Here is a 121896-nt window from a genome sequence, read left to right on the forward strand (position 1 = left end):
TTCATTCTAACAATATTAGTTTACTTTAGCAAGTGGGAAAAGTTGGCCAGACCTTTAGCTGAGAGTTTAGTCAGAAGTTTAGCCATCCATCTTTTTTGAAAAGTAGCCTATCTTCCTTCTTGCTATTCAGATGAGCTACTGCACTATCTCTTATATGCTGGGGATTTTTGCTTTTCTCACATGTATTGGGTGAGAATTTGAGCAACATCTGGGTCATTTTTTTAAATTTCTGTTCATGGAATCAGCGATTTCCATGTTGGAATACCATTCTCACCTTGGATCCTTGTGGCTAGCGGTCTCTCTGCCCTCTGCTGACCCGCTGACCCGCTGGCCCTGTTGTCATCTCTGGAGTACAGGTTGTGGTATGAGAACCCAGGCGTATTCTCCCCCGCCCAGCTGACGCAGCTCAAGCAGACATCCTTGGCTAGGATCCTATGTGACAACTCAGACAATATCACCCGTGTGCAGCAGGATGTGTTCAGGGTGGCAGAGTTTCCACATGGTTACAGCAACTGCGAGGACATCCCCAGGGTGGACCTGCGAGTGTGGCAGGACTGCTGTGAAGGTACGTGGTGGCAGTGTCCTACCCTCACTGTCTCCCCATTGCTGCTGCTTTGCATGGCAACAGGAAAGCAGCCTCTGGCACTTGGTATGGTAATTATTTGTGGTTGCTTTGCTTAGTGCATGATTCCATGGTCTGAGATATAAATGTCATGGTGTCTTATCATGATGGCACCATATGTTATTGAGCCCAGGCTGTATGGGGCAGTAGCTCCACCCACACTGCCTCTGAATGAACTTAGGAGACAAGGAGGCACCCAAAGCTAGATAGAGAGCTCTTTCCAACCTTAAATGGGCATACACTAAAATGCTAATAAAGGTTCAGCACAGTAGATGCACACACCAGCCACTCAGCCGTGTGTGAACATAAACACCATGCATTTAATGTCACATTTCACCCTACTGCAAGTGCATCACATTTATTGATGACATTGTCACCTCAGATACCTGTGCTAAGACATCATTATTATCTTAGGCTGCACAGTATTCTGATAACCAAAATGCTTTGTGAAAGTTAACAAAACTTTAGGGCATCCCTATTGTATATCTGACATTTAACCTATTATACAGCTACATTTCTGTGCGTGTGTGTTGGTCCCATGACCCACAGCCACAAAGAGGAGAAACAGTTCATCCAGGAAGCATAACAAGTATATAATCATGTTATACTGATACCCTGTTGTAACTGTCTTCTTGAGGAGGTAGGGAGTAGCCTACAGGTGTGAGAAATCTTGATGTTAGGGCTGGACAGCCTCATAATGAGGTCTGTGCAGCATGTTCCAGTCAGCCGGGAGAGGCCTACTCCCTGCTGTGTCTGTCCACCTCGCACACAGGGCTGCCATCACAGCTCTAGCAGCCACTGGCTTCCTGTGGTGACAGTTCTGCAGTGTCTTTCCCACTTTGCATTCTTGAGTTCCTCTCTTGGTTAACCTCAGTTTCCAGTTTCTAATTTGAGTGCAATTTTGGCTTTATTCAAACTATGATCAGAACCCCATAAATAATAAAGCTGGGGACATTTACAACCTAAGCCGCGCAACATATGTTTGTGGTGAGAAGAGGACTCAAGAGGATGGGTGCTCCAGCCACACATGGGGCAGCACACTTGGCCCTCAGCCCTGCCCTACCCCTTAGAGGCCCTGACGAAGGTGGGCCACATAAATTTGAAGAGAAGCACACAGAGTTCAGAACTATGGTTATCTCTCTCTTATTTTTCTCCAAAAGTAGTCACTCAAGCTATTAAATAAGTATTGAAATCAGGTTGACCTTTGAAGCTGCAGTTAACATCTAAGAGAATGTGTGGTGGGGGTGCATTCATATGTGAATGTGTATGATCATGTGTGGTTTGTCCAATATGATTTTTTTGTCTGCCTCTCCCCCATATGTGTGCGTGTGTGCATGTGTGCGTGTGTGCGGGTGTATCATGTTCTATAGGCAGAGTTTTCCTGTTCCACAGTTACTCTCAAATAAACATACTGAAGCTTATATTAACTACAAATGTTCATCCAATAGCTTGGGCTTATTACTAACTATCTCTTACATTTTTTAAAAAGATTTTATTTATTTATTATGTATATAACATTCTGCTTCCATGTATATTTGCACACCAGAAGAGGGCACCAGATCTCATAACGGATGGCTGTGAGCCACCATGTGGTTGTTGGGAATTGATCTCAGGACCTCTGGAAGAGCAGCTGGTGCTCTTAACCTCTGCGCCATCTCTCCAGCCCCTATCTCTTACATTTTAAGTTAATCTATATTCCTTATTTATGCTCTGCCATGTGGCAGTACCTCTATTAGCATGGCGTGTTCATCTCCTGCTCCCTCTCATCTAGATGGTGACTCCAGTCTCTGCCCTTCTTCTCACAGCATTCTCCTAGTCTGGCTGTTCTGCCTAACCTTAGTCTATCCAGCCATTGGCCAGTCAGCTTCTTTATTAAACCTATCACAGCGATATATATTCTCATGGTGTAAAGGTATATTCCACAGCAATGTTCAGCACAAGTGTGTGTGTGTGTGTGTGTGTGTGTGTGTGTGTGAGAGAGAGAGAGAGAGAGAGAGAGAAGAGAAGAGAGAGAGAGAGAGAGAAAGGCAGAGAGAGAGAGAGAGAGAGAGAGAGAGAGAGAGAGACAGACAGACAGACAGACAGACAGACAGACCAAGAGAGACACACAGAAAGAGAAAGTTATAAGAATTCACATAAAGGACATCATGCTTGCTGTGTATCTAGTCCTAAATCACTGTTGTTCTTTTGATCATACAGTGGAAACTTGTATCTGCTTTTGCTTCTTTTTGCTTTAAACGTTCACAGGTTTTTCCAGCCTAAATACTTTCCTGCAGGGATGGCAGAGAATTCTATTTTGTTTGCAGGAACATGTTGTCTTGAAAATATTGTGCAAAGTCAATTGTTATTTTCAGATACAGAGACTCTATTTTCTGGTAGCAGGACCAGGTCCCCTTCTGCTACAGAGCAGAGCCAGCCTTCACTGCTTTGCTTAAAAATATCCACAGTCCTGGAAGAGGTCATCTCTGAGGCAGGCCTTGTCTTGGCATGTGCCCCCATAATGTGCCATTGTCCCAGCTGCTGCAGATGCTCAGTGCCCCAAAGTTCTTGCTGACACAGCTTCTTCCAGGTACTGTGCCTCTTAAAATAGAAGGCTTGGTGCAATCCCAGAAGAGCTTCAAGATTCTAAATTTACTGATTTCTGTTTTAGCTCAAACCCATTTCTAAATCCTGCAAGGGGAAAAAATGCTGGTTGCCGTTAATATTTTTTTGGATGTGTCTGTGTGGTACGTGCTTGCATAGTATGTGTATGTTTGCATGTGTGCAGGTGCACATGCATAAAGGCACAGTTAGCATGTAGAGGGCAGAGATTGATGTCTAGTGTCTTGGGTTTGTCATTGAGCCCAGAGCTTGACAATCCAGCTTGTCTAGCTAGCCAGCTTGTTCTAGGGATTCAAACTCCACTCCTTCTGCTTGCTCCTCAAGTGCTTTATTTACTGAGCCATCTCCCCAGTCCCTGTTCTTTCAACTCTGCTTTGAAGGAAGCTCATGACAATATTGCTTCCTGGAGCTGCACCTGGGTCACAGCACCAAGAGCAACACTCATGCACCCCAGAACCTGAGGCAGCTGCTTCTGGGGTGGGACAGTGTCCATTTCTTTTTACTCGATGTGGGAATTGCAGCCTCTTTCTAGGGACTGATGAGTATTAGGGGATTGCACACATACACACATGCTCAGACCCCCACATATGCAATTTGAAATATTGATTGAAATACTAAAAAGAGTCCAAATATTTCACCCAGATTCACCAACTGTGTTAACATTTTCTACATATTTATTTGTTCTTTTATGTGTGTGTGCAAGTATGTATTGTCTACAAATAAATAAAACACAAAGTTTTTTTAAATGAGCCCAGGAAGTTGCAGATTTCCTGCTACCACACTCCTAAATAATCTACTTAAGTATAATGGAACATTTAGCATAAACAAAATTCTTCCCCGATTTTTGGATTCTGTTTGAATTCTACTATTTTCCCAAAGATGTTAGTTCATAACAGGTTCCACCTGACTTAAAATTTACCTTAAAGTTCCCGACCCTATATCCAGGTAGAGTTCTTAGTCTGTCTCTATCTGGGTCCTTTTGGTGGGTGTCCCTCCATGTGGGTTTGTCTAACCTTTTCCTAAAGGTTAAGCACAACACTGCAGCACAGAGGAGGCACAAAGGGCTGTGTTCCTCGTGGTGCACCACAGCAGGAAGCACAGGGTATAAGTTTGTCCCGTGACCAGTGACAGTGATTCAAGAAACTTATTTAAAATGTTTGGCTACACACTTTGGTGAGTGTGAGGACCTTGTTCCCCACCAGTACATCTGCTGGGAAACATGTGGTTCCATTTAGAATTCTCTACACCAAGTTTTTCCTCCTTTGGGGTAAAGCCCTGGGTGGAGAACCATTCCTAGTCCGGACAGGTGTTCCTATGAGGTTCAGGTTTGGAGCACAGGTCTTCAGTACACACAGAACTTTCCAGGCATTACCGTGGTTTGGGTACATTTGCATTGTGAGCATGACTACTTCCATAGCAGCAACAGCATTGGGTGTGGGGTTGCACTAGAGCCATGGTGCATGCAGCTGGCACAGGCCAGGCAGAGACATGTAGCCCAGCTCTGCTCTGTGCCTGAGGGAGAGATGGGATATTCATGGCAAATACAGCGGTTCTGGATCTTCAGAACCCATCTATGTGTTGTTCTTGGGTCAGGGCCACTGGGCACAGCCAACTCACATGAGACCCACCTTGCCTTGTTGCTGTTCCCAAATAATCTAGGGCAAGGCTTTGTGAGGGAGACTCACCCTTGCCCTTTTCCAGAATATTCAGCCTTGTCTGGCCTGGCTTCAGTGTTCAGGAAAGCTTGGAGGAAGAGTCTCCAGTGAAGAGGTGGGAATACAGGAAGTAGACATAGCTGTGGAAGGCCAAGATTCTGTGGATCTGGTTTATGTCCTTGGAGCCATCTGAGAAGCTGCATTATCTACTCTGATTGGTGGACAGGACAAATTTAATAATTCCAGCTTAACTTGGGTCACATGATGACCTGTGATAACAAGTTCAGGCCACTTAGGGACTTATGTGGTCAGAAGTGAGGGCTTGATTCAGTTGGAACACTTCCTTCCATTTCTAGCCATAGACATCAGGATCTAGATGCTGTCATCCAGAGGCAGGCAGCCACATGGCCCCAGCTTATCATTCCTTTGCCTTTGTCTTGTAGCATGTCATCTGCTTCAATAGGGTCACAAGACTTTAGAATTTGGAAAAGACTGCCTTTAGCCTTTGCTTTCTTCTGGGCCAGGCTATTTTTAGGGGAGAAAGGAGACATAGGATGCCTGTAAAAATGGGTGGCTTTAATAAATATTGTAGGTGGGGCTTGGGTGAGAGAGAATAGGGTTCCTTCCCACATCCAGAGCTTGGGATGAGGCTGCAACCAGGGAAAGGAAGTATTTGGAAATTACCTGGTCTTGTTGCAGGTTGGTTTGGGCTGATCATGAGGTCTTGGGGACAGGGTACCTCTTGACAAGGGCAGGAGGACTTCAATTATGCAGATTTGGATCATGATGGTAGAGTGCTCAACATCTCCTGTGTGGACTGCAGGAGGGCACAGCGGTCACGTGGGGTGCTCTGGTCCAGAGACTTGCTACAGCTATTGGTCGGTTTAAGTACTGGTCCTGGAGCCACGGAGCACTAACAGACCCACTTTTAGCTCCATGAGTCCTTTTAGGCACTGCCTGGCATAACATAGGTCCTAACTGAAGGGGGGAAGAGAGATGATGTGTGATAAAAATAGCTACTGCTGAACAAGGTGTAATTTATCCTAAATTAGAGTCATCTGTAACTGATTGCCTCTTTTTGCTTTTTCACCAGACTGCAGGACCAGGGGACAGTTCAATGCCTTCTCCTACCATTTCCGAGGAAGACGGTCTCTGGAATTCAGCTATGAGGAGGATAAGCCCACCAAGAGAGCAAGGCGGCAGAAGGCACTAAGGTGAGTTTTGGTGGTATTTGGGAGGTGTCCTGGCTATTGTGGGTTTCTGCTACAGGCTAAGGTCTTGCTGTTGTTTTGAGCTGGGTTGTAACCTGGGTTGGCTGAAGCAGAGGTGTCCCAGAGTAGAGTAGACAAGGTCTGTGTCTTGCTTGACAGTACTGGCTGTAGCGTGCTAGGCTGGGCACTTAGGAATGTTGTCCTCGACCTGCACCTTGACAATGTGAGTCTTTTTACCCCTCAGCGTGAAATATGGCAAACATCTCAGCAATGCCACATCAGCCACCCATAAGCACTTGGAAGGACCAGCAACTAATGATTTAAAGAAGTTCATTATGGAAATGCAAACGGTCATCACAGACCTCAGAAAACAGGTAAGGCTGGCCTGAATCACTGCCATCTTCACCTCCTTGGACCTTTCACCAGTACATCTGCTGCCCCCTGAGTTCCCTGTGTGATTGTGAAAGTGTTGACTTTGCCCTCACCTGCTGGGGACTGGCCATTTGTGTAGCTTGCTTTTCTCGAGCTTGCTTCTAACTAGGCTGCATTGTCTCTGTGAACTAGTGGGTTAGGTTGTTAGGTCCTTTTTTTTCATTGCTGTGATTAAACACCGTGACCAAGACAACTTATAGAAGAGTTTCTTTGTGCTTACAGTTTGTGCTTACTTGGCTGCAGGAGTAGGAAGCTGAGGGCTCACATCTTGAACTGAAAGCATGAAGCAGAGAGAGGAAACCAGCAATGGCACAAGGCTTTGAAACCTCAGACTCCACCCCCAGTAATGAACTTCTTCCAACAAGACCATACCTCTTAAGTCTCCCCACACAACTGGGAAACAATTTCCCAAATGTCCAAGACTATTTGGGGACATCTCATTCAAACCCCCACACCTGGGATACTGGGCAGTGGACAGTTGATGTCTCTAAATTTGGGGTACCCTGCCAGGGATTATGGCTGAGAGGATAAGACTGGAATAGATAGACACAACGTCCCAGAGAACTCAGCCATAGCCAGAGGAAGAGGTTTGGGAGAAGACAAACCTGAAGTGGCTGGTAGGCCACTTCTTCAGGAACAGTTTGGAGCCTAGACAGTGATGGTAGGCTCACCAAGGCTGCATGGCAGGGCACCAGGGCCACACACTGCATCCCTGGCTGAGCATCTACAGATAACGTCCTCTCCTTCTGTGTAAGGAGCTTTGTTCTGCCTCTCCTAGGCTCTATGTTCAATTACTAAAAGCTTTGTTTCAAAGAGAGTGGAGGCTAGACCCAGGAGGTCTGTTCACTTGATAGTAAAGAGTGTAAGTGTGTGTGCCTGGATTATAGGGCAGAAAAGTGTCCTGGATGATGTGGAGTATGTCCCAGACACTGGTGACTGGTTTGTGGGATTCTTGGGTCTGGCTCTGTTCCTGTCAGGTCCAAGGCTACTCAGGTGACAGGCTCAGAGGAGACTCATGTAACCCAAATTCCTTTCTAGATACAGAAGCCATTCCTGTGGCATCTGCTGGCTTGATCCTGGCCTTCCAGGCATAGGGGTCCATCTCTGTGCATTCTAGCTTCCAGCTTGTTTTGTTCTAAAGCACAAACGTGGGTGATGCTGGGGATTCCTGGCTCAGGTAGAGAAACTGAGACCAACCCAAGGAGACCTAGGGATACTGAAGGAAACAGGTGTCCTTCAGATCTGTTGTTGGTCTAGGTAGGCCACATAGACTAATTCCATACTATCATCATTTACTTATAGTCACAGGGGAAGGACCTCTTGGCTTGAGGTGCCAGCAGACCTGATAATACAGAATGGCCTTTGTACAGATAGCTCTGGAAATTTTGGTACTTCCCTATCATCCCTGCATGTGTCATCCCTGTCTGTGCTGCTGCCTATAGTTCATCAATGCTGACAGCCATCTAGATTGTAGCCACCTTTGTCCTTGGCTTATCTGGGTTTTGAGTAACTCAGAATCAGCCATCTATGCCCAGGTTACTTTCTACTCCCTAAGGATATTGGTCCATCCTTTAGCTTTCTTCATGGCCTCAAGTTGGAATGTTGAGGGTTAACTAAAACATATGCTAGTGAGTTATTGTTACAGAAAAGTTTGCTTTCTTCTTGCTTGGAAATGCTAAAGCATATCTTAGTGTGAACTAACTAAATTTCAGTTGGGATTTAGGCTGTTGGGAGTATAGCCATCCTAATACAAAGACAATGGGGTGATCTTAGTGCCAAGGGCCTCATAGAGTTGCAGAAGGTTCTGTGCTCAGATCCATTGTAGACTGGGGACCACACTGTGCTCAGTAGGTAGGACAGGGAAATTCAGGGGCTGGGGTTGAAATCCTCATGGGAAGTGGACTGATTTAAAATGCTGTGGCTCCTATCACCTGTTGTAATGTGGGAAGCCTTTCCTCAACTGAGCATGGTTGAGGTTTATTCCATCAACTTGCACTGCTCTGTGCCTTGCTGCAGATAACCAGCCTGGAGTCTCGGCTCAGCACCACAGAGTGCGTGGACGACAGTGGTGAATCCCATAGCAACAACACAAAGTGGAAAAAGGACAGGTGCACAGTTTGTGAGTGCAAAGTGAGTATGGGGTCGGTTCTGTGTTCATGCTCATCACACCTGGCAAGCAGGTGGTCCAGGTGGCAGAGTGAGGTCCTGCTGGCCCTTATCCTCAACCCTGCTTTCCCTTCATAAGCTGGAGTACATGGGGGCATTTGTGTGAACCACCCCAGCTTCTCTTTGTGTACAGAGAGCATATATACACCTGGGAACCTGAAAACTCCACAGCTCATGACCCCTTTCTTCCAGAGCTGGCTGTTACATTCACTCCCTTATCCTCACTGTCTCTGTCCAGGTCTACCCTGGGATATTAGTTACAGAGAATACTAAGGGGACATGGTCCATCTTTGGGAAGAGGCAGGGATATATGTAGGGAGCCGTCCCTGCATTCTCCATTACAATGATGGCGCCTGCAGGCACTGAATGTAAACAAGATTATTGCGCAGGCGCTGGGTAATTTTCCATTCCTTGATCTCTGCCTATTCCGTGGCGTCATGGCCTGATGAGCTGCAGCCAATCATAGGGTGACACGTCCCAGGCGGCGGCTGCCAGCCTTTATTAGGGGACGGGATTCTTGGCTCGGGGTCTCCGCTCTGGTAAGCTTATGCTCTCCTCTCAAGACGCATTAAAGCTTTACTGCAGAAGGATCCGAATGTCCTGTGTGGTTCTTGCTGGCGAGGCGATTGCGCGGGACAGATATACCTTTGTTATAAACAGAGGTTCCCCTGCAGCTCTGGCAGGAGTCCACTTGGGACAGAGCCAGAAGACAGGACAACAGGGATGAAGGATGATCCAGACCACTTCTTGTCTAATAGGGGACAGGGTTCATCCCTTTGCAGGAACAGTGCAGGGTACTCCAAGCATCCCTGGGTTGCCTGGCTAGTGAAGACTAAGCTAGGGGAGGGAGGATTCTTTTCAAAGAAGACCATTTCTCTCTGGTCTCCTTCCTGGCAGGATGAAGTAGGAGACTGGGGATGAGGCAGCTCAGTTCTTTGATCCTGGGCCCCACAATATAGGGTTAGAGGGCAATAGGAACAGACAGGTGTGCAATGAGATCCTCTGGGGGGGGGTGTATTTAGAGCTCAAAAGCTCCAAGTGTTGTCTTGGGTCACAATCCCCGGATAGGAGAGCCAAGCATGGTGGGGGATGAAGGCAAGAAGCATGGGGCACCATACTGGGGCAGAGGTCATGTGGATCATGCCCAGTAAAGGATCCCAGAATGACAAGAATGTTTCTCCCTCTTTCAGAAAGGACAGGTCACCTGCTTTGTGGAAGCTTGCCAGCCTGCAGCCTGCCCAGAGCCTGTGAAACTGGAAGGTGCCTGCTGTCCTGTCTGCTTAAGGGACACAGAAGAGGAAAAGCCTTAGTGTCCCTGCGCTAAGCACCTCGAAGCTGGCCCATAGAATCCTTGTGAGCTTAGATGGCAACATGGGGAGCTTCAGACCACAGGATAAGTTGGAATCCCAGACATTTCAGGACCTCCACTGTGTCGCCACTGAAGCAGCCCCGGCTGTGTTTGTAGAAGGAAATTGAGTATACAGGAGTGGCTCTGGTCCTCACTTCATGTTAGACTTCTCAGGTTTTTATTTAATTATTTTTAAATGAAAAATTGGTGCTACTATCGAATCACACAGTTAAGACATGTGGGTTCCTAAATTGTTTCTGCCTGATGATGCCACTTCTGTTTAAATGAGGCAGGAGTCTTTGGCAAGGCTTCATTTAAGCAGAAGTATTTGGCAAATGGAATAGGATTTCTTTTTTTTTAATAACTTCCTGGGCCACAATCCCCACAGGAACACTAGGGCTTCTTCCTAACACTCCTCCATGTCCGCTATCTTCACTTTAGGGCTCTTCAACATCTGACTACAATACCAATACAACCCTGCATCTTGGGACCATGTCAGCCCTTCTACACATGACTGTCACATTATCATGCCACATTTAGAAATTATCTTGTTTCAATTTAGAAGGTGTGTAAATACTGCCTTGCTGTAAACTGAAGGTGAAATCCTTTGGTCTCATGCCACATCTAGTGACCTGAACATCCCCTTGCATTGGCAGGATGGTCTTACAGCCACCACCTGCCTTGGTTCCTGACCATAGTGTAGGGAGAGTGATTCACTTTCCAGGTGACAGGAAATAGGTGACACACAGGCAGAGCCTGAATGTCTGAAATCACATTGTGTGAATCCTTTAAAGGAAAAAACAAATCCCTATACCTCATTTTTTATTGCATGATGTTTTATAAAATTTGCCCATTTTAGATGTTAGAAAAATTACTTCCACTATGCAGATTTTTTTTAATTCAGTGTAAAGCAACTATTATACCTCATAGTCTCTTGTTTTTAACTGACCAAAATGTTCCATTCTATTCTCACAAGGTTCTGAGGACTCTCCCCTGAACAAGCAGGTCTCACCCTATATACACTGATGTGCCCAGCACTGTATGCCAGCCATGTGGGCACATCAAGAGGGTCACCCACCCAATAGCTAGGGAAGAAGGGACACAGAAGAGTCAGTGCCACTTTGAGAAGGCAAAATGGGTGCTATTATAGGAGACCATGGTCAGGCAGGGTGATGTTCAGCTCTTTGCAGCCCCTGACTTGCGTTGAGCAGTAAGGCCATTTTGGTACAATCTATGTGTGATCCTTATGCTGACACGAATACCTTCCCAGAGATAGACACAAAGCCACAAATGTAAGGCTGCTAGGCAAAGACAGAATCCCAGCATGGGTGTGTTCATCGTGGATTCACCACATTGCGTATGTAAAAGTGGTCACTGTGCCTTGCCCTCCTGTTGCTAATGATATTCAGAAGCCAGTGGTCCAGCATGGGTGGGCATTTGTGAAATATTAAATTGAACTTAGAGATGATGAGATCTCAGAATAGACTTCTGTGAAGTAGGAGACATAACTGTGCCATCTGAGTGAAATCTGATGGCGGTGTGGTTGTTCAGGCATACCAATGGCAGGAGAGCCTGTCCTGGGTAGCTGGTATTTCACATGAGCCCTGGGGGTATGCCTTATGCCAAGGCAAACAAGTGTATGTGGGGCTTAGACAGGTGTCCAGGGTTTTTGTTCTCTGATCCTGTGAAGGAAGCTGGCTATGATTTACATTCATTTCTGTCATTCAAACCAAGATGTATACAGATCTCCATTTGATGTTACAGTGTCACTGGCCAGGCAGTGAGCAGTGCCCAGACACCCTTTCTGATCAGCCGCTGCACTGGGCTTCTGTGATACAAAGCAGTGTACATATTTATTTACTTTTCTGACTGTTGCCAACAGCCAAATGCCATTTTATGTTCCTTGTATTCAATGCATTACCAAAGAGGTGTTTGCACTTTGTAACGACACCCTTTCAGTTCAAATAAAAGGGCCACGTTGTCAAGTGGAGAACCTGTTCTTTTTACTCTGATGCAAACAATAACTTATTTGTTGAATGATGTGGAAGTATGAGGAAGAGACCCAGGCCTACACAAAAACACAGAACTATACTGTGAGCCACAAAAAAGGAAAAGAAAGGGGGGGAGGTGTGGTTCAGAGAGAGATTCTTCCTTCTGAGTTAGGGAGGGCACCTTAGCCAGACTGATGTCCTATGGGTTCTGACCCTCAGACAAGCTGCCTGAATTTCCATGTGGACCAGTATGTTTCTTTTTCAGGAAATGCCCAGTGCTCTTGGCCCTCTGAGGGGAGAGGGTGGGTAGATAGCCTCTGTTCTTCCCAGGACAGGAATAAAGATCATGCTGGTTATGAAGTTCCACCCAAGTTGAATGTTTTCCCATGTGTTTGTGCTTGTGTGTGGCCTTCAGCCTGACCAAGGTGACCCAGGCAGCAGGTTTGGGAAGGATACTGTTCTGAAAGAAGCAGAAAGTTGGCATCCTGTTTATGTTGCCTGGAGAAGAATGTTGCATTCATGTAACCATCATGCAAAGGAAGATGTGATGTTAAGGAAACTCATATGCATTCAATTTGTGTGTGTGTGCATGTTCATATGTACAGAGACCAGAGGTCAGAGAAAGGTGTCTTCCTTGATCACTTGTCCACCTTGGTTTTTGAGACAGGTTCTTTCTCATGGAACACAAAGCTCACTAATTAGGCTAGACTGGCTAGCCAACAAGCCCCAGGGATCCTCACATCTCCACATACCACTGATCCTAGATTTTTACACAGTTGCTGGAGATCGGAACTCCCATTCTCATGCTTTGTGTAGCAAGCACTTTGAGCCATCTCCCAACGCTTTGTATTAAGCTTTTAAAGTCGGCAGATCATTTCAGAAACTAAATAGAAACTTGAATACTTCCACAAATGTGCCTTGCTGTGGGAGAGGATGTGTGGGATTCTCTCCTGCACTGTCCTGGTGAGACAGCTTTCCCACACCAAAACCACAGTCTGTGACAGACTCTTCACATGAGGTCATGAGCTTTTGCAGCCACCTCAAATCACATGAAAATTCCAGCTGCTCCTTTCCCCCTCTAGAATGATAGATGCAGCATGACTAGACTACACTCTGCTTAATCTTTTTGCCAAGACTAATGAACTACAAATGAGGCAGACAGATCTCAGAAGGCCAGTGTCAGCAGAGTCTGTGAGCAAAGTAAGACCTGGCCCCATGTGGTGGCTGGCCAGCCAGTCCCAGGTTTTCCTTTAACACCCTGCTGACTGACAGGGACCCTGATCAATTACTCCTTTTTAACTTCAGATATGGAGAGTTTTTTGGCTTTTTGACTAAAACCATCCTATCACCTATGTTCACATTACAGTTATTCTCCTACTGCAATGACTCAAGGTATCTAACACCTCCCTCCAAGCCTGACAAGTTTCATCATTGACTCTTGGGAACTACATGGTGGAAGGAGAGAACTGACTCCCACAAATCCTCTGACCTACACCTTTACCACTTCACCCCCTTCTATAATATATATATATATATATATATTTCCTGAACCCAGACCAGAGACTTCAGTGGTAGGCAGCAGGCATGAATTCAAAGCTTGCAGAAGCACTATCATGGCTGGTTTTCCATTTGGGGAATTCATTAAATGCAACTCTGTGTGTATCTGTTACTGGCTTCCTTTATTCAGACAAGTGGGACTCCAGAGGAAGGAAGCTGAGTTTGGAAACCCCAGAACCCTCTCCATGGTCTTTTCCCACCATGCCCTAAAAGTCTCTAAAGCAGCTTTTCCCTTTTGTTCTGACTGTACCCAGTGATCTCCTAGGACTGCTGGAAGCCAGCTGTGTGGCAGGTGCAGCTGTATTACTGGTGGCTTTGTTGTTGAGGAGAGATGTGGGCTTTGAGCATCTTCATCCCATTATGACTGTTTAAATACTAACTATAAATTGATTTGTAGATGTCGGGAGAGAGTAAAGGACAGAAATCATATCATCATATTTTCTTACTCTAGAACGTTGAGTGTAAGTACCATGGCAAGATTTATTTTTTAGTGTACTTTACATAAAACCAACATTATTCTTACTAACCCACAGTTAAAAACCCTCCCCCCATCAAGAAAAATAACCTCTGACATCATTGTTCCGTGTCTTCTAAACTATCTGCATCTTAGTGTTTTATTGTTTTGTCTGTGCTTAAACCAAACCAGGCAGGGTACACACATTGAACCAGAGAAGCCTGCAGCTGTTTCAGAGGAGATCCCTGGAAAACATGTTTGTGTTCCTTAAAAATGACCACATCCAGAATCATCTCAGATGAAGCTGTTGGTCATCATTGCTTGTAATTATGACTCAGCTCACCAGGAGAGGAGGGAACAGGATATGGTGCTTGTGATCTCCAAGGATACTGTGCAGCCTGGCCATTAGACTTCCACAGAAGTCCCAGTGCTGCTGTCACAGGAATTCTGCCTCCTCCAAGTCTGGCTCGTGGGGCAGAGCTCTCCTGTAAGTCAGTAGCACTGAAACTGAGACTCAGGCCTGCTTCACCAGCCCTGAAACCAATCTCCTGTTCATTCCACCAGGTTTAGAGAAACAGCAAATCCATGCTTGAGAAAGACTGGTTCTTAGTGCATGCTATTCACACTGTGGGTCCAGATAGACTTGAAGAGTTTGCCTAGCATGCCTCAGGTGTTAAAGGACAAATCTGGGATCTTGAGAAATGTTGATGCTCTCTGTTCCTTCAAGTGCTCAAGGGCAATGAAGTCAGGCAAAAACAGAATAGCAACAACAAAACTAACACTACCCTGTCACACCCAGAACAGCTTGTCATTGCCCAAGTCCCACAGAGGCCAGCACTGTTCCTCAGAGGCTACACCCTGAATCCAAGCCATTTTCATTTGCCCAGGCATCCTTCACCAGACCCCCCCCCACACCCCCCACCGTCTTCTTGTGTGATGCATCCCATACATAGTCTCCCAAAACACTCGGTTTATTGCATCTTGTTATTCTGTGTCCAGTTGACATCACTGGGAAGCCTGCTCTTTTCTGAAGGGAAATGGAGGATCAGTGGATCTGGAGGAGAGAGGAGGTGGGAGGGGGATTGGGAGAAGGGGAAGGGGCAGAGGCTGTGTTGGAATGTATTGCATAAGAGAATAAAAAAAAAAGAAAAAAAATCTCCACTGACTGCAGTAGCTGGACTTTAAAGCTCAATGCCTTCACTTGTGGACTGATTTTAGCAGAGACCTACTCCCTCTCCCTCTCCCTCTCACACGTCTAAAGACGAGGTTTGGATGAGTTCCATCTCTGTTAATTGCCATTGGAGCTCAGACTATAAACTCCACCAGAGCCTCAACTTCATCTATAATTACCTAACTTGTAAGATTCCTTTTTAATTAAACAGGATACATCTAGTGGGAAAAGAAAGAAGTGTGGGTACGTTTATTGCCAGAGACAGTGTCTCAAACAGCCTTGAAGTGGTCTGTATGCTGATGAGTAGGGACAGACCTTGGCCTGTGTGCTTTTGGGGTTCTGAGAGTCAAGTGGTTCTCTCTGCAATGTTAACTAGAAATCTAGTCCTTTAAGCCAGGCAGTGGTGGTGCACGCCTTTAATCCCAGCACTCAGGAGGCAGAGGCAGGTGGATCTCTGTGAGCTCGAGACCAGCCTGGTCTACAAGAGCTAGTGCCAGGACAGGCTCCAAAGCCACAGAGAAACCCTATCTCGAAAAACCAAAATATAAAAATAAACAAATAAATAAATAAATATCTAGTCCTTTAGATAAAAATCCATAAATTCTCCATCCTGTGAACTCTAGGTTGAGGTGTCCTTTTTCTTCTATAGAGGGAATCGAAGCCTGGACCTGTGCACCTGCTCCTCCTAGATTTGGACTATCAGCCTGAACAGGAAACAGAGTTACCTACATTTGGAGATGGACTGAAGAGCATGTTCAAAGTTAGAAATGGCTGGCCACCTTCACTTGCTCACTCAGCAAATAGTAACTGGCTCATAGCCAAGGGCCCATGCTAGACTCTAGATGTGAGCAATATACTTAAATAGACGTAGACTAGACAGATGTCCCAGTAAAAATTGTCAGCTACAAACCAAATGGGCTAGAAACAGTCTAGAGGCAGAATATGGACTAGCTATTGACTGCTCTGTATAGAGATTACTGGATATACAGTAGGTAGAGATGGAACACACAGACTAGATATAGGCAAAACAGATTACCAGTCTGAGTTTGATATAAACAGCCTATGTGTAGATACAAACTAGAAAAATACTGAAAATGGACTAGCTGCAAATTGGACTTCATCCCTCGGCACCATGGGATGAAGATGGTGAACTGTGAGGCAAGGGGCAGGACCTCTCAGGAGTTTACCTTGGAAGTCAAAGAACTTCCTACTAGTGAAAAGCAGAGGTAAGGGCTGTGGTAGCAATACAGGTGGTATCTCCATCCCAGGCAAGGCAGGGAAGTAGCAGTTTGGCAAGCTGAGGTTTTCTTCAAGAGTTGACTGCTCTGGGTCCCTGGTGGCCCCCTCAGAAGGCTTGTTGCAGGGAAGTACTGTGATGTTGCCCACTGTGGTAGCCTCATATCAAAGTAGGAGCTAGCTCTTCTACAATTGCACACAGCCAGAGGGCCCCCCCCCCAAAAAAAAAAAAACCTCCCTTGTCACAGATGGGGTAGAGGTAAGGAGCTCTGGGTCAAGAAGATCAGTCAGGGTGACATGACAGTGTCTGAGATGAACACATGACTGAGGTGGACAGCTATGCCACTGGGGTAGGTAAACAGCCACTCCAGATGCCTCATGTTAGCTGGAAAATCAGAGCATGATGTTACACAGTGACTGTCAGGTGCATGTGGCAGGTACAGATGGCAGACACAGTGACTGGCAAGTGCATGCGCACAGCAGGCGTGTGGCCTTCAGGATATAAGTGTGCTTGGAAGGTGGGTGTTGCTGCTATGGCTGTGCCTACCTTCAGTACTGTCAATGCCAGAGTGGAGTCATCCAGGATACCGTGGAAAATTTGGGGGGTGTGGCCCCAAATTCTTCCTGTTAATTACCCAGCAACTTCAAGAATGTGTCTTTCTATTATTACCATAAAATGTACACATCTGGGGTTCTTTTTGGCATACACTTTTTCATAAAGGTCTGCAGTTAACTTCCACCTCTCGTCCTCTTGCTTCTCATTGGTACAGGCTTCAGTTTAGGGTTGATGGCTGCATTGGTGGCAAGCTGACATCAGCAGCAAGAGAAACAGTGGCAAAAAGTGCATATACACAAGGCATGTGGTACCTATACTTCTAAACCATTCAGACAAGGAACAGAGCTGTTAACAATGTTCTCTGGCATGGAGAGCTGAGAGTGCCTTGACAGGGGCAGGTATCTGTGTGTTCAGATGGAGCACAGAGCATCAGGGAGTCCTGAGAAGGCACCAAGAGCAGGTGAGGGAAGAGATACCCTAGTTGGTGAAAGGTAGGGTGTTTGGGATAAGGCTCATACAACCTTCAGAGCTGGTCCCCCATGGAGATGCTTCTTGACTCACCTTGACTTGCAGATTTACTTCTGGTCCTGTACAAGATGCATCTCTGGAGTGGTCAGTTCTATAGCTTCTGTCTGGAAAGGAGGGAGAAACAACCATGGCCTTTGCCCCTGAATCTGGAGACCTTGGCTAGAACATCCCAAGTGAAGTACTTGCAGAATCCATCACCCAGAGACTTGTCCTTCACCTATGACATGGCATTGTCTTTGTTTCTGAGTTGTGCAGCAGTGTAGGATGGTGTCACACCGGAATGGAAGATTTGGAATCCAGCTGGGGCCTACACAATGGAAGTCCAGCTTTCTGGGAGTATATTAGATGCTTGTACTGAGATAGCAGCCTTGCCATCCATCTGGCAGGGACAAGCAAACAGGAAGGGCAGGGATTATGTGCCTGGACTCAACAGAGGAAAAGTCACATCCACAGGCTTCTTACAGGACCTTGACAGAACAGATCTATATGTAAGACACCCAACTCTAGAAGAAAACAGGGTTTAAGAAACTTCTCTGGGCCAGGCACAGACACCTTTAATCCCAGCACTGAGGTGGTACTTGTGTGCAAGACAAAGGAGGATCTCTGTGAATTGAAGACTAGCCTGGTCTACCTAGTGAGTTTCAGGACAACCAGGGCTATCTAAAGAGAACCTGTCTCAAAAAAAAAAAAATAGTAAACTTGCTTTATAAAGCGCATAAGAAAATGAAGAGACAAGCTACAGAATGGATGAAAAATGTCTGCAAATCACATTTAATGTGAACCTTCAATTGGAACAAGAACTCTTAAAACTCAACAGCAGGAAGCAAACAACCCAGTCTAAAGCAGGCAAGCTATTTTTAACACTCTATCAAAGAGGATTTTAAAAAGGTAGGTCATATGTAGTCCCATGTCAAGTTTGGTGGTGTTTGGTTGGTTTTTCTTTTCTCCACATTGAATTCCATAGCTGCTGCACCAGTTTGCTCTCTCACCATCAGTAAATATTCTTTCCATATACCCTCACCAACATTTGTTGTCATTTGATTTCTTGATGACAACTATCCTGATTCGGGTGAGAGGGAGTCTCAAAGTCTTTATTTACATTTCGAAGTGTTTATTAGCCATCTTCTGAGGATTCTCTGCTCAGATCTATAGCCCATTTTGAGAGTTGTAAAGAAGGAAGGCAATAATCATATCCACAAATTGTTATCTCCATTAATGAGTGGGAAGATAAATTGAGATGATGGTCAGAAGGAAAACTATTGACACAATAGATGCCCAAAAGGGTGGTAGAGGAAGGAGAACCTCATTTTTTGTTGGTGGGAATTCAGAACCAGTGTCTTTTTATGGAAATAGTGCAGTTTCTTGGGGAGTTAAACATGTGCTTTTCAGAGGACCCATACTCTGCTCCCAGGAGGACAAGGGGAGCCTAGAGTAGTATTTTCCATCTGAGTTAATCCCTAAAAGTGATCTGTCACTCTTCTGCTTCCTCCCTCCTTCCTATCTTCATTCTCTCCCTCCTTGTGTGTTTTTCTCAGTCCTCAGCAGGGCAACACTAATTACAGCTGAAAGGCATGGTAAAATCCTTGGCTGAAATCCTTGGCACATTGTGTCAAAGTTCAAATTCCATTCCACCAATGTCACTGGTAATTGGGACATACAAGTCTTTTGCTTTATTTTGTTTACCATTCCCTTAAAAGTAGTTAAAAATATTTTTATACTTCCTAAGTTTCAAAAAATACATTTTCTTTTATGAAAATTGTCTGGGGTCAATAATCTTATTATCAAAGATCTTTGTTTTAAGATGGGCATAAATTTGACATCTAAATAAATATACTAAATGGAGAAACAAACATGGTCTCCAACCTTAAACAAAGAACTACAAGCAATGAAGGAATGCTTGAGAAATTGTTTTCCCTAGGGAAGAGCACACCGATTGTTTATTCAATATCCAAATGGTCAGCCCTGAAATACGTACATAAAAATAGCATTATACATACTGACATGTTGTAGTTAGGAATGTATAAGTATTTATGTATATTCAGATAAGCATGTATCAATAATTAATGAAAAAGAGGCCATGAATTTGAAAGAGAGTAGTAAGAAGGGGTATATGGGACGGTTTGGAGGGGAGAAAAGGAAGGAATAAGTTGTGTAATTATATCGTAATCTCAAAAATAAAAGAAAAAATATACTGAGGACAAACACTTCTTTTAAAACATAATCATTTGAGATACACAGCTAAAATACCTTTGGGCAATTTTCATTTGCAAGAGCTGTTGGGTGATGGATGTTCAACTCGCCTGGGTAGGAGGGTCTCAGTCTCAAGTTCAGTCTTTCTGACCTAAAATGGAACATCTGTATTTCTAGAAGATTCCCTTGGTTACATAACCAAGACTGCTATCCATAGGCCAGCTTTGTTGAGATATATGCAGCCACAATTGCCTTTTAAACACAGCCTCTTTTAGTCTTTACTTTGGCATTTCCAGGGATCTCTTGGGGGTTCACTGTCTGCTCCCTTGTGTAGGTCTCATTCAGCCAACACAGCTATTGGGGTGAGTCACTGCTGTTCCTCATTGTTCTCTTTTCTCACGGCATAACATGTGATTTTTATTTACCCTAGGCAGTTTTTAAGCTAGAAGCCCAAACAGCCCCAGTCTCCTTGGGTTTCGTTGTCCTCAGCTGTGAGGTGGAGATGCTGTGGAAGCTGGAAGCCCTTGCCTCTCACAGGACAGGGAGGGCTAGGTTGAAAGTATGAAGTGTGAAAGTCCTGTGGTTATCAGAATACTCTGTACTAAGTCATTCCTTAAACTGTAGTTCTGAAAACAAGCTGGAGAAAACCACATTAGATATTTAAATGATTAGATATTTCCCGAGAACTCTCCCAAAAACAGCACAGTTTAAAGTGATTCGAGAAAAGAACACAACCAAGAGCTTAGAAAAAAAAAATCCATCAGGGATGATGACAAAGTAAAAAGGAAAGCAGAGTGACTTTGTCACAAGAAGACTGGGCACAACTACAATGTTGATGATAGTTCTTGAATACATAGGAGAATGCTGGTGGAGACTCTGTCCTTTAGAGTTGAAAAAGCAAAGTAGAAATGCTCAATACTTGGGCAAGTATCAAACACTACTTTTTCCTCCTGGGGACCTATATTTGTGTTGAGTGTGGGAAGCAAATCCATACCCACAGTGTCCAGCCACAAGGCTGCTTTGTATATACAGAATAGAACCTTATTGTTTCAAAGCAGACAGGGAAATGTTGCATATTCTATGATAAGCATTGGAGTAGCTGTTGAAAAATAACCCCACAAGGTATAGAAAATGCTAACACATGACTTGAAATGAAATGCCAATAATAGTTTTAAAAACTATTAAATTTTGGGAAATAGAGAAAATTTTTTTTTAAAAAATGTCTTTTAAAAACACAACTAAGTTGGTGACGATATTATTTATTAATGGTTTAAATTCACCAATTAGAAGATTGGGCGAATAGACAAGAAAGAACCTTCAACTATGTGCCATTTCACAGACCCACATTTTAAAGGACCACATGGGTAGAATGTTAATGGATGAGCAAAGATGTGATAAACACTGAATATAGGCAGCTGGAGTGTGTTTTAGTGCCAGGTAAAATAGTTTTAACAGCAATCATATTGGCCAAGGCCAAAAGAGAGATGGTCCATAATAATAATAAGTTTGTCAGAAAACCATCATAATTAACTGAACATTTTTCACCATGCAGCACAGAAATGGAGAGTTAAATATAAAAGTAGACCTTTTCACAAAGTAGGGGATTTTAATACTCCCCACCTGTTGTCATTAATAGACTGGGGGTGGGGGAGAGAAAGAAAGTAGAGACTGCCAAACACTAGCAATTTCCATGGTCTAATTGTTACTTATAGAGCACCTCACCCAACAGTTACTCAGTCTGCATTGCCTTCAGGGGCGCATGGGCATTTGGCAAGGGTGGGTGTGTCATTCAGTGGAGAAGGGAGCTGAGCAGGTACATTTGTAATTCCTCCTGAGGGCTGGGGGAGAACGTGATGAGCTTGCTTCTCCTGGAAGGAGATTCAGCTGGTATTGAGCTGGGCCATTAGGCAGACAGAGTTGCTTTGCTCGTCTAAGAGTGGTCAGATGGGGCGTGCGTGCGTGCGTGCATCTGCTGTTTACCCTCCTTGTGAAGGGTGTAAAACTCTGACCTGGCGTCCCACAGCTGAAGAGTACCATGAAATGGAGCAGTATCTGCAAGAGCAAGGGCAGATAAGAGAAATGGTTACTGCTTCCACTCTCTGGGAAGATGTGGCAGTGCTGTGGAGTAATCCTTCTGTACATTGTGAAAATGTGTTGCTCTCATTGTTAATAAAAAGGCTGATTGGCCGATAGATAGGTGGAATTTTCTGGGCAGAGAGAATGCTGGAAAGAAGGCGAAGTCTAAAGAGTCCTGAGCGACACTGGATGTTCATAGATGAGGTAAACAAGCCCTCAGGGTACCACATAGATTAATAGAAATAGGCTAATTTAAGTTGTAAGAGCTGTCTTCAGCCATCCTAAGCTAATGGCTGAACATTTATAATTAATAGTAAGTTTCTGTGTGGTTATTTGGGAGCAACTGCCAGGACACAGAAAAATTTAGCCTACACCCTCTGGATGAAAGCTCCCTTATTCCTCCTGGAGATGGCTTCAAATCAGCCCCTGATTGTTGTGCTTCTAGCAGACTCAGGTGGGCATTTGACATCAGAGCTTCTTCAGCTTTATTGTGCTTAGAAATCGTCCGTGAATCCTAAAATGGTACTTGATTCAGGTATCTGATTGGACACTGTGAAGAGAGAAAATAGGTGAGTGGTTAAAAATCCACTGGCCTCCAAAGTACCTGCTAGAAACCTTGCTGAGTGCTTCCTACCTATTGTCTCATCATTTATCTACAATTGGAACAGCTTCCCAACAAGGTATCTGCCCACAGAGACGTTAGAGCCTATGCCCAGATCCATTTGACTTGGTCAGGACACAAACCTCTGCTCTGTTTCCATGTTGAGTATGGAGGAGCCTTGTGGGCTACAATCTCAACAAAACTTCCCTGGGACCCTTCATTCCTTTTCTACCAAGCCAGCTGGATTCTAGCCACAATTTACTGCTAGGGGCTTTGGTGCTGAGCTGGGCTTCTGCTCCAGAGGATCCCCTGTACATTTCCAGGGCTCTGACTAGTGACATCATGGTAGCATGGATTTCTTGTGGTGGAAATAATTGAACTTGACACACTGGTACCGTGGTAAACTCAGAGCTTTTCCCAGAGAGCTGGTTGTTGAACAGTTATGAACACTGCTTCACTATGTGCAGTCCTATGGGGACTTTGGGTTGTCCAGTTGGTTTCCTTTTCCACGTTTATTCAAAACCTATGGCAGGTAAATGATACATATTTTTTTCCCTTGAACTTTCATGTTCTGGTAACTCAGTGACTGGTGTATATTGAGAGTTGGTAGGACTTTTGAGAGGTGGATCCATGTGGAAGGTGAAAAGAGAATGGGCCAGAATCTTCATTAATGGAATCCTATTTTTCATGGTTTGTTTTGTGAGATAGTCTTTCATGCTTGAAATCTAGAGTGGCTTGGAACTATTATGTAGCCCAGGCTGGCCTTGATCTTGAGTGCTCACTTGACTTTAGCTTCTCTCTGATAAATAAATGGATGGATGAATGAAAAAATGAGAGCATATTCAGTGCAGTGCCAGCAGGTACAGGAGCTATGGAGGCTACCACAGTGTTTCTTTGGCCAAGTTCCACATTTTGGATTTAGTAGGCCCCAGGCACATGTAGCCAGGCAGGTGAAAGTTTCCCAATGTGTACCAGGTATAAGAAGTCTTCAAGCCAAATCTAGGGCACCTGGATTCTCTGCAGCCTGGACAATAGCCCAGGTCATGACCTCTGCAGAGCACCCTGGTTCCCCCAGCACAGCATCTAGAGAGAACAGCTGCACTAATGTAGTTAGATCCTACCAGACTTTGGCGTGAGAGGTTCACTCTCTTCCTTAAGATCTGGTTCTAATTTTGAAAACAGTCTTTTGTTTACATTTTTTTGTATCAACAACAGTATTACCCTCAGGAAGAACCTCGAGATGGAAGTGAGCTCATTGTGAGGAATCTTGGAAAGACAAACCCGCCAGAGACTCTAGGGCTGGCAAGAAGAGGAGGGCACTTGAGGCTGCACAGCCACGTGGTTCCAATGGCAGGAAAGCCATGTTGTGGATGCCACACTTGCCTCTTAGCTGTCGTGTGATGCTCAGCATCTTTCAGCCTTGGTGTATCTGTAAAATCAGGCCCTAGGCTGAGGATCATTTTCAGGACACAATGAAAAGACATTTATCACGGTGCCTGTAAATCATTGCATCATCACTATCATTTTGTCCTGTACATACTTTTCCATTTTTCTGTCATCAGAGTAGCTGGTGACCGACTCTACCTACTAACTTCATATTTTGTGCATGTGTGTGTATGTGTATGTAAGAGATGTGTGAGGCCTCTGTGTGTATGTTGGCATATTGGCTCTCATTCCCTTAGGCATCCCACCACCTTGGCTTTTGAGACAGGGTCTCTCACTTTTTACCTGAAACTTGCCAAATTGGATAGGCTGGTAATCCAGTAAGTCCCAGGAATTCTCCTGCCTCTCTGTCCACCCTTCAGTGCTTGAATTACAAATTTGTGTCACCATGCTCAGCTTTTTTGTGTGTGGAATCTGGGGTCTACCTCAGGTGCTCATGCTTGCATAACAAATACTTTACCAAATAAGCCATGAGTTGTGGTTTTTATGGTGGTGGTAGTTGGTTTGCTTTTTGATTTCATAAGAATTCTCCCAAGAACTGTATGAGAGAAATTTAGGAGGAGACAATGTCAGCAGAAGATGGAAGCCAAGTGACAAGCACAAGGAAACTGGAGTGTGTCAGCCAGCTTTCTGTCACTATGGCAAATCCCTAAGATACTCAGCTTACAGAGACACAAGGTTTATTTTGGCTCACAGAGTTTGAGGGTCTGGTTTGTTTGGCTGCTCTGTAGCTTTGGGCCCAGGAGCATGTGACAGAGCAAGACCTCAAGACCCTCAGGCAGGTCAGGGGGACCCAGCCCTCCCCATGCTCCTGGCTAGAGGTGGGCATTATTAGGAATCACTGAAAACAGTAAGAAGTCCTAATAAACACACCTCGATATTTTTCCTCTTATATGACAGAGTGGTTTGGCTCCTTGATTAAGAGCTGTCAGACTCCCTGTATCCCCTTCCCCCAGGGTGGCTTCCAGGGGGTGAAAGTCAACTCTCAGATGTGGACACTGGTCAGGAGCCATTGCTGTCCTTCCAAAGTTCCCAAGTCAGGGAGGCTGTGAATGGAGTTGCAGGACCACTCAGTAGCAAAGGTAGCTTCAGCCCCACTATTTCCAGATCCCTGGGCAGCTGTCAACCATATGGCCACTCCTTAGTAATTCTTCAAACTGTCAGTTGGTGGCTTTCAACATTCCTAGCTTCCAGGGGAGAATCTGATCCAGCTACCTATACCTGGAGGAGACTTCAGGCCAGCCACAGACACCTCCAAGAAAGTTGATTGAAATTAGGGGAAGGAATGCAGCTATCATGGCCACTGTCCCTGCATGGCGTTGTGTTGAGAAGCTTCAGTCTTGCTGTCACAGACCAAAAGATCCTTAGATGACCCCACTTGCAACCACTTCACAAAACTCCATGCACAGCTGCTCTGGACTTCATCATAGCATTCTTCAGTATGCTTTGGGAGAAGTCCTTCCCACCCCCGTCATGACAGGGCATACACACTATAAGCTGTATAAATTGCTCCACTTACTCTCTGGGCAGGAGTCTGAGACCTCTCTCCCTCACACTACTCTTATGCTCAGGCCTAGTTCTAATGAGTACTTATATTACCTGCCTGTGGTCTTTCATTATAATGAGACTGGGCTGTGATGGTAGTAGGAGCAGGAAGCTTCTGAGGGTGCCACACTCAGTCCCCTGACTCACTTGTCCATCTCTACCTGGTACATCTCCACCTCATCATCTACCTCAAGTTCTAAAGAAGTGGCCATGTAATTAACACCTCCCCAGGTCTCTGAAAATGGTAGGGCTGAAGCTGCTTTTGCTACCCTCCAACCCTGCAATTTCCTTCACAGCCCCACACTTGGGAACTTTGGAAGGACAACTACAGCTCCTGACAAGACTTTATATCACAGGAAACTTTTGAGTTTCTTCCATGGGAGCTGCTATGGAAAAACAGGTACACAGGGAGTTTGACAGCTGCTAATCAAGGAGCCAAACTGTTCTGTCATATAAAAGAAAAAAAAATCCTGAGGTGTGCTTATTACAAAGACTTAGCAAGACCTTGGTCTTCATGCAGAACCCAATCCCAAGATCAAGATCTTCAGGATGCCCATTGCTCCCTGGTCTGGTGAAAATATGATCCATGAGATCAATACAGACCTATCTTCGGAGGGTTGCAAAGAGATGTGTTTATGCACCATGGAGGATGCTCACTTGTGAAACTTAAGCTACACACATAAACACCCACATAGGTAATTATTTTACCCATATGTTTACATAGAGTTTTGGTTTATTTTGTGCAGCTGTAACAGAGGGATTGAGATGGGGAAAATTTACAGAGATCTATTTTTATTCATAGAGATTTGTTTCTGATAGTTCTGGAGGCTGGGAAGTCCAAAGCTTCAGCTGGGAAGGGCCTTCTCACTACACTGTCTTAGCAGAGGGTAGATGAGAAACTGTGAGGAAACAAGAGGGTGTCCAGGTCCCTTGTCTGACAAATCTTGAAACAGCAGCCATATTTCTTTATAAGACCTTGATCCATCAATGATTTCAGATTCTCTTAAAGACCCCTCCTCTCAACACAGTTGCTGAGGAGATGAAGTTCTAACACAGAAACTGTCAGTGATGCAATAAGCCCTAACAGTGTACAATATTTATTTACAGGTGCTTATTCATGTGCCATAGTCATCTCTGCTTGTAGGTTTGTATTTTTTTGTCCTTGTCTCATGACCAAACTGCAGCAAGGCAGAAGCAGGTTAAGAGGTGGGTGGGTATACACCACTGATAATGAAAGTCCCTGCGTGGGGCTGTGCAGTTTCCAGTGTCTAAGGATTCTTGAGGAACATTTGAATGCATGGTTGAACAGGAAGGAAGGAAGGGTGGGCGGGAGGACAGTGTGCTTGTATTCCTGACTGTTTTCTCCGGCGCTGTGTTTAGATCTGGTAAACAAAAATCTGAGCCTGTCTCTTGCAGCACTGGTTCTTGTATGGGGTCACGTTGTCTCAGCAAAGAAGGAGCGTATTGAATCAGCTACAGTTTGGCTTGATGTGAATAATGTTGCCTGGTTCTGGCATCACCCTACACATCTGGGGAGAATCCAATCTGCTCAAAAGGGCTTTCTTCCCCCAATTGTTTGACCAACAAATACTGCTAATTGTCCCCATTAGGAATGTTTATTTGTAATTGAGACAGGCCTCTGTTTAGGCTAGGGCTTCTCAAGAGGCTGGTTCCAAGACTAGCAGCACCATCTGAGCACTTGTCTGAGACGTAAAGTCCAGGTCACTCTGACCTCTGGAAAGAAATTCTGGGCATGGGCTATGGGTGTGTGTGTAACAGGCATGATTCCAGTGCTCACTGGGGTTTGAGAGTCACTAAATACATTTACTGGTGATAACTTCCTTTAAATAAAAATAAAAGCAGAGCCTAGTGGTTTTGACTTGTCATCCCAGCTACTGAAATAAAGGATGAGACAGACAGATCACAAGTTTAAGGCCATCCTGAGCAACTTAGGAAGGTCTTCATATCAAAGTAAAAAGCAGGAAAGGGGGCTTGAAGTGTGTGTAGCATAGTGGCAGTGTTCTTGCCTAGCATGGGTGAAGTTCTGGGTTTGATCAAGAGTAAAATTCACACAGGAGGAAAGAAAACAAAGACACCCCACTATTTTCTCAAAGGGCTTTGCATGCCCTGGAGCCTGAGTTCTTATGAGTGTGAGCAATTTGTACCTAAATTAAGCTGAACCACTTGGGCACTGCTTGGGCCTATTTCCTACAAATGCTTCTGCTTCTTAACCCGTAGGGATTTCTGCTCCCTGGTAAGTTTGTGGTTGAAATGGCTTTCCACAAGGCACTGAGAACTTCTACACAAGAACCTCTGAGATCCACCTAAACACTGTTTCCTTTCCTTGAACAAGACGTCACACATTACATGCATCAGTACAACTTCTGCCCATCCTGTGGTCACTTCTGCCACACTGGCAGTATAGGAAATATGGATTTCCATGATGGGAGCTCCAGCCCCTATGCTGCTAGGTTGTGTTTACCTAACTCAAGAGAGTTAGGAAAGACCAAGGCAGATGAAGTATGTATCACTGTGCCTGGCACCAGCAGGGTGAAGAGTTTTGGGTTTTATTTTTTGTTGTTGTTCTTTTTATTTTTTTGAAACAATCTTATATATCAATCCCAATTCCGGCTCCCTCCCATCCTCCCATCCCCTCTCCAACCCCTATCCCACCACCCCCCATCCACTCCCCAGGGAGGGAGAGGCCTTCCATGAGGGATCATAAAAATCTGTCAAGTCATTTTGGGGAGGGCCTAGGCCCCATGTATCTAGACTGAGAGAGTAGCCCAGGCAGAGACCTTTTTAAAGTGTTTCCTAGCCCAGTCTCAGCATCCTGTGAGTGTTCCATTCACTGTGGCCCAGCTGCTACCACTGTTGGAATGTGTGGCTCACTGTATCCAGGACGGATGTCTGCATTCTCCTCACATTACCCCACACATCTCCCATCTCAGCCATCTGTTGGTCCTTCCATCATCAGATCTTAGGCCAGATAGTGAGCCATGCTTTCTGATATACAGTAAGCCTTGCTGCTATCATCAGCTCTGTGGCTTCCAAGGTTGTCATCCTGCTCTCCCCTGAGTCACTCTGGCAGCTCTCACAGAAGCTTTCTTCTACACTGTTGGAAAAAGCCTGGGTGCCCTCCATGGCATCACTTTTGTATTTCTTGGTCTATGAATACAGGGACTATGTACTGGTAGAACCAGTAACCCCAGCTTCTGTTTCCTTGTTCCTCTCTACCCTCCATAGGCCATTCAATTCTGGAAGGTTATTATTCAGAATATAAAGCATGGGTCTATTACGATAAATCTTTCTGCCAAAAGCCACCCAGCCCCACCGCCACGTGTACACTTTACACCAGCTGCCTGCCTGAGTTAGGGCCCAAATGAATACACAGAAACTTGTATTAGGTTCAAAGCTGCTTGGCCAATGACTAGGATTCTCATCTGTTAGCTCAGTCTTAATTATCTTAACTCTATATACTTTATAAGACTTATCTTATCAGATGCCTTATAAGGTGTCCTTGCTGGTGGATCACATCGTGCTGCTAGAAAAGAGGGCCCTTCCTGTTTCTCCTTCACTTAAATGAGAGTCTCCTTGCTATGTCACTTCCTGCCTGGATCAGCACTTCTCTACTACATTTCCCAGAATCCTCTTTGACTCCTAGTCTTGCCTAACTTGCCGTTTCATTGGCCAAACAGTATTTTAGTTAGCAATCAATAAGATAACATACACAGAAGTACTTCCCCCATCATGGGTCCACTTAAGGTATTGTCTGCTTTGATTTAGCTGGTCCTGCCTCTCATCTGGACCACCACAATGCCACTCAACTAGTTCACTGGCTCTTCCTTAGTAATAGTCAGCACAGTGTGTCTCTCCTGGAGCTGATCTTACTGAAATACTGAAATGCCTGGGATCACTTGTGGTGATTACCACCTTTCAGGGTGAGAGGTGGAGACCAGAGGTGGAACTGTGTACCTTGCTACACGGCATGCAAGGAGTGTTAGTGTACAGAATGGAGAACAAGATTGTCTGACTCTCTTGAAGCCCTTTCATGCTCCTATGCTGCGAGGACAATATGAGTTATTTTACATAGTCAACATGTCAAGTGGTTCTTCTACTCAAAACCTTGTCTCACAACCCTGTCTCCTGGAAGGGAGACCCATTCTTTGAATAGATGCACAACTCTGGTTTTTCTGCCCTTACTGAGAAGGACTGTAATGGGCTGATGAGTTCCTTATATTGCATGTTAAAATATACACATCACATCCATGACCCAAGTATTATGCCTTGCTTCTTTGGAAGACCTCACAGACCACTGGAAGAGCACCCTCCTTCCATGGGTCACCTGGTCTCAATAGTTTACAACATTGCCTCTATGATGAAATATTTTGATTTTGTTTACTTGATTTGGTTGCCAAGTCCCCTCATAAGGATGGATTGTCTCTGCTGAGTATTAAGGCAGGAATGTACTTTTCCCTCAGGAATCTGGACATGTGTAGCAGGGCTTTAGAGTGGCATGGCAGCTGATCCATCACCATAATGGTGGGCCCTTGCTCATGCTGTCATGGCAGCTGCAGAGGCTTCTGCCATTATTTGTTTGTTTCAAACACAGCAGGAAGAGACGAGAGCCAAATACAATGCAGAGATTATTGGGTTTGTCTTCTATTTAGGAGATCTATAGAAATCTATTGTGAACAAACCATCTGTTTCTGAAGTGGTAAGACAGTGTCCAAAAAAACAACCCATAGCAATCCAGCTTGATGTAATAAATGCAGTCTATTAGGTGATTATTGCTTGCAAGTGGTGGAGGACTACAGATGACTGCATTCACTCCCTGTGACCACAGCACTTCTATCCAGTTCCCATTTCACCTCTGGGAGGATCTAAGACACAGGGCCACTGCTGTCCTTAGAATGGCCTGAGATTATGGTTCCCAGTAATAGCAAAACTGATGCAAACCTAGCCTACAATGAAGGCAGCCATGAAACTGTAGTCTCAGATAGCCAGGCACACACTAAATCAGATTCCTTGTTCTTCTGATGTCTTGGTAAACACTGTTTGGGCCTGGGAAGGTGTATCAGTTAAGGTTCTTTAGAGGAATAGAACTGATAGGGTTAATACACACACACACACACACACACACACACACACACAAACACACACACACACACACCACACGGAACTTATTGACTTACAGGCTGTGGTCTGGCTAGTTCAACATTGGCTATCTCCTAATAGAAAGTTCAAGAATCCAGGGGCTGGAGAGATGGCTCAGAGGTTAAGAGCACTGGTTGCTCTTCCAGGATACCTGGGTTCAATTCCTAGCACTCACATGACAGCTCACAACTGACTGTAATTCTAGTTCCAGAGAAAATTCAAGAAACTAATAGTTGTTCAGTCTGTGAGACTAGATGTCTCAGCTGGTCTTGTGTATATACTGGAATTCCAAAGAAGGATGTGTGGATCTGTGTATGGAAGTCCATTCCATCTTGCCAGGAGTTCAGAGAGCTCAACTCACTCCTATTGTCTTTAAGATATTAGCTTAACAGCTACAAGATGCCCTGGCCTTGGTGGTGAATGGCTCCTATCTAAATAACAATAGACTTGGGCTCAGGCCAGTTTACACTCATCCTGAAGGCTAGGTGATAAAGAAGCACCTGATGGCCAAGTAGTACGTGCAGCTACAGAGTGTCTTTAGGATTATACATGATAATAGAAGTCTTCTGCCATTGTCCCCACCTTTGGTTGATTACTTAAGAGAATGTTTGAATAAACAGAGGCCTTTAGTATAGACTGAGTTTGCCCTTCTGACACTATCCTATGTCTCCATCTCTCCTTTAACGTCTATAGTTAGCCATTCCCTCATCCACACTCCCACACTCAGGAATGGACCTGAGGCTGCTCAGCTGGTCCTGACCACAGCCCCACAAACACCAGTCCGTGACAGCAGGTAAAAAGCAAAAGAAGTCCTTTCATACAGACTGCCATTAGAACGTGTTGCCCAGATTCAGGGTGGGTCTTCATACCTCAAATGATCCAATCAAGAAAAACCTCTCACAAGTGTGTCCAACTACTTGAGTTTTAGATGATTCCAAGTATAGTCAAGTTGGCACACTATCATGGAAGGACAGTGTGTTTTCCTGCAGTGTTTTCTTTCTGGAAACTAGAACAGTTAAATGGTGGCTTGTTGCAAGATGGAGTTACTTTGGTGTACCAGTCTCCATACACAATCCTACCCCAAACCTCTCCCTGCTCACCTCTGTCCAGATCTGAGTCACAGATCTAAGAAATAAAGTTTGCAGATGCTGCCTGTGAGACTGAAAATCCAGTTTCTGCCGGAAAGAAAAGGGAAAGCTGCCACAAATCTGCCGGCATTTCTGTCTGAATGCAAGCTTTCAGAAGAAAGTCTGAGTTAGTTGTGTTCTGAACTTTTGTCCCTGAGCCCTGTGTCCTGAGTACAGACTTTCAGTAAACCTTTGTTAGGGTCTCATTTTTGGTCCACCTCTGTGGTTTTCCTCATTCAGGATCCAGATCTGGCTTCAATGTCTTCTGTGCACAGGGCAGACGAGGGGCACCAAGTTCCAGTTACTCATATTGCAGTCCTAGCTGGAGACACAGCAATGGCCCCATTTGATCTCTGAGCACTGGAGACTGACCTGGTACTTGCAGATGGTGGGAAAGTGTTTCCCCCAACCTCAGTGGGGATCATCCAGCCCCAGAGAGTTCTGGAGAGAAAGCTTCACAGTCTAGACTTTCCCAGACCTCTCACCAAAGTATGGTTCTGCCCAAGCTTCACAGTATATTAGCATTTTAAAAGATATTTGCATTCATACATGTGGTCTGGGCAGTTGTGTGATTTCCAGTCACACAGTACCACAGATGGGTGAGTTACAAAGAAAAAAGCCTTATTTTGTCCCATGGTACTGGAGGCTCAAGAATGAGGAAACTGGTGATGGTTTCCTGCTGGCAGTTAGGAGAAGCCACAGGGTATCATGTGCTGGGGGGCAGTATATGAGCATGTGTGTGTGTTTGTCTGTCTGTCTATGTCTGTCTGTCCTGGGCTCTCCCTCTTCTTATAAAGCTATCATGAATCAATGACAGCTCTATCCTGGTGACCTTACCAAATCGCAAACACTTCCCACAGGCCCAGTAGTTAAATCCCCATGGTTGGGTTGATTTTTCTCCCTCTTCATATCTCACAGAGGGATTAATTTCAACACAGGAAGACTTGAGAGACCCACACAACTCCATCCAACTCAGCACAAATTGTCATAACCAAGCAACACAGACAGACAGCTCAAACAACACAGATGTTCTGAAGATGTTGGCAGCTTCTGGTCTCCTGAGGCTCCTTCGCTGGCCAGTGCGGGGTATCTTCTCCATGCGTTCTCACACGGTTGTCCCTCTGTGTTTGTCTGTATCCTGATCTCTTTAAACTCCAGTTTCCCGGGGCCTGGATGCCATAATTACCTCATTTTAACATAATCAGATCTATAAACTCCTTCTTCCAAGGACAGTTACACTCTTGGGTCTTGGGTCTGAGATCCCAACTTAGACATTTGGGGACATAGTACAGACCTTAACAATGGACCAGGCTGGAGCTGATGGACTGAGTTCAGTTCAGTGTCTGTAACTGGAGCAAGAGAGGAGTGTTATATCTAGAACTGTGTTCTGGCAACTACCTCTTTGCTCAGCTGCTCACCAGCCCAGCCTCCCTCCAGTCCCAGCTACCCTCCCCACCTCAGCCACCCACTATGGCTCAGCCATGCTTCCCTGACTTAGCTACCCCCTGGCCTAGCCTCTCCCTGGCTTAGCTTCATTCTTACCCTGCTGGCTTCCATGCTGACACCCAGCTCTGGGTGGGTTTACAGTCTTCCTCTGCTGCACCACAGGTGATAGACAAGACTAGTAAACTTTGCTTGCCTCAGTTTCCCCACCTGTATGAGCAATGTGATCTAGATGGTCATGTGGATGTACCCAAGTGACTCTTGGTACAAAGGCACAGTCCAGGGACTTCAGGTAGATGAGAGAATAAATCCAGGGACTTCAGTGACTTAATAGCAGCCAGATTGGTGAGAGAATATTTTTCACAGGGACTCATGGATACTGGGAAAACATGGGTCTCTGATTCATCTAGGACCAGCTGAGGCTTGGGAAAAGACCAGATTGTCTCTTGGGAGATGATATTTTGCTCTGACCCAAAATTGGAGTTGAATCTACTGTTGTGTAGAAATGTATGTTCTTGTGAGAAACTCCATGTACATAGTGATATAGCCTTGATGGCCTAATTGAAAATCTCTATTAGTCTTGTGTGTGTGTGTGTGTGTGTGTGTGTGTGTGTGTGTGAGAGAGAGAGAGAGAGAGAGAGAGAGAGAGAGAGAGAGAGAGAAAGAGAGAAAGAGAGAAAGAGAGAAAGAGAGAGAGAGATGTTTTAGTGTATGTGCGGTATGTGTATATGACATGTGTATGTTTGTGACTATGTGTTTCTGTGTGTATATGTGTTTGTATATGTTGGAGTGTCTGTGAACATCTGTATAAGTATGGTGTGTGGGTTAATTTGTACTTGTGGTGCATATGTAAGTATGCCTTGTTCATTTGTATGCATATGGTATATGTGTATTTGTGGTATGTTTGTATCTGAGTGTGCAAGTGTATGTATGTATGTATCTCTGTGTATAGGCTGACAGCCTATGTCTCTGTGTGTGATTTTTGTGTATATGCATCTCTCTCTCTCTCTCTCTCTCTCTCTCTCTCTCTCTCTCTCTGTGTGTGTGTGTGTGTGTGTGTGTGTGTGTGTGTGTGTGTACATGAGTATGTGTCTGTTTGTATAAGGGGGCGGGGGGCATCCCTGTTTGAACAGAACATGTACCTTTAGTGAATGACTCAGTGATTGGTGTAACCTCAACAACCTTCTTCCCAGTGCAGAGTCCACAGAGGCCATGAGGCATGGGAAGTGTGTGGCCAGGCAGCTCAGGGTGGCCTGGCAGGGCAGCCAGAACACAGAGCCAGGGAGGCCCCTGCTCTCCCAAAGCCTCCTTCCAACAAAAGGTTCTTGTTTTCCTCTCCAAGCCCTTGTGAGCCATGTGGGACTAGAGGGCCTAAGTCTCAGCTGTTATGGTTTCCAGGGAGGGAAGCCAAAGAAGGCTGGGACATAGTGGTCACAGCTGTCCCACAGATGAAGTGGGTACCCCTGAAAAATAATGGGGTAGTAAGCATGGGGGTGAGCATTAGTGAGGCTCCCCGCTAATTTGGGAGGACCTAGCATCCTTCCAGAATTTGCTGGTGGAGTTACATGAGGCATTTAGTAGAACACCTGCCCCCCAATTGAAAGCAGGAAGGCAGAAACAAGCTCCTCACAGATGTCAATAGCCTGTCTTCACTTTCTAAGGCAATCTATATGCCATTACTCAAGTAGTAGCACCTGGCACTTTATCTGCCCACTAAGCAGGACCTTCAGCAAGAAGGCCTGGGATGGTTCATCCCTAAGAAATGGTCTCTTGAAGATTCAAAAGAGACACAGAAACTCCCAAGTACAGGTCCAATGGAAGTGAACAGCCTTGGACTGAGTGTTGCTTCAAACCTTGAAGACTGTGCTAATTTACCTAGAGAGATGTTTCTCACTAAGGTGGTTTCCATTATGGTCATTACACATGTGTTTTGATGTTCAGGAACTCTCTGCCTGGCCACCAAAGCACAGCCTTCCCATGGAGCTCAGCATGGTAGAGATTCTGGGAGATGTGGAGAAGAAAAGCCATGATGAGCTGTCTGTCCCACCACTCTTTAGGTGTAATGTCCTCCTGCCACTTGGTCCTGAGAGGTATGATGCCTTTCGGTGGTTAGCAGAAGACACTTGAAAATATATTTTCATATTGACTCAAAATATGTGAAGGTGAAATGTATATTTACTTGAAGATTTGGAATGTGGTTCCCAGTAGTGTCTTGTTGAACCTAGATTCACGAGGAAAGCTCCCATGGCCATAATGGAGTGCTAAATAGCTTCTTAGCCACAGTTTTGGGCTGTGCACAGTGCACCTACCAAGAATGGAAATCCCCAGGCTGGCAGCTTCATGGTTCTCTCTGCTAGACTTGCTATTGCACTCCTGAATCAACTGGCACCTTTCTGTTGACACTGGGACTCCTCCTAGTAGGAGTGGCCATGGCCAGACAACCAGAGGCCTGCCTAAGTCAAGGGGTACCGGGAGCTCTGCAGAGTTCCAGAATAGAAACATTTGCCATTGTTTACCCAAATCCACAGGATTACAAGCAATGTGGGGTCAGCACATACATGGGTGGCTCAAGCCCCAGCTCTGGGCTAAAGAGAGACTTTATAGGTCAAAAGGCTGTGCTGGGTAGTTTTATGTCAACTTGTGCAAGCTAGAGTCATTAAAGAGGAGGAAGTCTCAATTAAGGAAATGCCCCCATTAGATTGGGTTATAGGTAAGCCAGTAGGACATTTTTCTTAGTGATTGATTTGGGAAGGCCCAGGCTACTGGTTGTCCTGGGTTCTATAAGAGAGCAGGATGAATAAGCCATGGTGGGCAAGCCAGTAAGCAGCACCCCTCCATGACCTCTACATCAGTTCCTGGCTCCAGATTCCTTTCCTGCTTGAGTTCCTATTCTGACTTCCTTTGATGATGAACTGTAATATGGAAGTATATACTGAATAAACCCTTTCCATCCCAAGCTGCTTTGATCATGGTGTTTCACCACAGTGATAGTAATCCTAAAACAGAGGCTGACTAACGTGGAAATCTATTTGTAGGATGATTTTTCTTCAGCCTGGGTTGCAGTTGGTCAGAAGAAAGTGCCCTGGGACTCAGTTTCCTACTTGGGTCTCTCCTAGGTGCTAGGGCAGTCCCCAGGATGTATATCTTTAGAGGTTGTCAAGGAAAAACAGAGCGAGGACAGAGATGTATAGAAAGTGGTAGCCTATCCCCGAGAGATTATTGAAGTGTTTCTTGCTGAGTGTGAAATAGGCCTAGGAAAGACTTTGTGTGGGAAGAGGCTGGAAGCATGAGGGACCATGACCTCTGAGCCTTCATCTGCTGTCCATTACCTGCACCAGAGGTTACATCTGCAGATACCTGGGGAAGAGGGAGATGGAGAGCACAGGAAAAGATAGCATGTTCAAAAGAGAAAGAAGCTGTTGGTTTCTTTTCATAGTTGTTCCGTGGTACAGACACAGGTGTGGAGGGACAGTAGAGTGGAGCCAGGGGTACAGTTGAGCAAGGCCTGGCCTTGGTCAGGATAACCAGTGTGCTACCTGGGCTCTGAAAGAACTTGTGTGGGTAAAGCTCTGGGAGCAAAAGAAATTGTAGATATTCTAAGAAAGATGACAACAGGGATAGGGTGTCAGGGAGCATCTTGGACACTGTTCCCATCAGGATGCAAACAATCCCAACCTCTCCCTGACTTCAGCCCCTGCTGTTCCAACAGTGAGAAAGCCCTTGACAGGAGGCAGGAGTCCCAAATACATCATCTCCAGCTCTCAGGATGGAGTGGGACAGGATACAGGGTTAGGGGATCAGATAACACGGTGACTCCCAGATGGAGAAAACCTTGTCTGTAGTCATGTGTGAGGCAGCTGACACATTCAATAATTTCCATCCCATACAGATTGCAGGTTGGCCTTGCTCCTCTGTTACTGCTCCGCCTTTGGTCTTCCACAAGACAGCAGAGCATGCCCAGGGTCCTACCTGGTAAGGTGGTGGCACTCTTATACTGTCATAGCATGCTTTGCAGAAGGAACCTGAAAGGTTGGCCATTGGTGAAGAAGATCCTGGAATTCTCTCTAATAGTGGGAGGAAGCCCTGATCTTTTACAGCTGCGTTCAGTAGTCAGGCCTGGGAAGGAAAACTGATCTGAAAACTGTGCAGTAATGTGCTGCCTCCTGTGTCTGGAAAGCTGAGGAATTACGAAAGCCCTCTTCTGTAGGGAATTTCTGATGAGCAGGCCCACATTCTCTTAAAAGTGAAAGAAAGTCTACCAGAACAGAAGGCATTTTGGTCTGCCTAGCCGTGTAAACAGGAATAGAAGAATATATGACCCTTTAGAAAAGTCTGGACCCACTAAACTGTGGCAGCAGGCCAGGACCCATTTAACAGAAGCGTTGGGTTTGTAAGGTCACGAGTCTCTCAGTGTGCCCCAGTGAGCAGCAAAACATTTTGTTGAAATGGACCTCTTGATTTATAGGATTTGGATGAAGCTAAGCTAGGGAGTGTTCCCTTGGGAAGCGATGGGGCTATCTTATCCCACTAACTGGGAACTGAGAGGGACAGGGGAGAACTTTTTTAGGAAAGAGATAGGAAGGAAATGGGAAGGATAGAGAAAAGGAAATACGGTTTGAGAAGCAGCTAATCATATAAAGTGGGCATTTGGAGGGGCCAGGTTAAACACAGCTATGTCTTTGGCTGCTGTGTGCCTGATGTATCTAAACCCACAGCTGGTTCAGAACCCCTCTAGGGATCACACTAGGTCTTTGAGTAAACACCTGAAGACACCCAACCTAGACATGCTCAGCACACAGTAGGAGGTGAGGAGGTGATTGTGGTCAGAGTCTGGAGCTGGAGATGTGCTGCAAGGATCCAGATAGTTAGTTGTCTCTCCTTCTTTGCAGATAGTCAAGAAACAAGCAAGCCAGGTAGGGATGTCATATGCTGCATCCAGGTGAGGCCACCTGCCATGGTTTTAGTATAGTATTCTATCCCTCTATTAAGGTTACGGATAAAAGAAAATAAAGGTCTTTTGGATACATCTGGTCTATGCTTCTATCTCAAGCTTTGTTAGTGTTGCAGGCAGGGCCATTGGAGGGCATGGCCTCTTCAGATTAGTTACTATAAAGCAGAGGGTGAGGACTGCCCTTCTCACATGTCAGGGGAATATTCTTTGTGACAAATCCAATTCATAGGACAATTTGCCTTCAACACAGCATGAAGGCCTCTGGAGCCCACCTGTGACCCTCAGTATGGATATGCAAGTTGCTCTGTGATATTCCAGTGTGTTACTTCCTGAGAAGCTAGGCTTTGTGGGAGGGCACTGCAAGAGTGAGGGCATGTTAGATGCTGAGAATACCCTACGTAGTTGTTAAGAGTTCCTTTAACTGTTATTATGGTACTGGGTTGCGTAAGGCTATTTTCATGCAAGTGTATAATGTACTTTGAGCATATCCCCCTGACACTCTTCTATCCTCTTGATCAGCCTCCCAATTAATTCCCTCTGATCCCCTATATTTTTTACATCATCTGTGTATATGTGATTTTATGAATTTCTAAAGCCTAGAACCCACAAATGAGAGAAAACATGTAATATTTGTCTTTTTGAGACTGACTTGGTTTATTTAATATGATTATTTCCAGTTGCATCCATTTTGGGGGCTGGCCAGCCACATGGCTTGGTTAAGAGCACTGACTGCTCTTCCAGAGGTCCCAGATTCCATTGTCAGCTCCTACATGAGGATTCACAACCATCTATCACTCCTGTCCTAGGGAATGTGTGTGTGTGTGTGTGTGTGTGTGTGTGTGTGTGTGTGTGTGTGTGTGTGTGTATTTATAATAAAAAATTTTAAGAAGAGTATCTTTTGGTCAGGGGGCCTTCTTATCTGTCATTGCTTGTGATTCAGGTCAGTGCTCTACTGAGGACCAAGGTTTCATTGTAGATGCCAGAGTACCCCTTTCCCTCCAGTTAGCAATTTGATCTCTTGGATCTGAGCTGCTAAACTCTGGAAAAAGGACCTGGTTTGTTCACAGACCCTAAGTGAATGCCTGCTGTATGCCACTGTACACAGTGAACAGAGCAGGTGGCTGACTGAAAGCAAGGAACCCTTTGCAAGCAGAGCATCTGATACTGTGCCATAAGGGACTGAGGAAGCTATCTGACTGTTCCTACAGGGCAGAGGCTCTTCTGTATTGAGTGACTTGATACCACAATGTCAGGCATCCTGCTGGGCCATATCTTATAAGGGACCACCAACAGTATGCTGGAATTTGCTTCTTTATACCAAGGCCCAGAGGAGGACAGTATGAAAGGGGGTGTTGGGAATGCTCTTAACGTGTTCATGTCAAGTTGACACTCATGTCAGCTTACACACTGTCTGAGACACTCAAGTTTCCCTTTGGGGACAAGGGTGTTGGACCCCAAGGAGGCAGGAACCTCAGCATGGAGACAATGGATGGTGTCTCAAGGAAGCTGGAGGGAGCTGTTCCTGAGTGTGAAGCTGAGAAGCCCAGTCTCTTTTCAAAGCTTCCATTTCTCTATGATGCGAACTCCCAGACTAGCCTGGAAGGCAGGAAGACTGCTCTCAGAACCACAACCTTGTCTTCCTGAAGTTTTGCCTCCAAACCTGTTCCTCACACAGGAAGACATACTCTTTGCTGAAGATTCCAGCTGTAGTCACTGTTTTCCACTGAGTAGTAGGAGCAGAACAAAATAGTGGAACGGAAACAGACAGTATCATCACAGACAATGTGAACAGCTGGCCATGTTCTGGGCCAAAGCTAGTTTTTCTGAGGACACATGGACTGGTTTTAATTTATGTTTTTCTACTCCCCCCACCACTTTTTTTAGCCAATAAAAAAGTGTTCTTGTTTGTTGGATGAATTAACTATGGAAAAACCTTGAGAAGTTCCAGAAGGAAAGAATGGTTTACAGCTGTTACCCTGAAGAGTTCAGGATTGTCTTAAAGATCTATGTAGGCTCTTCTCATGTCTAGTGTTGTTTTGTTCATAGTCTGAGGATCTTTGTGGGGAGCATTGTCAACCCAGATGTGAACAACAATGATGACTACTACTACCAATAATAATAATTCATAATAAGGTGTATGTAATTTTATATAGATAGATAATAATATGATTCCTTATGCCTTTCTCAGACATCTTCACTGTCATTTTATCCTCCCTCCTTTTTCTGTATTTATGTGCCCCCTCCCTAATTAATCACCTGATTTTCTATTTCCTCCTTCAAATCACTTGTACCTTGCTAGTCCACTCTCTATTGCTCGTTTCCACTGCCATTATTCATTTTTCCTTTCATGGTTTCTGCAGTTACTCCAGGTTATATAGTCACATCTGAAAACTTGAAGCTAGGAGCCGTGAATGAGAGAGTTACGTTTGTCTGGGTTAATCCACTCAATACAGTCCTTTTTAGTTCTATCCATTTACCTGCAGTTTTCACTTTTTCTTCACCATTGCAATCCGCCTGAAACCATAACCCCCTCCAGGAACATAGAGGGAGCTGATTCTGGTATTAGCACATGTTATGCCCAACCAGAACATGTGGGCATATGTGACCCCTGCAGAAGAGATGTGGGAGGACATATGAGCTGGAGAGTTGCTAGCCTGTATCGCATGGCCTTGGCATGAGATGGGCCCCCTTCAGCCACAGTGATCAGAAAATATGTTGCGCTGCGCATGCTCACTTAACCAGAATGTATATCTGTCACAATGCCACATATTTCATTAGCCAGAAGGATGGCTAGCCTAACTTCACATCCTTAACCAGAAGGCACACCTATCAAGGTGCCATACTCAGGCAAATAGAGCAGGTACCTACCATAATGTCACATCCTCATTTAAACAGAGGTCACACCTGTCATAATGCCACATACTCACCTAACCAGAGGGCATACTTGTTATAGTGTCAGAAGGAAAGCATGGCTTGCAGCTGTTACCCTGAAGAGTTTGAAGATTGTCCTAAAGAATCTATTTAGTTTGGAGGGAGGAAGCCTCAGAACCACGTGGACACTGGGGATGCTGCCTCTCCCAGGATCTCTGTAGCTGCCTCCTCTTCTTTCCCCCTGCTTCTGCCCCCTTGTACTTGCTTTCACTCTGAGGAGAAGGCTGTGGATGATGGTGGGCAGCTTTGGTGTGTTTACAACCAGGTTCTTACCGCCACACTTTCTTGGGTATGGCACCTAGGGATATGGGGGGTGGGGGTGGGGGTGGGGGACTAGTGGGAGCGTTTGAGGAGGAACCAGCTGGGGCTAGCTGTGGATCAGAAGGGCACCTCTGCTGCTTATAGGTGGTCCTACAGAACCCATAGGCTCCAGGACAATAGGAGCAGGGCATCAGCAAAGAGGCTCAGGAAATTTATACCATAGAATCCCAGTTCTAATATAGTGTGGGTTTGGAGCAAACTCTTGGAGCTACCACAGAGTCATAAACCACCCTGAGTGACTTACAGTTCTCTGAGTCCCTTCCTTTGGTGTCATTGAGAATCAGACCCCCTCCCCGCACCCCATTGCATGTATAACAGGCCAGCACACCCCCAGGTGCTCCTATGATACTTGCAGGCACCAAGTGGCTGTATCTGTGGGGTAGCACAGGGTTCCAGCTAATAAAAGAGCATTCACTGATCAGTGATGTCAAGGGAAGTGTTCTAGAACTCCATAATCCAGAGCTGTTCTCATAAAAGTGAGTAACAAAGCTGAAAAATTTAATTGATCCACTCAACCCTTAATGGTTCTATAAAACAAGACTAACATCATTGAGAAAGATGTTCAAATAAAGTCTGGCTGGAGCATATGATAAAACCTTTTTGTCAATTGCTTTTCCTGCTTTTGCCACAGTCATGAACTGTCACTAACCTGTTTCCCCCCTTGAGTTTACCTGAACTTGTTGTTGCTGTTGTTGTTTGGCTGTCCATGTTCACTTAGTCATACTATCCCTCTTGATTTCAAAGGTCTGTGCTGGAAACTGGCTTTAAGGAACATTTTCCTCCACAGTTATTTTCCTGATGATTAGCTACATATACATTCATTGACTTGAGCATGTCACCTGGGCAAGACTATCTGTGGGAGGGAGGTGCTGCCTTACTCCAAGATGGGTTAATGTGGAAAGGGAAAGGCTGCTGTGGGAGAAGACGCCTGAAGGCACAAAGGAACAACACAGAGGTAGACTTCTGACAGAGCCCCTGTTTGAGTCCCTGGCTTGTGAGAGTGAAGATGTCCCCTTGTGGTGTTCAGAAGGGCCATACCTGGAAGAGTTCACAGGCAGAGACAGTGATTTCCAAAGGCACCTGTTCATGAAAACTCCTTGCCTGCATCAGGTGGAATTTGGAGGGCTCTTGTCCCCGGTGACTGGAGAGTCCCTCACTTCTCTGAGACACAGCCAATTGGCTCTGACTCAGCTTTCTGAGAGTCAGCCACTCCCTGCTATCCAGCCTGTGTGGAGCAACCAATCCTTTCCTCTGGAGTAGCAGCTACCCACACCACATCTTGAGCTAGTCCACATTGCATCTCCAGAGAGTGAGCTGTTGAGCAAGACACACTGCTTTCTGGCATGCACCGAAATGATTTCCAGAAATGGGAAGAAAGGATTCCCTTGAGTTTATGGGAAAATCTTGTGTTGTTTTCTCCACCCTCAAGGAGAAAGAGCCCTAGCATATGTTTCTATTTGATCACCATGGCTGATTTTCTAGAAAGGGCTCTTGGCTCTTGCTATCCACCCGCCTACTCTGTGGTACTTCTATGGCAATGATGGCTGTGTCAGCTGTAGCTCACTTGGGCACATACCTGTCAGGCTGAGCTACAATTCTGCGACAAGTGCTATACCCTCTGGATCTCGTGCTGGGGAAACTGGTTTGAGCCAGCCTGTGTGCTGTGGGTCTCCTAATTCACACAGAGGCAGTCTGGTCCCTTTTCCTGCCCCCAAATACCTTTCCTAGTACTGAACCCCAAGAGGACAAAACATGTCCAATGAACTCCAGATCTCAGAAGGTCGCTGGCCCAACTTCTAAATCAAGACATGTGAGCAGGATGGTTTGTTCCTGGTCTGGGCAAGCATTCTATTGTGCTAGGGAAGCTCAGTCAGTGTAAGAATGGGGTGCACTTAGAGGGGAGCTGAAGCCCCTGGGAAAGTCTTAGAGTTTCCACTGCCCCTAGCCCTAGTCCCCAGATATTCCAGTGGAGTATTCATATGATAGAGCAGATATGAGCTGTTCCATTCTGCTGGTTACTGGGCCAGTCCCATGATGTCTCTAGGAGGCCGAGGTGACTGTGTCCCCTTCCCTAGACCTGCCTCCAGGGGCTCTGCCCAACCTCTCTGTGCTACTGGGTTTGCTTTGGAGATGAGATAAGGATATTAAGCCTGGAACCACCTGCCAAGAAATGGACCTAGCTCTTTGGGTTGGGTCACTCAACTTCCAAGACTGGTTCAATGAATACTCAGACAACTGCTCAGATGTCCATCTGTGACCACAGCCCTGCCCACCCCTGCAGAAGCAGGGGGCCACCGTGGGAGGTTGGGGCCCTCTCCTAGAAGAGGAGACAGAGAAGGCCTTACAGAGATGATCAGGATTTGTAAGCCCTGGATGAGCCAACCAGGGAGGCAGTCTATATCCAGGTTGCTGGCTGGCCCAGCTTTCCACCTGGCCCTGGAGGCTCTAGGAAATATTCCTGCCTTTGAACCACTTAAGCCTCCACAGAAGACAGGATCTTTCCATAAATACTCATTTGTCCTGTGAGACTTGCCTGTGCCCTGTGTGCATCGCATCCCACACTCCGGAGTTCTCAGCAGCATTTTCTGGGGCTGCCCTGGGCTGATTCAGCATCACTATCATGGAAGCCCTACCTTGCTCCAAGCTGACCACAGCTCATGCTGTGCAGGATGTGATTGTAGGCTGAGATCCTCTGAGAAGAGGTAGGGAGCCAGCAGGTGGCACTGCACAGTGGTGTTTAGCAACCCTGGCTGAAGGAAGCCCAGAATCCTGGATCTTAGACTCAGAGGGGAGAGGACCTGATCCATCAGCCATTGACAGGGGTCATCTGAATAACTGACAATGTCCCTCCTTTAAAAATCAAACTAAATTTCAGGAGATTTAGATCATACAAAAGTGAGGAAATAGAAGGGTCCTGTTACACATGTAAGAAACAAGGACTCTTCATCCATGTACTAGAGTCTCACAGTTGCCATTTAAGGCAGATTTGGGATTAAGGGAGAGGCAGTAAAAGTCACTGCACCTGGTCATGTGACCTCTGAACCACAACCCCACTCAGCCTTCTGTGTTTTGTCTGGGGGGAAAGCCCCTGGACCAGAAGCCCTTTTCCCACTGTTGGAAGGCCCTGTTGCTTAAGATTGCAGTCCACCATGTCCTATAGCCCTCTGATGTTGCCACAAAATGAAGAAACCCCTCCCTGCCCCCCAGCAGGGGCCTCCTGCTCTCTGCCTGACTTTATCTTGGAAGCTGTCACTGAGCCTGGATGCCTGACCTTTCACCCAGATTCCTGCAGATGCTCTCCCCTCTGCTGCCTGTATGATAATTAGGTATTCTGCTCCAGCTACATGGTAGGACTGTGCTGCCAAACACAACGTAGGTGATGCCCCAGCCACTGTCTCCATCCTATGTATTCCCCCATTCTGGAATAAAGCTGACCTGTGACACTGAAACTGTCTCCCCGAAACTATGTCTGTCACACCCACAGCCCTCTGAACTCTGTTTCCTATTGCTGTTCCCTCCTCCCTCATGGACCCAAGACCAGTGATCCCTGAGGATGAAGGAGACCCGTACCCTCCTCTCTTCTCCCTTCTCCTTTTTCTCCTTTTTGCTCTTCTCTCTCCATAGGCCCAGGATCATCCCCCTTGTCCACTTGGCCTCTCCACTCCCTTCTGTAGCCACCACCTTCTCAAGCAAGATCCTTACTTACAAGCCTGGTGTGTGTGTGTGTGTGTGTGTGTGTGTGTGTGTGTGTGTGTGTGTGTGTGTGTGTGTGTGTCCATGCCATACTTGCAGATTCAGCATACTGGCTACAACTCACAGTGTTTCTTGAATGCCACATGTAAGGGAAGATGCTCAGAGAGGTGTCGTGTGCAAGGGAAGTTGTAATATGTGATGGTTACTCAGCAAATCACCTTTTCTTGCTCCTTGGGGAAAAGCTGACTTTCTGAGCTAAGAATTCACTTGAGGAGGAGCAGCAGGTCAGACCAAGGCACTGTTTTCAATTATGCTCTGACCAACCACCATCTGTCCTCCAGATAGCCCTGCTTCCTCTTCCAGGCACCCAGTGCCATTGTCGGCTCTCCACTTTATCCACCTCACTGTGGCCCATGTCCCATGCCCCAGGGCCCTGCTACAGGGAGGAGGTGCAGGCTGACTCACTACTGTCCAGTCAGGCCTCACTCAGCACAAGATCCACTAGCTGAGTGACCTTAAGCAAAGTCTGTTTCCTCAACTCACCACAGTGTATGATCAGAGACCTGTGCCCAGCCCCTCACAGTTAGTGACAGATCCGTGTCAGTAATTAAAGAAGGGGGTATGACAGGCAGGAAAGATGGAGGGGAGGAAGGCAACATAGAAGAGAAGAAGAAAGGCTAAGTACTAGGCAGGGAATGTTTCCATAGTGGCATTAAAGAAATTTAGAGTCATAGCTAATATTGAAGGTTTAGAAAAAGCACAATTCACAAGTAAAATTTTTGTTTACCATGAAAGGTCAGATCACACCATGACCACATCCAAAGTCTGTACTTTTTGCAGTGGTGACTTCTGGACTCCCTCTATTAACAAGAGTTAGTGTCACTGAGACTCACAAAGCAGATATGTTCGTCTCTGCACACTAACAGCTTCACTGATGGTGGCAACTGAACCTGGCAACTGCTTGGTTTGAGGTCTTCAGGCCCAGCCATGAGTATTTAGGAGTCATTAGCAGATGTCTCCATGGGTCCCCTGGGAACTAGGGGAGCAGCAGATGGATGAGATGGCAGGGAAAGGCTCTCTCCAACTCTTTTCAGTGTTGTTAACGATGAAGATGTTCCTAGGAGTGGAGCAGTTTGTAAGAATGAAGATGTTAAAGAGTTTAGAGCCCCTAGGTTTGCTATAGAACCACAGAGTTCTGACTTGGTACATGAAATGTCCTTTAGGGCTTGGCTCCCTCAGCAAACAGATAAATCTATAAGGACCAAGAGAGCAAGTCAATTTTGAAGTTCCCACCAGCTAATACTGGAGAGATCTCGGTATAGTGGTAGAGGCCATACTGGCCTGACTCTGTTGGGGGATATTCTTCAATGGTGTCAGGATCCACAGATATGAACACAGACCCTGGCTGTGGTAGGGCCATTGACCAAAACATGACCCTCAGCTGTAGCCTGGGCCTGGACATCACCATGGCCTCTGTGGCAGTGCAGGCCACTCAGAAATTCACTATTTGTAAGCAGATAAATGTGTCTTAGCCTGTGTGTCACTTTCCCATTGGCTTCAGCATTTAGTTTCTCCCACTGGCATCAATCATGCAGGTGAGAACTGAATTCTGATTGTTTCACCACTTCCTGTTGTACAAGTTTCTAGCTGTTTCATACTCTTTACTCAGTCACACACCCCCAGTCCACACATGGCACATGGCCCCTTCCTGCCCTTAGGCCTCCTCATCATAGTAACAGACAAAGAACAGCCATATCCTGAGATTCATCCTCCTGTAGAATGGCCATAGACTTTTCTTCCAGAAAATAGTTTGACGCCTGTATCCTTCCCTGTCCACCACTTGGTGAAGTTTTGAGGCATAACTCACTAATGTGCAAATGCCACTGAGGTGTAGAAGTAAATGGCTTTACAACAGATACCTGCAGTCACCTGACCTCTTTGGTGACATGTGGACATAGTTGTGGTTGGGGAGTCTAAAGAGCCCACAGTGTATGTCTGCTGTCTGGATTGTTTTCAGTGACCTGTGAGGAACAAACTGAATCACCTTCAGCAGCCAGTTCTAAGGGGACTGTCCTAGAGAGGGGGAAAATTTTTCTAAAGCTAAGTAGTGACAGAGACCTTTCTGTTTCCCCCGTGTCTAATGTTGTGTTGACTGTGCAGGCAGGACCCTCCTTCCTCACGGGTGGCCGCTCAGCCCCAGTCAGCCCAACAGTTTTCCAAGCTATGTTCTTTCTAGGTGAGGGGCTGCCAATTCTGGAGGTTGCTATGAGTTTGCCTGGTAAAATGCTGCTGGCTCTTGGCCTCAGTTTTCCATCTAGGAAGGGCAGTCATCATGTGTCACAGAATGAGCCTTTTGCCTTGTCTTGAGACAAATGGCAGCCATTGGCTCCTTAGCTGTCCCACCAAGCCAGGAACTGTGCTTCCTTTCTCCCCTGTGAGGCTATGGTTCTTCTCTGCTATCACTGGTATGAGTTTGCAGGAGTCAAATATCTAAGGACTTCTGAAGTCTGAGAAGAGTGTGTCCCACTCTGCTGAGTCATCAAAAGGAAGGGTCCCACCTCCTTATCTTCCCATCACTATCTACTCCAGGGTTAATGTGACAGACCTGCCCTGGCTGGAATTACTGTTTAGGACAACCAGGGCTCTGGGACTATGATATCCCCATCCCTTCTTGAGGATCCCACTCCTAGAAACTTGAGGGATGTTACTCCACCCAGGTTTGCCTACCCAGTCCCTCTCCTGCCCAAGGGCCTATAGCTAGTGTTTTCCAGGAGGGGCAGCTTGTCTCTCAGATCAAACTAGACCTTTCTTTCTTTTTTTTTCTTTCTTTCTTCCTTCCTTTCTTTCATTCTTTTTATTTTTTATTTAAATTAAAAACAATCGTATATTACATACCAATCTTAGTTCCCTCTCCCCCCCATCCTCCCATGTCCCCTACCAGCCCCCCATCCCAGACTAAACAAGGCCCCTCTGAATGTGGGTGTCAGTTGGGAGGCCTGGGCAGTCTATGGGACCTCTGGCAGTGGAACAGTATTTATCCCTAGTGCACAAATGGACTTTGGGAGCCCATTCCCCCTGGAGGGATATTCTCTCAGCCTAGATAGATGGGGGAAGGCCTAGGCCCTGACCCAAATGATGTGACAGACTTTGAATATCCCCCATGGGAGGCCTCACCCTCCCAGGGGACTAGACCTCTTTCTTACTTCATTTATGTTCCAGTATGGGATGCCCTGTAGCTTGGCCTAACTGAGCTGAGTTTAATGGCACTTGTGGGCTGTAGCTCTAGAGCAAAGGCAACATTGGCCACTGGTCTTGGTGGCTGGTGAGGGAAGAAGTGGGGTCATCTCCAGTTCAACCCCTTTGGGTCCTGTGCTGCTGCTGTGGGGAAGAAGAAAGGAAGGACAAAGGTGTGAAGGATGCCAATGCAGTGAGAAAAAACCTCCTCTGCTTCGGGCTTGGACATGTGGGGAGAAGGGGACTGTTCTTCCTCTCACTCCCATGGTGCCAGGCTCATGAGTGCCACTTTTATACTCAGAGACACATTAGTAAAAAAAAAAAAAAGTGCAATCATCTATGGGGGAAGGGGGGACTGGAGATAAGAGACTGTAAAAAAAAATGAGCATAGAAGATTCAGGAGTGCTGTGCTTTTGTGCTGAGACTGAGGAAAGAGATGAATTGTGGAGAAGCATAACTGAAGGCCTGGGGTATGAACCTGCAGGGGCCAGGCTGGTGGGTTAGACACAGGGAGGACATGCTTGTCACAGGGCAGTCTTGAGGAAGGAAGATAGGGGCAAATTTCCTAGGATTGAAGGCTGGCTGGACAGAGGGTTCAAGTTGCTATGACTGCCTCAGGGAGAAATAGACAAGAGGAAACAGACTGCACCGTGCTCTCTGGTCCCTGTGACTCACAACACTCGCAGGCTGAGTGGGGCACACTGGAGGTCTGCACTGAGCCCATAGGAACAGGTGGCGATGACGATGCATGGGGCGTTGCTCGTGAGGTGGCTGCTTCACAGATGTGCGCTAGGATGATTTTAGCCTTGGGTTCTTGGCCCCTTTTATTTTACTCCCTCCCTTCCTCCTGGCCATAAAGTCCAGGTGGCTCTTCCTGCTATCATGTGATTTCTTTGCATTTTCCTGACCAGAGCTTTCCTGACACACTTCCTGACTCCATGCTGGTTTTTCTTTCTGTAGTTCTTGACAGTTTATTTCCATCTATCTGATTGGACAGTAGGAACCCATCCAATGCTGCTGAGCCTCTGTGATGCACAGGAAGGCCATGCATTTATCAATGGCTTTTATTCTAGGGAACCAGACCTGCCTGGAGCCATGAGGTCTCTGCTGAAGGTACAGTGGAGAGCCACTTTGGACAGTGAGCTGGGAAACCTGTGCTGGAGTCAAGGGAAGGAAGCTCAGAGTTTACAGCTTCAGGCTTGAAACACTTTAAGGATATTTTTTTGGAGGTTGGGGTCTAGTGTGAGGCAGAAGCTGTCATCCACTACAGAGGACATCTCTGTCAATCCTACAGCCAGTCTGCCCCTGCAGGTGCATGGCAGGTGATGTAGTAGGAAGGAAAGAACAGGTGTGTGCTCTCAGCATGTATGGATGTGGCTCTGGGGAAGTCATCAGTATAGCTAAAAGTAGGCTGCATATCACACTCAGGAGTCTTCTGATAGCCAAGTTCTTCAGCTTCTCAGCCAATGAAGAAACCATCCATATGTATATATAACTCTAAGAAACACCACACACACACACACACACACACACACACACACACACACACACACACACACACACACACACATATAGGACCACAACCAATGAAATGAATGGGCTTCTGTGTGTGAGTCTCAACACATTGGATTAGAATAGACCAAGTAATATTTCCCAGCAGATCCAATACAAAGGCAAGAAAATTCAGCAACTGAGAGAGTTCCCTACTTGTGCCAGCAGGTGGCACTGTGGGACAATGGACAGCCCAAAAGCCACCTCACAGAAACCCCATATGAAGGGGGTCTACCTCTCTGCCCTTTGTTCCTTTCCCACAGAACCATAACCCTTCACCTTTCTGACCTGCAGGAAGCTAGGAGTTCTATTCCCATGTCGGGAGAGGGGCAGCCAGGTAGAGTTATCAATACGAAGTGATGGAATTAAAAGTTACCTGCCACAGTGGGGCTACTGGGAGAATCTCAGTGGGTAAGGAATATGTCATAGTTTGAAATGTAGATGTCCCCAAAGACCAGGTTAAAGTGAAGCAGCACTGGGTGGGGTTAGGGTGTGGAGGGTCTCTCATCTTAGTTTTTAAAACATTAGCTTACAAAGTAAGTGAATTTCTAATTCTTTCCCCCTCTTATTAAAAATAGATTATTTTCTCATACAGTATGTCCCAATTAATGTTTTCCCCTCCTTTTCTCCCCAGTTCATAGCCACCTCCTTTCCCATCTGAATCCACTCCCATCTGCTATCTGATTAGAAAAGAACAGGTTCCTAAGAGATAAAAACAAAACAACAAAATAAAATGTAATAAAATAAAACAAAAAAAAATTACACCAAAGTTAGGCAAGGCAAACCAACAGAAGGAAAAGAGCCCCCAAGAGAAAGCATAATAATTAGAGACCTAACCATTCATGCACTCTATTCCCCATAAAATACTAAGCTGAAAACTATAATATACATGCAGACAACCTGGTGCAGACCTATGCTGGCCCTGTGCTTGCTACTTTAATGTGTTCTAGTCTAATCTATTCTATTTCCCCCTCCAAGGGATATACAGGTGCTCCTCCCTCCAGTCCCTTTATCAATACCTAACCTCTCCGGGTCTACTGATTGTAGGTGGATTATCATTTAATAACTAATATCTACATATATATAAATACATACCATATTTATCTTTCTGTGTCTGGGTTACTTCACCCAGGATGATTTTTTTCTAATCCTTTCCATTTGTCTGCAAATCTCATGATGTCATTTTTTTAAAAAACAACTGAGTAATACTCTATTGTGTAAATGTTCCAAATTTTCTTTGTTCATTCTTCTGTTGAGGGGCATGTAGGTTATTTCCAATATCTGGTTATTATGAATAGAGCAGCAGGGAACATGGTTGAGCAAAATGTCCTTGTGGTAGGATGATTTGTCATTTGGGTATAGAGGGGTATAGCTGAATCTTGAGGTAGATAGATTCCCATCTTTCTGAGGAACTGCCATACTGATTTGCAGAGTGTCTGTACAAGTGTGCACTTCCACCAGCAATGGATGAGTGTTCCCATTATTCCACATATGTGTTAGCATAAGCCGTCACTTGTGTTATTGATCTTAGCCGTTCTGACAGGTGTAAGATGCAGTCTCTTGACTACTGAACCATCTCTCCAGCCCATAAGATGCAATCCTAGAGTAGTTTGGATTTGCATTTCCCTGATGGCTAAGGATATTGAACACTTAAGTTTCCTCTATTTGGAATTCTCTGTTTAGATCTATACCCCATTTTTAAATTGCATTATTTGTTTTTTGATATCTACTTTCTTGAGTTCTTTATGGATTTTGGATATCATCGTCTGTTAACTATGGAGGTGGAAAATATTTCCCATTTTGTAGGCTTCTGCTTTGTCAGAATGACAGTGTCCTTTGCCTTACAGAAGCTTTTCAGTTTCATGAGAGCTCATTTATTAATTGTTGATCTTAGTGCCTGCACTAAGGGTTTTCTGTTCAGGAAGTCTTCTGTGCCAGGGAGTTCAAGCCTATTCCCCCCTTCTCTTCTATCAGGTTCAGTGTATCTGGTTTTATTTTGAGGTCTTTGATCCATTTCAAGTTGGGTTTTATGCAGGATGATTAGTTTGGATCTGTTTGGATTCTTCTGCATTCAGACATCCAGTTTGACCAGCACCATTTATTGATGATGCTTTCTTTTTTCCAGTGTGTATTTCTGGTTTCTTTATCAAAGATCAGGTGTCCATCCATATGTGGATTTGTATGTGTGGGTCTTCAATTAGATCTCATTGATCAATGTGTCTGTTTTTATGCCAATACCATGCTGTTTTTATTATGATAACTTTGTAGGATAACTTGAAATCTGGTGTAGTTATATCTCTTGCATTTCTTTTTATTATTCAGGAATGCTTTAGCTATTTGTTCTGTTCTCTTTTGTTTTCCCATATGAAGCTGAGAATTGTCCTTTCAAGATATGTGTAGAATTATGTTGGGATTGTGAGGATACTTGCACTGACTTTGTAGATTCATTTTAGTAGGATGGCCACTTTTACTATATTAATCGTACTGATACATGAGCATGGGAGATCTTCCCATCTTCAGACAGCTTTCATTTATTTGTTCAAAGACTTGAAGTTTTATCATACAAATCTTTCACCTGCTTGGTTAGAGTCACCCCAAGATAGTTTGGATTATTTGAGGCTATTGTGAAAGGTGTTTTCCTGATCTCTTTCTTGGTCTGCCATTTGTATATAAGAGGGCTACAGATTTCTGTGACTTAATCTTGTATCCAGCTACTTTGCTGAATGTGTTTATCAGCTTTAGGGGTTTCCCAGTGGAATTTTTAAGGTCACATATGTATGCTATCATAGCATCTGCAAATAAAAACACTTTGACTTCTTTATTTCCATTTGCATCCCCTTGATCTCCTTCAGTTGTCTTATTTATTGCTCTAGCTAAGACTTTAAGACTATATTGGACAGGTATGGAGAGAGTGGGCAGCCTTGTCTTGTTCCTGATTTTAGTGGAATTGTTTAGAGTTTCTGTCTGTTTAAGTTGATGTTGGCTATGGGCTTACTGTAAACTGCCTTTATTATGTTGAAGTATGTCCCTTGTATCCCTAATCTCTCCAGGACTCTCGTCTGAATAGGTGTTAGATTTTTGTCAAAGGTCTTTTCTGCATTTAATGAGATGATCATGTGTGTTTTTTCTTTTAGTTTGTTTATATAGTGGATTACATTTATTGATTTTTTTGTGTATTGAATCATCCCCACATCTCTAGGATAAAGCCTACTTGATCATGGTGGATGATGGTTTTGATGTGTTCTTGGATTTAGTTTTAAAGAGTTTTATTGAGTACTTTTGCATCAATGTTCATGAGGGAAATTGGTCTGTAATTCTCTTTGTTGAACCTTTGTGTGGTTTGGGTATCAATGTAACTGTAGTCTCATAAAATGAATTGGGCAATATTCCTTCTGTTTCTATTTTGTGGGATAATTTTTACCACTTTCTTTTTATTTATTCTATGTGTCTTTTACATCTTATATCATGATCCCATTAATTTCCCCATGCCTTTGCACCCTCCCCCAAATTAAACAAATTTTAAGAGAAAAAATTAAATCTCATTATGGAAGCTGCAGTGTGACACGTGACACAGTGAGTCACCCAGTAAACCCTTTTGTCCATATATCTTCATTTGCAAGTGTTCTTCACAAAGAGTCATTGGTCCAATGCTTTTGGTTTCTACTATACTATTGACGCTGGGCCCTCCCTGGGACTCTCCTTGGATACCCTGTTGTTGCCCTGTGTTTAAAGGTCCTGAAACATTGGGTCTGTGGATCAGGTCCCTTCGAATGCTCCAGCAGATCATAGATGAGGTGGATGTTGGGTCAGGCCAAGTCATAATCCTGGTTCTGGGCCTGGCAGCTGTGGGTTTGTTCCTTTGCCAGTTCTCCCCTGCCCTTGTCACGAGGGTCAACTCTCCAGCATTGCCCTGTTCATTCACCTCTTGCGGCATTGAGCAAGGGGTGGGACAAGTTCTGCTTTCTCACCCTCAGGGTTGGCTCCGCCACACCTACACCTTCAGGGCAGCTCTACTGTGAGGTGAGATGCAGAGCTACTCTCCCCTGCAGCTGGTGAGGGGGCAGGGACAGCCCTTCCACTCTTATGGTCCCCAGCTCTTCCACCTGTCTCAGGCATCGATAGGGGTGGGGACACATCTCTCCTCCAGCCCAGATGAGTAGTGGAGACAACTCACAATATTGCTCACAACACTGGAGCTGGGTCACCCTCAATTCAGACCACCAGACCAGCTCTGCTGTGCTGCCTAGGCAAAGGGCAGGGCTGGCCTGCTTTCCTGAGTGCTGCAGCTTATAAAGGGAGGGTCAGCTCTCTCGTCTTTACAGGGAGTAAGGGGCAAGGGGTAAGGAAGCATCTCTCTTCCTCTTGTGGGGTCATTTGAGGAGTATTGGTATTAATTCTTATTTGAAAATCTGGTAGAATTTTGCGCTAAAACCATCTGGCCCTGGGCTTTTTTTGGATGGGAGAATTTTAATGAATTATTCTCAGTACTAGGGGTTCTGTTTAAATTGCTTATTTGATCTTGATTTAATTTTGGCAAGTGGTACTGAGGGACCAAAAATTAAAATTAATAAAAGTTTAAAAACTTAGGCCCTGAAATGGGAATGTCTAATGATTAAGGAAAATTTAACTCCTTAAATCAGGAGTGCCATGACTGGCGCCTGACCCCCTGCTCTCAGAGAAGGAAAGGTAACTGTCCATCACTCCTGTTAACATTCCTTTGCTAATTGCTGGTCATAAAGATCCCCCAGCCCAGGGGATAACTGACAGACCCCCTGACTCTGTAACCCTGCAAGCACATGCCCTGTCTTACCTCAGTCAAATGTATCTTTCTTAAAATGTATATTTACTAACTCTGTACTTTGTATGACCTTAAGTAACCATGGAAATTCTGTAATTTGTGGCCTTCAACTTTATGGTCTGCCCCTTTAAAAGCTTCTCTTTTTGGCTGGTTGGCATCTCATTTGCCCACCATGCAGTGAGATCATAGCTGGCCAGCTTGAAATAAAAAGAAATCTTTTGCTTTTGCATCAGAGTGTCGACTCCTTGGGCTCCGTGAACCTGGCACAACAGTACCTATTAAGATAATTATCAGTTTCTTTCAGATTTTCCAAAATGGTGGAGTATATGTTTTTAAAGTATATCCTTATGATCCTCTATATTCCCTTTGTGTCTGTTATGTCCCCCTTCTCATTTCTGATTTTGTTAATTTGGATATTCTCTATGTCTTTTAGTAAGTTTGGATAAAGGTTTGTCTATCTTGTTGATTTTCTCAAAGAACTAACTCTTTGTTTCATTTGTTCTTTGTTTCTATTTTATTGATTTCAGCCCGGAGTCTATTTACAGCCATCTACTCCTTTGGGGTGCGATTACTTCTTTTTGTTCTAGTGACTTTTGATGTGCTGTTAAATTGCTAGTATAAGATTTCTCCAGTTTTTTGTTTTTAACGTAGGGGTTTAGTGCTATGAACTTGCCTCTTGAAACAGCTTTCAGGGTGTTCCATAAGTTTTGTATGTTGTGTATTCATTTTCATTCAATTCTAGAAAGCCTTTAATTTCTTTCTTAATTTCTGCCTTGACCTATTTTTCATTCGGTAGAGAGGTGTTCAGATTCCATGAGTTTGTAGACTTTTTGTTGTTTTTGTGGTTGATATATAGTTTAATCTGTGGTGGTCTATTAGGATGCAAGGAATTATTTCAATTTTCTTTTATTTGTTGAGACTTGCTTTGTGTCTATAATCAATTTTTGAGAAATGTACATAAGGTACATAGAAGAAGGTATGTTATTTTGAGTTTGGGTGAAATGTATAAATATCTATTAGGTCCATTTGGTTAAGAATTCCAGTTAGCTCCAGCATTTGTTTAGTTTTTGTGTGGATGACCTGCCTATTGATGAGGTTGGGGTATTGAAGTCTCCCACTATTAGTGTGTGAGGATCAATATGTGATTTAAGTTGTAACAGTGTTTTTTATTTTTATTTTTTATGAAATTGCATGCCCTTGTGTTTGGGGCATAGGTGTTAACAATTGAAATGTCATCTTGAATTTTTCCTTTGAGTATGTATATGTAGTGTTGTTCCTTGTCTCTTCCAATTAGTTTTTGTTTGAAGTCTATTTTGTTAAATATTAAAATGGTTTCACCAGCTTGCTTCATAGCTTGCTTCATAGATTTTATAATCTCTCCTCTGCCCTCCTTTCTCTAGAGATCCCCCTGACAACCCCCTTTGTAGTTTTAGGATCTAACCCCCCCCATACACAGTTATGAAAGAAAACATGTGCTAACTATCTCTCAATCTGGCTTATTTTGGTTAATATAATAATTTCTAATTCTATCCCTTTTCATATACACAGGTCAGTGTCGGTGCCCATAAAGATGGCTCCACTCCATCTTGGCTCAAGGGTAGAGAGTTCAAAAACTGTCTTAGTAAGTCATAAGACCTAAAGGTCAAAGGTGTGGCTACTGTAGGATATTGGATCTTGGCCTTGGGTGTCTTATCTAAATAACAACAGACCTGGTCTGAGGTATGGTTATTCCTGACTCTCAAGGCCAGGTAAGGAGAAGTTGAATCTCAGGTGTGGTTACTGAATCCTTGGAGAAATGAGGAAGAAAAGTCTGTTTGTTCCATATACATAATACTGTGTTCCCCTTTTTGGTTAAGGTATATAAGAGTAGTGAAAAATAAACTCAGGGCATTCGGTATTGACTGAGTCTACCCTCCTGACATCCATTCTGTGTCTCCCTCTTTTCCTCTTAACTCCTTTAGCTAGCCTTTTCTGCAGTCCACACTCCACCTCTCAAGTCTGAACCATGGGCGTGTCAGCTAGCTCCAACTGCAGCCCCAAAAAGACAGCCTCCGACAGGTCAGGATTTCAGTTTTCTTTAAGGCTGGATAAAGTTTTATTGTGTACATGTACCACATTTTGTTTGTGAATGGATGCTTAGGCTGTTTCCATTTCTGAGCTCTTGGGAATAGAGCAATAATTATAACAATACACATGGCTGTGCGGGTATCTTTGTAGTAGACTGAAGAGTCCTTCAAATACATGCTCAGGAGTAGTATGGCTGGGTCATGAGGTAATTCTAGTTGTAGATATCAGAGAACCTTCCACAGTACTATCAACAGTGGCTGCACCCACTTTATAGTTAGGTGGTGGAACCCCTAAGAGCTAGGCCTAATGGGAAGATCATTGGACACAGGCCCTTAAAGTGGACTGTGGGGTCTTCAGACCTTTCCCTTGCTTTTATATTTTGTGTTTCATCCTTAAGTTGAACAACTTTGCTGCACAATGTGATCGTACCATAGTGTTCTGTCTTACCTATCATTCACAGACCAAAACTTCCAGAATCATGAGCAGAAAACAAAGTTTATCTCTCTATGACTTTATCATGCCAAATGTCTGTTACAGTAGTACATGGCAGACAAAGATGGAGAATGAGTGTTAATGAAAAAGCTAAGATGGTTAAGGTGAAATAATGTTTCCACAGCTTATAAAGATATGTAATCTATAAATATGTTTCTAATGCAAGCCCAGGGGAGGAAGATGTCTGTGCCAGACCAGGATAAGGTTGTAGCATTTATTCATCTGTGCTTTGTGGTGACTGGAACATAAGGAGAGAAATGGATAAATTTAGAGATGAGTCTTGGTGATTCTGAATGAACATCAATTGTCTTGAAGGATCTGGAGTCTATGCCAGCTTCTCTGCTTCTCTCAATCTGGCCTGGATGCTTCCATGGAAAAATGTGAGATAGAAGTAATTCTGGCTTAGGGCTGTCAATGAGATTAACCATCCTGCTTCCTCAAGCCTCTGAATCCAACATGGGTCATGTCTTTTCCATGCAGCTTGAGACCTGCATTTGTCAATGCCTGTCTCCAAAGCAGAGAGGACTTCTACTCACACAGGAGGACCCGGGATCCGTAGGCAGGTTCCTGCTGGAGAGAAGGCATGGTGAGCATTGTCCCCAATCAAACCATTGAGTTGTGAATTTAAACTCAAAGGTGCCATTTGCATTTAGCTGAGCAAAGCCCTCACTTCCAGCAGGGTGATTCTCAGGAGGCAGGTTCAAGCCACATCTAGCTTTACAATGAACCTTGGGTGTCTCTACTCACCCTAAGCAATGGGGGTACTGTGGCTCCCCCCAGCAGTGATTAGGATGAAGATGGTCATTCCAGACAGGCTCCTCATGTGATAGCTGACTTTAAAGTAAAATGTGTGGGAGTTGGTTCTCTCCCTCTACCATCTGAGTCCTGGAGATCAAAACGCATGATACAAGTACCTTTACCTGTTGAGCCATGTCTCTGGCCCTATTTTATTTTTAATTGGAAGGTAATCCAATGTAGTTGTATTGAAAACCCCAATTGTTTTCATGTGTGCTGGAGTTGTGGAATAAGTATGTTCAGCTAATTAACTAACCTGCCACCTCACACACATAGTATTCTTATAGTGAGAACATTTTGTACACCTGTTTTTCAAAAACTCTGAGACATAATAACAGGGCTGTGGTCACATTCTGGGGAGCAGCCTTCCTGTCGTGTTGAAGCTTCACCCATCTGAGATGCTGGGTATTGTCACTTGCTATCTGCGTCCAGAAACTCAGGCCAAACCTATGTCATACATGACCTATAAAGAACATCATCTGGGGAGCACATAAGGTAGGAGGTAAAAAAAATCAAATTTATACTGATTTCCCCATGCTGGTTGTAAGGTTATTTTTGGTCATTTTTATTCTTGTGCATGTCTCTGTGGGGGTGGCTGCAGAGGCTGGAAGAAAGCTTCAGATTTCCTGGAGCTAGAGTTACAGACATTTGTGAGCTGCATCACATATATGCATGGAACTGCATTATTAGCCATGTAGCCATCTCTCCAGTCCCCAAAGCCATTTAAAAATCAGTTTTTCCTTCTTTATTTCCTCCAACTAATAACTCAGATAATGTTGAAGCAAATGCTAAAACATTTTCCTGCAGTTTTGAAACTGGTTTGTAAACATCTTTTACTCCGGGTTACTGTATAAAGTGGGAATTTGGGTACCAGATTTATAAAGTGAGGGAATGACTGCTCCAAGGTATGGTTTAGAGGAAGGTCAGCATTGTAGATATGAGGGAGAGCACAGCCAGAGACATCTGGAAGAGTTCAGAACAGGAAGAAAAAGTAGTAGACTAAACATGGACAGTAGAATGAACCAGGTCATGGGGTGAGAGAGGAGGGCACAAATGTCAGGGTTATATAGGAATGAGAGAGAGAACATTCATGAATAGGCAGGTGGGAAACCTAGCTTACCGATTGTCATCACAGGTCTAACAGACTCAGATGGATCCAAGTCATGACTCCCTGAAGCTTACATGAATTTTGAGATTACAAAAGAGATGTAAGTTTTTGATACATTATCATTACGATGGTTTGTAATGATACACAGAAATCCACACTGTAAGTGTAAGTTCCAGTTGAGCTGGAATAGCCTCATGTCTTTGAGTCATAGCAGAACTTAAGGTTTGGGGTTTAAGTAACAAACACCTTTTCCTCTGTCAAGAGGGCTAGACTTACAGATTCGACAGAAATGTGTTCAGCATGATGAGAAGCTTTCTAAAGTCTATACAACCAAGGGAAATTCAAATTTTGAGATGCGACTATGATAACAGTTGTCAGTGCTCTACCAGAGCCAGATTAACAGCTTATCAGAACTTGATTAACATTAAAACTCTGAACAGAACAATAGCATAGTGAGAGGGAATGAAATGTGAAACATTCACCCTAAAATCACTTTCTTTAGACCCTCACGACTTACTTAAGCTTTCACATCCTCAGACCTTTACAAGCCTTGAATTACTTTCTCTGAACCTCACAACTTAGGTGAAGTTCAAACCTTTTCATTCCATCTGATCATTTGCCATGAGACACAGGTGGTTAATTACTAAGAACTGCCATGCAAAAGCTAGTTTCTTTAAAGCAATAATAAAAAGTCACATTGAAACCTGTTTTGTGAGGTGAGAGCATCCTGGCACACCGGTGTGATTTTTGCAATAACAACAGACAGAGCTGGCAGCTCTGGGCTGATACTTACCCAGTAGAAGAGAGATGAGTGGTAAGAGCAGGGAGAAGATAAAGCAGCTGAAGAGGAGGACTGGGAGAAGTTTTTAGGAAAAGGGAGGGTTGGGGGTCACATATAAGATATTTACAATTCATTATAGTAGCAAAATTACAGTTATGAAGTAGCAATGAAATAATTTTATGGTTGGGGGACCTGTATTAAAGGATCACAGCATTAGGAAAATAGAGTGAGAAGGGTAAGTTGTCTTAGCAGAGAGATGCCCACATGGTAGGCACCCAGGAGGGTGTAGCAGACTCTAGAATTTGGAGTCAAATATGGCGGGTGACAGAAGCCAGCAGAAACAAATGATTCCCATATATTTTAGGAGAATCAAATCTGTAGTTTGGTTTGGTTAGGAGTGGCTGAGCCACTTGGACAGGTATGGTTGAAGGATTTTTTTTTTAAACTGTAAATATGAGGAAGAGTCCAGAACATGGAGAGAAAGTAGTAGACTAAACATGGTCATGGAAGGAGTGAGTGAAAAAGGGAGACCAAGAAAGAGAAGACCCAGAGGGCACATGGCTGAAGTGGCAGGATTTTATAGGAATGAGAGGCTAGGCAGAAGGGAAGCTCATGAGCTGGAGAAGTTTAGGAGATGGAGTAAGAAGAGCTCAGATGCCAGTATGGACTCTGTAGTGGGTACTTGCTATTCTGAGAGGGTTTGGAGGGTAGCATGCACTTTGGTATGCTAATAGGCACCACGGTTAGCCACTTGTCTCAGAGTTTCTTTTGGATTTGACAGTTAATAATTCTAACTTGCCTGTACTTTTTAAAAAGTAGGTTCAATTTTTGACAAATTATCAGTCTTTTATAAACATAATTGGTTCGAGAAAGAAAGAAACACAGCATGAGGGAAGTATGGAATTGAACAGAGGTGCATATTGAATAGTTGCACGGAGGGCACCTGTGCACAGTTACAAGAACAGCTGACAGTCTTAGTGACATCCCTGGTGACATCCCTGGGACTGGGGAGACAAACATACTACCTGTCCGGTGTCTTCAGCTGTAGCCTTGTGTGGTGAAATCCCTCTCTCCTGACTGTTTTTTAATCCTGGCTGGGTTGTCACTCTTGCATTTCCCTCCGTGATCAGCAATGTGGATTTTCTATCAGAATATGTCCTGTAGATAAACACCCATCTAGTCATTGCTATTAGAACTTAGAAGAGCATTCCAGGGCCTGTGTGCATCCTTCTCCACAGTAGCTGCACAAAGTCACAGAAAGAGCAACCACCTCCCTGGACTTAAAGTCAGGGAAGTCACTCAGGTCATTAACTGGTAGCATATAACTCCAGACGAGTCAGTGGAGAATAGAGCCTGTGGTTTTTGCAGTGTCAGGAGGCATCCCAGGGCACAATGGCTAGAAAAGTCATTCCTCATAGCTTGTGAAAGCTGCATCCACGCCTGACCCTGCTTCATTTAATTTATCACGTTTTTAATGTGTTTTGTTTTGTTTTTTAAGACAGGGTTTCATTTCACTGTGTAGACCTGGCTGTCCTGGAACTCACTCTGTATACCAGACTGGGATTGAAGTCATGCTCCACTACCACCCAGCTCATGCTTTTAATTATAAAAAAGAAATGTGTTAATCAAATTGCAATGCCTGTAAGGAGATGTGTTGCTACACACTGCTCATATTCTTTTTAATGGCCTGTCATGTTTGCTGCAGCTGTAGGCTTACAAGCTGTCCTGTAGACATGTAAGGCTACATTACTGGCACATCACACAGCCTATCCACCTGATGGTTCTCCGCCCCTATGCATTTGTTATGTGACTCTTGAGTCATTTTTTCTTCTGTCCATGGACCTTGGGCTGCCTCTGTCTGTACATTTCTCTCCAGTAGAAATTTTGTCATGTGCACAATCCCTCTAGCTCTCTTACAACAAAATAACAGGTTTCTGGGAGACTGGTGACCATGGTTTAAAGAAATGCCTTCCCAAGAAAATAAAGTAGGAAGTAGTCCTGGACTCTGGAGAACCTAAAACAGGCTACCAATCACTACTTTTACTGTGTAAATATCTTCACCCAAGGGAAGCAGGATGAGCAAGCTGTGGTTAACTATGTGTGTGCTTGGGAAAGAATGCTATGAATGTGAAAGGAAGTCTTTCTTCTAGAGACAGGATGGAGGGGGAAGATGTATGCGGGTTATGGGGAGTAGAAGAGGAAGGGATGGAGAATGGGAGAGGTAAAAACCTGACACTTGATCTAATTCAAGCTAGTGGTCACCATGGCCAGAGACTTGGGATACTTGTGAGCTGCTTAGTCAAAGATCTTCCCATAATGCCCCAGTTTCCCAGGAAAACCTATGTGATTCTCTGCACAATATGGGTGTGTGCCAGTCCCCCACCCTATTATTTGGGGGGGTCTAATCTTGCTTACTCAGACACCACAGCTGCATCCTGACTGGTTCCCACGACACTCTATAGGGTCCTACCCACTGAATAAGGCCAGCTCTTTTCTGGCCCTACATCACCTGACCCACCATTATTATCTAAATCACACCTGATAGTCTAGTCTGTCGTAGGGTGGTCTGTGATAAGTAGGATGGGGGCCTCAACTGCCCTCATAATAAGGGAGCTTTGGGAAGAGCCATACCCAGAGGAGAGGCTGCCCTGTATAGGAAATGGGCAGAAGGAGGGACTTACCATCTGCAAATTACAGTCCAGGTGAGACTCGCCAAACCACCAATGAGGAGTGCTCCCAGTGCAATGGAGACCCAGGATGCCCGAGGTAGCCTGCCAGAATCTGTAGAGGAGGATGTAAGTTAGCAGATCTGGTCAGCAAGGCTATGGATCTCTACCTGCCTGGCTCCTACAGCAAATCGTGGAGGGAAAGATTTTTAGATAATATATTCTTCCCTGGATGAATCAGAGGTGGGGAGAGCTGGTGGGGTCTGGTCCTTTCACTGGGAGAGAGGTTCAGGTCTTGTGACTGCTACAGTTCCAGGGCTGGGAGGGATGTCCTTCCTTTCTCATCTTGGATGACAGACAGTGAGCTTCCTGAGCTGCTTAAGGCTCCTAAAGGAATCAGATGGGACAGGACAACTATATTCATGTGCATTTGGGATCTGCAAAGATAGTGAGATTCAGCTGGGGTCCAGGAAGGCTGACTGAAGCTCTGTGCAGTTAGAACTTTTGGGGGAACCTAGGGACAGGTGACAAATTTCCCAGCGATCTTTCCAACCTAGAGATAAATTGAACCATTCACTGGGAATTAGAAATCAAAAGGCAGAACCCTTGGACCACTCTAGCCCGGGGCCTGAAACAACTGATACTGGAGTCTGAGCAGGTGCTGCTCTCATGTCTTCTGTGTTCCTGCCGAGTTCTAAATCCACTGACTTCCTGCAAGGAGCTGTCAGTCTGTGGCCAGTGGCCTTTTCTCCAAGTCCCCGCTATCACAAACTTGTTATTGACTCTTCTGCCAGCTGCTCATCACTAGCACCCTGGAAATGTTAGAAATCCTCCAGCAGAGAGCTGGCTTTTAAATGTCACAATGTCACAGACTGTACTGTGTCCATCACTGTAAAAGGTGCCATGCCCCTAAAGCTATGAGGACTAGTCCCAGCAAGAGGCTGCAGGGGGTTAGGTCAGTGCCGGCTAGGGATGATTCTGAGTGAGAGAAGAAGCGTTGATGCCTGTTATCTTGTACTGGTTTTCCAACAGGGACCTGCACCCCAGCTGTTCTCTCTATTTAAGATCTAAACATCTCTTAAGGTTTCACCCTCTTGAAAGCTGGGAACACTGGTATTTCTTATAGCTGACCCCTGGGGTTTACATTTGGCAGTATGTCAAGTGAAAACTATCTAGACAGCCTCTATGTTTCTTTCCTAGGAGCTGCCATACCAACACCTCTCTACCCTTCCCCAGCTTGGATTTGGCATTCCACCCACTGTGCCTCAGCCTGCACATGACTGTAGAGTCTCCAGACTTGGCTAGTGTACCCTGCTCAGCTCCAAGCTCAGCGCTATGAATCCTTTGTCATTCTGGAGGTTTCACACCCTGCACAAAGATCAATTTCAACCCTGGTTAAGACCTTCAGCCCTACACTTGCAAGAGCCACTGTCCATCATGCATGTTTCTGGAATATGTGCTTTTTGGTGATAACAAATCAAATGAAGAAATTCTGTCTTCAGCTGTTTTCTGATTTCAGGGCTAAGCATTCAGAAGGGAATGTTGAAGACATCCTGGACCAAATAAACATCACAATTGTGGGCAGGTGCCCTTTAGCTGATTGACAGCCTCAGGAGTTTTATTCTGGGCCCTTGAAGCTGCCTCATGGGATAAAACTAGGTTAGCAATGTTGGTGGGACTATAGGGAATTAGGATGCTGTCTTCAGGATCTCATGGTTCACTGTGGTAGGTTTCTTCCTGAATTAACTATCTTGGATTTACAAGGGTAAATGCAAACAGAAGCGGCCTCAAATCCTGCTGTACACATTCTGTAGCATGATTTGCATCTAAAGGGTGTTTCATACATAATGTTGAAAGCTGACAGGGTGCCATTCCCTGAATTTCTCTGGGTTCTCCTTGTCTACTCACTAGGTGGGGTGAGGCTCAGTTTGGCACCTGGGAAAGTTTGGAGCACCCTTGGAAAAATACCTCAATTTTGATAACCTCACATATAGTATTTTTCTTATTTTAAAGAAACCAGCTAACAGACATTGCAAGGGGCCACTCACCTATGCAGGTCTTTTCATCCTCACCTAGCACATAGGGGTCTGTGCACACACACTGGAAGCTTCCCTTGGTGTTCTTGCACTTTGCAGAGGGGTGGCAAGGTGGGTGTGTCAAATCTGCACACTCATTAACATCTACAGGAACAAAGCACAGTCATTAGTAGGGGAAAATAAAGAATCTATGTCCCCAGCCCCATGCAGCAGAGCCTTCTTTTCCAGGCCAAATACCACTTATGTTCACCACTGGTTTCAAGAACATCAGTGTCTTGCCACCTTCCCAGCTGTATTGTCACCTCATACTCCCTGTGCTTTTAAGTCACCTACAAAGCACCTCAGCACTGGTTCTGTGGCCCAGCCTAGCTCTCCAGCTCCTGTGGCTCATGGTCCAGCTGTATCACTTTGGCTTGTGCTCTACCTATGTCTCTGCTTATTCTGTCATTCATGCCCCCACCTAGCCTCCACTCACTGCCCTTTCCACACAAGTATGATTCATTGAACTTGCCTTTCCTGCGTCACAGTGTGAAGACTCTGACTGTTACTATGGACCCGGCAGTGTGCAGGGCAAACTGTGCTTGTGGAAGGTAATGGATGGCAGACACTATGCCCTTTCTCTATGTCTCAGTGAATCATGGGGATCTTATTCTTACTTTTCCCATATGCATTTTTCATGGCTGCCACAAGGAATCACCACAAGCTGAGAGCCTAAGAATAGAACCTGGTTTCCTTTCTGTTCTGGAGGCCAGAAGCATAATGAAGGTGTCAGAGTACAATGCCCCTCCACAGGCTCTTCCAGAACAACTCTGGGTGTTTCATGTCTTGCAGACTCATTGCTGTATTCCCCAACTGTCCTGCCTTGATGTCTTTTCTTGTAAGGACCCCAGGATGAGGGCTACCCAGAAGCATCTGTAAAGATTATTTTCAAATAGGGCCACATCCTGAGACACTAATGCTTAGGATTTGAACATGTCTTTCTTTGGGACAACCGTCAACCTCAGACTCAACATCATCAGTTTGTTCTAAACAGAAGTCACTCTAGAGGGCCAGTGAGTTTGGGACCATGTACACTCTGGGATTTCCTGCAGAGGATTAACCCTGAGGCGTGTGCTACAAGACTACCCTGGGAGGAGACTGGTGCTTCCTACAAAGCATAAGAGAAAACATGCTGAGGTTGACCACCTTATTAGAACTCTAGTGCAGCCTGCATGGAGGACCAAGGTTTTATGTGTTTGATAAAGTTTTGATGTTTTCAAAAGTAGCAGCTTATGTCCTCTCATCACCTTGAAAGTATCTCCACAACTCTGTCTGTCCCTGGAAGCAGACATAGAAATACATGCACTCATCCATTATACACATGTTGTGTGACTATTATGAAAAGCCACAGACAGGCAGCTTCTATCCACTGGAACCCACAGCTTGAACAAGACTCATCACACACACACTAGTTGGATTTTCCTATCAGTTTTACATGGATGGTGTTTAGTTACTTTTTCATTGCTATGATGAAACACTGTAACCAAGGCAACTTAAAGAAGGAAGGTTTTGGTGGGGGTGGGTGTTATCCTTATCCTTCTAGAGGGATAAGAGTCTATCATCATCCATTATGGTGGGGAAGCATGGCAGTAGGCAGGCATGGTGGCTTGAACAACTGAGAGCCCACACTTCATAACACAAGCCACTGAACAGAGGACAACTTAGAATGGTTCGAGGCTTTGAACTCTCAAAGCTCACACATATTCCACCAAGATCACACCTCATGAGCCTCCCCAAACAGGGAAATCAAGTCCTCAAATGCCTAAGAGTATGGGAGACATTTCATGCAAACCACTACTTTCCACTCCCTGGTTCCTATTGGGTCATGGCCATATCATAATGCAGAATGCAACTCCAAAAGGCTCCATAGTTTTTGAGGAGTCTTAACATGTTTTAAAGCCAAAAGTCAGTGTTGCTCTGCTGGCCTGACCCCTACTGAGGTGAATGTACCCTCTGCTCCTGTCCTATTCCTACCCAACTTCCCATTCACCCGATCTCTCTGGGCCTGCGTCTGCTTAGAATGCCCCCGCCCAAGCAGGGAGGAACTCCTTGAGTCTGGAAACACGTCACTCTTCCTTCCCCTTTCTGCCGCCGCCGGCCCGACCCTTACACAGTGAGGAGACTACCAGGAGAGGCAAGACCATCCAGAGCTGCAGACATTGAAGTCTTGGCCCACACACACCAACAGGTGACAAGAGGAGATAGAGAGACCCCACCTGCACCCACTGGAAGAAGACATGGAAAGAAGACTGAATAAGAACACACTCAGCAACAGAAAGACCAATATGACACCAGCAAGATCTGAAAAGCCTAACACAGAGGATGAAGAAGAGATGGACCTCAAAAATTATCTTAGGAAGATGATAGAGATCTTTAAAAAGGAAACAAGAAAATCCATTAAAGAAATAGAAGAAAAAACAAGCAAAAAATTATATGAAGTGGAGGAAAACACAAATCAAAAAATTCAAGAAAAAACAACCAACCAAGTGAAGGAAGCACTCGAAACAGTTCAAGGCATGAAAGCTGAAATAGAAACAATAAAGAAAACACAGAATGAGGTGATGCTGGATAAACGATCAGGAACTAAAGATGTGAGTATAACCAATAGAATTCAAGAGATGGAAGAGAGAATCTCAGTTATTGAAGACTCTCTGGAGGACATACAGTCATCGACCAAAGAAAATCTCAAGTCCAACAAATCCCTAACACAAAATATCCAGGAAATATGGTACACGGTGAAAAGGCCAAACCTAAGAATGATAGGTTTAGAAGAAGGTGAAGAAATACAGGTCAAAGGTACAGAAAACATATTCAACAAAATCATAGAAGAAAACTTCCCCAACCTACAGAAGGATATGCCTATGAAAGTACAAGAAGCTTACAGAACACTAAACAGACTGTACCACAAAAAGAAGTCCCCCTGACACATCATAATCAAAACACCAAACCTACAGAATAAAGAGAAAATATTAAGAGTAGCAAAGGAAAAAGGCCAAGTAACATATAAAGGCAGACCTATCAGAATCACACCTGACTTCTCAATGGAAACTTTAAAAGCCAGAATGTCCTGGATAAATATCCTAGAAATACTAAGGGAGCATGGATGCCAACCCAGACTACTGTACCCAGCAAAACTTTCAATCACTATAGATGGAGAAAACAAGATATTCCATGACAAAAACCAGACTTAAACAATACATATCCACAAATCCAGAACTACAGAAAGTTCTGGAAGGAAAACTCCAACCAAATGAAGATAACTACATTCACAAAAACATAGGCAATAGATAATCCAATTTTACCAAACACGAAAAGAAACAAGAGGGTGAAACCTACACACAATGACACCACCAACAATAAATCCAAAACAAACAAGAACATTAACATCCCTCAATGTCAATGGTCTTAACCTGCCCATAAAAAGATACAGGCTAACAGAATGGATTCGAAGACAGAATCCATCCTTCTGGTGTATACAAGAAACACACCTCAACTTCAAAGACAGGCGTTACCTCAGAGTAAAGGGTTGGGAAAAGATTTTCCGATCAAATGGGCCCAAGAAACAAGCTGGTATAGCAATCCTAATATATAACAAATTAGACTTCAAACTAAGATCAATCAAAAGAGATGAAGAAGGGCATTTCATACTCATCACAGGAAAAGTCCATCAAGATGAAGTCTCAATCCTGAACATCTATGCCCCAAATACGAAGGCACCCACATTTGTAAAAGAAACATTACTAAAGCTCAAACCACACACACTTATAGTAGGAGACTTCAACACCCCGCTTTCATCACTAGGCAGAAACTTAACAAAGAAACAAAGGATCTAACAAAAGTTATGACCAACTGGATTTAGCAGATATCTATAGAACATTCCATCCAAACACAAAAGAATATACCTTCTTCTCAGCACCACATGGAACCTTCTCTAAAATTGACCACATAGTTGGAAACAAAGCAAACCTCCACAAATCCAAAAGAATTGAAATACCCCCTGTATCTTATCAGATCACCATGCTTTAAAGTTAGAATTCAACAGCAATACAAATTGCAAAAAACCTAAAAACTCATGGAAATTGAATAACCCCCATTGCACCATTCCTGGGTCGAAGAAGAAATAAAAAAAGAAATTAAAGACTTCCTAGAATTAATGAGAATGTAGACACAACATACCCAAACTTATGGGACACTCTGAAAGCAGTGCTAAGAGGAAAGTTCATAGCACTAAGTGCCCACATGAAGAAACTGGAGAATAGTCACACTAGAGAATTGACAGAACAACTGAAAGCTTTAGAGCAAAAAGAAGCAAACTCACCACAGAGGAGTAGATGCCAGGAAATAATCAAACTGAGGGCTGAAATCAATAAAGTAGAAACTAGGAAAACATTACAAAGAATCAATGAAACGAAGAGTTGGTTCTTTGAGAAGATCAACAAGATAGACAAACCTCTATCCAAACTAACCAAAAGGCAGAGAGAGAGAGCATGCTACTTAACAAAATCAGAAACGAAAAGGGGGATATAACAATGGACACTGAGGAAATCCAGAGAATCATCAGGTCATACTTTGAAAACCTGTACTCCATAAAATTTGAAAATCTAAAGGAAATGGACAATTTTCTGGACAGATATTACTTACCAAAATTAAACCAAGAACAGATAAGCAGTTTAAATCGACCTATAATCCCTAATGAAATAGAAGCAGTCATCAAAAGCCTTCCAACCAAAACAAGCCCAGGGCCAGATGGCTTCACTGCAGAATTCTACCAGAAATTCAAACGAGCTAATACCAGTACTCCTCAAATTGTTCCACACAATAGAAGCAGAAGGGACATTGCCAAACTCTTTTTATGAGGCTACAATCACTTTGATACCCAAGCCACACAAAGATATAACTAAAAAAGAGAACTACAGACCAATATCCTCATGAACAATGATGCAAAAATACTCAACAAAATATTGGCAAATCGAATCCAAGAACACATCAGAAAAATCATCCACTATGATCAAGTAGGCTTCATCCCAGGGATGCAAGAATGGTTCAACATATGAAAATCCATCATATAAACAAGCTGAAAAAGAAAAACCACATGATCATCTCACTAGATGCTGAAAAGGCCTTTGACATAATCCAACATCCCTTCATGATAAAGATCTTGGAGAGAATAGGAATAACAGGAACATGCCTCAAAATGATAAAAGCAATATACAGCAAAGCAATATACAGCAAACCAACCATCAACATCAAACTTAATGGAGAGAAACTCAAAGCAATTCCTCTAAAATCAGGAACAAGACAAGGCTGTCCACTCTCTCCATATTGTACTTGAAGTTCTAGCTAGAGCAATAAGACAAGGAGATCAAAGTGATGGGGAATGTACTTCTGTTGTATGTTTATCTTATTGATTGTTAAATAAAATTGTTTGGCCAATGAGAGAGGAAGTTAGACGGGACTAGAAGTCAAAGAGGATTCTGGGAAATGTAGTAGCGAAGTGGTGATCCAGGCAGGAAGTGACATAGCAAGGAGACTCATATTTAAGCAAAAGAGAAACAGGAAGGATCCCTCTTTTCCCTTCCGCTCCTGCTCCAGTGGCAAGATGTGATCCACCAGCAAGGAGGGATGCCAATAGGGCATCCGATAAGATAAGTCTTATAAAATATATAGGTTTATGATAGTTAAAACTGAGCTAACAGATGAGAATCCTAGTCATTGGCCAAGCAGCATTGTACCTAATACAAGTTTCTGTGTATTCATTTGGGCCTAACTCGGGCGGGTGGCTGGTGCAAAGCACACACGTGGTGGTGGGGCTCAGGCGGCTTTTGGCAGAAAGATTTATCGTAACATCAAAGGGATATAAATTGGAAAGGAAGAAGTCAAACTTTTACTGTTTGCAGATTATATGATAGTCTACCTAAGTGACCCGAAAAACTCTACCAGGGAACTCTTACAGGTGATAAACATCTTCAGCAAAGTAGCAGGATACAAAATTAACTAAAAATTCAGTAGCCCTACTATATACAGATGATAAATGCAATGAGAAAGAAATCAGAGAAACATCACCCTTCACAATATCCACAAGCAACATAAAATATCTTGGGGTAACTCTAACCAAAAAAGTGAAAGACCTGTACAGTAAGAACTTTGAGTCTTTAAAGAAAGAAATTAAAGAAGATACCAGAAAATGGAAAGATCTCCCATGCTCTTGGATAGGTAGAATCAACATAGTAAAAATTGCAATCTTGCCAAAAGTAGTCTACAGATTCAATGCAATCCCCATCAAAATCCCAACACAATTCTTCACAGAACTTGAAAGAACAATATTCAACTTTATATGGAAAAACAAAAAACCCAGGATAGCCAAAACAACACTGTACAATAAAGGATCTTCTGGAGGCATCACCATTCCTGACTTCAAGCTCTATTATAGAGCCATAGTTCTGAAAACAGCTTGGTATTGGCACAAAAATAGACAGACAGACCAAGTGAATTGAATTGAAAACCTTGATATCAACCCACACACCTATGAACACTTTATTTTTGACAAAGATGCTAGATCTATACAATGAAAAAAAGATAACATCTTCAACGAATGGTGCTGGCACAACTGGATTTGGACATGTAGAAGATTGCAGATAGATTCATATCTGTCACCATGTACAAAACTTAAGTGTAAATGGATCAAAGATCTCAACATAAATCCAGCCACACTGAATCTTCTAGAAGAGAAAGTGGGAAATACCCTTGAACGAATTGGCACAGGAGACCACTTTATTGAATATTACACCAGTGGCACAGACACTGAGATCTGCAATTAATAAATGGGTCTTCCTGAAACTGAGAAGCTTCTGTAAGGAAAAGGACACAGTCAGTAAAAGAAATCGACAGCCCATAGAACGGAAAAAGTTCTTCACCAACCCTATAACTGACAGAGGCCTGATTTCCAAAATATACAATGAACTCAAGAAGCTACACACCAAAACACCAAACAATGAAATTAAAAAGTGGGGTGCAGAACTAAATAGAGAATTCTCAACAGAGGAATCTGAAATGGCTGAAAGACACTTAAGAAAGTGCTCAAAATCCTTGGCCATCAGAGAAATGCAACTCAAAACAACTCTGAGATACCATCTTACACTGGCCAGAATGGCTAAAATCAGAAACACCAAGGACAATCTATGCTGGAGAGGATATGGAGAAAAAGGAACACTCCTCCATTGCTGGTGGGAGTGCAAACTTGTAAGACCACTTTGGAAATCAATATGGTGGTTGCTCAGAAAAATGGGAGTCTACCTCAAGATCCAGCAATTCCTCTCTTGGGTATATACCCAAATAATGCATGTTCATACAACAAGGACATATGTTCATCCATGTTCATAGCAGCATTGTTTGTAATAGCCAGAACCTGGAAGCAACCTAGATGCCCCTCAACTGAAGAATGGATAGAGAAAATGTGGTACATTTATACAATGGAGTACTACTCAGCAGAAAAAAAAATGGAATCTTGAAATTTGCAGGCAAATGGATGGAACTAGAAGAAACCATTCTGAGTGAGGTAACCCAGTCACAAAAGGACAAACAGGGTATGTGCTCACTTATATATGAATTTTAGACATAGAGCAAAGTATTACCAGCCTACAATCCTCATCACCAAAGAAACTAGGAAACCAGAAGGACTCTAAGGGAAAAATGCATGGTTCCCAGAGAATGGGAAGGCCAGGATCTCCCAACCTAATTGGGAGCATGAAGGTAGGGGAGAGGGAGCTGCCAGAATGAGAGGAGGAGAAGAGGAGGGGAGAGGAGGAAATGGAGGAGCAGAAAGGTTGAGTTGGGGGAAGAATAGAGGAGAGAAGGATGAGAGATACCATATTAGAGGGAGCCATTATAGGTCCAAGGAGAGATCTGGGACTAGGGAGATTTCCAGAGATCTGCAAGGATGACACGAACTGACAATCTAGGCAATGGTGGAGAGGATAACCTAAATGCCCTTCCCCTATGAGACTACCTTTTATGCCATCCTAGAGCCCTCATCCAGTGGCTGATGGAAGCAGAGGCAGACATCCACAGATATTCACTGAACTGAACTCTGGAACCCAGTTGCAGTAAGGGAGGGATGAAGTACAAAGAAGTTGAGACCAGGCTGGTGAAACCCACAGAAACAGCTGGCCTGAACAAGGGGGAGCACATTGAGCCCAGATTGCTGTCTGGGAGGCCAGCACAGGACTGAATCAGACTCCTGAACATGAATGTGAATGAGGAGGCCTCTGCACTCTATGGGGGCCCTGGTAGTGGATCAGTAATTTTCCCTGGTGTAAGAAGGGACCTTGAGAGCCCATCCCATGTGAAGGGATTCTCTCTCGGCCTGGACACACAGGGGAGGGTCTAGGCCAGGCCCAGGATAATGTGGTGGACTTTTGGGAGCCCCTGTTGAGGGCCCTACCCTGCCTGGGGAATGAAGGGGTAGGGGAGAAGGGATTGACATGTGAAGCATGCTTGTTCCTAATTTGAACTAATAAAAAATAAATAAAAGAAAAAAAGAAAACTGAAAAAAAAGTCAGTGTCTCTTCTGAGACTCAAGGCAATGAGATTATGGCCCCTGCCAACTGAGAATGCAAATTGCATTCCAATACATGATGGCACAGAATATACGTTGCCATTCTAAAAGGAAGGAATGGGAATGTGGTGAGAAAATAATAGACCAAAGCAAGACAAAAACCCAACATGGAAATTACCAAATCTTGTAGCTCCATGTTTGATGTCAAAAGGCTTAGGCCGCTTTGCCCTTCCAACTTTGGGGCCTGCAAGATCTGCTCCATTCCCACCCCAGGCTGTTTCTACTTCCTGTGTGCAGCTCTCTTAGGATCTGACGTCTGAAATATCTACGTGCCTCCACTGAAACACAGGCTTCATTTTCACAGCTTCATGCAATGACCTCTCAAGGCCCTTCTTCCAGCAACTCTCCTGCCACACACTGCCTGACCTCAGCAGCTCTCTGAGACTGAAGGAAGATTCTATGGCCTATTTACTCCCACATTTTCATTACTCTAAATCTAGCACCATGTGGGTGACACTGCCGAGTGTGGCTACCAACCTGGGATGAACCCTAGAGCCCTTGAGTCACATATGTAGCAGCTTTTGTTTGTTGTTCCTTCCTAGGCCTCTTCCTTTCACAGTCCTTCCCTTTATTCCAAGGCAGATAAGGCCTCTCCTTGTCTTCCTGTCTCTTTTATCACAAGCCTGGGTTGCAACACTAAGTTTCCTGGTGCTCTTTATTTCTTCAAGCTATTTTGCATTCCGTTTTGTCTTACTCTCTCATTTTCACTGTAGACATGCATAAGAGCGATTACTAATCATCATTTAGCAGAGTCAATAGTAGGATGTCTTAAAATCTTCAACAAATAAATTAAACCATTGCTTTTAAATTTAGCCCCAGGCAAGTTTGTAAGACAAAGGCAGAAAGCAGCCACAATTTTGCCAAAAATCTCACAAGAATATCGTTTTCATCGAGAATCTATTGAGATGCACCTTCACAGTCCACATAGCTTTCATCACTCCTGTCTTCCAAGGGCCTACTCGGAAGGTCATTAGGCTCCATTGCAGTATTAAACCACTTTTCTAGTCTGAAGTGCCAAACTCTTCTACATTCCTCCAAAACCAAACACGATCATGTCTGGCACAACAATAGCTCACTCCCTAGTTCTAACCTATGTATTCATTACTCATACTACTGTAATAATAAAATACCACAAGAAAGGCAACTTATAGAATAAAGGGTTTAGTTGGACTGATTCTAGAAGGTTAATGGTCCATCATGGCAGGGTGACAGAGCAGCAGGCAGACAGGGAGGCTGGAACAGCTGAGAGCTCACATCTTGTGCCACAAGCACCAAACAGAGAGCAAACTTGGAATGCCACAAGATTTGAAACTCTAAAAGTTTGTCCCTATTGACATATTTCCTCCACCAAAGCCCTATCTCCTAACCCTCCCCAAACAGCACAGCCAATGGGGGGACCAAGTATTCAAATGCCTGAGACTCTAGGTTTTAACTCACTCAGAGTATCCCAGATGGATTTTAGGGACTAAATAGGATTTGAATAGAGAAGATGAAGTAGTCTCTTTGGATTTCCTATGTTAAATAGTTCAGCGCATAGCCCTCCCTTCTAGAGTGAATCACATAGGATAGGCACGCTGGTTGGAGATCAGTTAGACACATATCCATGCCAATTTACAATCAAAATATTTAGTCTCTATCATTCTTTAAAGATCTGTTTTGCTTCCTTGTAATTCCTTCTTTGGATCTATGTAGTTAAAGGTAAGATGTAGTGAAGACACCTGAATGTGTAAACACATCTGCACCTAGAGTGCTTCCTCAGTGCACCTTCATGCTTTGCATATAAAACATTCTGAAAACAATAAGGCAGAAAACTTAGGATTTGTAATCATAGAATGAGGAGTCTCTCTTCCTTCCCTCTTCCCATCATGCTCTACAGACATCCCTGCAGTTAATGAGGTCTCGGTCCTGCCATGCTCTTTGCATGCTTGTGAAGACTTTAATCTATGCAACACATGCCCATTTCTTCCAGACAAATCAGGATAGATTCCCATCAAGCATGCCACTCTGTCAGTGGTGTTTCTTAGGTGCCTTAGTTCTATGGTACTAGCAGACCCTCTCTAACATATTCAGCATGGTATTTCATGGTGTGCATACATTCACTGTTGCAAGGGCACTAGGCCTTGTTCTTAATGTTGTACATTCACTGATTAAATAGGCAGCCGATGAGCTAGATCCCATGACCATTCTCACTGTACATTGGAAGGGTTGGAGGCAGGTGTAAGCTGAGGGACCTCAAGGGGCATAGCAATGCGCTATTCTGGTGTGAAGCTGCTGAGTTACTGTACCAAGGGAAGAGGACATGGTCATGCTGCTCTGTGGGTGCCTCACCCTTAACACACATGGTATTGCAGTGTCTTATGGACAACACCCATTCAATTTCAGAGCTGTTGGCCCTGAAATGCTGCTGGCCTGCAAAGAGGATGTCTTTTCTCCTGGAGTCATAGAGTCCACATTATGAGCTCACTTGTTGCATGTACAGGCCACTTGATGTTCCTACTGACAGGAGTATCTTGGCAGCTCAGAAATTAAGCCGATGGCCACTTGGTACCTGCTCACTACTGTACCTATAACTTCCTTCCTGAACTTTAGGGAGCCAGGAACTGACTGCTAAAGTGAAAAGTCAGGATAAAAACAGCTGAAGGGTGTGGACTGGGGACAGAAAAAAGGATTTCTATGACACACAGCTGTCTAGAGGAAGCAGAAGGGGCATGCTGCTCTCAAGAGTTCAGCGGAGAGGAGGCCAGTGAACTGTTATGTCAGCTCGTATTCAGTACAGTCAGTGATCAGCTCAAGCAGTCTGAGGACGTGTAGAATTTCCCTTAGCTATGCTTTTCTTTGCAGCTGTAAATCCTAAAACAAATAGCCTGAGTGAGTATGTAGAAGTTCAGGATTTTAGACTACACCAAGTAAGGTATACAAGCTAAGAGTGCACCATACCAGGGCTGGTCAACCATAGAACACCACTGTGTCAAACCTAAGTCTTACACCCTAATGAGACACTGCCACTGGGGAGAACTAGTAACCCTGGTGAAGTAAGCATGTTTTTTGTTTGTTTGATTGCTAAGGCAAACAGCATGGAGGCTTCCGAGTTTGTCATAATGTTAGTGAAGATTAACCACAGAATGTGATAGCTCGAGTAATCTAAGTAGCAGTTGTCAGAAACAACGCATGCACATAGATGCTGCCACTTCATAGAATAGCTGGGCTCCTGTCACTCATTCTGTGGGTATTCTGTCTTCTGGCAGAGAATCTCTGATGGTGTCATCAGTGATAAAGTCCTTCACCTTGTTCCCTGGCTCACTGTTGCTCATGATTAGACCCAAAAGAGAACTGGGGAGTCTGTCGGCTCTGGGCCTTTACAGCCCACTTTCTACTGAGAATGGGACTGTGGGTTTACATCCAGGTTTCTAGCCCAGGTGGGTGTTTTCTGGCAATGGCTTCCATCTCTTCCAACAGTGGTGGCCTTTGGACCTATTGATTCCTGGGCAGCTCACTTGCTGCCAGCTATTCTCCTAGCTCTGCTTCCTCTCTTCCTTGTTCTGCTCTCTCAGGCTGCAGTTATGCACCAAGGGAACCCAATGTGACTATCTGACATGGTATGTAGAACACACAAGTCAGCCATGGCTATGGCTGAGACTTAGCCTCTGCCCCTTTACTGGGCAGGGTTTAAAAATGAAGATCATTGCAACCCTTGAACAACAAAGTATTTTGGATTCCAAAGTTGCAATGAAATGTTTATCCTTGTGGCAAAGGAGATATAAATGAAAGCTCACCCTCAGACACTGGGCATGAGAAGCTCAGAGGTGTCTGTCAGGTTCACAGTGCTTTCCACTGCTCAAACAACAACAACAACAACAACAAAAACCTTTGGATTTTATCTGCTTGCAAAGCAGCCAAGTTCTTTCATGACATCACCTCTGCATTCAGACTTTTGCTAAATGTATGCCACAGCAAGTAGGCCATAGAAGTCTGGCTCTGAGATCACTTGGTATGCAGAGTCTGTCTTTCATTCAGGAGTCTATTATTCAAGTGACTGCTGGACACTGAGTCCAGTAACTTATCTTCTCTAAAAGCAGGCCTCCTGTGTCTTTTCTCACTGCCCCCTTCCCCTTGCAGAAGAATTACCTACAGCAGGAAGATTTTTAATAAAATAGAAGATACTAACTATTGTACCAATAAGTCTCATTGGCAGGGGACTAGAGCCCAGCCTTATTCTTTCTCACAGACTTGTCTCTTTGCAGGTAAAACCCAGGACTCATGCTCTTCCACCAGAGCATGACACTACCCAAACATCTTGGGGGAAATACCTGCTTTGCAGTCATAAGAGAGAAGTGGGTGGTGGAAGCCAGGGGAGTCTTTACAGCAGGGCCTGAAAGTACCCATTTCTTTCTCTCCTATTACTGGATGTGAGAGGCTTGGGAAGTGATTACCTGAGCATGAGGAGACAAAGAACACAGCTGAGTAAAAGGGGTGATGGGCCTGGGTCTTTCTATGGCTGCCTGGAGTGAGAACTGGGGAATGGGCTCTCTCAATTCTTCCCACAACCTCTTTTAAAACTAACTGGCTCCTTTTCTTCTCTCCTTGCCTAAATCACCACAAGTTCAGATTCGAAGTGATTGGCTCCATGTTTTGCCATCTGAAGAAAGCAATGGAGTGTGACCATCAGAGGGAGTATCTTCACTCCTGCAGTTCCAGAACAGCTCTAGGGATACACCTGTGCTCAGAAAAATGTTTTGGTGAATGATCTGATCTCCTTTGGGGAAACAGAGATTGATTTGTAATTGCTGTTAACCTCCATGCCATGTGACACCACTGACCTTTACAGACAGGAGGCTCAGAGTCCCATCCATTTTGGGTGCATGTGATCTGTTCCTGGCCTTGCAACTTGTATCCATGGAGACAGAAATACACCAGTACCAGCTTTCCAGACTCTTCACAGTGCACAAAGTTCCCATTGTCCACCTTCTCTGGGAAGACACATTTGTCATCTGTGGAATGTTGAAGGTCAAAATTCAGTGAAGTCACAGAAAACAAAGACTCTAGACCACCATCCCTGCTGTGGTTGAGCTGCATCCTTCAATTAAAACTGTATTTCCCATCAATTGTGCGTCTCTATGGGCATTTACAGCATGCATCCCTATGTTTTTTTCTGGCAAATGGGTCCCAGGCCCTGGAGAAATACCTCCATGTAGCTAATTCTTTAGCTCCTACTTGAAGCCAAGACTTACATGGCACAGAGCCAATGTCATATAGTTAATGAAAGAGTAAACACTTTGTGCTGTTGAAAAAATGTCTCAGATGGTAAACACTTTGCTGTGAAATTCTGAGGACCAGAATTTAGATGCCCATAACCCACATAAAGGCTTAATGGGCATGGCACTCTCACCATAATCCCAGCACAAAGGAGGCAAAGACAAGGAATTCCTAGAGCAACCTGGCTAGAAACACCAGCCAGTTCTAGAAATCAGTGGGAGCCCCTGCCTCAATAATGGAAGATAAAGAGACTGAGGACACTTAGTGTCAACTTCAGGCCTCCAGATACAAGTGTGGCAAATGTGTGCCCAAATACATGCAAACATGAATGCACACAGAATGTTTTCTGTCAGTGGTAATTTATGAGATATAATTTAGTTCATCCTAAGTACAGAACTAAAGCCAAGGTGAGAACATTTACTTTGCTAATTAAATCTCAGGAATCTGTAGGTCCCTGATCAATAATACATCTTTTCTATACAGCCAAGTATCAATCACTACTTACTCTTAGTAAGACCTCATTTGCTGCTTATCGTCCAGGAGGACTGACCCAGCAGGATCCCAGAAGACTCTGTAAGCACCCATGGCGGCCAGAGTGCCATAGTGCTGTTGGAATCTCATGGGTACAGAGCCATGACAGAGAAGGAGCATCTGGGGTTGCCAGTGCCAAGGCTCAGCAGCTACCAAGTAGTGTGTGAACTTGGATGGGGTACAGGTCTGTCAACTATTGCAGACCTCTGGTCCAATTCTTAGTTCTCACTGGGGTGCTACCATACCACAGGAGAAGGCAAGGCTCAGTCTCACCAGTACTTTCTCAGCAGCACAGGGTTAAAATCAGTCTCTTTGAGAGGTTACACTGACTTTAGTATCGTGATAAAATAACAAGAGGCTCAGAGTTACCTTGTGGAAAGGTCTCCCTCCACACTTCAAGGTCCATGCTAGGGATGTCTTCACAAGACTCAAAGTCCTGGGGGAATTTTCCAGTATGGAATGCATCCACAGGTACCCTGGTGAGGCCAGTGTTGTCACAGATGACCCGTGGTAGTGAATGCTTTTCCAGTTCCTGCCTCTGAGCATCTGTGAAGACATGGCTGTTCTCCCACCAAAACCTGCACAGGAGAGGGCACATGAGTGGGGAGTAGGATCTAGTGTTACTGCTGCTCCATCGTACACTCAACATTCCTGATAGGGAATGTCCTTCGGTATATATGATTCTCTTATTGATGAACAAAACACTGATTGGCCAGGCAGAAAGATAGATGGGGATACCAGACCAGGAGAAGGCTGGAGGCAGAGAGAGGCCACTGGGAACAGATACCATGCTGCTGAAGGAGTAACATGCTGGATTATGGGTCAGCCACAGCCTCATGGAAATACATAGATTAATAGAAATGGGTTAATAATTCAGAGAGAGCTAACCAATAAGAAGCCCTAGCCTTCGGCCAACAGTTTATAAATTATTATAAGTCTCTCTGTGTTTATTTGGCTGAAGCAGCCGTGGGACCAGGTGGGACAGAAACTTCCATCTTCACATCCCATGCAGAAACCTGTTTGAGGGTGACCACAGCATTCAGGGCCTGTGATAATCAGGCATTGTAGACATGGAGGAGAAAAGAAGGGCATGAGCCTGTCTGTGGATGGGCCATCTGCAGGGCAGCATGAGCTGACCAACTTGCAGAGGAATGGCTACACTGTGCCTTCATGGGTGTACCCCTGCCTCAGAAATAAGTGAGACAACCACAAAGTCAGCCACAGGAAGAGGTGCCCTTCAGCCCAAGGTCCAAGTGTTGTCCTTAACTCCAGGCCAGGGTCAGCAAAGAGAGAAAATAATGTTAGTTCATCTCAGAATATGCACATCATGGACAAAGATCCAATTTCCCACAGCCCTATACCATTTAAAGATCATCTCCATTCTTACTTGTGAACACATTTCCTTAGATTGTGAGAAGGAACTGAAATCTGCAAAAGAACTTGGATAGCACAGGAAGGAGTCTCCTCTGTATCAGTTGGCTGATTGAAGTGTTGGAGATATTCAGTCATAAACAGTAGGGTGAAGAACCACTGCATCACCCCAGCATCTGCCAAAGGCTCTTGGCCTTTGCCTTTGGACCCAACCCAAAGTCCATGTCATACTCAAGTGAGTCCAAGAAATGACTTGCCTCCAAAGCTCGTGCCTTCTCATTCCCTCACTGTGTCAAGCCACATTATTTTTCTAAAGACATAGTTTCAGGGGAGATAAAAATCCCCCAGGATTTCTTCCAATTGTCTTCATCTCTGTGAAATGCTGTATCCCAGAAATTAAAGACAACATTTAATTTAAGCTAAAAAGAGAAGCCCAAGGCTGTGTCTAAATGCCGAGGCACTCTTGAAAAGCAGTCTTACAGGGAGAGAGGGATAGATGGATGGAGGCAGGCAGAGAGAAAGAATCTAGTATGGGGGGACTATTAAAAAAAGAAAGATATGCTTCCTTTTTTGTTTGTTTGTTTCTACATGGTTCCATAATTCTAATGTTTCACTTTACATTTCCCCAATTACCATCTGGTGTCAGCTCATGATGTGTACAGGTAATGCACCTGCTTCTCTAACCCCCTCTGAGGGGGCTCAGAATTCTAGTCTGAAGTGGAGGAAGCAGCACATGCAAGGGCAGGCAGGAGCCTCCGACAACTGTGTGGGGCTGGAGGTGGAGGCACGGTGGGGAGTGGGAGCGAGCCTGTTTAGCCACGGACCAGCTGGGTACCAGCTGGGGTCCATATCTACATCAAGGCAGGTCTACATGTCCAGTATCAACAGTGTCAGTGAATGGCCAAAGATGGAAGCTATAGATGTCACAATTTGCATTTTGTTACCTGTCTTCTCATTCACATGACTGGACATATGGGGAAATGATAGTAATGTTTCTAAGTGAATAGAATTGTCTGTATGTCTTGTGGTCCTTTTGTTTGGTGTCAGCATTGTTTTAAAGTCAGGAATGTTATGTTTGAGAGAAAAGCTGCCCAGGGCCACATAAGCACTGGAGCCCAGATCCAGCTGTTCCATTCAATCCTTATGCAAAACACTGTATTATGCCCAGAATGTGGAGAGATTTTCCATGGGTACTTACCTGTCCCCATCCCTCAGGGCTTTCATCTGCTTCCCAATGATGCATGCAAACAGAGGACCTGTGCGGGCCCCCGGTAGGAAGTCTTCAGCCAGGCCTCCCAACCAGACGTCAATGTTGTCGGCATGCTTGTACAAGTCCATTATCTTGTTGACCACACTTCTGTTGGTAATGGCCCTGCTCATTTCAGCTGATGTTTCCAGGCGTGACAAGCCACAGAACTCCCTCCATTCATTGTAGCCTGCACAAAAAAAGAGAGGATAGGACTGTTTATACAGGGATTTAAGATTCACTTGTATTCCCATGGGTTCTGCTGTCCCCTGGAAGCCAAAGCTACAGACATACAGGCCTGTCTGCCATTCCCTGCTGTGGAGTGACCATTGTGTCATCGTGGCATGACATTCAGCCCGTTGAAATTCAACAGTACAAAGCATGCATCGTAGACTTGGGGTTCTTATAAAGAGTATATTTTGGGGCAAATTAGGATAGAAAGAGTGTCAAATCAAATCAAGATACTTTAGTGCATGCATACTATTATTGGCTCAGTCTTCTACTGAACTAAGGCACCAGACCACACCCTTTTCAGAGCTATTGATGCCCCAGGATGACACTGAGAGCTCATGGAGAACAAGAGCATACCAGCACACACGTGTACATACACACACACACACACACACACACACACACACACACACACACTCCCACAAGACACTCTTATACACACTCAGACACACTTAGACACACTCTTATACACACATATACACATACTCATACACACTCACACTCTCACACACACTCTTATACACACTTACACACACACACACACACACACACACACACAGAGAGAGAGAGGGAATATACATATGTACATGCCCATCTTCCCTTGTCTGACTTTCTAATATTGTAGATTATCTTCCATGCTTGAGAGTGAGCTCAGCATTGCTGGCAAAGCCCTGCCCTGGCCTCATGGCCCCATCATCTCTCACTCTGTCATTGTATCTACAAGCCACACTCTGGCTGTGCTGGGCTGTTTTCTCCAGTGGACAAATGATCTGATCTTACAGTATCCTCCTTGTGGGCTGCCTTTGCCCTCATCCTCCTCATGTGGACTTCCTCCATAAGTCACTCTTTTTCCTGACACTGATGGGAAGTGCCAGTCACAGTCTGCTGCAGGACTCAGCAGGCAGTGCAGCTCCTTGTCATTCCCTTTGCCTGTGCATTCTGCCATCTGTATCCCACTGGAGTCTGCCTTGTGTTATCTCTGCTGCCTTCCACATCTTGACCCTCAACAAGTATTGCATAAACACACACAAAGAAATGCCGGGATGACCAGGCCAGGTCTCCATAGGGGTAGCAAGGCATTAAAAGGCATAAAAACTTTGGACTCATAGTGAATCCCATGTGTGGATAAAGTAGAATCTGAAGAAATGATCTTGCATCTTCTGGGTAGCCTAAGAAGGGATGCTGAAGTACAAAGAGCCTTGCTGAGCTTTGGAAGGGGGGTTGGGAGCTCCTAGCTACAGAGAACAACATAGAGGCAGTAGGTTGCAGCAAATAAAAGACAAAGTGAAGAAAAGTCATCAGTGAGAGTTTTAAAGCTGGTTTGTGAATGCTGCCATCCAATGGTATTGAGTCAATCCTCAATGATGGTAGCTCTGCCTCCATTATGATTCAGGAGAAGCTTGTGTCTGATTAATAGTGTGTGTGTGTGTGTGTGCGTGTGTATGTATGTGTGCATTTGATGCAGCTAAGCATCATACCACCTTTTTCAGAGCCATGACTCCTGAGCTTCCTGGCCAACAAGACTGTTCTACCTCAACTCAAGCTCTGCTGTACACAGCTGGGCCTGGTGGGTGGTAACTCATTGGCAAGTCCCCTTTTAGTTCTTTAATCCCAGATAGGTCACCTCAGTTATCTTTCTCAGGAGCCATCTAGCAAAATGACAGCCTCCTCCTTTCCTGTCTCCCCAGTTCTGAGGAATCCCATCACGTTTCCACTTTATCACAGTCTGCTTTAGGAGACCTCCTAGATTCCATAATCTCATGACAAGCAAAATAAAATCAGTGAATTTGATTTATATAAAACATATATTCCCACTGCTTGGCACAGAGTTTGGGGAATATAGAAGTTACTTCATTAAATCTATACTTGAAGGATCATTTACTTTCAGGATAATTGAGGAACAAAGCATGAGTAAATTGTACTCAGAAATTTGGGCCATGAGCAGCAGATACATGCTTCTACAGATCAGAGACATAAGGGCACCTAGAATTCAGGGTGAAGCACAGATGTGTGGTCTTTCAACCCAAGCAGAAGGGACACTTTTCTATATCTTCCCAGTTTATACTTGCTCTTCAAATCCAAGTTGCTACAATCCTTTTGAAGGCTGTGGTGAGGGAAGACTGATACAGAGGGATGCACCAACTTCATCCTGCAATCACAGCTTCAGAAGATCAGCCACAATAATAGCACCTGCATTTAGGGCTTTTTCTGCTGTGTATACATAGGGCAGAGGGCACCAGACACTGGCCCTGTGAGTGGGTCACTGGGTTAGACAAAGCATCAATGTAGTAGTTCCCGGGGAACACTGATGTTCCACAGACTTCTGTGGTAGGGATTCCATCAGGGTCGTGGGAGAGACTGCAGTTCTATAGTTGAATGCCCTTTGAACACTGGGACTTGTACCCAGGGCATACAAGGAAACATATCAGAAAAGACATCTCAAGTGCAAATCACAGAAAAGGACATAGACTCTTCTGTGGAGCTCAAAGGGTATAGGGGAGTCAGTTTACATACAGATATGTAGTTCTAGGCCTGGTACATACCTATAATCCCATTTACTCAGGAGGCTGAAGCAGGAGGATCATGAGTTTGAAGCTAGCCTGAGCAACAGAGCAAAACATCTTCTAAAAACAAACAAACAAAAAAAAACCAGCCAGCCAAGCAAAGAACACAAACCTATTCCTTTGAAGCTGGCAGTGCAAGAGATTTGTGGTCTATTTCACTTCACACAAGACACTGAACCAGATATTCCTTCCCTCAACAAATTTTGTGTGAACTCGTTCAGCCAATAGGCTTTGAGATACCGGCCCTTTGGGGCTCAGGTCTCTGGTACAACATGTGAGCTTTCTCGGACTCTTGAGCAGTGATTGCAGATCAGATCACAGGTTCCTGTGCTTCCAGGGGCAGAAGACAAAGGTGATGGCTTTATCTTTATTGTGAGTGATTCCCCAATAAACATCTGGCTTCTCTTTATTCTGGGCTCTTGTGGATTCCCTTGATAACATCCTCATTTGGTGCTCATGAGCTAGCCAGGCCCTCTAGCACAAGGTAATAATGAAATTGATTGGCCATTAATAGGAAGTATGCTGGAGGCCTCAGAATTTCATAAAAAAGTCATGTGAATAATAAAGGTTTCAAAAAGGATTTCTCTATCACTTGGCAACAAGCCAAGAAAATCATAAGAAAAATTTTCCTGCTTGTTCTTTCTATACCCAAACTCCTTTACCTGCAGGAAGCAACCCTAAAGGTATGCAAAGAAATGATATTTGGCAAATGGATATGTTTCATTTTTCAAAATTTGGAAAATTAAAATATGTACACCATACAATAGGTGCATTTTCAGGATTTCAATGGCAACAGCTTTGAGCTCTGAAAGGGCTGATTCTGTAGTTACACACCTATTAGAAGTATTGGCCATCATGGGTATACCTGCACAAATTAAAACTGACAGTGCTCCACCATATGTCTCTAGTAACAAACAGTTTTTTTTAAATATTATAACATAAAGCATATTACAGGTATACCACACAATTCTACAGGACAAGCAGTTGTTGAGAGATCTAATCCCACTTTAAAAGAAATGCTTAATAAACAGGTAGGGGGAACCAAGACCTCCAAAGACAGATTGCATAATGGCTTATTAACCTTTAATTTTCTTAATGCCCATACTCAGGTATACCATCTAGAGACCTGACAAACCTGGTAAGCCATGGTCACGGCCCCTCTGTAAGTTTAGCGATGCCAGATCCAAGGTGCCCGAATTAGACAAGACAAAGAGTTTCTCGGTCAGTTCCTCATTCATCAGCTGCTCCTGTACCTGCAGCTTAGCTGGTCTTGCCAGGAGGCCTCTCACTATTGGATCCAAACCGCCTAAAAAATACCATACATTAAGTCAGAGTGGTCCCTAGGCCCCTGGTCAGTTCTGGGGACAAAGGGTAGATTCTCAGTTATAAAGCATGTTTATTCTTAACAAACATCTCTACAGCTTTCCCAAATTACTTTTTGCAACTCTGAAAGCTTTCCTTGTTCCTTGGGACACTGCAGTTATTGGCAACTGTGTGCCATGGATGCACATGTAACATCTTGGGGACTAGACATAGGCAGGGGCAATTCACTGAGATTCATTGTTATTTATTTTTCAGCAGCAGAATGTTTAGAGAAGTGGTTCTCAACACTCTGTATTCTGCAATCCTTTAACAATACAGCTCCACCTTAAATGCCCTCTCCTGATAATGAGATTGATGACTAATTTATATACCATTGTATAGTCTTCATCCAGCCACTGGTGTAAGTAGAAGCAGACACCCACAGCTAAAACTTGAACTGAACTGAAATCCAGATGCAGAGGAGGAGGAGTGATGAGCAAAGGGGTCCATACCAGGCTGGTGAAACCCACAGAAATAGCTGACCTGAACAAGGGAAAACTCTTGGTCCCCAGACTGATAGCTGGGAAACCAGCATGGGACTGATCCAGAGCCCCTGAATGTGAGTGTCAGTGAGGAGACCTTGAAAAATCTATGGGGCCTCTTGTAGTGGATCAGTATGGATACTCCCTGAGCCTAGACACAAGGGGGTTGGCCTAGGCCCTATCCCAAAGAATATGACAGACTTTGAAGACCCCCCCCATGGAAGGCCTCATCCTCCCTGGAGAGCAGAAAGGGTATGGGATGGATAGGGTGTTAGTTGGGGGGACAGGGGAGGAGGGGAGGGAGAGGGCCCTGGGATTGACATGTAAAATATTTTTCTTTCTAATAAAAAAGTGAAAATAAAAAAGAAATAAAACTCTATGCAAACTAAAAAAAAATACAGCTCCTCATGTTGTGATGACCCCCAACCATAAATTTATTTTCGTCATCACTTCATAACTGTAATTGCTACTATTACAAATCATAACATCTGTGTTTTCCAATGGTCTTAGGTGAGACCCCTGGTGAAATGGTCTTTTGACCCCCAAATGGGTCACAGTACACAGGATGAGAACCTCTGATGTAGAGTCCAAGGAAATGGTCTCTTGAATCCACTGTCTGGAGCAGTGATATGTGGCCTGTTCTGGCAAACTCTCAGTTTCTCAAGGACTTTGCTCTGCTGCTGAAGCCTGGGTCATCCTCACAGAAGGCCTCAAAGGAAGCAAACCAGCCAGTTCCCAGGTCTTGCCTGCCCTTTGCTGTATGGATCCGGAATTACATGCAATAGCATCAACTAAGAGGCCAGTTCCCTTAGGTGCCCAACAAACACAAATTTATAATATATTTTGAACTGGATAGGGTGTCTAGGGAAGACCCCCAAGCCTCTCTCCTCATGTTCTACATGATAGCAACTTGAGTATAAGTGATGAGATACACTGTCAGCTGCCATCATTGCCCTGCACTTACGTTTGAGACAGCTAAGAAATTATCAGAGGGAGAGAAAAGAACATGGAGACAAGAGTAGAAAGAAAACATGTGGGGAAGCAGGACAACAAACCTCCAGAGTACCATCAGAGAATTTCAGGGGTTTTGTTGTTGTTTTGTGTTTTGCAAATGCTAACATCCTGCAGTGCACAGTGCTGGTCTCATCAGAGAACAGGTACAGTACTTGGTGATGAAGAAATGACAGCACCATTTATAAGGCATGACTGCCAGGACACTTCTACTTATCTGTCTGCCAAGAGAGAATGGAGAGACAAGAGAGAATGGAGAGAGAGAGGGGGAGGGAGGGAGGAGGGGAGACAGAGAGAGGGGGGAGAGAGACAGAGATGAGAGAGAGAGAGAAAGAGAGAGAGAGAGAGAGAGAGAGAGAGAGAGAGAGAGAGAGAGAGAGAGAGAATGCTGTATACCTGGATAATTTATCCTGAGTACTGAAGAGCTCCAGATGTGAGTCAAGGCATTTCTTAGGAAATTTCACCTTTTAAAACACTTTGAACACTGCACTGGGTGAATGGCTCAGTCAGTAAAGCGTGATGCAAGGCAAGCACAAGAATCTGAATTTGCTCCTCAGAAGCCAGGGGAATAATTGTAGGGTATGATGGTGAGTGCTTGTCATTCTGGCATTGAGGGGGCAGAGACAGGGTGATTCTCATGGTCTGCTGTTCAGCCAGTCTAGCTTAACTGGTGAACATCAGGTCAACGAGAGACCCTTTTGTTGCTTGAGTTTCTTTCCAGCCTGGTCCTGCATCTGATTAGCCCCCAAATAAACACACAAAGACTTATGTTAATTTACAAACTGGGCTAGCCCATAGCTAGGGCTTCTTATCGGCTAGCTCTCTCTTAATTATTAACCCATAACTACTAATCTATGTATTTCTACATGGCCTTGTCTTACCAGAGAAGGCCTAGCATGTCCCATCTTCCCAGTGTCTACATGGAGTCTCCTCACAGCACCTCTCTGCCTCTCTCCCCAGCATACTCCTCATCTCCTAGCTCTGCCTATCTTCCTGCCTCTACTGGACAATCAGTGTATTATGCATCAATCAATAAGAGAAACATATACAGAAGGACATCCCCTATCACCCTTTTTCAAAGGATGTGGATTGTTTTCCTAAGGATGATACCAGAGGTTGTCCTCCAGCCCGTATTTGCACGCACCTACACCTGAACACACAGAAACATGCCTCATGGGTACATATGTGAAAAAAGGCTTTGAATATATTTATGCCTTCTAAATACCGATAAATTAGATAGCATTAACTTAACCATCCAGCATGGAAAGTTAAGGCTCAGGCTGGGTTACACTGGCTGTGCTTAGCTGTAGGATCAAGTCATACCTTCCTGGATAAGCCTCCAGGGCCTGAAGAAGACATCATGCAGCTGCAGCCTGGGGAGGTCTGTGTGGTCCTGGAAGTCAATATCTAGCCGTCGCACCAGTGGATGGACTGTGGCATGGCCAAATCGGAAGGCAGCAGTAGAGAAGATGTTGGAAACAGTAGGGTTCACATTGGGGTCATAGCCTTCGTAGGGGCCCACATACTGCCTGAAGGCATCAGGACCAAGAATCTTGGGGATATAATCCCTCATGGTGATGATCTATAGAGAGAGAGACAGGTGTACTCTGAGCAGGGAAGGTTTTCAGCAAAACCCAAGGATGCCTGCAGGTCAACTGGAGATTAAAAATAAAGCAACAGGGAGGAAGTCTGCCTGGGCATCCTTGTGATAGAATATCACAGGACTGGTGAGCTTCCGAAAGGAGGACACAGCCCCAGGTTCAGGCAGAGGTGTGGGAGGGGAAATGCCCATCAGGTAAAGGCACAACCCATAGGAATGTTTAAAAAATACAAGTCGGGAAGAAACGTTAGATTGGCGAGGGTAATATAGAAATCTGAGAGCGTCTTTCCTGTTCATGGAGATAGTTATCACTTTCCTATTGAGAATAGGCCACTGGATGATTAATGTTCAGGTCAGTTGAGATCCTCAGATATGCAGCACTACACTATTTTACAACTACCGGGCTTGTGTAAGGGCATACCAAAGGACTCACACCACCAATACTACAGAAATTTACCAAGGAAAAACCTGGAACCAGGGCCACTCATCACAGCATTTTTGTACATGTGAATGAATGGTCAGTTGTAGACCTGTGTGCAGGGGTCCCTTGGCCCTTCCTTGGATGATTGGCCAACCCTCACTGAGACAGGGCAGGATCCTGGGGCAGAAGCTGATGCAGAGGCCATGAAGGTGTGCTGCTTACTGGCTTACTTTCTATGGCTTGCTCAGCATACCTCCCTATAGAACCCAGAGCCAGCATCTCAGGGATGGCACCACCCACCACGGGCTGGGCCCTCCCTCATTGATCATTAAATGAGAAAATGCCCTACAGCTGGATCTCAAGGAGGCATTTTCTCAGCTGAGGCTCCTTCTTCTGATGACTCTAGCTTGTGTCAAATTGATACATGAAACCACTGGGTACACTTCCCCACAGGGTTTCTATGAGGACACAGGGGTGATGCCAAGTGCCTAACACAGAGCCTATTCTAACTTGACACTGGAGGGTTAGTATAGAACAGTGGTTCTCAACCTTCCTAAAGCTTCTGCCCTTTAATACAGTTCCTTATGTTGTGGTGACCCCAACCATAAAATTATTTCATTGCCACTTTACAAATGTAGCTTTGCTACTGTTATATATCCTAATATCAGTTAGCAGATATGTAGCCCCTTGAGGAGTCGGACCCATAGGTTGAGAAACAGTGGCATAGAGTAAAATAGCTCATTCCTCCATAACAACCCAGGGAGACTGTGCAATCAGTACTACGTTTTTCTTTCTTTCTTTTTTTTTAATATGATATTCTCGGTCACACAACTGATAAATGACCAAAAGGAATCTCCATTTAAGATCCTCTAACTTAAAAAATAATAATAAAACAGTTTTAAAAACTGATTCCTAATTTAACTTGACAAAATTATTAGGGTCTCCGTTATTACCAAAACACAAACATGCCAGAATCCAGTTGTGTACCCACCTCATAGTGCTGCTGTAAGGAGTATTGGGGCTACACTCTGTGGGACTCCGTGAGTTACAGTCACCAAGTAGCAGCCAATGAAGGGACTTGTTGCTGGGCACCGTTGTAGCCCAGTTGTAGGAGGTCTGTGGCCCTATGGTTACTCTGGATGATCCAGTGCTGGGGCAACAGAGCATAGAGGAGTACCCTGGTACTAGGAGCATTTTGCTCAGACACACTTGTCCCTTAGAAGTCCCCACTTGAATATCGCAAGGTGATTCTGCCAGAAACTCAGAGAGACCATGGTGGTCCCGCTAGAAGCCAGTGGTAAGCCCGCAGCGACCCTCCCCAACACCCCTAGAGTGCTCACAGAACCCTTGCAGATGCGTCTTAGGGGCACCCACTAGTCCCTGTCTGTACCGCCCCGCCCATGCGGAGACACACACCTGGTGCAGTGCTCCAACCACCTTGCGAGCCTCTTGATAGACAGTTTCAGCACTCCAGTGTGAGTTGATGGCCTTGAATGTAGCAGCCAGGCGGTTGTGCTCTCGCAGCCACAGGGTGTGCACTGCTGCTAGGGCTGGGACCTCACTTGCGCGGCCATCGCCAGCCAGGAAGCAAGGCGTGCGGGTGGCACGTGGGGCGCCAGGGTCTGGAGCACAGGCAGCAGATGCGAAGGGCAGATAGGTGCCACCTGTGTCTTTGTGGCGGGTGTTGACTCGCAACAGCCCTGCGGGGCTGCTCCAGTTGCGCAGCTGCTTCTCAATGCCAGGGGAGCTGCCATACACGGTGGATGCGTCAAGGAAGGAAGTCAAGCCATTCATCTGCTGCCTCGGATTGGCCGCAGACAAGTTGCCAAAGAGAACTCCCTGGTCCCCAGTGCCACAAGCGGCTGAGGAGCGGTAGAAAGGCAGGCATGCAGTGGTCCCTGAGGAATTTGAGGGAAGCTGTGGCAAAGGGGAGACTAGATGTCACCTCGGGCTCTTAGGCCCTTTTAGAATATTAAATCATAAAATAAATTTGTGTTGATTAAATGATGTGGAGTAAGGGGTAATAATTATTATTGAGTGACCATCCCTGGTTCAGAGCATGCACATGGCACGGCCTGGGAATTGTGGGATCATTTTTACACACAAAATAGTCTTATACACAGTAGTACAATGAGTATCTAAGGAGCATATATAGGAAGCTCCTGGGGAAATGACATGGGAAGGAGACTTTGTATTTCATTTCAGGTTTTTTTTTTTCTGTTTAATTTTAAAATATGCACATGTTGTTTCATAATCAGTGAAGAGTTTAGGGAAATTACCTGAATGGGGAAGCAGGGATTTTGGTTCTCACAGGTCAGCTGGCAGTCCACACCTTCCCAGAAGGCTGTTGTGCTGGTGCTCTGTGGTGTGAGAGCAATGTCATGATCGATGTACTGTCCCCACACTGTCAGGAAATCAGAGTACTGGTCATCTTCTGTCACAGCCTCATTTGAAACTTGAATGAGGTGGCTTGTCACCTCCCGTACCTGGATGAAGAGAGCAGATTAGAATGATGTAGACTGCACTGTGGCCAATAATGGAGACCTTGAGGTCTTAAATTCACAGTGAGGATCTTGTTCACAGCTCCAGAGAGCCCTGGGAAGACCTGTCACTGTGGACACGATGGAAGAGCTAAGATGGAAAATAGGCACATTTGGGCTTGGAAACCTTCCCCTGATTTGTGATGTCTGTGGCCTTTCGGGTCACTTCTCAGGACCTTAGGAAGTGCACATGAAATCTGAGCGGACAGAAAGCTGTCAGTTCTCAAGGTCACTGTGGGAAGTACATGAAGAACATGGATAGCCCGTGACTTCACCCTGAATTGTAGGGTTCTGACCAAGGTCTTGGTACTTAAAGAGTTGTCTGGCTAATCTCCCCAAAGTTTGGGAGCAGCCATTCCCTCTTTGTTCCTTTTTTCCCCTCCCCATCCTAGGACAGTGCTGACTGTTACCACGACTGTTAGGAAGATGTGATTTGGGAACAGAAAACAGCTTTCCTTATTTCACAGGGTGACTCTCTCCTTCCACCATGGGTCATAGGAACTAAAATCAAGCTTGCATGGTCAGCTTTTTCTCCAGGTGAGCCATTTTGCCAGTCACAGTTTGAGAAGGAAGAGAATTTGTTCCCAGGTGAGTCACACCCATAACCTTTCCCTATATGCCTTTGGTGACAATGGTAAAGTTTGGTTGGACATTAGACCTTGAGTGTTGTGATAGAAGTGGGACCTTTGGTGTGAGTGAACATGGATGGATATAGATGAATCTTTGGGGATCAGAAAGTAGATTATGATGGGCAGAATAATACCTCCAAATATGTCTGTTTTATAACATACAACCTGCATGTGTGGTTAGATCAAAGACCTTGGAATATATGAGACTATTTCAGGTTTCCAAGAATATTCAGTCTGGTCACATGGATCTTTTTGTCTGTTGTCAGAGAGTTGTGACTTAAGGTTGAAGACATAGAGAGATACTGTATTACAATGTGGTAGACATGGTAGAGATACTACATTACATTATAAGTAAGAGTGTGTGTAGCCTTTAGAAATTAGAAAAGATGAGGCTCAAGAGATGGTTTTGTAGTAAAAGCACCTGCCTTGTATGTGCAAACAAGTTCTTGAACCTCAGCACCCCATCCACAAACCAATTTGGAAAAGTCAAGGAGATGGATTTTCTGCCAAGGATCTCTAAAAAGACAAAGTCACGAAACACCTTGATTATAGGCTTTTAGTCTGTAGAACTGGAATTAAAAATTTGTATCAGCATGAGCCAGTAAACTTTGATTACTCTGTTATAATAAAAACAAGAAATGAACAGGCTACACATAAACACACTTGAGTGCTGATTCTTGAAATAATAATATATATACACAGACATGAATCTGTAGAACCTTAATATCAGTACAGAGCTTAGAAGACCTCAGAATTTGAACTGGTCCAGTGTCAAATACTGTTGGGAGCCAAATCTCAAGGCTTGACATGAGATCCTAGGCCATGCTTGGCAGGCCACATAGTTAACCTTTACATAGCAGAGCTCCTTAGAACCTCAGCTCAAGAAAAGAAACAACTTGAACCAGTCCTCCACCCACAGGCTCAGTCAACCTAGGCAACCCTTCCTGGACCTCTTACTCATAAACTTTTTACCCTGCCAAACATCCTCTTTGTGGCTTCCTAATATCCTGCCTACATTAACACCTGGCTCACAGACAACCTATTCTACCCTTCCCCATATCCTGCTCTGCAGCCTATATAAGCTAGCCTGAGAAAAAAGTAAAGTTTGCCACTTGATCAGAATCCTGTCTTGTGTTGGTTCTTTCTGTGTCTCTTGTCCCCATTCCCTATCCCTGACTCTCTTGCTCCAGGTTGATGTCCTGCAGGTTGGGACAAAACACATCATATACATTTATATGTGCACATGCTGGCTACTAGCTTATTTAAGGGTAGACATAGTATCACACTTTCTCAGAGAGCTTGGTTCTCAACTCCACCTGCCAGATCCACCAACTTCTAGGAACACTTGACCCTCTCAATAAAAAGACACCAGAAAAAAACGGAATCTCCATTGGAGAACTTTATGATGGTAAAGGTGTCAGTCCACAGCTGACTGGGCCAACCATTCCCTTCTGGTACTGATTTTCCCTATGCCAGGCTGAGTACTTTCTATCATACATTTTGAGAATTCTATTACGAAAAGTGGAATAAAAACAAATGTTGATTTATGCATTGATATGAAGAGTCAAAGTAGGGCCAGAATGGACCATGTTTTGATGGACCCAATGGCACATACTGGACCAAAAGATCAGTAGGAAATGAATGTATTTCCCAAATAAATGTGCCTGTGGTGGTAAAACTGTAGCCAGCACCTGCACATATATAGTGTACATGAGTGAATTCATTAACCAATACATGCCTTTGGCTGAATCTTGTCTTCTAGTGATGACCAGAAGAATTTATTTGAGAATATTAAAGTACTTGTCAAGAGGAAAGGTGTCAAATTAGATGACAGTGACTTTAAATCTGTTGTTCTCCTCTCTAGCTGACTGTGGCTAACCTTCAGAGCCTCATTGATAGGTATTACACCCCAGGGCTCCAACTCTTTAGGAAGTTTGGGAACACAAGGTGTTGTGCGAATCCCTAAGGACACTGAATCTCCCAGTAGTTGCCTATCACCCTCTAAAGCTGTGGGGAGTATGTTACCATTATGGAAACCTGTTCCTGTTGTGCCAAAATAGGTTCTAAATGAGTACCAACCGGGGGCAGAGGGAAGCCATGATATAAGAAGTCAGGGTTCCAGCCTCTGGGCTGACTGAAGCCATCTTCATAGACAGGAGGCAGCCATCTTGCCAGGGCTGTGTTGGAGGCTCCCCATCTGGGGTGATCTCTGTGGAAACAAATGGGGGGATGTGTCCGAGATGGAAGAGAATAAAGAAATGTTGGGTCTCAATACACATAACTCACTCAAGATGATGCATCAAGATGACATCTCTAAATCTCCAGGTAGGCCCTATCAGCTGATCCTCCAGATGGGCTTCCCTGGGCTCTGTGGAGGCAACTTACTTCTAGGGCCTCAGTCTCTAACAGTCAGAGTGGCCATCCTGCCTCAAGGATCTCTGCCTGCTGGCAGCCTCCTTACACTGCCCCTTCCCAGGTGCCACCCTCAGGCTTCTCTCCAAAGGAGGGCACTCATCTTTCTAGAATTTACTATGGGTTCCTACCCAGAGGATAGATATTTTGGGCATTCAAAGGTACTATTTGAAATATTGTCATAGCTAAGCACCATAATCAAGACACACCCAAGCCCCTTGTGCTGATCAGGAGATTTCTACTAGAAATATGGTACCCAGGAAATCACTACAGCATTATAAATTCAGAAGTGAGAGACTGTCAAGGGAACACATATTAAAATGTACATCTGAATTAAAATAAAATCAGGTCTTTTCTGAGTTACTTGCTTTAAAGTAAGAATGAACCCCACCACCCAGGATAAAGGGGGATGTTTTCTATACCCAAATTAATCTGTGATTTTATTCTTTGGTCAAAGCATAACTTGGAAAAATTATTTAAGGTCCATGTTAAGGCCAAGGTGTGTTGATCAATAGTGATTTCCCAAGCTGTTTCTGAGTAGGTAAGAGACTGTGCCTCTAAGCCAAAGGGGAAAGGGTATAATTAAATATTGACACATTTTGGTATCTTCTCCAGAAGCTGAGAAACTGAAATATTAATAATTGGCTACTAATCCTAATGAAAAACAGATGGTTTCCAAGCTTTGTTTAAGTAGAATAACCACCTGGTTTTTGTTGATTTATGATAGACATATATATATATATATATATATATATATATATATTGTTTTGTTTTTGTTTTGAGATAGTATCATGTAGCCCAGCCTGGCTTTGATGACCCTGAACTTCTGATCCTTCTGCCTCTACCTCCCTAGTGCTAGGATTACAAGCATGTATTACTATGTCCATGTCCAATGTATGTGGTGCTGAGGGCTTTGCATATGCTAGGCAAGCACTCTGAAAACCATGCTACTTCCCCAGCCTCAGAAAGTGATTTTAACAAGCTCATTTGTATGTTCATTTTCTTGTATATCTCAGAAAGAATTTTGAAGCCCAGATTCAATTTTCATAATAAACTTCTGTTGACAACTACAAGTTCATGTGTACAAGGTTCTTCAGCCCCCTTCATTGAAGAGGGGAAAGGTGATCACTGTGTGTCCACCTCATGCCCCATAAGGGGGAAATGTGATCAGTGACTCAGTGCAAGCCATAGATTAGAGTGGTGTGGACGAGCAGAGTTTCAGAGTTAGAGGTGGTCGGGTAAAAATCATTCAGGGCCCATGAGGTCACAGAGAAAGAAATTTGAAATAAAAATGCCTGAGATTTTGATTTTTGAAAAGCGTTATCTGTACTCCTTCCAGAGAAGCAGGTAGGCTGACAGCCAAACTTCAACTCTCCTTCAGCTCCTCCAGATCTAATCCACCAGTCTCACCACCTCACCAGCTCTGCAACAGAATGCCTGCTGTAGTCTCCCTTTCCTCTCTGACTCCAACCCCAACAGATCAGAAGATCTTTTCCTCCTTTCCCCAATCCATCCCATTACCCCAGCCTCTAACACCAGCAGGCATTCTCTGGGAACACACCAGCTGAGCAGGCCAGGAAAACAGGTGAGCTAATTGAAGACCTTCACTATTCCCTCCTCTCTTCCAAATCCAACTTCTCAGTCTCATCCTGAACTCTGCAACAGAACACCTGCTGCAGCTTTTCCTGCGCCCTGCCCACATCTCCTGTGGATCCCACAGACCTTCCCCTCCTAATCTCCCTTTCCCTTGCCATTGCTTTATCCCAGCCTCCAACTCCAGCAGCCATTCCCTGAGAAAAAAGCAGCTGAGTAGGTCAGGGAAGCAGCTATGTTGGCTGCAGATCTTCTCTTCTCTTTTCATTTCTCCAGATCTAGTTCTCCAGTCTCATCCCCAGCTCTGTAGCAGACCTTCTGGGGTGACCTCTCTTCACTCTCTGCCACCAGTCCAAGGAGACTAACAAAGGAGATCCCAGCCGGACACACTGCTTTCCTCTGATCTGTGAACCCTTTCAGACCACCGGCCGAGCCTCATTCCTAAGTGTCTGCTCCCAATTCCCAGAAACGCATTTCACCTGGAAACCTCAGTGGCCACATCTATCAGGTTCATGGAAAATTTTCTACCAAACTGCACACATCCTTCACACTCTTCTCAAGTCCAGAGAGGAAACAAAAAGCAAGGAACAAAACACCCAACCCAACAAAGACAAAACCAGATACCAGTACCTAGACCTATAATCATTCCAATCCCAGATGCCTAGACACCAGGGTTTAAAAACACTATTAATAACAGCCAGGACAGTATGTCTCTGTTAGAGGTCAGGAACCATACCACAGCAGGCCCTGAAAATTCCAACATAGCTGAAGCACAAGAAAAAAAAAGACCTTAAAACGACCCATATAAAGATGTTAGAGAGTCTTAAAGAGGAAATGCACAAATCCCTTAAAGAAATCCAGAAAGAAAACCACAGATAGTGGAAGAAAATGAATGAAACAGTTCATGACATGAAATAGGAAATAGAATCAATAAAGAAAACTGAAAGTTCCCCAAATGGGGGGAGTTCTGGAAATAAAAACATTAAGAATTTGAACAGAACTAGAAAGGCAAGCTTTACCAACAGAATACAAGAGATTGGAAAGAGAATCTCAGGCATAGAAGATACAATAGAAGAAATAAATTCACTGGTCAATGAAGAGGTTAAATCTAAAATACTTCTGACATTAGACATCCAGGAAATCTGGGACACCATGAAAAGACCAAATCTAAGAATAATAGGAATAGAGGAAGAAGAAGAAACCCAGGTCAAAGGCCCAGAAACTATTTTCAACAAAATCATAGAAGAAAATTTCCCTAACCCAAAGGACATGCCTGTAAAAGTATAAGAAGCATACAGAATACCAAATAGTTTGGAACAGAAAAGAATGTCCCTTTGGCACATAATAATCAAAACCCAAAGCATAAAGAACAAAGAGGAAATATCAAAAGCTGCAATGGGAAAAGACCAAGTAACATATAAAAGCAGACCTACTAGAATTGTAGCTGATTTCTCAATGGGGACTCTAAAAGCCAGAAAAGCCTGGGTAGATGTGCTGCAGACACTAAGAGACCACAGTTGACAGCCCAGAGTAATATACCCAGCAAAGCTTTCAATCACCATAGATGAAGAAAATAAGACATTTGATGGTAAAGCCAAATTTAAGCAATATTTATTTATAGATTCAGCCCTACAGAAGATGCTAGAAGGAAAACTCTAAGGAGGCTACCTACAACTATGAAAACACAGGGGATAAATGATCTGAGACCTAGAAAATCAAAAGAAGGGACACATGTAGCAGCAGCATCACCACCAATGCAACCTCCACCAAAAACAAAATACCAGGAATCAAAAGCCATTGTCATTAGTACCTCTCAATATCATGGATTCAATTACCTAGTAAAAAGAGACAGACTAACAGAATGGATGTGAAAACAGAATTCGTCCCTCTGCTGAATCTAAAAAACACACATCAATATCAATGATAGGCATTACCTCACAGTAAAGGGCTGGAAAAAGATATTCCAAACAAATAGACCTATAAAGCAAGCTGTTATAGGCATTTTAATTTCTATCAAGTGAGACTTCAAACCAAGACAAATCCGAAGAGGCAGGGAAGGACACTACATACTCAAAGGAAAAATCCACCAAGATGATATTTCAATTTTTAACATTTATACCATAAATACAAGGGTACCAGATTTTGTAAAAGAAACACTACTACAGCTTCAATAACATATTAACCCCTACACACTGATATTGGGATACTTCAATACCCCAATCTCACCAATAGACAGGTCATCCAGACAAAAACTAAACAGAGAAATGCTGGCGCTAACAGATATTATAAACCAAATGGACATAACAGATATTTACAGAACATTCAACCAAACACAAAAGAACATACCTTTTTCTCTGAACCTCATGGAATTTTCTCCAAAATTAACCACATACTAAGACATAAAGCAAGTCTCAACAGATAGAAGAAAATTGAAATAACTGCATCCTGGCAGGTCAGCACGTATTAAAGCTGGATAACAACAACAACAACAGAAACAACAGAAAGCTTACAAACTCATAGAAACCAGACAACTTCCCACTGAATGAAAAATAGGTCAAGACAGAAAGTTTTTCTAGAATTGAATGAAAATTAATATACAACATATGAAATCTATGGGATTTCTAAAAGGAAAGTTTATAGCACTAAATGTTATATAACAAAACTGGAGAGATCTCATATTAGCAATTTAACAGCACATCTGAAAGCTCTAGAACAAAAAGAAGCAAGTACACCCCAAAGGAGTAGATCACATGAAATAATCATACTTGGGGCTGAAGTCAAGGAAGGAAGGAAGGAAGGAAGGAAGGAAGGAGGGAAGGAAGGAAGGAAGGAAGATGCAAAGCATCAATGAAACAAAGAACTGGTTCTTTGAGAAAATCAGTAAGATCAACAAACCCTTAGCCAAATTAACTAAAAGGCAGAGAGTATATCCAAATTAACAAAATCAGAAATGAAAGGGAGAAAATAACAACAGACACCAAGTAAATCCAGGGCATCATAAAGACATTAAAAAAAATGCTCCATTGAATTTGAAAGTATAAAAGAAATGGATAATTGTCTTGATATGCACCACTTGCCAAAGTTAAATCAAGATCAGATAAGTGATTTAAACAGACTTATAAGCCCTAGTGAAATAGATGTAGTCACTAAAATTCTCCCAACCAAAAAAGCCTAAGGTCAGATGATTTTAGTGCAGAATTCTACCAGATTTTCAAAGATGATAGAATGACTTGTATGATAAAACTTCAAGTCTTTGAAGAAAAGTTGAAGTAGATATCAGAAGATGGAAAGATCTCCCATGCTCGTGGATTGGTAGGCTTAACATAGTAAAAATGACTATCCTACTAGAAACCATCTACAGAATCAATGCAACCCCTATCAAAACTCTAACACATTTCCCCACAGATCCTGAAAGGATATAATTCTCAGCTTCATATGGAGACACAAAAACTCAGGATTGTGGCTGCCCCTTAAGCAATGGCTTAGGCCACAAGGCCTGTAGCCTGAGGGGATTATGTTCCCTCAAGTACTCACTCTTTCAAAGCTAAGGGAAACTATCTAAAGCTAAAGAACTCACAATTCAAGGTTTGAAGCAGCGGGAATTCTGCTCACTCACAGAGACTGAATAGCAAGTAACAAACCTTCTCCCATTGCTGGCAAATTCCAAACACCCCAGCGTCTTTCTCTCCCCTTGCTCCACATGGTTCCTCCTAACCACTTCCTGTCAGCTACTTGCTGACTCAACCTCCTGCTCACAGGTTAATTTTATTTCATCAAACACACCTTTGATTTGTTAACAAAAGCAGTAGGAAAAACATGCAACGCACCTTAAAGTAATATTTTCCAACACAGGATAGCTAAAACAATCCTGAAAAATAAAAGAATTCCTGGGATCTCACAATTCTGGATTTCAAGCTGCACTACAAAGATTCAAGATTTCATGTTTTACTACAAAGCTATACTAATAAAAACAACATGGTATTCACATAAAAACAGACACATTGACCAATGGAATAGAATTGAAGACCCATACATAAATTCACTCAGCTATAGATACCTAATTTTTAAAAAAGAAGCCAGAAATACACACTGGAAAAAAGAAAACATCTTCAATAAATGGTGCTAGTTGAACTGGATGTCTATATGTAGGAGAATTCGAATAGATCCATACTTATCACCCTGCACAAAACTCAACTCCAAAAGGATTAAAGACCTCAAAGTAAACCATATATACTGAACCTGATAGAATTAGTGTATAGCCTTGAATTCATTAACACAGAAAATTTTCTGAACAAATACCTATAGCTGAGTCACTAAGATCAGCAATTAATAAATGGGAATTCATAAAACTGAAAAAACTTCTGTAAGACAAAGGACACCTTCGTTTAGACAAAGCAGAAGCCTACAGAATGGGAGAGGGTTTTTACCAACTTCACATCCAATGGAGGACTAATATCCAAATGATATAGAGAACTTAAGAAACTGATATAAGGAAACTCCAAATAATCCAATTATAAATATCAGCTCTAAACAGAGAATTCTCAATAGAGGAAACTCATATTGCTGAAAAAAACTTGAAGAAAGGTTAAACATCCTTAGCCAAGGGAGATACAAATCAAAACTACTTTGAGATTTCATCTTACACCTGTCAGAATGCCTAAAATCTTTAACACAAGCGACAGCTAATTCTGGCAAGGATGTGGAGCAAGAGGGAACACTCATCCTTTGCTGGTGGAAGTGCACACTTGTACAGCTACTGTGAAAATCAGTATGGCAGTTCCTCAGAAAGATGTGAATCTATCTACTTCAAGATACAGCTATCCCACTCTTGCGCATATACCCAAATGATGCTTCATCCTACCACAAGGCCACTTGTTCAGTCCTGTTCATTACTGCTCTATTCATAATAGCCAGAAAGTGGTAACCACCTAAATGTCCCTCAACAGAAGAATGAATAAAGAAAATGTGGTACATTTACACAATGGAGAATTACTCAGTTGTTAAAAATGACATCATGAAATGTGCAGGCAAATGGATGGAACTAGAAAAAAATCATCTTGAGAGAGATAATCCAGACCCAGAAGGATAATTATGATATCTATTCACTTATAAGTGGATATTAGCTATTAAATAAATGACAAATAAGTTACAATCTGTAGAACCACAGAGGTAAGGTATAGAGAAAGGGACAGGGAGAGGGAACACATGTATCTTCCTGGGAGGGGAAAATGAATGAAATTTTGTGAATGGAATGGGTGTAGGGAGGATGGGAATAGGAGAATCGGGAGGGATGGAGAGAGGAGATTGGGTTGAGGGAGGAAATATGGGTAGAGACAGCTGGAATTTAGGGGCATTTGAAGGGAGGTATGGAAACTTGATGCAATGGAAACTTCCTAAAATACATAAAGGTGATTCTAATGAAATCTCCAAATGATGAGGGGGATGGAATACCACACTGGCCATCTCTTGTCTTCAAACAAAGCTTTTAATGTGGTAGTTAGGTTACATCCAATTGAGTTGTTTGCCAAAGGGGTCTCATGGAATCCCCAAACACCCAGGCTATTGCCAAAACAATAGGTTCATCTCCACAAACTGACAGCAACACCCTCTTGCTGAAGACAACACACAACGCATTGAACCTGGAGAGGTCGAGCTGATGTCTACATGGAAACTTTACCCCAAAGTTCTTGTGTCTTTTCTGTGAAAAGCTACACTGTAGCCTATCAGAAGAGAAAACTAAACACCAACCCAGGCACAAACCCTTTGATCTACAATCTGTCCTGATGCAAAATATGCTAGGGCACTGGTGGCACAAAGCTTGTGGGAGTAACCAACGAATGTCTGATTTGACTTAAGACCCATGCCAAGAGATGGAACCCATACCTGACACTGCTTTGGTGACCAAGGACCAGAGACTAGATAGCCCAGAGCCTTAGGGTAAAAACCAAATAACGCTAGTCTTAAAAATAAAAAGTAGTTCCAAATGACTCCTAATGATATTTTTCTATAGTCATAAATCAATTCCCTATTGATCCATCATCAGAAAAATTTCCTCCTGCAGGGATGGGAACAAATACAGAGATCCACAGCCAAACACTATGCACAGAGAAAGAGACCTTGGAACACTCATCTCTAAATGGGGTGTCTCTACCAAATTCCCCCTTCAGAGCTCAGGGATCCCCACAGAAGAGGAGAGGGAAAGTATGTAAGAACCACAAGGGATGGAGGACATCAGGAGAACAAGGCTGTTATAAATCAACTGAGCAAAGCTCAAATGAACTCAGAGACACTGAAGCAGCAAGTACAGGCAGGGCCTTCATGAGTCTGCACTAAGATATATATATATATATATATATATATATATATATATATATATGTCTGTATATTAGATTTCAGTTTAGTATCTTATGGGACTTAGAGTATGTGAGATGTGGGTCTCTGGATTCTTGTGCCTTCTCTTGGTGCTCTTTTATTTTTGTTGGTTTGCCTTGTCCAACTTTGATGTGATGGTTTTTGTGTTATATAATATTTTGTTATGTTTTGTTGTTATCCCTTAGAAACCTGTTCTTTTCTAATGAGAGCTAGATGGGAGGGGACACGGGGAGGAACTTGGAAGAATAGAAGGAGGGGAAATGATTACCAGGGAAACTAATATTATGTGAGCAAAGAATCTATTTTCAATAAATGGGGGTGGAATTTTTACACACACACACACACACACACACACACACACACACACACACACACACACACACACCCAAAACCCTTAGTGAGGTAAGTGATTTTTTGTATATGCATATGTGTGTGCTCATGTGTGTGGACACACATGTGTATGCAGTTTCGTGTGTGGATAGAGATTTATGTCAGTTATCCACTTCCATTACTCTCCATCTCATATGTTTAGCAGGAACTGGTGTTGAACCAGTGCTCCACTATTTTGGGTAGTCTGGCCAACTATGCAGTTTGCCAGTTTACTCTAGAGATTCCCTTGTCTCTGCCTCCTCGAGCTTGGGGTTATAGATGAGCTGTCACACTCATCTGGCATTCACACAGACAGCGAGTTGAGCCATCTCTCTAGCCCAGGCAAGTGATTTTTAAAATCTCCTGGAGCGTTTCAATACTGATTTTTCCTATCTGCATGCTTGTGGATAGACTTTGTAACCCTTCCTTTGTGTGATTGACTGATATACTCTACAGAGGAGGTGGTAGCTGTTACAAAGAACTACTTGAAATGACCCTAGAGGGGAAAGGCTTCATCATTTCCACGTCTGCTGCTTTATCTACTTCATTCCAGAAGGACTAGTTAGCAAAAAGCCATGATGCTCCAAGGAGGCTTGATGACTTTTTTTGTCTGGAGAAACAGTAAGTGGAAAACCATTGTTATTAATACTTCATTGACATCTAGCCCACCAGCTGGCTCAATTTGCAAAGGTAGGTGTTGGAGTAGTGCTTTTAATTAGCAACATGAAGGCAGCCAGCCCTTCACATAGATTTGTTGCAGTCAACTGTTCCTTACTGGAGCTCCATGAAGTACAGCTCTCAGGGAGGCCCTATTTCACCCAGTCAAAACTAACATAATGTTTACACAGCATCACTGTGATTTCTTTCTTTCCCAGTTGGCTTTTATATTTCAAAAGTTCACTAGGAGGTCTTTGGTGCTCAAGAACACTGGATCGCTACTGTGGACCTGTACAGTTGGGGTCAGCTGTTTAATAGGACTCCAGATGAACAGTGCTGAGTGCCTCTTGCCGCTCTGGAGCCCTTGGGCTGTGGGGGACCACAGAGAGACACCTGTCAGCAGGTGCTGACAGAGCCTCCAACCCCAGTGGATTCAATGGATCATAATGCATTTATCTTCAGTTCTCCCTTAGGAGGCTTGGACTAATGATGGCTGTGTAAACATGCTGACAGCAGCAAGGAGCAGAAACATTTCTGACAGTGCTTTTCAGGAGGGTGGTGCCTTACTTCTTTCATAGCTCCAGAGACTAGGACTTAGGCACAGGCACTGCAGTCTTCTCAGTGTTCCACATTCTAACAAGGAAGAAGCTCTATACCTTCACCTGAAAAGGGAACATGAAGCTGCTATGCTGGGAAATGCCATTTGGCTTGTTTTCTGGCCACCTACCCAGCCCCAACACACAGGGAAAAATCAGTAGAATATCCCTGGGTCATATATGAGATTAACTTTTCTTTTCACTTCCACGTAAGGTGGAATTACATGGAATAAGAATGGTGGCTGCTTTGCATGGGACAGGCACACACAGAGTAACTCAGCACACCTTAGCAGCCGTGCAGTCCTAGGGTGGTCGGAGGAGTTCACTACACTTCTAAAGCTGGTTTGGAGGAGTGAGGAAGCTCAGATCCTGATTAGGGAGATCTCTGTCAAAAGCTGCTTTACTGAAGACAATTAACCCATCCTGGAGGTGGACTCATCTTTGCTGTGGTCAATGAAGCACATTGGGGTCTCTCAGATTGAGGAATGTGTGTTTCTGTAACTGGTATGAATGTGACCTTCTTCAAGAAATTTGGAAATCTATCTTCTGGAGCCACGGGTACCCAGTTATCGGTCTGAGAGTCCTACAGGACACCAGTATCACCCATCTCATCATGAAGAGTTGTTTTGAATTCCAATATCTAGATCCACATTATCAAGTGATATCTTCCTCTTTGAATTTTAAAATGTGATTTAAACTCTGCACAGGCTCATGCTTGTAACAACTGTTGTTTAAAGCAGCTTAACTATCAATGCGTAGACTTTTCCCCAGAAGGGTTGATTGTGTTAATTCCTCCCAGAAATCTCCAAAATGTATCACAATTTCATGAGTTATATTAAAACACAAATGAAAAAAAGTAGGGATTAAAGGTGCCTGTGACTGTGTGCCCACAAGACACACATCTAGGGAAAGGACTCACTGTGCATGCAGACTCACAGAAGTCATCAGGCCTCCCTAGAACATCACACTTGTTGCTAGCTAGTCCTTCTGGAATGGCCCCAATTGAAGCTGTCAGTTATCAGGAGTTAGGTTATTTCACAATGGGTTTGAAAGGCAAACTCAAAGTTTAATTTAACTATTAGGGAATGCTTATAGAAAGTTGTATGACAAATAGTCCTTCTGGTAAGAGATACATCCATAACATTTTCTTTTCAGAGTTTGTCATTTCCCCTAAGAATTATATTTGAGTCTTTGGACTGTATTGAACCGAAAACGTCCCCCATGAAGAGGAGTACAGATCAGCACTGTGTGGAAGCTGACATGCTGACCCTTACTAAGGTTCTGCAGACCATGGCACATGTCTGTCTTTGAGTAGGAGATACAGTTGGCAAGCCTGTCAACTGGGCAATGGTTAGACACCCTCAAGTCAACTCTGGTGAGAGAGTTATAGGACCACAGGAGCCAGGTGATCAGGGCTCATCTCATGCTTTCCAGAGGCTGAGAGGCCTGCTTTAATCCTGAGATGACATAGTACCCTGAGGTCAGTCAAGTCAGCCACTCACTACAGCAACTCTCTAGGACAGGTCTCCTTGGAAAAGCATGCTGAGTTACATTGGGACAATTTGAGGCGCAAGCCTGGGCCAAGAAGGTTAGATGCTAAAGAGTCACTTCATGGTGACAGTCAGTAATTATCACTGGACTCCCGAGGACATGTATGATTGGTTGAGCGGGGCACATTCTCATCTGTGTCCTTTTCCAGAGGCCAAGCCTTGGGCATGATATCACAGGGTTGGATTCATTCTCTGCCCTGCCCTGTCCTCATATATTACCATCCTTGTTGCATGGATCATGTTGCCTCCTCAAGAGCCAAGCTTTGGATCTCAGGCTGTGTTCTAAGAAGTGCTAAAAGTATCTGCATCCATCTGCAGGGGATGGCCCCACTCCTGCTGTGCCTTCGAGTCTCTTAGAGCTCCACATGTCTCTTCTTTCCAATTTAGTTTAAGAAGAAGGTTGCATCCCAAGGTAGGTAGACATCTCTACTCCCAAGAACTAACTACCCAGAAGGAACTACCATTCCCTAGTCAGGGGATCATGGATTACCAAAGCAGAGAAAAGCAGCCAGATAGCAGCAAGCTCTCATGAACATGGGTTGTTGTGTGATCTACTTCTGCTAGAAGGGCTGGTCTCCCTTCAACTCTCTGGGGCTCTTATCCCTCCTTCATGTTCTGGGGGGCACTTGTTTAACACAATACTTGTAACATGGTATCTGTTTCATCAGGACTTTATGTTTAAGTCTTAAGGACAGAGGCATGGTTCTGAATTATATTAGCTAGGGATCCCTCTGTAGCACCCAGCATGTATGAACTGGGTGTGTTTAACATTGGCTGCTCAGCATCTTTGCCTGTTCTGCTACTGCCTGGAAGAACAATTCCTTTTCTCTACCCTTCAGTGTGAGCCCTTTGTCTATCGAAGTACATCAAAAGCTTCTGTATTTGTTTGGATTTTAGGTAACTTGCTTTCCCTTTTCTAGATACTCTCTTGGAGACAGTATTAAAAAAATGAAAAACCACCCATGTTTCTGATGGGTTCTGAGCAGAATGGGGTTGGGGGCAGGAAGCAGATATGGTTCTATGAATCCTAGGGATCAAAACAGCCATCAATTCCTTAGGGCATCATGAATAAAGCTGAAGGCTTCTGCTAATAAGCCCTAGCAGAGGGAAACATTCAGTAATAAAATGACAGCAGGGGTGGGAGGAAAAGCCTACATGGGTGGGGAGAGAACAGCCAGGTCTGAGAAACAATTCTGAAAGGCAACCATTGGACTGAAGGGTTTAGGATTTAGATATCTTCTTCAGACCCATGAACCCTCTAAGTAGACAGTTCTAGGTCTCTAACATCTACCCACAAGTAAGTTGCTGGAGGGTGGGCCCAGCCTTGTCTTTCAATTCCTGCACTCAGGGAACAGTTTTCAGTTCCCTATGATATATGTTTGTGTCGTAAGATCCCTGATAAGTAGTATTTAAGGGCTGTGTTTTTAGGCAAGGGGACAGTGGCCATAGAGGGCAAATGCTGCTGCAGCCAAGTGGCTATAACTGAAGCATCTCTGTCATGGAAAGGTGTTGATTCTCTGGCAGTGGGGTAGACAACTGGAGTTTTCTAAGGATCAGCAACAGTCAGACCAGTGAGAACTTACTGACAGTCAAAATTAGATAGCCTACAAAGTCATGTTCATGGATAATAGTGATTGGGGGAGGGGTATTGCTTCATCCCATTTCTCACAGACACCTGACTTTGCTCTTCGACTGGAAAAAAACCCAGTGTCCAAGTGGCTATTGTTCTTTGTGGTAAGATGCACACTGACTCCTTCATGTGTCTAAGATCTTTGTTTCTGATTCTGCTTGTTTTTCTAGTGGGGGTAAGACCTCTGCGATCAGTTGTGTACCCTCTTCCCCTAATTACCAGAGTCCAGCAATAAGTTCTCACATATACTAGGCTCCTTGGTTCATGATAAGGCACTAATGGAATTCAGCATGTAAACAATAATGTTGGAAGTACATTTAATATCATTTATGTAAACACACCCAAAGCTCTCCTCTATCCCTACTACAAATATCACATAATTTGCCAAATGAGGGACTTACAGGTAAGATGATGGATTAGAAACCCCCTCTGATGGTTACTGTTGATCATCAGCCTGACAGAATTTAGCGTCATCTAGTAGACAAGCCTCTGAGCATGCCTGTGGGAGACTGTATTGATGGGGGGAGACCCATCTTAATCATGTGTGACACCATTACTTAGGCAAGGGATCCTGGAGTAAATAAAGTAGAGAAAGCCAGCCAGCCAAGTAGCTAACATTCAGTGTTCTCTTTCATGACTGAGGTTATGATGTGAGCAGCTGCTTTAAGATGACACACTGACTTCCCCACAATGATGTAGCCCAGAACTGCAAATCGGAATAAACCATCCCCCCCCCTTAGATTGTTTTTGTCAGGAAAAGAAAATTAAGACAACCTCCCTGTGACCCATTGAAAGAAAAATGATAATAAGCAACAATGCCTATTCTAACAAGAGATGAAAATGAGGGGATGTACCAGGTGAATTCTCCAGAGCCAGGGCTATGAAGTTTGGGCCAATCTAGGGGTAATTTCCAGAGAGACCCTTCAGCTACACACATGGTGGAACTCTGGACTGGAAAAAGATGTGGTGTAAAACTTGATCAAGGGCTGGATTTATAGCAGAGAGACACAAGATTATCACAGGCTCTAGAGACAAAGGCTAAAATGTGCCTGAAGCTGAAACTCACTGGGAATCTAGAGGGAACAGTCCAAGAGGGAAAGACCCTGCTATTGTCTGGGCAAGTGGTTATCTGGGAACTGAGGAAAAACTCAGGGTACCTGTTCTGAAATCAAGACAAGAGAAGTGGCTTGATAGGAAATTACATGGTGACTATTGAAACAGAGTCCAACAGAGGCAGCTAGACCCCTGGTAAGAGGAACCTGCCCAGCTGAAAAGTTAAGCAATAGTATGGGGTGTGGTCACATTAATATCTTGGGCACAGAAACTCAAGTTAGGGAAGCAATATCATCCAGCCCATGTGGAATAATAACCAGTGGAAACTACCCAACATCAGTCCATACTGAGGGTTTGGAGAACCCAAAAAAGAACTAATGTCTTCTGGCAGCTGTGCAGAAACAACCCAAAAGATTTGTTAGGATGTATGTAGCATCTTCCTCAAGGGTTTTCCTGAAGATAGTGTCCTTTACCCATATTCACTCCACACACTTCTTGGATTCTTGTCTAGCTCTACCCAACCCTGATATGCAGCACCATGTAGAATTAAGGCAGGAATATGCACCCTACAGTACAGGGGTGCAGGATTGGGAGAGGGTAAAGGAAAAGGTTAAAATTGATAAACATGATAATCAAAGTATTGATGTGAGCAAGTGGCCTGCTGGATTGGTAGGATATCCCAGAAAAATGCATTGAGCTGGGATCTTGCTCTGAAGCCAAGTGAGATCAAGAAGAGGCATGGGTTGGGGGTCATTGTGATGGTTTGTGTCTGACTTCCGGCACATCATGGAAGGGGGCAAGAGCCACATGCTGCAGGAGCTGATGATGCCTTGTGGCAGATAGTCAAACCCTTCCTTCAGTAAAGGTTGGTGGGAGGAAGCAGAAAGTCCTGGTGACACACTAGAGACAGGTAGAAGATTTGGAGAAGTTAAGGATGCTGTCTAGGTATCTGCCTTGAGCCATTAGGTAAGGGTAGTCCATTTAGTGATTTTAGAAGATAAGGGTGAGACAGAGCAAAAAACCCCTCTCCTCTGCTGCCTGTATCCATATTTCAGGGCAGCATGAGGGTGGCAATGCCAAGAAGCTGAAGTATGGGAGAACAGAGCACAGAGAGGGGTGGTTGTTCACAATTCATGGACCTAGAGCCTACTTCTTCACTATGGCTTGTAGTTACCAAGTCATTGAGGGGCCCATGACTGGTAGAGGGTCTTCACACAGTACCTGTTGTTACAAGCCCCTGTGATGAGTCGGTACTTATTTGCCAGGCAGGTATCAGGACATCTTGGTGGCAGCATGAAAGGCAAACATCCTGACAGGTTGGCAATTGTGCCCAGAAGGTCTGCTGATAGGGTATCTGCATAACAAGACAGACCAGACTGTGTGTGACGTGAATATCAGAAGAAGTACCTTTCCAATGGTGTATCAGTCATAGCCTCAACATCTGCACCAAGGCTTCCTATGTAGCCTCAGTCACCATTCTGGGAAAACCTACCATCTCCTTCTCTGTCATATACAACTTTATTAACCCCCATCGAGCATATTCATTGGTAAGAGTGTTGGGGCTTTGTCTACTTCTGTGCTTTGTGAACATTCAGAAAAACAACCTAAGAGTCATGAGGTACCAGGAAAACAAACCAGTTGGCTACTTCTTAGAGTTGTCACCCATCTCCCAGGACACATCGCTGGGGCCAACTCATTATATCTGTACAACAAAACATTCCCATCTCACAATTATCCCATGCTTCAGGAGAGCACTAACACAAGATGTGTATCTTCCCATAGAAACTTGCCCTGGTTTAGCTTGCTGATAGTGTTCATTCTTTCCACTATAAAAACCTTTATTTTCTTTCTCCTATTGATTCTTTTCTCTTATAAACTCTCTAATTAGAGCCTTTGAATGCAGTCTGTTTTGTTTATGTTTACTGTTTTTCTTGCCAATTCTGTCACTATTTATGTTACTCAACAAATCAAGGCTTGGAGGCTTGAAAACAACCCTACAAAACTTTGATGACTATATACTAATGAAATTGAATGGTGGTTCTCAACTTCTGGGACATGATCTCTTTCACAGGGGTCACATATCCTGCATATCAGATATTTACAGTACAATTCATAGCAGTAGCAAAATTACAGTTGTGAAGTAGCAATGAAAATAATTTTATGGTTGGGGGTCACCACAACATGAAGAACTGTATTAAAGGGGTTACGGCATCAGGAAGGCTGAGAACCACTGCACTAGAAAAAAAAAATCAACAGGAATGCACCCTATTTTCAAATAGAAGAGAAACAGAGCAAACGTCTCAATGATGAGTATTCCATACCAAGCCTTGGGAAAAGTAGCAAACCGAAAAGAGACAGGGTTTGCTTTCAGCTGTGTGAGGGCCATGGATTCCCTATTTAAGAGAGAGCAGCAAATGCAGTCTTGTTACAAGACTCGCTTGATGGAACTTTTATTGGTGAACAATCCTATGTTCAAAAACAACCTGGTCCCTCTACCCAGTGCACTCAAATAGGCAAGAAGTCTATTTGGATTGGTTCACCTTCATTATTATATCTTAAATGTTCGGGAGTGGCTGAGTCTATAACCTAAATAACTTTAAAATGTCCTTTAGGATAGAATTCTTCAATTTCATATTATGGCCTGTCTTCCCAGCATGCTCTCACTCTGGCCTGGGCTGAGAGCCTTGCAAAATGGAAGCAGGAGCCAGTAGGCTCTTATCCTCCGGATAGGTCACCCCATATGACTTCTACCACTGTCTGAGCTGATGTCACTACTGGATAGGGACCAATGTCCTTAAAAAGGTCTTCCAACTATGTGATCTGAAACAAAACCCTTTTAGGAATGACTTTCTGGTTGCTATAAAAAATCAATTAAACTTAACTATTCAGTGTTGGATCTGAGAATTGTGGTTAATCCTGGTTTAAAATGAGTTCATCTCATTAGGCAAAGCAGCACTAGAGTAATATATATCAGAGATCAAGTAGCTCACAACACTGCATCGGAAGTAAATCTCACTGTGTTTGTTAAAAGAAAGCTGATTTTCAAGTGTGGCACCCTAAAAATTATGATTCATTTCTGGGCCATGCCTATGTTTGCTTCAGTATCTCAGGTCTGCAAGGTTTGCTTTGTTTTGTTTTTTGCTGTTGTTTTGGTTTTGGTTTTTTGAGACAGGGTTTCTCTTCATGCTTTGGAGCCTGTCCTAGAACTCACTCTGTAGACCAGGCTGACTTTGAACTCACAGAGATCCTCCTGTCTCTGCCTCCCGAGTGCTGGGATTAAAGGTGTACCACCACCAGCGCCTGGCCCTGAGGCATTTTGATCTGAGATGGTTCAGGCTTTCTTCCAGTGTACGCTTCTGCAGTCAGCCTGCGAGCAGCCAGAGACAGCAGACTCACCTCAATTTTGGAAAGCCCATGAGGCTATCACATTCCTTGAGTGACTAAATCAGAAGACCCTGGCTACAAACTGGGAAGTTGAAGCTCCTGTCCAGCCCTCTGCTTGCTGTGACAAGACACAACCTGAATGAATGCTTCCTCAGACAGCTCCTGAATGAATATGTTCTCTGAGTTTCACTAGGTAGGAAGGTGACAGGAAAATTCCCAATTTACTTTAGACCATAAAAGGCATGTTTCTCTAAATAGGATTCAAATACCAGAGGAACTATATTCCCAGAATAACAAAAATATGAAATTGGTTTAAGCAGAGCCAGAGGTAGAGGCATGTGGCCACTTACCTGTGAAGAACTCTGATTGTTTACGTTTTAAAGCCTGTATTGAGGTTTCCATGATCTCTGCTGCTCGGGAAATAGCCCCACTGGTGGACTCTGGCAGCTTGGAGAAAGAAAGGAGCTGTACTGGGGAAAGGACTTCCCTTTTCTTGAGGTTTCTAGAGCATAAACAGACAAGTTAGTTGGGGCTGGAGAGGCAGCTCAGCTGGTAAGAGCATTTGATGAACAAACTTATGAGTACTCAGATTTAATCTCCAGAACCCATGGGAAAATCTGGGCATAGTAATGTATGCCTGTAACCCCAGTGCTGGGGAGGTGGGGAAGGCTAGCCTGATTGGTGAGCCCCATATTCCAAGGAGAGGTCAAATCTCAAAATATAATGTGTAAGCCTCCCAAGGCTGGCTTCTGGCCTCCTCATACATATGTATGCATATGAACCTGCAAACAGACATCCCCCTTTATTGTTCCCCAGTCACTAACACATATATACCCAATAAACAGGATGTTCATTGAGTGACTGCACACACCAGACAATGCACCATGGGGTATACAAAGAAAAAGCCTAGATAGTTCTGAACCACAGGATTGCTGGGGGGTCACTAAAAGGGATAGAACATAAATATAGAGTATCAATATTGGGTGCTGAAGAAAATGGTCAACATTTTCTCTTTTAAAAAAAAAATCCCTATCTGAATGATCTTGGTTCCCTTTAACAGGCCTGGTAGGTACTGTTACACTTGTAAGGCTAAGGGCCCTTATACCTGAGACTCACGGGGACCATGACACTGGAGGGGGCCACTTGCTAACTTCTACATGCCTACTGCTGTTGCTCACTGCTGCCAAACAGGGAAATGAAAGCTATCGGAGCCCAGCACTGGAAGCGCTTGTCTGTGCTTGTCTAGAATGCCTACCTAGATACAGCAAAAGAACCCGGGACTGGTGGATTGGTGATGCCAGTACCCTGCTCTGTTCTGGGGTAGACAGCCACTAGAGACAGTCTTTCCTGGTACCTTGACCCCTAGGCTTGGCATTCTAGTCCTCACAGCTTGCTGATGGTTACCATGGACCAGTGCCTATATATTCTCCTGGCTTATCCCCTTAGCTATCTCACAGCCCTTCAAGAGGATTGGTCCTCCCTGGTGGATTACTTCCCTTCCATACACAGTCTGCTCTGTGCTCTGATCTTGGGGGCTTGATGAAGTGTTTGTATCAATTGCCCAGTCAGCTGTCCATCTGCTGCTTCCCCTGGGGGAGGTGCCAAATAGGCAGCTCAAGTGTTAAGCCTCCAATCACAGTGCAGGACTCCAGCCATTGTGCAGGGCTCATTAACACTCCAGCTGCAGAGACTGGGAGGATGTTAAATGATGGCTGTGTGTCCTTAGAGTTGCAGAAGGATATTGATTTTACATTCACATTTTGGGAACTCGGTGTTTAGCTGGCTCAGCATTCCTCCTGTGAAAAGCTGCAGACAACCATGTGCTAGATTTATGTTCTCGTTAGTCCCCTGGGTGTTTGAGAAGTGGAGAATGCTGCCCAGCAGTGTCGTTCTCATTAAGGCATCCTGTGCCCTTTGCTTCTCAATCTACTGCCAGGCAGACCCTGGAATATTTCTGCATCAGCAGACTAAGATGATGTCACTGACCTGAGTCCTGATAATCCAGCTAAATATATCGTGGAGCCCATGGGCAACTGCAAACCAGAAATTCACTCAGAATGCTGAAAGGGAGCATATTTATTGCTCTGGGAGTGGACCTTGTAGGGAAGGATGTGATCCTGGCAATTTCCTGTTTCCCCAGACCCACTGCCTCTCAGCAGAGACAAAAAGAGGGAAAGTAATCCCATCCACCTTCTGGGAAGGGGGAGTGGGAGAGGGAGGGAGAGAAAAGGGAAGAGGGAGAGAAACAGATAGAGGAAGAGAGGGGAGCCACTTGGTGAATATATGGATACAGATTTTGTTCTGCAGATGCACAAAAGCAAGTTTGAGCCAGGAATGCTCATCTGCTTGGTCTGATGAGGACTCTTGGTTCAGGAGAGTGGAGGGGTTGGTGGCTTTAATCCTACATCCAGAAAGGGTTGGTGAGCATAAGTGCCCACCCCCATTCACGGGTCTTTGGAGCTGCTTCCTCCAACATATCAACCTAAGTGGCCCAGCCATTACTGGCAGTAGGCCCTAGCCACCCTTGCCAGCTTGTAGACCTGGCTGTATTTCCCACTGCAGAAGCACAGGCTGCCAATCAGAGCTGAAGCTGCCATGCTGCTAGACAGTCTCATGCCCCTTCCTCCCCAAATGGTGACATCATGGGGGTCCTACCTCATCAGCTGCAGTTCCTGCATTGGGGTCGACACCATGAAACTCTTAGATTTATGAATTCTCTGCCACGTTGCCCACTTCCAGTGGGTAACTCCTCTGGCTCTAAGATTCCCAGAAGCATCCCACATGACTAAAAATACCCTGTCTTCACTGATGATTTGCATCAGTTCACATGCTAGGGAATACTGTTTCTTCTTTCTTTCACCTTCAATTTTTTTTTAATAGTCAAGCAACAATCTGTCTGTACGCAATGCTGAATAATTAAAACATTTCCTACCTGGCATAATAGAAATTTGGAGTCAATCAGAAGATGTCAGGTAATAATTTGTTCCTTGAGAGATGTAACTTCCAACAAAATGATATGCTTGTAAAGAAAAAAACCTAATATGTTTTTTGATGTTTTCTGAACATCTAACGAGACGCCATGACACCATTAGCACTGGTGTCAGTCACATTTTTAAAAGCATGATGTCAGGGGCTTGAAAAATGGCTGGTTAAGGGCACAGACTCCTTCTCTAGAGGACCCAGAGAGGATTCCCAGCATGCATACTATGGTTTATCACTGTCTGTAAACCCAGTTCCAGTAGATCTGATGCCCTCACCTAGCCACTGCAAGGACAAGGCATGGACCTGGTACTTAGATATGCATGTGAACAAAAAACCATCTACACACACACACACACACACACACACACACACACACACACACACACAAACACAACAAGATTATAAAACATTTTTTAAAAAATTAAAAAAGTGTATGATGTCATTTATTTCAGGAAAAAAGTGATGGGCAGCTTTGATTCTATGCTTGAGGTAATGTTTCGATGACATCACAATGGCTAGGCACAAAGCCTGAGGTGTAAAGCACCCTTTCCTCCTTCATGTGTCTTAATGTTATTCTTGAACAGGCTTCAGACTCTGTCATCATGGCATCTTGAACCATGATCAGACCCTGGGCTCTTGATCTGTGTCCCTCTGACCAAAGCGTTGGAGACAGAGCATTGTGATTTTCATTGTTGCCAACAACACTGGAACCATGAATCGTTCAGTAATGGCTTCAGTGCCTCATTTGCAAGAAGAGGGTAAAGGTGAACACTGTCCCTTACCTTTTCATGGTGTTGTAGACTGCATTGTCCACCATGAGCTGGCTCGCTTCCACAACACTGATAACATGGGACTTCAAAGTTTTCCCTAGGATATAAAACATGACACCGCTGAAACAGACCCACAGTACAGCAAATCTGCCAGCTTTAGCTTTCTTCCCCAAGTGCAAATGGACACAGTGACGGTCACGTGGTCTCTAGAAATGACTGAATTTTTGAGCTGTTTCTGAGCATTAGCATCTATGTAAAAAGAAACAAATTGTGAGAAGTCAAACTAAGTAACTGGGTGTTTTAGACACTGCACGAATGAGGGCATACTATAGCATTCAGTTCCTGACAGCACCTGCCTTTGATATTTGATGCATAGCAATATGATAAGAAACTGTTGGAGAGTCTCAGACACTTGTGATCACAAGTTCCCCAAGATCACACCAGTCCTCAGCGTGGAACAGAGTGTCTACTCATTGTTTCCTTCTAAATCTACCTTGCTATACCTAGTTTTCATTTCCGTTCCTGAAGTTAGCTATGGTCCTGATTTTACTAGCTGGGAAAAGCTCTCTTCCTCTAGACAGTGCCATGTTTGTCTGCTTCCCACCACAGTGATGTTGCACTAACCCTCTAAAAACTGTAGGCAAGCCCCCAACTTAATACTTTCATTTTATAAGCATTGCATTGGTCACAGTGTATCTTCACAGCAGCAGAACAGGGACTAAGACAGCACCTGATAGTTTGTCTGGAGTCAAGTGCAGTTGGAGACACTTGAAAATGTTTCTCTTCCCCTTTCACTTCATGAATGCCTTTTGGGAAGTTCTGTGCCTCACAACTGGCTCCCCCTACACTCCTGTCACTGGGAAAGTTATGGCTGAGACATCTCAACTTTCTTTTGTTCCTGCTGTCAGTCGGGTGCCTTTTAAAATGCAGACGTGCTAGACTGTGCCTCCCTCACAACACAAAGACCCGGCTGCCCGCAGAGTAACATCCAGACCCTCAAAATCTCCAAGGGTGAGGTTTACTATTTCAAAGCTCTGTGCCTGATTTAAAAAAGTGTCTTCCTCTGGCACTAGAGAAACAGCTTAGTGAATAACATTTGCTACACAGCATTAGGACCTCAGTTTGGATCTCAATAGTCATGAAAAAGTTTGGCATAACTTCATGAACCTTTTGCTGAAATGCTACACAGAGCAGGGACAGGAGGATCACCAAAGCTTGCTGGCTGCCAGTCTAGTTCATTGAGAGAACCTGTCTTAGGGTAAAGCATGATAGCTCTCCTGACGCCCTCTTCTGGCCTCTATATGTATACACATGGGCACAAACACCTTTACTTTGTGTACATATCCCCCCAAGTATTTAAAATATCCAACTTATTTTCTCTTCCTTAACAGTATAATGACCCTCTGAGTGGATGCAGCAGATGAAAATGACCAGTTCATCACTGTGAATCCTGTGTACTGTGACCCAAAAAGGGCTGAATCACATGGCCTCTACCCAGCTGAAAGTTGTACTTAGTAGACACTTGTCATGTGTGAGACCTAAATGATTTAATAGAAGAATTAAGTATGAAGAAAAAATATTTTGGTGTGTGTGTGTGTGTGTTTACTATTCTGGGGAATAGTAGCTGCCGGTGAGAGAATTTCCTGTTATTTACCCCTATTAAAATGATATTTAAATCAAACTGATCATGTATTGTTTATACTTAATTTGCTATATTGCAAAACAAAATATTCTACCAATTTTAAAGGAAGGTTTGTTATTTCAAATACTGTCTTTAAACCAAAGATTTTTGTATTGAAAAATTTCCTGCAGAAATACTTCTCATCTGTGGTCTTCTTAAATCCCCATGGAACTGGATGGGTTTTTAAGTTAATCACATTTTGGATGAACAGAGATGCCTCATTTGTCTACAACAGAGGAGAGAATCCTCCTCTCTGCCCATCTTAGGTTAACACGTTCTGGGGCCACATAAATTAGACAGATGAAGGATAAACAAGAGGAAAACCTGGCAGCCAGCAAGCCTTGGTCTGTGTGCTGACATCCCATGAGAGCTGTCAGAGCTAACTGACAGAGCCAAGCTGGGAAGTTGTCTAGACAGCATTCTCAGCGAAAGGAAGAAAAGAAAGAGGGAAGGTAAGAGGAAGGGACGAAGTGAGAGAGAAATGGAGGGAGGGAAGAGGGAACAGGTGGTTGGGAACAAGCTGTGTGGAGGCAGATAAATGAGGGGTGCTGCTAGGCAGCTGGGAGCTGGGGTCCTGATGTGGGTTCCTGGATCTCTCCAGGGCTGGAGATCCCTGGAGCCTTCTTCTCTTTCTTCCCCACAGGGAGGGATGAGACCCTTTGCAAATGGATTTCCTGCCAGCAGGGGGGGACAGAGTGCTTCTCTACGACCATGGCCTTGTCTGCACCTCAAGATCTACCCAGCAGGTACACAGGTTACCTCTGACTTGTGGTTGAGGCTATGGTTGGGTGGTAGGGTCAATGACCTGAGAATTTTAACTCGGCCTCTTCTGTTATTCTAGAAGAGAAATCCAATTTTTAGATAATATCTTGACTAATTCCCTGTCCGAGAGTTATCATGTGTCATCTGGATTTCCATGAGTACCTCCTGAAAGTGCCGCCTGCTCTGGGAGGCACACTGGCCTCTAGAATTTTTTTTGCATGTTCATAACTGGAATGCAAGGAGCCAATTATACAAGAAGATACTGTGTGTCAGGACAATGAAACAGGCTACATAGTTCCTAACATGTTCCTTAATACGAAGCAAAATGGAGTAAAAGGAAACAGCCAAGAAAGCCAGCAGGCCACAGGCTCCCAAGTGTTGCCCTTGGCTAACTCAGATCACTTGGTTTTGCTCAGAGCCATGTGTGGATCCTGTTTTGACGAGCTCTGTTTTCAGAAATCTGGTGAACTGGAACACAGCTCGCCAGCTTTCCTTTTAAACAAACTCCCCCACTAGGCTGGCTTCCCAATCTCAGGATTCGCAGGCAGCTTTCCTGCCCACGCTGTTCACTTGCGTCTTATTTTCTCTTCACAGCCACAACTAGCGCTGAGTTCACCACAAAGATAATTTCGCATGGATCTTAATTTCACACCAACACTGGAAGCCAGTCTCAGTCTATAGAGAGGAATACGCAGGTCTCTGTGAAGCATGTGCTACCAAGGGCTGTCAAGAGACGACGATTCGAGCAGTTTTCTTAAATTTATAATGGTCATGGGTGTACTTTAAGAGGAAATGAAACCTTTTTTCATTTTCAGTACTTTATTACTGAATTTCCAGGTGTCGTGGTTTCTTTTCCTTTGTGCTTTGAGCCACCTGGCTCTGGCTCTGCACAGTGGTGTGTGTGTGTGTGTGTGTGTGTGTGTGTGTGTGTGTGTGTGTGTGTCCTATAACTTTGCTTCCCAAAGTGTCTTTGATGTCGCCCAAATGCACAAAGTCATCTCTGCGTTGTCATCTTCCAAACACATTTCATTTGGGCTGTGGTGAATATTTATTGTTTCAAAGGCACTGTTGTTTCTTTTTTCTTTCCAGCTGACTAAATAATGTCCATACATTAAAGAATGTAAAATTGAACCAGTGTGAAACAAATACTCTTTGCTTGCTTTTTTGTCTGTCTGCGACAGGATTTTATGAAATTTAGGCGGACTTCACTTAAACATACTATATATCTGATGCTTGCCTTGAATTCTTGGTCTATCTGTCTCAGATGGAATTACAGGGGTACAAGAAGAACTTTAAGGGTGCTACCAGTGATTTTAATGATTTTTTAAAATTTATTATCAAACCCAGGACCTCATACATGCTAAGACAAGTGCTCCTCTGCTGGCCTATTCCAGGCCAAAGGTATTAGCTAAGACTGGCCTGTAAAAAGGAGTTCTTAACTGGTCTAAATAATAAGAACCCGGACTCAGATATAGAGGAAAATACTGAGAGATCAGAGAGGAGGAGGAGCAAGCCACCAATCACCACACCTTATCTCCTTAGCGTCTCAGCAGACATCTGCCTGTTCATTGGTTGGAATAGCTTTATTCATTAATCTATCAGAGAAACATCTATTCACAGCCTACAGAAGGGCATCCCCCATGACCTTAACAGTGTGATTTTCTTGTTTCATCCTCTTGAGTGCTTGCATAGATCCATGTGGTACTACTGTGGGCATATTTTCTAAGTAAGAAATTTATGGAATAGATGGATAACAAGCCAGCTTCAAAATACCAGAATGAATGAAAAAATACACTCCAAAGTGCACTATCATTACAAAAAGTTGTTTGTGTGTTATTAAAAACGTAAACAAAACAGTGAAATATATTACAGGTTTTGCAAATCATGCCTTTCATCTCAGCATTCTGGAGGCAGAGGTAGAGGCCGGCAGATCTCTGTGTGTTCTACACAGTGAGTTCCAGGCTGATGGGGGCTACATACTGAAACCCTGTCTCAAGAAACAAAACAATCTCTGTGTGGAGTTCTAGTTACCTCATGTCCTGATTTTTTAAAATAATGTAATTTCCAGAATTTAAAGCCATGGTGTGCAGATGTCTTTATGAACAGCTTCATGGGTGCAACAGCTTGCTTTTAACTAGCCTCTTGACCTCTACCTTCGAAGTCTTGTTTTATTCATCTAGGGCCTTGATAACCACTAAACAAAAGAATAAAGTGGTTTACTTCCTGTCTGCGAGCTGGACACCTGCTATGTTCCAAGTGTTAGAAGGGTTGGTATGGAGGAGTGAGATTTAAAATGAGTACCCCCCCTTTTGTTTTCTCTAGCTGTCAATGGAACACAACACTCCCTAAGTTAAGGCTGTGTTATGCCCGTGGCAGTCAGTTGAAGACCCAGACTCGGAAGGGGAATGGCTTGCCTTTCAGAAGAAGGGCTTTGCAGATCCTAGTGTAACCAGTGTGGACACCCAGAAGGAGGGGAAGAGGAAGGATTTCTTGAGTCTGGGGAAGCATCAGGGTGACTTCAGCACAGTCACAATGTCCAGAAGTTCAGAAAACACAGGCAGAACATAGCTCCTAGCAGGAAGCTGGATCTAGATGAGGATGCTAAGGTCCAAGGGCTGGGCTGTGTCTGAGACAAGTGCCCCTCCAGCATCCTGCCACCAGGAAGCTTGGTCCAGGGTGACTTCTTATCCTTTTCTCTCCCCTGCCATGTCCTTTTTGCTTTCCATTCCTCCTCTCCCTTGTCCCTCCCCTCCCTTTCTTTTTCTTCTCTATAGCAAAGAGTGATTATGCTAACCATGACATCTCAGTAGCTTTCTTACCATAATTTGCCATACAACAGACTAATTGCAGAAACTGTACCAGAGACATTTAATGAAAGATGATTTTATAACAAAGGAACAAAAATACTTAGAAGTTTTCTTCCAGATATATGTACGGGTAAAAATGGAAATGATTTATTCTGCAATCATGAAAAAAAAATCAGTTCTTTTAAAGGATGAATTACATTTTCATCCTTCTAAACTGGAGAATTACATTATTCTCTTTGAAAAGCACAAAAGGGTCCTTAGCAGTTCTCAACAACTGCCGTAACATGTTGAGTTTACCGAGTGTGAAAAACAACTTTATAAGACTAAAAGATCACATGTTGTTTGTTACTTACCCCACAAGGCTTCTCTGCTTCTCAAGATGAAAGGGAAGAAAATGCCAGTTCCCATCACTGCCAGTGTGACCGCCACAGCTCTAAGTGCTCTCATTCTGGAACTGAAGTGGCGAAGAGATAATCAGGTATTCAGCAGCATGCTGTGGGATCTACCATAAATACCCCGGCCTCTCCTCAGGTGGGCCCTCCCAAGTCCAAGGCTGCCACTCCTTAAGACGCTGAACCATCTTCAGAACCAGAAGATGCAGACAAAGCCTGGAGTGCTTGTCAGAGCTAGTCCTCTGTGCATCAGAAATGTGGGGCTAGAGAATGGGAAATTCATCTCTTTCAACACATCAATGCAGAGAAAAAGCTAGGATTAAGAATTTAGTATTTATAAAGATAAATAAAGCCCTGCACCTGCTGCATTTCTTATGGAATAAGGACTATGCTAAAGTGATTTCAGATGAAACAGAAGATCCAAAATTGGTCACATCCAACAAAGACTTTCTAAGTCT

General features: G+C 44.1%; 2 protein-coding genes and 2 long non-coding RNA genes across 5 annotated transcripts in view; 2 read left to right on the top strand and 2 right to left on the bottom strand.

The window, feature by feature from the left end:
• Pxdn (peroxidasin) overlaps window positions 1-12041 on the top strand; it is a 78865-nt gene extending 66824 nt beyond the window's left edge. For both annotated transcript variants that reach the window (XM_027424722.2, XM_027424723.2), the window contains 5 exons: window positions 357-565; window positions 5972-6092; window positions 6334-6463; window positions 8538-8651; window positions 9878-12041. In XM_027424722.2, the coding sequence (XP_027280523.1) occupies window positions 357-565; window positions 5972-6092; window positions 6334-6463; window positions 8538-8651; window positions 9878-9997 (694 nt within the window). In that variant the 3' untranslated portion in view covers window positions 9998-12041. The remainder of the gene's footprint in view (window positions 1-356; window positions 566-5971; window positions 6093-6333; window positions 6464-8537; window positions 8652-9877) is intronic.
• Window positions 12042-18272: 6231 nt separating this feature from the next.
• LOC107979868 lies at window positions 18273-28035 on the bottom strand. The gene is made up of 2 exons (XR_003486996.2): window positions 22167-28035; window positions 18273-21770 (listed from the first exon to the last, which is right to left on the bottom strand). It is a non-coding gene; the product is annotated as an uncharacterized LOC107979868 (long non-coding RNA).
• A 29350-nt stretch (window positions 28036-57385) lies between these two features.
• LOC113836609 lies at window positions 57386-64099 on the top strand. Its single transcript, XR_003486998.2, has 2 exons — window positions 57386-57734; window positions 63699-64099. It is a non-coding gene; the product is annotated as an uncharacterized LOC113836609 (long non-coding RNA).
• Window positions 57677-121493, bottom strand: Tpo (thyroid peroxidase). Its single transcript, XM_035448034.1, has 16 exons — window positions 121400-121493; window positions 115809-115893; window positions 112395-112546; window positions 109882-110014; window positions 94508-94637; window positions 91539-91745; window positions 90676-91176; window positions 88562-88820; window positions 85519-85689; window positions 81541-81778; window positions 79341-79549; window positions 78005-78175; window positions 64547-64678; window positions 62514-62613; window positions 60858-60990; window positions 57677-57715 (listed from the first exon to the last, which is right to left on the bottom strand). Exons 1-16 carry the CDS (start codon window positions 121491-121493, stop codon window positions 57677-57679), a joined length of 2754 nt encoding a protein of 917 aa, XP_035303925.1.
• Window positions 121494-121896: the final 403 nt, after the last annotated feature.

This window comes from Cricetulus griseus, chromosome 7 (genome assembly GCF_003668045.3).
Source record: "Cricetulus griseus strain 17A/GY chromosome 7, alternate assembly CriGri-PICRH-1.0, whole genome shotgun sequence".
NCBI classification, from domain to species: domain Eukaryota; kingdom Metazoa; phylum Chordata; class Mammalia; order Rodentia; family Cricetidae; genus Cricetulus; species Cricetulus griseus.

Coding starts and splice junctions, on each gene's coding strand:
- Tpo (XM_035448034.1), bottom strand. CDS start 121,493: ATGAGAGCACTTAGAGCTGTGGCGGTCACACTGGCAGTGATGGGAACT. Junction 64,679..78,004: donor TGAGCCTCCTGTCTGTAAAG/GTCAGTGGTGTC, acceptor TTGTTCCTGTAG/ATGTTAATGAGTGTGCAGAT. Junction 60,991..62,513: donor TGGACTGTAATTTGCAGATG/GTAAGTCCCTCC, acceptor GTTTATCTACAG/GACATATTCTGATAGAAAAT.